A 144,179-nucleotide genomic window follows, 5' to 3' on the forward strand; every position below is an offset into this window, starting at 1 on the left:
CATCCATCTGTGAAAAATGCCAGAAGATTTTTTTAATGAGATTTTCGGTTATAAACTTTGAGACACCATCAGTCCTGAGGTGATAAGATTAGCGCTTGATTGTGTGTAGCTATGAGAATGAAAATGTATATAGAGAACTGACCTACTGTGGAAAAGCAATTAGGGACTACAAGGGGACTAATCAGCAAATAAAACAGCTATGCAACACATCCCATGGAGAAAAAAAAAAATAAATCAGACATACTCTGTTATAATTTAACAGACACTTGTAGATAAAATTGTGGTTATGGGTGACTTGAGGCATAAAGTGATATAAAATAGGAAATTAAAGCTTTAATAAATTAATGTTGCTTGAACCAATATGCTGTTAGGCATAATGTATTGCAAAGGACAGGACAATTAAGGAACGGGAAGGGAATTACTTCTGGGATGTAATGTCCAGATGCTACAATCTGAAAATCCAACCCAAGTATGACATTTGACTTTGGCAAAGAGGCTTAGAAGAATTGACTTGGGAACGGACTAATTGTACATATGAAAAGACTTGCAAGGGTCAAAATTATGGCTGCATTAGCTTGCACCTGTCAGGTCTTCAAATGCCTCATAAAAGGTAGGTTCTGAGGCTGGAGGAGCTTCATTTCCACTGGGACTGGCAGCTTTGCTGCAGAGGGCAGGTTGGCACAGGTGGGCTCTGCTGTCATTACCATGCGGCTCATGGGCCTCACCCAACCTTACACCAGCAGTGCTGCCCCACCCTCTTCTCTGCATCTGCCTTTTACTGTGCAATTGTATTTTATGTCCTGCCAAAAGGAAAGGAAATGGGACTGGCTACGTGGCTGCTGGATCTGGGATGGTACATTTGATTGGTGAAATAATTAAGGGGGTTGCTTTCACTACCTGCCAAAGACCCATCTTATAGACCATGACCTTCATAGCTGTGCACTTCTGGCACTGTTTGTCTGCAGCTGATCCATCTGTTATTTCCACCTGCTCTTCTTTTTCTTCAAGTTAACAAGTTAGGTTCTGAAAAGTAATTCAGAACCCATTGCACCATTTTGTTCTTGCTTTATGCAGTCTATTTAGTGCAGAAAATGAAAGGTTTAGTGCTAAGCACTTGTTAGCTTCTAGGCAAATTAATTTTCCCTGAATGAAAGAAAGAGGATTTTCTTAACTTTAAACACTTGTCTCTCCTGAACTTCACCCTCAACAGATTCACTTTATAGATTTCCCTATTTCACTGATCAATTCCATTGCCATTTATTTTCCCTTGAAGAGCCCCGTGGCTGGTTATCACAGAAACAAACAGAGTGCAATGAAGTACACCTCTAAGGAATTTGGGTATAGCGATTCTATGGACAGCAACTTTCACAACCCTCCTTTGGGAGCAATCCCTACTCTGAGTAGGGATTTTACTCAGGTGCTTGCTGGAGTTCCATCTTATATTTTAAACAGGTACACACAACACAGCTCTCTTGAGGAGACAAGATTAAATACATTCTTTTCAAGTGTTAACAATGATCAAGTATATGGTAATAAGTACAGCATTTTTCCCATGAGTAGTAAAGTAGCTGAAGTGAAATGTTTATATTCCACCTAATGACATACTGACAGTCTGTGCTTTGTTCATGTGTGCAATGTAAAGAAAAGATTTAATGTGCAGAGTGCTGAGTATTAAAAGGAAACAAAATAGCTAAGCATTGCATAAAGCAGGAAATGTTAAATCTAAAGCTTCTGATCTGGATGCAAGCTTCATCAAGGTCTCTCTGCACATGACCATGTGTTCCTCAGGTGAGTTTGGCACCCAACTGATGCCAAACCAGGCCCAATAGGCTATCCTGGCTGCATTTGCTCCAATCATCAGCATGTGCTCTGCCTTGGGAAATTTGTCCATGGCCGAGTAAGTCCTGGTCACTCCCCTGAAAATTTGCAAGAGCAGAGACTTAGTGGAGTAACACATCAAAAATGGGCAGTACTCAGCAGTAAATCTCACCCCAGCCCAAGGGGGTGTAACACCTGCACAAGGTGTTACATTGAGCGGCCCATGGCAAGGGTCAGTGCGGGCAAATTTGTCCTCTTAAATCCCAGCTGTTTGGCTAAAAAACAGGTTGTGGGAGGTTTTCAGCAAGGAAAGATAACAGGTCAGGCAAAGACGAATTCCTCTATCCTAAAAAATGAACAAGCCCACCAAGGTGTCTGATGGAGCTGCCTACTAACAAATATAATTGTGATTGAAAAACTGTGCCTGTTGCAAGATGCCAAATAAAACCATCCATTTAATAATACCAATCCATTTTAGTATAATAAAATACATCAGCTGTGGGATATTTTATGAAAATGTTTAATTCAACTGTTTCTTTGGAATGTAGTAGTCATAGTTTGGAAATTTAAGTTACAGTTCAGTTCTATGTGGTTTTTTTATGCTACTCAGTGTCTGAGAATACAAATGTCATTTAAAGTTAAGGCTTCGCTGTTCATTTTGAAACAACAATTTACAAGTGTCATATTGTCATAGAAAATAAAAATTTCTGTAAAAAAAATTTGCACAAAGTTTTATGATGGTACAAAACATGAAGCAATAATATACCAGTAAAATGAAATCATTTTACTACAGAAGATTTTTATAGTTTTTCAATAAAGAAAAAAATATGTTATTTTACACTTTAAAAATTATGAAACAATCTAAAACAATATAAACTGAACATTTTGTAACACTGCCTTTACAAATTAATAACTTTATAAACATATATTTTTTTAAATATATTTATCAGTGCAAGATACTTTTCAATGTAAAGTTGCAGTATCATTTTTCCTTTATTGAAGGGCAACTTTAATTCTATTACCATCAGAGAAATCAAATCTTCAGTGCCAGATCCTCCTTATCATAGTAATGTCTGAAGACCACAAAGGAGATAAATTCTTTTTTAGGTTCACTATTCTCAGTATGTTAAAAGAAGGAAAAAACCCACTAACTACCAGCTTTTCTGTTCAAATAGATCAAGACCCAGAACTGGTCCTGAATCTATTGAAATCAGTGGGAATATTTCAAAAGGTTTTTGGCTTGGGCTCCCCAATGGGATTTTCTCTTCAAGGCGATACAAGCATGTAACTTTTAGTCAAGTTAGTGGACTAGAAGTTTTTTCAGCCAAGGAGAATAGATCCTTAATTCCTGACTCACACAGTGGTGGTGTGCTGAAAATAGTTTTGAAAAATCCTTTTCTTCTTTGGGTTAATTAACTAGCTGGTGCAATGCCATTATGGTCAAATTACAGTGTTAGAAACCAATGAAAATTCTACCTCTGACAAAGTGAGTCTGTTGCTTTGGATATCTCATGGACTAACTTTGAGGCAAAACTTTCAGGCTTTAGGTGCATTGTCTCACCTTTTGGAGGACCCAAGGTTGAGAGGCTGGGGAGGTAGCTCTTCCATTAATCTAAGGTTTGATGCCCTGAAGTGGGTGTTTGGGTTTTCCTGATAGCCGTCGTCTTTAGGACCCCTCTGAAGTAGCAACTATCCATATTGGTTTTTTCTATCGGGTCTTCCTTTAAAATATTTTCAACTTTGAATCTCATTTTCACCTACTGTCTCCCTCCTTTTTCTTCAATTTCTGGGTTACTAGTGGATTTTCTACATATTTTTCTATTTTACAGTTCATAGTGGTGAAATTACACACTTCAAAACATTTGGTGTATAAATAGGGGTGGATTCTGTTGCTCCAAATAATTCAAGGCTGAATTAGCCCTTCTTTAATCCTAATCCTGGACAGGATATTTCATTGCTCTTCTACAAAAGCAATTTTGGAAAAGACTAACTCAGAAAGTCCCAATCACTTCCCTGACTCTACTCAGGAAATTCAGCAGGGAAAAACATGAGCTCCACACTTGGTAGGATGTTCCTTTCCCCATGTTTGCACTGGTTTTCTCTGCTGGTTGGTGGATACCCAGGGGAAGGTTGAAGCTGCCCCTCAGTTATGGCTGTGCTGTGTGCAGGTCACTGCAGAAACCCAGGGGCTCCCCTTGCACCTGCAGGAGGGGAGTGTCCCCTCTGCTCCCTCGCTGCCTCGTATGGACCCCCCTGGGAAACATGCTCTTTGTTTCTTTGTACCCTGTTGGACCAGCTGCATAGGCTGTTGAATATTATTTGACCAATAGTATATTACCCTAAAATATTTTTAAAAATTGCCATATCATTGTCCAGCACATTTTTCTGACAGCTTAGAGTACTCAGTTCACTGCATTGGTCACTGTCTGCACTTGTGGTCAAACAGAAACCTCCTGGTATGAAATGCCAGTTGGATATAACATGATGGTAAGAACATACCCGACATACATTGTGAGATTTCATTCTGCCCTCAGTACCCACTTGTAAGACCAATTAGCATTGATTAGCATGAAAATACATGGTTACTGACAGAACAGAACTCTGAGTTCAGGTAGGGGCAAGAGGAGGAAAGTTTCTCGTTTTAAAGGCAATCTTTTCTGTAAGGGAAGAATTTTCCCCAGTGTAATTAACAGGCAAGCTCTTCAGGATAAAAGACAAGTTTCATGACATCAGGAAAAAAGATACTGTCACTTTATGCTGTTAAGAAGAAACCCAAAGTTCGACTTTGGAGGATAAAGTTAAGAATTTTCCCTTATTTTTAAACACAAACTCTAATAAAATCCTTTGCCATTACCAGCAAGTTAAAGCTGAAGTTTTCTTTCCTTGGCAATGGCAAATGCTTATGCAACCTACTCAGAGAGACAAAGAGAGAGAGAGAGAGAAAGAGAAGAGAAAGGGAGAGAGATTTTACATTTGAAAATACATTCTATATGAAAGAACAATAAAAGGGGATATTGCAGCTTTATACAAAAGAGTCAAGAGACATGAACTTGAAATACAGAAAGCAGAATAATCAAGCCAGGTTGTCAAATCTGATTAGCCCTTGCCTTGGCTGAGGCTGTTTTCTTACACTAAAATATACTTTTCTTTTAGTCAGTGAGCCATCAGAATATGATTAAAGACAAGGGCGTAACTGCAGAGAAGTTTTTGTTAATGTTAACACAATGAGAAGCAGTACAAACAAAAAGGCACTTGAGAGGACATACACTAGCCAGTGCCAAGGACTTTTTTTGTTTAGTTTTTAGGCAGTACACTTGGTTACCAGTTGTGTCTGATGATGGCACATACTCTTTTATGGAGTTCACAAGCACAAAATTTAGTACAACACTGAAAAACATCAATAAAATTTGACTGTATTGCTTTGTAAACAGAGCTGACACGCTATATCGGTACTGATGCAGCAGTACTTTCAAAAACATCCTAACCCTTCTTTGCCTATGCACAACACGAGCAATTATACACAAATACAGGTGCAGAAGTCCACTAAATTGCTGTTACTCCAATATTTTCTGGGCACTGAGCTACAGACAGCATGTCCATCCAAAGGACCCCACTGAATACATTTTGTGACAGCATCTTGGATTTTGCACAGTAAAAACAAAGTTATCCATTAACGGAAAACAAAAGAGAGGGAGAGAAAGAAAGACAAAATGAACTATAAGTCAATCATACTTGGTCTCAACACCAGCATTCGATTATTTCAAATAAAACCAACAGAAAAAGCAGACTGTACATGATTCAGGTTGTTAACACAGATTGTTTTCCATGTTCATCAGTTACACACTCATTGAAGCTCCTGAGAAAAGCTTGGCTCAGTGTCATCAATGCACTTTTCAGCCTGTACAGTAAAAGATCAACAGTTCCCCAGCACGACCGAGCTATGTCCTTCCATCCCAATTCTCTGACTTCTCCAGTTGCTTTATGCTTTCATGCTTCTGAGTATGAATTCTGTGTGTTTAGTTTATCTTTTTTCAGTTTTACGCCATCGACCAGTTCAAAGTTATAATTCTCCAGTGCAGACAAGTTCCTCTCCGACATCCCATTGTGCCAACAGGCACAGTACAGAACAACTCCACAGATGGCTCCTAAAAGCACCCCGAGTGCGCTCATGGCTATGATGGTAATGAGGATTGGATCTAGGGTCTTCAGGACATTGCCTGGCTTCCTGGAGATGTTGTCATCATAGTCGTCACCTGTACGGTATGGAGGTGTAAACCCTGGAATTGAATAATGAATTGCAAAGTTTTCAGAACTGATCCTAGTTAGAGCTTTGTCTAATGAATTGGAAATTTTGAGAAGATCATCAATTTTTTTTTTAAAGTAAGTTTTTTCTGTAATTTTAAAATATACCTTCTTCAAGGTGGTCATAAATAGCTGAAAACTGTAATGTGGCCCAAATAGCTGTGGATTATTTCAGACTCCCCTCCAATCTTTAAATCTGCTGCCTGTTAGTAGAGCTCTGGTTCTGCCTTGGATTAAGTGGGCACCTTGGGAGTGAATAACGAGGCCTTTTGATTATATTTTGCCATGTTGCAGTATATAGCTCAAAAATGTTAATGAAATCTTACTCAGCTCAGTGTGAGAGGTTAGAGCCTTAAACATTGGTTGGGAATATCCAGGCATTTTATTTCTACTTCAATGACTTCAGGATTGGATCTTGAAGTGCAGATAGTGACAGAACAGACACAGAAGAGCACTCTGCCCTCTCATGTAAAATATTCACTGGATGTCATAATGTTTCCCCTCAACTTTTTTAGTTTATGAAAATGACCCAAAAGCAGCAAACCCTGTAATGGTTGCTGGAAATGCCAAAAGTCTTTTTGGACAAACTCACTCTCATTCACTGAAATCAATTATAGCAATCCTGTTGACTGTTACAGAAAAAAAATTAAGCTCATTGCCTGAAAAATGCAAGTATATTTTATTATTGGAACAATATGACAATTACGATCCATTTAATGATCCATTTACCATTATCATAATTGGAAATGATAATGCTTTGCTAGACTGGTCATAAAATGGCATTTTCAGCCAGGTCTGTAAAACATTTAACCTGGAGAGTTTTGAGCCTAATTACTGAGGCACAGTACAAGTCATAAATTGTAAGATATAATGATAGTGCTTTCTTCAGATGTGGAAAAGCTTTCTAAATAACAAAACACTGAGGGGCTATAATTTGCTTTCTTATATATTAATATAATATAACAAATCAGGTATATGAAATTTGAAATGTTTGATATAGGTACAAATAATAAAAAGTACATATGTCCATATGACATGGAAGAATAGAACTATTACAACCTTCAAATAAATGTAAGTCTTCTTATCATCTCATCCAGAAATATCAAACACCTTAATACAATATGCAGTTAGAGAACAAATCAATAAATAAATAAATAGAATGCAAAAATTCACATTAAAATACACATTAAAATTCATTCCCTTTTAAAAAAATAACATAATTTTTACCTGTTTGATTACTTTCTGGGTCTTCTTCTTCATCTATTTCATTCTCCACATCAGTTGATTCTAATGAAGCAAAAGAATTGACATTGATTATTAGGGTTACAAACACTGATTGACTATCATGCTGGCAATAACGGTGCAGCAGATTTTCCTGTGTCAGAGCATCATTATGGCGGCTTGACAGAGCTGTTCATTAAAATGGGCTCTGAAAATTAATGGAGGAAAAAAAGAAAGGTTAAAAAACTCCTCTCCACCCAGTCTTGGCACAGTTTTAGTTATCAGCAGGGGTTTTCCATACCTGGGAAAAAGAAATCAGTGTGATGAATTAGCATCTCGTTCACTGTATTTACAATTTTGGCGCCCAATTCCATAACACTTCATCAGCATAGGCATAGTTAATCACAGGAATAGTTTCACTGACTGCACTTGTGTTTGGATTTCAGACTGAGCTTTTGGGTTTAGCTCCCTCAGGCAGAATCTTTGCTTAACATTTGGTTTGAACAACCAAAACATGGAGGTAGGAAAGAAGTTATTTCCCTTTCTCATGCTGGAGTCAATTAAATACAGTCACTGTGGTCTCAGCACCTCTCTTGGCACTGGGAACACTGCAGGAGGACTAAGCAGTGCATCCTGCCTCCCCTTCCTGCCAACTGCCACTCTGGTGGCATTTGATGAACCCCAGGGGTTGGACCACATGGTAAAAAAAGTTTCCTCATCCTGCAGTGAAATTACCACATAGCTGAAGACTATCATGTTACCCTCAAAAGGATGTTAGCTACAAAAGGTGAGGAACACCCTCTATTATTGCTCCTAGTTGTATTGTTAACTCGCACAGAATAAATTTATCTTCTTAACGCTAAGAGTTCTCATTTCTATTCCCTCTTCTATATAAAAGTAATTGCTTCATCTCTGCTATGAAGGACAGCGTTCTGTTGCTTGTGTTTATCTGGGGCTGCTGCTGCCAAATTACGTGCCGTATGCAATGTGCATATGATATCAGTGACTGGAATAACTCAAGACTGGCCAGGAATAAAAGGGCTCAAAGAGCATCTCAGGAATAGCCTGGCTCAGATATGGGAAACGCCATGTCCTAACGTTGCTTTGCGTCCCACATGTCTGGGAGCTGATGACTACAGCAAATGAGGCACAGCAAACTCAGAATGACAGGACAGCAGAGGACAGGGCAGGGGCCTTTTCACCCTATTTGCTTATCCTGTAAGGGTTTGATATGGTCCTTTAAAAAAAATCAAGAATGCTTTGTAGAAAGGGATCTGAAAAGGGTGAAGAAATAAAATTGGATTTTGTGCATCAGTTAAAACGGAGACCCGCAATAGGAAAAACAGAGAAATTTAAAGAGGGCAATGATATGAAATACAGGGAGAGATGTGAGAATGTGATTATGCTGTGATCCATGTTGGTAGGATGCCAATTCTGATCTAGACTGCTGCCATACCAAGGTGACACTAATGGCACTTACTATGAATAAAACTATGGGCTGAATCAGGACATTTTCAGTGGAAACATAGCTAATAATTATCTATTCCTTTTTCACAGATAAAACCAGTTACTAAAACAAAATAAGCAAGGTTTCGGATGAGAATTCTTTACGTTCTGGCTTGTCACACTTACTTCGGCAATCCTCTTGCGCTATGTGATTGTCAATTTTAATATCATCCACAGCAATTCCTCCAGTTCCTTTTCCAATTTCTCCCTCAATAACCACCTGGAAAAACAAGATAGTGTTCACATTTTTTTCATGTTCGTATACAACTGCAGCAGTCAGGATTTCTTAATTAGTTGTTAACACACATCTTCACTTTCCATGATGTCACACTTGTGCTTCAATCGTGGCCTGAAAATTTGCATTGCCTGCCTTTATGAACTTACACAGGCAAATGTAAATTATGTACTCTCATGACTTTATGAAAGACTTTTACATCAGCAAAACTGTAGCAAAGAGGCAGTTTTGTGACTGATGATAAATGATTTATAAAGTATTTATTTGGCCTCTGATAAGAAAGTGCTTGTCTCACAGTAATCTGAGATACCATGAAATATTTCACTATTATTAGTCACAGCAAGCATACCTCATCTGTAGGTGTAATATTGTCTACATAAATCCTTCAGTGACATCTTTTACTATGGTGTATAAAACACGACCAGCAAGGTGTTGCTGGCCTTGGCCGTGGCAGTTCAGCGAGGAACAGCCAAGCTCACCTGGTAGTGTTTCACAGACTTGTGAAGAAGAACACGTCCTTCCTTCCAGTAGTTTGCCTGGTGCCCGCTCAGGGTCCACAGCACCTGGTCATATTCATCAGGCTTTTGGTAGCGCAGTTTGATCTTCAGGGTGCCGACGTGTGCGCCGGACATGTGGTACCAGAACGTCATGCAGTGGGCAGAGTTCTGCGAGTAAATCACGGGGCTCAGCAGTCGGGCCACTTTGCCTTTCTGGGTTTCATCAGCTTGTGAGTAAATGAAATTGCCATCTCCTACTGTGACAGAAGGACTGTGTTAGGAATAGCCACCAGCTTTAATTTTCTTTGTTAACATAAGAATTCCTGACCACCCCCTGATCTTTTGCTTTCTTTCCATGCTGATGGGTCAAGCATCACAAACAAGAGAGTCAGAGGGCGTTGTTTTGGGAGCTCTACGGAAGCTGATATGCTTTAAGAAGAGGGACACAAAGCTGATCAGAGGGCTGGAGTACCTCTCCTATGAGGACAGGCTGAGAGTTGGGGTTATTCAGCCTGGAGAAGAGAAGGCTCTGGGGAGCCTTTCAGCCACTAAAGGAGACTTCTAACAAGGATGAGGACAAACTTTTTTAGCAGGGCCCACAGTGACAGCCTAAAGGGTAATTGTTTCAAATTAAAAGAAAGTAGATTCAGACTAGATATAAGGAAGAAATTTGGTGGGTGGTGAATCATTGACACAGGTTATCCAGAGAGGAAGTAGACACCACATCTCCAGAAACATTCATGGTCAGGCTTGAATATGTTCCTGGTCACAGCAGGGAGGTTGGATTAGATGACTTTTAAAGGTCCTGTCCAGCCCAAGCAATTCTCTTATTCTACACTTTCTTCTGGCCATCTCCTCTGCTGTTCACTGGGATGTTTTGTGCCAAGAGTGAACCCTAACAATGTGCTCACCACGTGAAACACACAAGGCATTTGCTTTTGCTAAGGGAAGGAGGCACAAGCATGTTTGGTGAGAGAGCATTATGTCAGTGTGCACCTCCTGAAAACAGCCAGCCCTGGTTCAGCAGGCTAAAGAGAAATCCCTGGGGCCTACTCTATGTTAATTGTGCAAAGAACTATTAAAAAAAAAAAATCTCTGTTTGAAGTAATCTGTGCTCAAGGGGCAAGATTAGAACGCAAAGAATATTGAAGGATGAAATGGCTTTGAACAGCCATGATCAGGTATCAGGAACGGAGATTTAAAGAATGTTCCCAAATAGAGGCTGAGCATTGTCACAGATGGTGTCAGAGTTATGCCCTTGATTTTTGTAACAATATATTACGCTCTATGTATTTGTGAGTCCTTTCCTGAAAGAGTAAGATTATAGCTGGTACTTTCTCAAGGGCATAATGGATTTATACACATTGAAATCTGAACACCTAATACCCTTAAATTGGAAACTTACTTTCTTAATCGCACAAAAGAGAAGCATGTGGGAGTGTGATTAGTTTGGTAACAGAAAATTGCTAAGTAAGATACTGACTATAGAGAAGTGCTTCTGAATTACATCAGCCATGCATCCATTCCAGTTAGCTTTTGAACAGTGTCTTTGCAGAGTACCGGTGGAAAAACACTAAGTTCATCCTGGTGTGTGTAAGAATAGATTGCATGTGCAATGCACTCACACAAAAGGAGGGAGTCAGCATTTATTGATATCATCCTATTGAGAGTAGGAAGGGTAAAAGTAATAATAAGAAATACTATTTCTCAAGTATTGCTGAAATAAATATCTGTTTATACCAACACTTAAAGAGAAGGAAAAGAAGATCGTTTGGAAGGGTGGTGTTTTATCAGCGTTGGTCTTTGCCTATACATAACAGCCTTGAATTTCATGTGAAATAGTGTACAATTGAGACTTGCTGGATTGCAATTGTAAAGTCCTGCACCAATGAAGACAGGAAGATGAGCATTGCTACTCTGGTAAGCAGAAGAAGGTCAGAGTAGTGAGATGGGAACCAGGAATGAAGAGAAGTGGGTTAAACCCACTCCTGGGTCCTAAACTGGACCTAATAAATTAGAAACAAATGTATTTCTTCTAACATGAGCCAAGTGTGTTTTCTTTTGTTTGGATCTTCCTGTGAGCAGTAGAGGTATCCTGCTCAATATGCATGTTGAAGCATTTTATAGGAGAAGATGATGATAAAATAAAAATAAAAAAATAAATAAATAAATAGCCTTCCCCCCCCCCCCCCCCACGTCTTTCTGCAATAACGTCTTGTCCAGCTTCTTAAGCAGGAGTGCTTATGTCTATACATCCTTTCCAACTTTGCTTCTGTGCAGAGCAGCACAACATGCGCAAATCTCATCAAAGAATGGTAACAGAGAAATCCAGAGGAAAGAAAAAAGGAAAATAATCACAGCATTAGGATGGCTGTCTGAATTGGAAGACCTAACGCTGCCCAGATTTCATCACAAGATATATAATTTGAAGTGACATCCAGTGTATCCTGCCATCTTCAAGCAATTGCTGTTGAAGATTACTTCTGTGTATTTTTTTCATCTTTACACATGAGTCTGAGAGAAAGATATGCCTGGGAGTTGCTCATTGTGGTCCTCCCAATTCATAGGGTGACCTTATTGTGCAGCTGAGGGCTTGCTTGGGACATCAGGGCCATTCAGACTGCTCATGGTCTGCGTTCACACCCACCCCACTCACTCTGTGCCTGTCAGCAGGGGAGTCACAAACCAGGCAGGTGAAGGTGCTCTTAGAGTTCAATGAAAATTTTGGAAAACATTGAAAGTGCAGCAGAAGAAAAGGAGGCTGCCTGTAAGATTTACTAAAGCTACAGTTCATGGAATAAATAAGTTTTCTGTACTAGCAGGGCCGAATGGAAACAACAAAATCTCATTTGAAGAATATAATTTCTTCATCTTCTTATTTAAGACAGGTTCTCTCTCTATAATCCTTGATGGAAAAGTGCAGATAGCTCTCATTTTCAGAATATTATTGCAGTGCCAGGTCAGGAACTCTGTCTTCATTGTCTTAATTAGAGCTTTACTTATGCATGCCTTTTAGATTTTGTCAGTCTCTGGCTAACATAGCTTTTAACCTCCTTTCAATGTCAGATCCTACTGAGCCATTTCACTTTACTCTACATCAATTTTTCCACCATTACAGCCTTCACTTCAGCTAACTGCATTTAGTTAATTTGATGCCATTTATTTGTACAATGCCATTTACAGTCAAAGTATTACAAGTTTTTTTTTCCCCTGAAACTACTGTACTTGTCTTAAGATTCAATTGAAAGTGTCTCAGAATTTAAAAAGTCCAATTTTGTCTAATTTCCTTGTCATTCTCATTAAGCAAAGGGTAGCAGAAGTGGGAAGGGGGATTCATCTCAACCCATTTGATTAATCTGCACATATGCAAGCAAGAACACTAAAGTGAGAGGCTGTGCAGGTCACACAGTGCCCTCCCTTCTCCACTAGCCTGCAGCAAATTTATTGCCTAATTATGCTGAGCTATGAGTTAGTTACTACAAAACAAACCAATCAATTCCCCAAGGTGATATTTCTTGAAAAACTGTTTGTGAGCAGAGGATGGCTATAACCTCCTGCTCCTGCTGGAAAGGAGAGGGGCGTGGTAATACACCCATCTGGGAAGTTTCACTTCCATACAATACTTTTCTGTGGTGGGTAGTCCCTGTAACTACAAACAGGAATAATGTGAGGTCATTAGCTGACTGACTGTGTTAGCTGGTCAGTGATATTTGCAAAATATTTGGTTATTCAGGTATTTTTCTACCCAGGTAATGACTACCCAAAAGCAAGTCTGGGGAAGGGAGTATCTTCAGTTCCTGACAAGAAACAATCTTTATTCCCCAACAGAAAGGACAATTACCTTCAGCTGTGATTACCTATAATGGATTAGGTTTACTAGAGAACTATCTTTGTGACTTTATGTATTTTAGGTGTAATTCACTCTCCTGTGATATTGGAAGATGTTTGTATTAAACAGAACAATCTCATCCTGTGTAAAGCAGTACATCATGAACTCATGATTACCTGTGTGGTCTTGAATCGGCCCAGTTTTGCTGGTCAGGATTGCCCACCTTAAATCCACCTGGTTGTCATGCTCCCAGTCGCACAAAGTCTTTTGGGATCCCCAACCAAAGGCACAGTTGTATAGTGGCTGCTCTGCAAGGGAAGATGGAAAAGGGGGAATGAAATGTGATTATTAATTGCATAATTCAGATTTTGTACTTCAAAACAAATGCATACATTTGACATTAACAGAACCATTCCTTCTTGAAACTCTGAGAAGCCATAGCAAGAACAGCCCTCCTGGGAAAGAGATGAAAAATCACTATTTTTTTTGTAAACGATGTGGTTACTTCTTGTGTCTTTATGATCCGTATTATGTGATTTTTTTTCTCTGTGGTTAGATTAATTCTTCTGATTTGCCTACACTATCTGATAACCACATTGCAGCATGTAAGACTCATAAAGCAAGCTCTGGTTTACTTATCAGGAGTATTTTCTGGTTGTCAATATCTCTTTGCACCGTAATAGTGCCATAATTTGAAACTCACAACAAGATTTGGACAAAAATAAGAACAACTAGAGACATTAATGGAATGTTCTTGGCAGGAAAGGATTTCTGGTGATGTCTACAGTTCTTGGCTTCAATAAGGAACTTTTTTCAGCATCTTCCAGACAGTTAGGTAGGCCCACAAGATGGCAGCATTGAAATGGACAAATTGAGAGGGAAAATGGACAAATGTGGCTGATTGCCAAATGAACTCAAAAAAAGCTTCAAAACAAGCTCTGCATAAAATAAGGGAAGTCTGGTATTATGGTCAGGATGAGATCATATCTTGTTTTCAGCTTCTTTTCAATTCTGCCCAAAGGTTTAATACATAGTAGCTTATTTTCTTCAATAGAACTTGGAATTTCAATGGAAAGATTAAAGAAAGATAGCATATAAATCCTTTGCATTTTATTTTCAGAAGCAGTTTGAAATCTTTTGAGCATTTGGTTCCTACCCCATTGGTATGAACTTTTATCTCACCTTGGGCAGTGACAAATCCCAGTAGAGCAATACCCTCCCAACAGCAATGTGACCAAATCTTGGAGTATTTTCTCAGGCATGACTCACACCTTATTAAAGGAATAACTTAGGTTTACTTTAATGAGTTGCTTTGTGCAAGTATGAACTAAGAACAAAGGACTCTATGCCTCCATCAATATCGGCCGTGGGGGAAGAATTGTGTTTCTTGCCCTTTATTAATAAAAAAAGACAGGAAAGATAATGTGACCCTTAGAATGTGTTTGTTTATTGTGGGAAAATAACAAGAAATATGGGAAGAGTGTTGAGACCTGCAGTTGGCCAGACCTTTGAGGTGGAGCTTTTCCAGTCTGAAGAGGCAAAGACCTCCTCCATGTACTAAGCTGCCAGGGAAGACTGGTAAGCCTTTTGAACTCAAACCCCTGATTTTAATGGAAAGTAAACTAGAATAATAATTTCAACAACACAAAACCTCAGGTGAGACGCTTGAGACAGAATGGATACAGAAAGGGTCCATCTATCATTCTCTCCTTGCCTGCTGTGTCCTTGTTTGGCAGGCTCTTGCTTCCAGACACAGATTTTTCTCAACCCACTGGATTCCTGCATTTCGGCCACCGTGCCCTCTCCCCTCTGGCCCCTAGAAAATTTCATTCTGTCAGCAGAGACATCTGAGCCTATGGCAGCTCCTGCCCCTCTGCTCCGCCTGTCAGTGCCTTGGCTGTGCTGTGGTGTCTCTCTGCACTGAGCCCTCATTCTTCACTCCTTTCTTTCATCCTCCCCATCCTGTCTGCCTCCCCCCTCTCTCCTGCTGGCCTCCAGAGGGGTCTACTCCACATTGTCACGAATGCAGCATCCTAGCTGGGAACAAATGAATTTAACAGATAATGTTTGGCACAGGAATTCAATGTGGAGGAAAGATGTTTCCTGGAGCATCCTAGCCCTTTCTAGGAAAAAAGCAGATTGTGGTGAATAATCTCTCTTTGGGCTCAAAATATTGAAGAAGCAGAACTCAGCCTATGCACACATAAGTGCAGAAAGGCAATCCATTATGTCCCTTTCTTCAGTATATGAGGTATTTTTTTCTAGACAATGGGGCCATGATCAAAGACATCTTACCCAAAAGGGGACATCTGAAAATCAAGGGGGTTTTTAAAAGAGACAGAGTGACATTGCAATGAATTAAAGAGTTTTAAGATTGTGAAAAATAGCCTTTCATTGTCAAGGAGGCCTAGGGAGAGCTATATTGCATGGCTTTGACATCAGAGCCATGAGACAGAACTTTAGAAAAGGTTTTAGAAAATGTAGAACAAAATTAATTTTATTAATCCCGAAGGATTATATCATGCAAAGTAGTGATAGCCTGTGTGGTATTCAAACCACAAGAAAGGAGAACAGTGGTAGATAGATCACATCCTTCTGAAGATACTACACAGCATAAATGAGCACGTAGCACAAAGACATTGATGGGACGGGTATTGTTCAACTCTGAATAAAAATAAATAGCAGAATACATGGGAGAAGTATGTAAATGAGTGATGAATCCAGAGACTCAGAACAGAACAATATTCTGGTTTCTCCATTTCACAGTCTAAGTAATGTGAGATATCCATTGAAGCCCAATGTAGATCAAAGGAAAAAAATTCTCATATGATGTGAGTGGTACTTGCTTCCTTGAATGCTGTGAAGATTGAACACAATTCAAAGAGAAATGGACACTGACATGAATAAGGAAAACATCCAGAATTTAATTGTAAATTCTAAAGTGCAGGAAGTGACAAAAGCCTTTTACTTCATGCTCTGGTGACAGTTCTGAACACTGGGATCAGAAGGAGAGTTTCAAAACAGAGCTAAATTTCACAGCTCCATCTAATAAATACTTTCTTACACTTTCATTTGAAATATATAGTCCAGGAAATTGGCAAAGAGCCTAAGTCTGATATGCTTTGGCCATGCCTGTGTTCCTTGGCTTCAGACTCAGAGCGAGCATGGTATAGAATAAAAATGAACTTGTTTTCCACGCAGAAGTAGAATCCACTGAAATAGAGAAGAATTTGACCACTAACCTGCACGCAGTTAGCTGTTTCTTGCTAGGTTCCTATTGTTTTCTCAAAAGTGATTGTGTTACTATATTCCTTAGACAATCATAGCAATGGGATTGAAGGTCAAAGGCAAGGCATTTCAGAGTGCTCTAATTTTATGAGCTTCTTAAACATGCCATCTCTTATTGCCTATTCTTATGTCTCTTCCAGTGCTTCTCCCAGGGACCCATAAAAAAGGAAACATAGGCCTCCTAGCCAATTAATAATGGACACTTGTAGCATCAGGAGAGGTTCATTATGGTTCAGTATGGACAACGGATCTGCCCCAGAAAAGACAGACTAGTTCAGCCCTTCTATTAAAGGTCCCAGGGGGCTGATACAGTAGCTCACAGCAAGCTACAGGCAATGTGTCCTCTTCTTTGTCCGCGAACTATAGCTTGGCAGCTCCGGAGGAAGGAAGGAAACAAGGGATGAGTAGCTATTGTTGGGCTCCCTCTGCAGTGCTGGCCCATTCCCATGCTAGGATAATTCTCCTGCCAATAGGTGATTGATCTCTGGGTTTGTGTGTATTGAGAGGACAAAGAAAACCAGCTATTATGTAATCAAATAGCAGCAGCAGCTCAGATGAGAATCTGAGAGGGAGGTGTGACGAAATCCCATATGCCTTTTTCAAAATGTAGGGTACGTGATACTGAATTAAAACAGATTTATCCTCTCAAAGAATAACCAACAGCTGTACTTTTTGACCACATCTTGCTCACAGCTGGGACCATTACTGCACATGAACAAGAAAGTAATTTGAAAATCTAGTTGAGTGAGTTTCTTGCGAGTCCATTAATCTTTCGTGACCCACAGACTTTGACATATTTTTATAACTCCTCCAACAAGAGGCAAGAAGAAGCATGATGGCATTAAAGATGATATGAAAGTGCTCTCTAAGATGCTCTTGCCAAAGGGTAAATCAACATTAAAATAGGAAATTACAGACAGAATTTGGACCACTTCAAAGTAGTATATTTGGTCTGATTTGTGTTTGCATTTCACCTTTTTATACCGTTTATGCTGGCAGCATAGAATTACCTTAAATTATAGTAAATGATAATTTAACAGCTTTAATATCCCTTTACTGATACAAAGTTGCTCCATCATAAATGAGAATCAGACCTATTCTACCTTTAAATTATTTCTTAGCAGAGATTTTAACTTCGGGATATTTTAGTTATATTTTTCTGAAATAGCTATTACATGTGTGAAAAACAAGGTACTTCTCAGAACAGTCTGCTTTACAAAGGACTCAGATTACACACTGAGAGCACGTAATGTAAATGAACAGCTTGCTCTGTATGTAAATAGCTAAGAGACAAGCATTTCAAATGGTCCTTTAGAACTGAAAAAGATGTGTTCAAAAAGCCTAGATGTTAGAAAGTCTTAGGGCTGAGGACTGAGGTATTTACCTTGACAGACAGATTTATAAAAGGCATAATTTTAAGTTTGAGGAGGAAAGTAGATCCTCTCTTAACAAAAAAGAAAAAAACCCAAACCTTTAAACATTTTTAGCAGTTTGAAATCATGATTGCTTTTTATTTTCTTTCAATTCAGCCCCCTTGAAATGAACTGTAAAAGACTCCTTGATGGAACAGCTTGTTTATACACAGAGGCTTTCCAGCTATTTGCTCCTAACTGTTTCCATAGCGTATGAAAGCTGGTTGGGATAGGATAATCTCAGGCTTTGACACACACAAGCGTGTTAGTCTGGGATAACAAGACGAGGGATATTTGCAGGCTGGAATGCAGGCAGCAGGACGGCAGTACGTGGTGCTGGCACCTGCGCAGGGTACCGGCGCCATGGCAGGTGCTGCTGCTGAGAGGGTTGCTCAGTCTCTGTCCCCAGTCTCTGTGGCACAAGCTGCTGTGGCCACCACTGGCACAGTGGGTGCAGCTCACCCGCTGGAGCCTGCAGAAAAAGCTCATTGCCTTGGAGCTCGTCCTTTACCTCATGGTGCATTAACACCTTAAGGCAAACCAGGCCTTAAAGGGAATGAAGGCCTAAGCGGAAGGCCAAGTCCTTGGTGTGTTAAATTCCTACCTTGTTCAGCTTGAGAAGAGCTGAAAGAGTGCTCTTATCCTGAGGCAGCAGAGGGCCAGGGGCCCCCAAGCAGCCCTGGAACTTCAAGAGCAGTTTAAACCGCGTTACTTGTGGCAGAGGGAGCAGACTCGCTCCCAGCTGCACGGCCCCTGCTCCATGTGCTTCGCTCGGGTCCAGCCACGTCCCTTCAGCAGAAGGAAATGTTTATACCACCTCCATGCCAGGAGGGGTTTCCCCATGCTGAGGGACATTTCTGTCTGCCCCTTTCTGGGAGTTTTGGCTGGTTTTCAGTACGGGATTATGAGGCAGCTGGAAACCTTTACGTCTTAAACTGGAAATTCTGGAAACCTTATTCTTATTTATTAGCGTCTAGCTGATCTCTATCTATGATCTCTGTAATGTGCTGCCATGTGGGAGCCTGGAGTTTGGGATGTGAACTCGTCCTTTATTCCCCGGAAGGAAACGGTTCCAACCAGCACAATGCAGGGAAGTAACACTGGCATGCTCTGAACTGAGCCTCAGAAACTCATTTAATAGAGAAAAAACTTGGCACATCAGCGAGTAAGCAAAGGTGGTGCAGGAGGGAAGTAAGGAGAGAAAATGAGGATATCTTAATCTCTGAAAGTAACAGTCAATCTGTTACTGGGGAGTCCCGCCCAAGCCAAGGGGATTAAACATAACCTGCAAAGCAGCTGGCACTGCTCAGGAAGGAGTGGAGCTGTACCACACAGGGGCATTTTCTAAATCTGCCATTTGTTTAAATGCAAGAAGATAGTTTAAAAGACTGTAACAAATCCTTAATCTCATCAAAATAGAAACCTAACAGATAATTTCAGACATAAAGATTAAAATGCTTTACTCTAAACCCACTGCACAGAATCGTTTCTTCCTCTGCATCCCCAGCCCCTTTGCAGAGGTGTGAGATCAGCAGCAGCCTTCCAGCCCTCCAGCAGCGCTGACTGTGAAGAGCAGGGTGGAGATGTGTCCCGAGAGGGGAGACTGGCTCGCTGCTGTGTTTTTCATTGCACTGGTGCTCCATGATCCGCCTCTGCTCATAAAGCAGGGCAGAGGTAAAAATAGTGTATGCTGACTTAGCCAATTGGGTGACCCTGGAGACAAATTTTGAGGAGAGTATAAGCAATGGCCTCTGCAGTATCTGAATGCAGAGGCCGAGAGTGGGAACAAAGTCTGAGCTAAGTCAGCTCTATCTCTTAATCAGATCAACACCATCAGTGTCCTTTAGGAATTTTTTTGTATTATCAGTCCCTTTCTTTCACTTGAAGCAGGAGTGGATTGTGTCACATGGTTGAGGAAACAGTGATAAACACTTACCCACCCTGTTAATAAATCACTTGCAAGACTGTGCCTGACTGTGCTTTAATGGAGGAAAAGGGAGTAACTGAAAACTGACCTCTCCACTGCTCCACAATTATTGATGCAAAGGATTTTTAACCAGTGCTTATAGTTTTTGTTTGGGTTATAGTTTGAGTTTTCTGCCCAAATCCATCCTCTTCCCCACTCACAGTAAATTGTACAGGATATTAAAAAATGGTATGAAAGCTGAGGAAGCAGCAAACTAAGGAATTTAAAAGCTGCTAGCTATTGTATTAAGTAAGAAGGACCTGCTGCAAGTGACAACTTGGTTTTCCCTTTTCAAGTTCGTGGTAGCAGTTTATGTAACCCCATTTCAAGAAAACTTGCTAGAAAACAATATTGTAAAATTGCCAGCTCCCTGGTGGAAAAAACTGGCAAACTACTTGCCTTAGTTTTGTAAAACCATGGATATAAATAGAGAGTGGGCCTCTGTGGCTGTTTTTGTTTTTCCAGAGTTTGCAAACACACTTTGTGTCACTGACATGCCACATTTAAACAGTGCACTGTGTGATTAAGTTAGTTTAATTTTGTCAGCACTTGGCATTTGCTGATGCAGAAGGAAATCTTGTTCTCTGCTGTATCTACATGTGGATGAAAGGAATAAAATATTTACTGTACAGAGCTAAGAGACCAGATGCTTCTTTACTTCAGAGACTTTAAGGAATGGTAAGTCAGGAAGTGCTGCAATTCATTATTTTGTCTCTGGCATGAAATTTGGGTATGGAATTTATTGTGGTTTTAATAAGATTTTTTTTTTTTTTACCTGGTTGTAATGTATTGTCAATTACTGTTGGCTTTTCTGTGTTCAGCACTGTAGTCCCACCTGGAAAAGAAATTATCTGTATCATGATACATGGTACACAACAAAGGACACAGCAGTCATTAGGAATAACCTATATATAAACCTGAAATATTACTGTCTTTATTAGACATGTAGGTAACTGAGTATGCGATCTTAAGCATGAAAACATGACATTAAAAATCTGTTTTGCTTTATCAAAAAGAACACAAGAACTCTTCTTTAAATAAAGCTGTTTTTCTTTGGAGTCCTTGCAAACACCAACTAGATCATCCTCAATATGTCCCTGTGACCATCCTTGGTTTATAGGTGCTGATTTGCTCCAAATCATATGGGAAGTGAGCAACTGGTCTTTATGGCACCTCCTAAGAGTCACTATTTTGTTCATTTACCCGTGACCTGTTGTTTCATATATCAGGGATGTGAGGTAAAACTGGAGCTTCCCTGTATGTTGTTTCATAGCTGTGTTGTGAGACCGACTCACAGGGGAGGTGCATGGGAATTGTCAGACTTTAGGATCTAGTCTAAGGTAGGTTTCACTTCTGTCTCAAAGTGAAGGAAGAATTAAGGATGTTTGTCCTTTTCTTCATGCAGATAAACAAGAGGTGAGTGGGGTCATGGCACTCTCCTAGGCTTACTAATTGATATTTTTAAAATACTTGACTTTTTAAAGCAAGCCTAATATTCATAAGGAAACAAAAAGGAAATTAGTACAATTATAAATGCACGGTGGGGTGCTGATTACCAGTCAACGGCTCCCCTTTTCTCTTCTCCAGCAAGCAAGTGCTTAAAGCATTATAGAAAGGATGACTATGATGACTTCCAGTGAGAATGAATGCCCAAGCTGTACCAGCTTTATGTTTGTGAGAATGATCTGATGGGAAATGCTAGAAACCACGCAAACAGAGTAGCTCTGTATGGGGTCCAAATAGAGCAGGAAGGAATTTGGCCTACAGCACAATTACAGTTCATTGCAAGGGATGCTTCATTGTGGCACTCACATATGTGCAAGTGCTGTCAGGGAAGTGACCCTACAGTCGCGCACACGAGAGCACGCACGCCGTGCTTGCACCGGGAATGGGTGAGAGAGGGTAAGGCACTCATGAAATCCTCTCTGCACTCCCCTCCTACCCTTAATGGGCCACACATTTGCCTTCTATGCATTTTGGAGGAAGAAAAGGATGTTTACAACTGATTTATTGGTAAAATCAGTTCTGTGCATTTTACTGTTGTAAGTAACACCATCCATAAAATGCAGCATTTCTCCAATGTCCAGAACAACTGGGCATGCACTGCCTAGGGTTTCTAGGTGTTGTAATAATAAATTATACCTAAGTGTCTGCACTTTTGCAGGAGGACAATGCAGTAATTTTCAATATTAACACTGGAAAACACTCAGTTCCCTGGAAGAGATGGTGCTCAGGAAGGCTGGTGGCTTGTCTGAGAGATTATAAATTGCTCCCGAAGCACAATCTGCAGAAACTGCCAGAAGGTTTCTGCTCAATAAACATTCCCTAAGGGACATGTGGGATGAAGTCCCGAACTCCTTGAGGTGTGGAGACTGAACATGGAAGGTACTTGCATAAACCTGCCTGCTTTCCCTGAGAGAGCCTCCTCTATGTGCAATATGTCTCTACTTCTTGGGCTTTGCAAGACAACATAGGGCTCTGCAGGAAGCCCTAGTGTTTCCTGACCTGCCTCTTTCTTTTCTGAATAATAAATAAATCAATTGCATTGTTTAGTAACATTGAAAGCTTTCTGAGCTACCTTAACACAATACAGATTATTTTATCAGACTCCCTTCGTGGCTGTTTGGATAAGGATAAGGCTCATCTGGGATACTGATTTGAAAAGTAGTGACAGTGACTGTGCACTGTCTTTTCCACTCAAGAATTTTTTTCAGTTTATGATTTGCAACATAAAATTACAGGAGACATTGGGAAAGCTCAGAAAGGGTTTGATATTGAAATTTCACTTTCATTGTATCTGCTGCCTGATGTTCTACTTGGCTCATTCCAAAAAGCCAATCTCTTACCTAAGCTCACCCAATGTCCTCTTGGACACCTATTGCCAGATTTTAATGCTATTTTATGTCATGGATATAAGAAGCAATAAACATTTATTAGACAAGCACATCAGGGAGCAGTGATGAAATAACTTGTGCCGCTGCATCTAAAAACAAGCTCAGTTACTGCAGATGTACAGATCTAATCAAACTGACACAGAGATTTGTGGAACAAGTGACCTCTAAGAAGAGATCAAAAAAAAAAAGGTGCAGTGTCAGCTGTCTTAGAAGGACTAATGATTCTGTTCAGAAGTGTGAAGATGTGAAACCTAGCAAGCCTTCTCTGTTCCAGATGCTATGTTACAACTCCCCCTTATTTTTCTGCTGGTGATGGCAGCATGCAGAACATCAGCCCCTCTGTGGCTATAATGCAGTGTAGGCAGGGAAGCTCATGGAAATATTTCTGGCAGTGTGAGTATGTGGCAGTACGCTCTGATGAAACAAATTTGTTTTGTTTCTGTCTGGGAGAGGTTTGGGGATGAGATTTGAGTCCTATACCAAGTTTTAGGTAGGAAGCCTGAATGTAAACCAAGCAATATTTCAAGTTCTTCAATCTCAGACAATAAATCTCAAGAGTATTGTCCAGCTTTTCTTCTTACTAAGAGAAAGTTTGATTAGAAGATTTGATTAGACACAATTGCTGCTCAAAAAATTGCCCTCTCTTCCATCTAGCCACTATTATTTTCTTCAAAAATTACATAGCTGAGAAAACAATCAAAAGCATTGTCATATGTAAAAGGCAGATGCCCATGTTTTGACAGCACTGACGATACAAATTGCATACTAATGTCCATTAATATTGAGTGGTTAAATTAGTGCAAACATTAAGCTGGTGATGGATATGAGCTATAAAGAAGCTGCAATGGAATGAGGATGGTTTCTGCACCTGTCAGTTGGTAGTCATCACCTGTGCCACTGTGACAGTTTGCCTGGTCATCATCACACTCATCCACGGGCTTGCCTTCAGAAACAGTAGGGACAGCAGTCGGAGCTGAAACAAAATCCAGTTGTTCAGTTAAAACACGTGCTGGAGAACCAGTATGCAGTTGGAAGTAAAACCCTGATGAGCACCATATGCCGTATCTGAGGACTGAAGCAACTCTACTTTGCAGGTTGCTTAGTACTTTGGGATGGGGAGTATCTGTTCTGCCTCCAGCAGTGAGGCATATCTGAGCTCAAGGGCTGAGCAGAGCTGGGCAGCAAAGACCCAGACTGTCTTTTCACTGGCTGATGGGTGTTTGTTGCTCCTCTACAGGAACAGTGAAAGCCTGGCAAGTCAGAATGAGAGTCCTGGAGGGTTGTGTGTGGGGTAGAGACCCCATAATTTTATTGCTTTTCAAAGTCCCAGTGAGTGGGCCTGTGCAGAGGAGCATGAAGGGTGCATGATCAAGGTGGTAATTCTCTAGCACCCAATGACTTGCTGGAGAAACCTCTCTGCAGAACATATGTAAGAGAGGAAATGTCTGAGCACAGTTCTGGAAACAGCAGCAGGAAGGCAGTGTGATGTGGAATCACTTTGTGCTCAATGAGGACACATGGAAGGTGTTTTGTTTTTTTTTTTAAGATATAAATAAATAAGTCATCAGTGATATCAGTCATACCTCCCGGCCACCTGCCTGCTTCTCACTGATGATGACTTTCCGGTAGCTGCTGCCTGACCAATAAAAGCCTGAACTTTGTTATTAAAGTTAAAAGCTTGAGATTTGTGTAAGATTCCACAAAGCACATAGCCCAGTATCTGCAAAGCACACCACATCTGGAAAACTAGAACACAGAGACTTGGTGCTACATTTAAGTTTATGTTTCATGCTGCACGTATAGTTCCCTGGCTTAAGATAAGCACTCCTGGAATGTGATCCAGGCTTTTGTCCCTTCTCACTTACTGTTATTTTCATCAGCAATCTTTTTCACTCATTATAGGCTATGCAACAGATTCTAAAATTTGCAGATTGTTCTTTTCCCTTCTATACCCTCAGCATCCACTGGCCACTGAAGATTGCATACACTGATTTCTTGGCTTGAAAATGTCAGGACAGGTGGCAGTTTTGGAAGTAGCTATATTATGGGATAAAACATGCCTCTTTAGGACCCTGACCTATGATTTACAGCTCCAATCTATTCTGAGTTAAAGAAACAGTTCTGTACCTATTATGAATTATGCAGAACATTTGTTACCGACATTGCTATAAAAACCCCTCTGGGGGATCCCTCTAGCTTTCTACATCCAGTTAAGTTTCTTATCTTGATCTTTGTGTCCCTGTATAGCCTCAAGCTTGCCTACATCTCTGCCATCATTTCATATATGCCCCATTGGGACACTTCAAGCACACAAAACTTGTCCTTGCTCATTGCTGTTGGAGAGCTGATTTCTACTCCTTTCTGTGCTACCCTCTGTGCTTCTTTTCTCATCTCAACTCTTTTCTTGCTCAGTAAATCTCATGTGACTTCATTCAACTCCCTCCTTAAGATGCAATTATATAATATTAAGCATTATTGTGCTTCCCCCACAGGCAAATGGGAATTGACCTCACCTGTCCATGGGTGACCTACAGGTGAGCATACATCAAAAGTATTCTATAGCAGAAAGAAAAATGTGAAAAGATGTGTCCCAGTGGAAAAAAAAAAAAAAAAAAAAAAAGTACTTGTGCTGTTTCAGTTTTCCTAAAATTAAAGGCTCCTCCATATCACTGAGCAATATATTCTTGTAAGGTGGTCCACCGACTCACTCCTGGGTGGCTGGGTGGCTACAGGAGCCCTGTGGCTGAAGGGCTTTGCCCACAGGTTGTGAGTTTACATAAGGCAGGTGCTGGGTTTTCTTTTTTTCTGAGCAAGTAGCACAATAGTCTGCAGGAACTAAGTATTCCCACAGGAAATGAGGACTTCCTGCAGGAACTAAGAAGTATTTCCAAACTCCCCACTTTCCGGGCCAAGTAAAATCATACTTATTCAATCACTAAACTAAAAAAAACAACACAGAACTCATCAGTTCTCACAGCAAATGCCTCCACACTTCCCTCTTGGGGGAGAAATGGTGAGAAAGAAATGGAGGTAGAGCAGTTGTTTCCATTCATCTTGGGAGCCTGCTCAGCTGCTTCTATAAGAGGTGTCATATGAAACTCCAAATAATATGGTTTGTTATTCTGTGTGTTTTTAAGATGTGTGGTTTATAAGCCTCACCACTGTACCATCATCCACCAGATAAAATTGTTAAATGCACATAGTGTTATCTGTACTTATCTATGAAGTTAAATAATTATGTTTATATAACAAAAATCAAAGCGGACTTCATGTCACAGTCCAAGGACAAATGTCTAAACTTTGCTTTTCCTGGTCTTTCATCTCCTACATACTCTTGCAAAATTAAAACTTAGTAAAGAACAAAGAGGCCCCCTTTACCCCCCAAAAGTAACACCACAAACACTGTCCAGTCAAGTGATCTTTGCCCACCATAGTTCGTGGTGTGACTTTCAGGTCCTTTGAAGGATAGAGGGACATAATTACTATATTTAGTACAAAGCTCCCTCTGCATTCTCGGAAAACATCTCCTCCAGGGTTGTATCATGGTAACATAAAATTTAAGTTCCTGTCTTTATTCTCTCTTAATAGCTCTATGATTCTCAAAAGTATAATCATAAGGCTGCTTAAGGGAATGGAAAACCATGTGGAGAATATCACTGTGATTCAACAAAGGAACGGGAAAAAGAATAATAATTGTGCCTTGGGCACATTCAAATGTTGCAGAGAGGAACTGAATAGGCCAAGAATCAGGACTAATGGCAGTCACGGAAGCGAGAGTCCAATGTGCTGCCTGTGCAGACACAGCAGTCTTCAGCAGTAGACCAAATAGAGAATGTATTTATGAAAATAATAAAGTGCATTCATTTCTAGCAGAGCAATTACCTTCAAGTTCACAGCCCAGCAGCTCCATTCGCAGCCCCAGTCCCCCGTGTGTGGCTCTCTCAGGGTAGACGCGTATGAATCGTGTCGATACAGGTTCAAAAGTCCGCAGTTCAGGCGTGTCATAGTTGGTGTTGCCTTCAAAAGTCTGCAAAGCATGACAAATGCTACTTGTTAAAAAAAAGAAAAAAAAAAGAAAGGTCTATTTTCTACACTCATCTTTTTTCCTTCATTCTCCAGCCTTTGAATTAGGTGAGCAGTAGGCCACATTCTAACGGCTTAATAAGTGTCAGGCATTCCTATCCTAAATGAGAATGGAAAATACATTGTTAAAGCTTCTCGGAAAAGTAATGCATTTCATTTTTCATAAACTCGGTAGCAACCAATCCATCAGGGTCATAACAAGAGCTGAGTGTTTAATGAGACATGTTTTTAAATGATGGTCTGATCTGAGGTTTAACTGGGTGACATTTCCAACACTTCTCAGGGAAAAAAAAAAGGCTGAGGTGAAGATCCTGTCACCTTTTAAGTGGTTACAATAATAATCCAACTGTTCAAGAGAAAATTTCAATCTGATTTCCCCCAGTGACAGAGCTTCACAAGTTGTAGCTATTTCAAAAGGCATAAATTAAACTTCAGGAGCAGTAGCTGCAAGAGTTCTTCCACTGAGCCTGCTATTGAAGAAGAATTAGAAGAAAGAGAAGAAAGCTTCTTCCTGACAAAACTGCAATATAATCCATCAGGCAAGGCAGGTCAGCAAATGTACATTTCAGACAAAAAATCTCTTCTCTTTGGGTTCTTCAGACATAATACAACTCTCAATGGCATTTGTTTGATACCTTCAGTTTCTCCTTTTCAATAATCTTTTGCATATAGAACACATTATAATTTGTACTTATAGGAACACCTCAAGTGCTTCCATGTAGATGATCAGTCCTTAGAAGGAATCAACTGAACAAAGAAACAGTCCTTGGCATGAAAGCTTTATAGCCCAAGATAGGCAAAAGCAGTAATTTTTACCCTACTTTATAGCAAAAAATGTCTTCAGAATATCATGTACAGAAGTCTCTAAAGTAGAAAATATGAAAATGTATATAACAATGAAATAAAAGTGTTTTTATGTCTTCCATGAATTAGTGAAATTGCAAGACTCAAAAACCTCTTTGAACTGCAGTTCAAATTGAGGATTAGAAGTGCTACCATAAGATACTTCTAAGATATAGCTGTGAAACCAGAAGCATTCTTCAGGAAGAAAGCACCAGATCCTCTTCCTTTTGGATGAGAACAAAACCCAATCTACAAAGAACTCCTTCTATTCATCTGGGGCAGAGAAAACAGAGGCTATGGGAAAAGCTGGCTGAGTTCCTAAGGCAGAAAACCAGTATAGGTAAACCAAATTGCTTCTTGTATTTTCAGTGCAGTTCTAAAAGCCTTCCTTTTTTTTTTTCTGTACACCTCTGCATTATGATCACAATCATTCCGGCCAGTGGTTACAGAGTGCCAATAGCAAAAGCCAATGGTGATGGGAGACTGTGAACAACTAAACTGAAAAAATAATGTCGACATCAACGCTGCTTCTCCTGCTTCCTAGGGAAATTGCACCTCCAAGGTGGCTTCAAGGGGTGCTGGTTGACCCTGTGCACTGCCAGTGCTTGGAAGACAGTTGCCACAAATTCATGTGTAGAGGGCCTGTCAGAGCTAATTGACATGGAATTACTTATTATTATATTTGAATAACAATATAGTGCAAATGATCAGAAAAGCTACCTACTACATGAAAAAGAATGAATGCCATTTTATGTGTAAAAAGTAGACAGACACATGTATCTGAGGAATCCTTGCTCCCTTTTTTAATAGTAGTCTTAATAGCAACATATAATAATGAAAACTGATTTATAAAAGACATCACTATGGAGTACTGACACATAGACATTAGGATTCAATAGGCCTCTAGAATTACATTGAATCATTGTCCTTTGTAAAGCAGAACTGCCTGTGATTCAATTTTGCCTGTTCATTTAAAACACATACTGATACTCTTTGTAGGAGAGGAGAGAGGAGTGTACAGCAAAACTTCACTTTGTGAGTGTCCTTTATACGAGCTGTGTCACAAATTACTTTACTCCACTACAAAGATAAGGTATAATAAATAATAGTTAAATGAAAGAGGAGCTAAGACGGTGAGTGGAAAAAAATTTGCTTGGCATATTTTAAAATCAAAATAAACATTGCTGAAAAATTTTAAAAGGATGTTCCAAATGGCAGGATGTTCTGAAGTTTCTTGTACCAGAAATGATGAGAGGAACTTCAAAAACAACAGCAAAAAACTCCCGCAAAACAACTCATCCCACCCCCATAAAAAGTGGAAGGAGGAAAGAAGTATGAAAGAGAAAGATGACTTTATGGAGTAAGCTTGAGTAAGCAAGCCCGTGGAAAAGAAATACAAATTGGATCTTGAAATGGAGTTCTGCATGGTTATTTGATGATTTGTGATTTTCACTCCTTTGAGTGCTCGAGCTAAATTACAGGGGGAAACATTTTGCACACTCAAAAATAGCTGAAATTGGGTCAGCCAAAGAGGAAGGAGTTATGGTAGTCCTTGTGAAAGCAGGTGCAGGCATGAATGACAAGATCATGTTAAGAAACAAGGTGATGTTTCATCCTTTGGACACATTCTGTTGTTATGTTTAGCCTGTCACTGCTCTTTCTTTTCTGAAATGCAGTTGTTTGTTTATTGAAAGTCCCAACTTTAACCAAGTGAAACGATGTGTTTCATTTCATATTGCAGGGCTGTTTCTAATCCACGTTACTGCTGTGACTCATTATAGCATCCTGTCCCGTCCAGCTCTACTTACAGTTAAAGTATACATTCCAGTATTAACATTTTCAATTCCTCAGGCTCCAAAATCATGGGATTTATCCTATTCTCTTTAAAGACTTGTGCTTTGAAATAAAGTTTATTAAATATATTGAATTCTTAGGAAGGACTATAATTATGCCACAAGAGATTTGAATTCCAGCCCTCTCCATTTCATTAATCTTGAAAGTTAATTTCTGGTGGTGATGAAAGCTGAGGATGGGCTCACTGCATTAGTTAGCACACTAGTTTTCTTGTCAAACTGTTAACTTCTGACAATAATGGCAAGTGCCTGTATTAGAAAACAGAAAGCCATGCAGCAGACGGCACGCTGCTTTGAAAGCATATGGCATTATTTTTTTCCCTCGTTGAGCCACAGTGTAGAAGTACATGTCAAAACAACATCTATTTTTGAAAGAAAACGGTAAGATCCCATTGTTGATTTACACTCCCTTCACACTTTATGATGAAGTCAAAACTCATGGTAACAAGAGAAAGGAGATGACTGCAAAGGCTGAATCCGTTTAGTTTTAATCCCCCAAACAAATGATGAAAAGTGAGAAAATGCAGACATATTCAGTGAGATTAAAACAGGAGAGAATGAAGTCCAATATTTACCAAATGTGCCTGGAAAACCTACATCCATGGGCGCACTCAGCTATTCCTTTGAGGAAACACAGGTTCCTCCAATGGATGAGTCCATACAGCAGAACAGCTTTTACATCTAATTTTCAAACTAACACAGATGAGCTATGGAGCAACTCCCAGGATTCCCATCTGCCAAGCACCACAATGATTTGCCTTTTGATGGCACATTTTGGTATATGATTCCCTGGTCATCTCAGTACTACAGCACCAATTTTTGAGCAGGGCTGCATGCCTACTTATTTCCTCAAGGAAAGAGTAATCCCTTTTAAGGCAAAAATGCACTTTGTGAGCAGTGATAGCAAAATGGGATGGAAGACTTCAATGGGATTTGGTGTAAATAAGCTAAACCCCCAGTGCAATTAAGGTCCTGAAGTGCATACATCCAAAGACCAATCAAAACAGATACATTCCCAGAAACTCTTCTGGGACACAATAATTTTCTTTTCCTTGGAATCTAACCCAGCAATTAATTAGGCCCTCCTCTGGAAATGTCTTCCCAAGCAGCCTCCAAGATGCTTCCCTTGTGACAGTACAATAATATTTCTCACTTGGGATGGGATTGGATGACACTTCATCACTTTCTTTTGGAGGGGCTTGGATCAGGTCATTGCAGAGAGCCTGTGAAGCTCTCAAAGCAATCTACAGGCAGTTGAGAAATACAACAGGTACCCCCCATTGAGCTGAGTAACACCATTCTCATTTCACAGCTCTGATAGAAAAGAAGAAAAATAAAAGGAATTCAAATAAATTTGTATCAAATAAATTTGTTCACTGTTGGTTTTAGAGTCTGGCTTTTTGGAGTAGACTTTTAAATCCCATTGCATGGGATTTTGCAGTAAATTGTGGTCCACACAGGAACCAAGACTGGCAGGAGTCAAGCCTGAACTAGCTGTTGAATAGGCAAAACTTGCTGCTGGAGAGGCAAATGTCCTAAGGCTAGCTCATGCCCTAAGGCATGGGACAGCTCCCACAGCATTCCTTCAGGGCTGCTGCCCTTGGAGTCCTCCTGCCTAGCTTCACTCCAGCTGTGTGCCTTCTCTAAGGTCAGATAGAGATGTGTAGAAACATAATGCAAACTTTTTTTTAACTCAACTTTTCTTTAGTGCAGAGTTTTCACCCTTACCTTTATCTTTTTCTTGCTGGAATCCATGATCATTTTCCAATCTGATCCATTGTTGCTGTAGCCAATTTTGAATTTCTTCATGAACACTTTGTTTTCTCGGTGCTTGCCTCCTTGGACAATTATGCCCCTCACTATTTTTTCCTCACCGAGGTCTATTTGAAGCCATTCATTTGTATATGGATGAGTAGTTGGTGGCAGCGCCCAGCCTGAACGGCTCGTTATGAGGCGAGCATTTTCTGGGATCCAGTTTCGATCCACCTGAGTAGATGCAGTAATCTGAGAGTCAGGAATAAGGCCAGACACCATACCCAGCATCCCAGAACAAGGATAATCTAGAGGGAAAAAAAAAAAATAAAAAAATAAAATTCAAACAGTTATTCAGAACAAGCGCCAAAACAGAAACAGGACATGTCAGTCAATTAAACTATCACAACTAATTACTTATTCATTTCTTATATTCAAAATAATCTATTTGATTTGTATATAATTTTCATTTGTTCAAACTTGCACATCCTAGTTTTAGCAGGAAGTACCAAAATACCACAAGTATTTTTGGTTTGGTGGGAACCAAAAGGATCAGAAAATCCTATTCTATTTTTGTTTTCTATTCTTTTTGTGAAGGTAGAGTGCAGGGCCATCTGAATTTGTGAATATTTCCTCAGAGAAAACTCCCCAAACCAGCCAAAACCTGGTTGCAGATTACCTAATTTTGGTGACATTGGAAATGGAAATCTTCATATAGTAAAATATAATTTATTGTTACACTTGAGATTTTCCTAATGCATTTCTTTAATCTATCAGACTTTTCAGGTGACACAAAAGCCAAGTAGTTGCTTCTTTTATGATCCTAGATAAAAATAAATCAGAAGTACCTGCTAACAAGGAATGAAAAATTCTAATACGGAATGTAACAGTAGTTCTGATTACTTACATCTAATCTGAAAAGATTTCATAGAATGACTTGGAATTCCCTGACAAAATAATCAGTAATCTTATTTTCCTGTTGTATGGAAACCAGTTCTAAGAAACATTTTCAAGACTAAATAAACACCTTAAAAGAAAAAAAACCCTGTAGAACTATTAAAAAATAGCGGCTTTGAACTGTATTAAGTGCTAAAAAATGTGCTAGAAAAATGAGCTTTCTAAAGTCGAACAAATCATTAACATTTTCTTTCAACTGTAAGTTGTATTTTTACTTTATAGACAAAGGCACTTCCACTGTGTAGAAATTATAGAAAACCTAAAACAGTAAAAAAGATATTTCTAAAAAATTTTTGACAGGTAGCTATGTGATATAAAGGAGTTACATTACAATTCTGATCACAACTGGGAACTTGACTACAAACACACTACTACACACTTGCACAGGCTTCAGGTTTAAGTGTTTGTACCTTGCAATCCTTTTAAACCTAGTCATGTATGTTTGTTCCTTGAGAAACCTGCTGAGAACTATCTATGAATAGCAGACAAGAGAGAGGGACTGGAGGGTTAGAAGGGAAAAAAAAGACAGGAATTTGCAAAATATCTGTGTATCTCAGGAACTTTGAATTAAACTGTAAAGTGATTGCAATAAAAGTAATTAAAACTAAAATATAGTATCAGAAAAATATTCAGATAACACTGGATGTTTGGGTTGTGGTGTTTTATAATCTTTTTTCTAACATTTCTACATTCAGATTGTGGAGAAAATCATGATCATGAATTTTACTCATAAAAATAAATCCCACAGCATAGGCACAATAAATTCCCCTGATTTTATAATCTTTCCCAAGACCTACCTGTTATCTTGCAGCCATACACTTCAAATCTCAGTGAAACTCCATTTTCCCAAGACACAGGTCTAATTCGCACAAACCGCGTTAAAACTGGTTTGGCAAAAGCTCTGTAAACAACATCAGTGGGATTGCTATTGCCTTGAAACACCTTTGTGTGGAAAGAAAAAGTATATATTTGTTAGGCTTTCTCTTAAATGGTGTTTATAGCTCTGTGTTTCAAAGATAGTTATGATATGAGGTCTAATCAGGGTTGGTTGTGGGGGCTGAGACAAAAGATTTGTGTGAGAAACTATTTCATTAATCTCCAAACACAATTTTTGCGGACAGGTTTGCTTTCCTTGGGGAGGAAAACTGAAGATGTAAGATGTTCAATGATACTGAAAAAGTTGTTCCTAATGCCTAGATCTATATGCAGGAATGACAAACTCTGGTCTTTGTCACCCAACGACTTCTGTGTCCTGGAAGAATCCCCCAATGCCCCACTAGAGCAGTTTTATTTCTTGTACACTCATAGAATGATGCAGAAAGCAAGAGAATCTCAGGCTCAGATTAAAGATTTGGATTTCAATTAGACCACGTGAAAATCCTATATGGAGTTATGATAGAAACATACATTATTTTGCTGACCTTAGGCTTAAGTTTTTTTAAGGTGTATTGTGCAAACCTTGCTTTGTTTACCTCCTGTTTTCAAATCCTTTTCAAAAAGTTCTCAGAATTTCTTTCTCCTTGCATATTGAGATTGAAGTCTATTTAAAATCTGTATAGCAGGTTCCAAGATTTTCCCTGTATCCCCCAAGGCTGGCAGTCAAATTAGATGAACAATGAGACTTCCACCAGAAGCACATGATTGTGTTGTGCTTTCATGTTGAGGATCCTGCAGACACAGTCCTTCCTAGCCCAGCCAAAACCTTGCAATGTTCCAGTCCAAAGAAGGTGATTCAGCTTCCTGCTTCTTCCTCATGTAGAGGGGTCCAATTTCCTGTTGTTTTCCATGGATGCGGATCCTTCTCCTTTTATGGGACATTCTCCCATTTCTTACACTCACTGTCCTGCCTTCCTGTTTGTTCCTTACAGTAACTGCATTAATTTGGAGCGGAGGCCAACAGCACACAGCTGTCAATGCATAAGGCTCAGTTACATCTCAAGAAATTTAAGATAAAAGTTTCATATGTAGAAAGAGTTTTTTAATGGAACTGCAATTCTTTCCAGCAACTTTTTTTTTTTTTTTTGTGAAGACCTGCTGTAGCTTTCTCAAAGTTTGCAGCTGACAGAGTAGAAGAGTCTTTTCTCAAAAGTGCATAGATTCTTATATGTAGTTAGTGCAACACTGGTGTATGACTGCCTTGAGACATGCAGCTGCAAACTTTTAATTTGAATTAAAATGTCTGGGAGGCAGACTGGTGCCTATGTTTTTCTTGCCTTGATCAACAGCAAAATACTGCCATTTTAGAAAACTGATTTTTTTAATGAACCCTTTGTACAAGTGACAACACAGGTCTAGGAAATGTTCTCACTAATTAAGGACAGCATGTGCAAGAGAAACTGATGTAAAATACACTCTTGGAGAGTTTACAAATTGAACCTGGTAATGAAAATCAGGCATGGTCTGATTTTGAAAGAAGCATTTGTTCAGATTACAGAACCCAGAGCCAGGAAACCCTGTGTCTCGTACCAGCCACTGTGCTGGCCCCTCTTGTGACTTTGGGCAAGTCAATTATTGTGTCTTTATATACATCACTGTATAGTGCCCACGTTGTGTCATTTGACTTTCAGAACTTCCAGTAAAACCTGGATAATACCTGCCAGAGAGAAGCTTTAAATATTCATTTTTTATTGTTTCCCAGAGCGCTTCCAAAAAGCAAGATGTATTTGTTAAACACTGTTACCATGTTGATTAGATAAATGTAGTGGACTTGGCATAGCACTTACAGATGAGTCAGAGACAAACCAGTAACCAAATATTTAGAGCTAGATAGGGTTACACTGTTTGATAGAGTTTGATATTGCACAGCTCTTCTCTGTCTACAGAAGGGTCACAAAAAAAGGCTGTTTAGAAGGGAGGTACCACAAATCTTTCCCAATTGCATCAGCCCCTGGCAGCCTCTGGGGATGCTGCTCTCAGGCACATCCTGAGCAAGGTGGGAAGGGAGGCACAGCCTCACTGGGGCTATTCATGCGAGAGCTGGAGCAGAACTGACTTCTCAGTAATGAGCTTTATGCTCACGGTAGCGGATAATGACAATTTTTCTTATGAGTGTCTAACGCTGTTTCATTGGGAGGTCACAGAGAGCAAATCTGCTGATAAATGGAAAGGTGATAAAAATCTATAAGGATGGAAAGATGTGCCTAATCATCTGTCTGCATGACCCCCATCACTGAGCTACTTGGAAGTCTAACAAGACACTAATCACTTGCTGGCAGTCCTGCATGGCCGTGCACAGGGAGCTGAGGCACTGGCACATTGCATATCTAGAGCTTCACCGCAGAAAATGGACAGACACAATTTTTGAAAAGTTCTGCATAATGCTTTTCGCAAGGTCACATAGAAAATCTCTGAGAAACAAGGAAACAGCAGAACAGTCCAGGAAGAAGACACAAAATGACTCAAAATATGGTGAGTTCAATAGATAGGGCATCACCTTACACCATTTTCAGCTGCTCAGGCTTTGCATAAACAATTTCTATGGCCCATTACAACTGAGACATAAGCTGGCTTTTGGATTTGGGAGTTAGTGCTGATCAACCTGACTAAACCTTATTCCTCTTTTTTAAGCAGATGACAGCAACTAAACAGTTCAACAGACTATTTCCCAGCAGAAGAGAGATAAAAAAAGGAAAAAAAAAATACTTACAACAGGCTTGTTTCCCTCCTTTAGTGTAATCCAGTCCTCTCCATTGGAGCTGACATCTACACGATATGTTTTCAGATAATATTCTTTCTTTGTTTCTTTTGAGATGGCTCCTTGGGTCCCAATTCCAGAAACAAAGCGGAGAAGGCCCAGGTCTACCTGTGGTAGAGAATAATTTGGAATGTGAGGACAACTAGTTCAGCGCATAGCAACATTACTGCAGCGGCACCTTCTCTACCTCACACTGTTTTACAACAATAATAAGGATTTTATGTAAAGCAAACTGCAAAATATTGTTGACAATAACATAGACATAGTCTCTTTTGCAAACATTGCCATCACAGAAGACGGGAAGATTTGCCTAATTAGTCCTGAATATTATTCACACACCAGAGAATTCTCTTTCTTCTGTGAGGGAGGAACCAGAGACACCATCAGTGCAAGTGGGAGCCACCAGACTGCAGAGGAGTTACTAGAGAAATTCTTCAAGGACCAGTCTGCTGAACAACCTTACTTAATACTTTTATTAAGCACTTGCCTAGATGCTAATGAAATTCCCTAAGGACACTGAGCTGCAAGGTGTTGCCAACACAGAGGAGACTCATGAAGTGAGAACTGAGTGACCCTGAGCACTGCAGCAGTAGCAATGGGATGGAATTTACTAGGATAATGTCAAAGTTGTGCACTTAGGGAATGATAACAAGAATTCTGCTAAAACCCAGAAGATCATCACTTGCAAACAGAAGAGAAGAAAAGAATTCCAGCGTATATTAGTTGGTCACAAGATAACTACAAATCACTGTGTGATTTTTTTATGGAAAAAGGCACATTATTTGCTAGTCCTGTATGATGTATTTGAGGAAAACAGAAAGAAGCATTAGCACAAGTGAAGTAATTTTGTTCCAACTGACACATGCCATGAACATCTACCATTAGAAAACAATGTCATTTTGAACTTGTTGGAGAAATGTACACGAATGTGCATTAGAGGTCATCTCTCTTCTTCACTCTTCTCTCTCCTTCTCCTTCTCTCATGGAAGTACATTGTCAATTACAAATGGACAAGTGATTTAGGTTCCCCCATTCCTCTCCCCCACTATTTTTCATCCAGGTCTTTTCCTTATCTAGGTCATCATGTGGCATCAAAAAAGTATCAGCATATTTGGGAGAGCGATGTGGGATGCAGGAATACAGCTACTCATGTTGCTGGCTATTCAGTTCTGCTGGCAAAAGAAACCCTTATCCCAGTGCACAACTCCAGCTGCCAAATAGCTGAAACGTAAAACTTTCTCACAGTCAGGTTGGCGACCACAGTTTTGAAACCTCTGCCATTTCCTTACGGCCTTTTTTTAGCAATAACAACAAACTGATTAAAATCAAATTCTTCACCCTCTTTCTCTGCAGCTAGAACCATCTCTTTGTTTCCTAAAGCAGGTAATTTAATTTCAGTATAAAATGACACTATTCACAAAATATTAGTCAGTGTAATTTATTCCCCTAACTTCAGTTCTCCAGTTTAGTAGGATAATAATAGGTTGAATTAACCCTTCTCAAGTGAATGGCCCCATGAATGTCCCAGGCTTTTTCACTATTTCCAAAGTATGTAGGATGCAGAATATTTTTGTACGATGTCCCACAGGCATCCTTTTTCCTGGCCGTATGTCATATATCCAAAGGCACTGGAGCAGTTAAATCAACATGCTCTGCATTCTCTCTCAAAAAGCTGAAGGAAGTGCTATTGAGGATTGAGTGTCTGCTCTCTCAGTGCCCATGTCATATGCAAGGCATTTTGGAGTCCTGCAACACAAGAATAGCAGCCTTGTGTGTGACAGATAAAACTGGCTTTCAGGGCAAACCCCCTGCCCCAGTTTGTAAGGCTCATAAAGTCTATATGTAACATTTTAGCTCTTGTCCTTAGGGGTGAAATACTGCAACATTTTGGGTTTGTGGGATTAAAAAAAAATTAAAAAGAAAAAAAATCCCAGCACCACCTCACAAAAACAATCAAGTGATTTAAAGTAACTGGAGAGTCTCAGATGTTAGATTGTTGCAATCTGAAAGTTAATGGGGGAATCTGGGCATCATTGCTCTGAGCAATCTCAGCTTAACTTCAAATGCTCTCCAAGCTGTACTCTGCTGATTGTAAAGTGTGCTGCGCTGAGTTATGTCCAATACCATATTCACTTCCAGGCTGAAGTGCACTTGAAAATCTGGAAGTCTGAGGGAGCGCAGAGCTAAGTTATTTAAATGATCTGCTTCTCTTACAATTTGAAACAGCTCTTCAGTTTTGAAATGATTAGGGTCCCAAGCCTGTACCATTCCAACTGATTTGAAATTATTCTAGTAGAGGCTTTTTAATATACAGTAAGTGCTTCATTGTGAATAAAGTCAGGCAATGGCCTACTACGAGAGTGCTAAGTATTTGAAGCCAAGTTAAAATTTAACATTGGTGGCTTAGGGAGATTTGATTATTTGATGCCTGACTTAACAGTTGCTTCCAATCACTGACCAGGCCTCAGGCTCATCCTGTCAGAAAACTTCAGGCCCCCAAATTTTGCTTGGCCCCAAATTCTGGGATTCAATACACTTTCTTAACTCCAGGGCACTGAATATCCTACAGCATCCATCTTGCTGCCCAGGATTAAGGCCCAAACACACAATGGATATAGACGTGTACTTTCATGCCTAAAACCTGGCAGAACTCTCTCACCAGGAGACAGGGAGACTATTAGAGGACTTCTGATTTATTGTCTGTACGTAAGGAAGGGAAGACAACCTCAGTAGCACGCCTGGATCCAGTAACTGAGAAAGACATTACTGCAGGAAGGAGGGCTCTCTTTGTTAGGGAGAACATCTCTTCACATAGATCTGCTCTCTCTTCAGGTCAGCAAATCTTTATGTGCTCTTGAAAACTGGAACTATGTCAAGAGTAGTCTTCTCCTGGAGTCTGACAGCTCCAATGTTCAGCAGAGCTTTGCAAAAGCAAGCTGTGACCCCAGACTTGCTGCATGCCAGGGGCTGTTTATTCACAAGCTGATAGAGGAAAGAAGAATAACATTTCTCCATTGGTGTTTTGTGAGAAAGAAGCAGTGCAAACTAGAAAGGTGAGATTAAACAACAGAGAAGCAGAAGGGTCTCTTGGAATTTTTAGTACTAAGTCTGTGTAAGAGAAAAAGTCCAGGAGAGAGGTAGGGTTTGAGGCATTTACTTCCCTTTGACAGTTCTTTGCAGTGGTGTCCGGAGAGGAACTGTTCCTCTCCAGGTGCATGCAAACAGAACTGCAACACTGTGCACCCCTCTGTGGTGCCTAAGTATGTTTGCAAATTAAGCTCTAAATGTAGCAATCTTCTCTAAGTAAGGCGATAGAAATAAATTATGCAGAAGACTACCTTGGAAACTACATGACACATTTTAATGGGCTTTTAAGCTCCCCCCCATTAATCACTTTGAGATGCATTTTGTTTTTGTTCCAATGTTTTTTGAAACTGCTTTCTATAAAATGCAAAAACTTGTCCATAAAACAGATTCTAAATGTCACTGGGACTGTTCAGAATTGAAGTTCAACCATATCATAAGCTGCTGGTAACAACTGGAACCTGAAGGTACCAGAATGTAGCTGTGATAAGACACAGCTCTTCTCTATTTTTCCCAGAGGAATCAGTGCAGAGGGTAATAGCTCTGGAACAGCTGTGTCACCACATAGGAATTCTTTTGCATCTTGAAGGCTTATGTCTATAGAGTCCAACTCTCTGTATAAGTTCCAGTCAACACAGTATGTCTTCTCCAAAGAAGTCTTCAAGTGTTAACACGACCAGAGGTAACACATTTTTCTCAGATGCAGGCTACTCCAACTCTGATTGTAATATAAGTCTTTAATAAGTAGCTTTTTGTTCTGGCCTTCTTGGTCCTTTTCATTACAAGAACTTGTGTTTCATGTTAGAGTGACTGTGAAGAGATGTGGTGTTGAAATACGGTACTTTTGAAGATGAACATCAAATGCATTTCCCTGCAATTATTTGACATTTAACGTTCTGCACATATGATAAACAAACATCTGGTATTTATTTTAGAAAATGCAAGCGATTTTGTAAGTTATTGCAAGCCTTATGGCTGTGATCTGAGATAGGCAGCTGTCTCCAAACCTGAAATCTTCACATTTTATTTCCATGACCAGTTTCACAGTTTCAGCTTTGACTAAGGGCAGCGTGTTTCAAGTTTGTTTTTTTTTTTTTTTTTTTTTTTCCCCAATTTTTCACTTTCATTCTTATTAAGAAGCATATCTCTCTTGGAAAATGATGCCTAAGGGCCTTATCCAAAAACACAGCCTTTGATAGCTGCCTGTGCTTCAGTGTGAAGATTTTTATTTGAAAGTGCAAGTCTGGGAGCAGATTTGTCTATAGGAATGAGCCCCTAACTTACAAAAAATGAGCAGCATCTTGAGTGTGTACTTTTTTCCAGGAGAGAAATGTTCTTTTTTTTTTGTTTTTCTCGAAAAGCCTCATTTGTTCCTATTTCTAAAATCAATTTATTTCCTACAGAAGCATATTGCAAGGCACTAGCTGTTTCTACATATGAATTACTTCCTCTCTATTTATTCTGCAATATCTCCTAGCATCCAGGAGAAATTCTTATTGCTGTACTACTGTCTCCAAAAAATGCAGGTGGGTGACATATTTTTAAGGCAAAGATATGCAAAGGGTGGCATATGCATTTTATTTGAGGCCACTTAAGGAGAAGCAAAAAATAACATTTTGCTCTGCACAATGCACCACGTAGCAAATCTGAGCAAACTGCCGGATAAAGAACGACACACAACATACACGGCTTGAAATTAATATTGCTGCTTCCTGTTGTCATACATAACTAGGTTGTAGTATGGAAGACCTTATCTTCAGAATGAAAATCTGCCTTGTTAAATAAAATACAGTCATTGAGGGAGCTGTAGCAAGGGAGCAGTTTTGCCAGCTTTTAACACTCCTACTGTAAGTCTGTTCAACAGCCTGAGAAAATAAAGCACTGAGTGCTGGAGTTTGATTAACAACAGGAAGCTTTTTGTTGTGGGCATCTCTTGTGGCTTGAAAAGCTGTACAATCCATCATTTGACACAACATACCAAAGCAAATATTTTTAGAGAACCGTGTCATTTCCCTAGATAGCATACAGTGCTCAGAGTCAGATTAACTGTTGTGATACTTCACTGTTCTGTCAAACATTTAATTAGGCAGGAGTTGATCTATTTTTTTTTAACACTGCTGTTGATCATTTCTCATGAGGTACATACAACTGTGACTTAATTCCTTAATTTCTTAGATTGTAATGCTAAGTAAAAATGGGACAGGCTCCAGTAAAAATTCTGAAAATAGTCTAATTAATTTGGTTGGAAAATTTCTTCCAAAAGTCTTCATTCTTGAAATGAGTAGTCATTACAAAAGCACAAGTCCTTGATTAATGATAGCTTGTAAGTATTCATCCTGGATTTAAGTGAAAATAGTTAAGCCTGTAAACTACCTCAAATATTTGCGTAAAACTCCCAGTGATACTTGTAGCTCCATAAAGTGGGGAGAAAATATTGCTGTTATTAAGATCTCTCCTGAGTCACTGAAGTCTTTCTCATTGACCTTGACAGCAACATCCTGAAAGCCCCAAAAGGGAGAGCAACTAATCACATGCTCAGCTCCTAGTCTGTGCCTAACAACTGTCCCCAGTCAGCATGTTTTACTAAACTGATGCTTATGTGACTTGGCAAAAATGGGGAAGCATGGAAGAAGGGATGAGCAAACATTCAAGCCAAAGACATAGAAATTCTTGGCAGAAAAAGGGAAATGAACCTTTCTTTAGCAGCTGAAATATTGTGCGGAATATTCCTCACAATCTTCACCTTCTGCTCAAATCTCTTTCTGCTGAAGAAAAAAACGTATGCAAAGATTTCCCCAGCTGAAAACAAAGAATGGAGTCAAAAGATGCCATCAAGTTGAGCTACTGATGCTGAGGTCACAGGATTGAGTACAGTAACTTCTCTCAGAATCAGATCAGCCAGTTCTATAGGAGAAGATTTAGGATAATGGTGAAAAAGTATGACTGATAAACATAGGACCTCAGTCTTTATTATGAGGCTGGTTCAAGAAGGAAAAGATGCAGAAAGCATAAGAAAAATGAAATCCAGAAACAATAAGGAAAGAAGAAAAGACAAGAAAAGAATAAAAGAAAAAGCTTCTGTGTCTCTGACAGAGAAAAGATAATGCTTGTGTGGGCTGTGTTGCATCTGGATTCATGGCACATTCTCCCACTCTTATGTTAATTTTTTTTTGCATAAATCAGAAGCAACTAATTAAAAAAGAAATATTTAATTCTGACATGTTCTTTGAACTGGTGTTCCATCTGGTTCTGTTTGAATAGTAAAATCTGCTGTAGTCATAAAAATTGGCAAGCAGCACTCTGGTAAAGAGAAACAAAAGAGACTCAGTACAGCAGGTTAATACACTAGCATTTTAACAGGAGACATTTCCAGAATTCAGCAAACCAAATCGCTCCAGCATGGAGACTATAAAGATCAAATGTGAAAGAGAAATGCTGCGAGGGGGCTGGGAGGGGCAGTGGCACTGGCACAGGAGCCCTGTGTGACCCTCGGGCTGTGAGTCCTTGCAGGAGCTGGCTTGCAGGGCAGGACAGGGCACTGCTCCCCGAGACGTGGCTGCGAGGGTGAAACGCATCCAGGGCACACGCGGGGACAGGGAACGATCCCTCCGCCACTCATTTGCAAGCTCCATCTCACACATTCATGTGGGGCTTTGATGCAATGCCATCGTTATTCAGAAGACTCAGAAAATACCTTTTTCCTAATTTATTTTTCTCTACTTGAGCACTATTTAAAACCTGAACACCAAGATACAATAAACTCTGATAACAAAGGGAGGAAAATGTAATCGTATTGGGTTTTCTATAGACTCTGGGATCTAAGCAATCAGCATCTTATGCCATTCAAATCCTCTCTGTAGCGATGGAGAGAAAGGCTGATTAACTCCCAGTGCTTTAGAAAAAGATTGTTTTACATCTTCCAGGAACATATCTTGCTGTGAAATATTACTTCTTTAAAATGAAAACCTTTGCTTCGGCACTACATTAACTTGCAAATGGATAACCTAAGACATGTACAATGACTTGGTCTAAAAAAAGAAGGAATGTGAATGGCCCCTTTCTCCGGCTAAGATACTTAGGAACCCTTGCTGAGCAATAAATGAGTCAGGAACGTAATACTTTTAATTAACGTTTTCTGAATACTTATTTGTAATTTACATTTAATTTTAAACCTGAGCTTAATCCTCTGATCTGGAATGAAGACAACTATTTAGTGCAGTTTGAATGTGACCTTCTCTGGTTTGTATTAGAAACTATAGAAAAGGGAAACTCTATAGCAATACTTGCAGAACCACTCTTTTGTGAGAGAAGGACATAATTGTAGGACTTTATTTTCCCTAAGTGTACTGAGCAACTAATGCACAAATGGGAAGCAAATAATCCAAAGTTTCTCTCTTAGACTTCTTCACATGCGAATAACCAGACTTTGGGTAGAAAAAACTGAATTTTGCCTATTAAGTTCTTTTGGATTTTTTGGCAGCAGTGCCAGCTGCTGTCCTATCAAAACCAGGGGGTACAAGCAGAAGGGTTTGATTTATAATTGTGGTATTTTGAGTACAAGTACAATACTACACGCTTAAACACACAGTAGTAACTTCTCCTTCCTGTTTCACAGCATACCTATGCTAATGGTAGGAAGCCGCTAAGCAAGGGATGATATATTGTGCAAAATTAAACCTGTCCTGTCTCAGACAGCACACCTTTATGGCATAGATAGGTCTGACAGTGCAATCACTGTGTTCAGTGCCAGTTCCACTGAAATAACTGGAATTTACTACACTCAGGTATTTTTGAAAGTTCAGGCTTCGGGTTTTCTATAAAAAATCACAGCAAAATGAGGAAAAAGTGCCAGTGTCTGTGATATAATACTTTTTAAGCCTAATTTCACTGGAATAGGTGTACAACCTGTGTCACATGGAAACACATGTATTTTCTTTTGATCGGCTTTCTCATCTTGGAAAATCGGCACAGTCTCTTTAAATCAGGCATTCATACACAGGAGTCTGGATTCATTTATTCTCTGTTAAATGGAACTGTCAGTTTTGTTGCACCAAAATTCGATTTTCTATTTCATACTCATTGTATATGATGATTTTAATTTACTGCTGGGTCACCAAGCAAGTCACTGCTTTTTTAAAATATGAGGTTTTGCCACCTTCTAGAAAAATGTCAGGTAGCTACACTTAGTGTGGTGGGGGTGCTGTAAATGTATGGTGAAGAATGAGAGACAGACTGCATATGCAAAGATTATTTCACATTTTCTGGTACGTCCCTCACAGCTTTGAGGAAATGGACTCATGTAGATTAAATACTTCTGAGGCTGTGATTTGGAAGACCTGCTGCTGAGAGTGGTGCTCTTGTCCTGTGCCAGAGGAGGAAGTGGGACAGCAGAGGGAATGGCACAGGTCATTGACTACCAAGACAACTTCCTCTAAGAGCTGAAGAAAACCAGGTACACTGGCTGCCCCCATCTCTGTCCTTCCCTGTCCTTCCTTCAGCAAAACGTGCTCAAAATTCAGGCAGGAGGATTTTATTTCCAGGGTTTCTTTGGCTAGATAATGGTGCCTGGGCTTTGTACCCCCACTCTACTATCTAAAAGTTACTCTATCTGCAAGTATGTATAGAGAAGATTTTTAAGTGCTGTGGCTTTTACAAATAAACACAGGATGTATTTTCTTAGTTGAGCTTGTCATGAAAGGGGGAAATCCTGCTATGGATAGGTAATTTTTAAGGCCTGATAAGAACATTTAAAAATTATTCTGCACTATGTTAACCCTTCAGTCCACAGCCTGAAGTTAATAGTATTTGCATTGGAGAAGAACCTGCTCCTGTGTCTGTCATGGCTGAAAGCCTCTTTAGTCTTTAGTACAATAATCTGTAACCTAAACACAACCAGTTAAAATATACCCTGGTCTGATACGTAACAGGACAGATTGATCCTTTCGTCATCTTCAAGAGGATCAACACCAGAAATGAGTTTAGCTTGAAGTTTTCAGCACAGTCTTCTGCAATGAAGAGAAAAACCAGACTACACAGGTACAGCTGGTTGGTGAAGTTATGTATAAACAGTACTTCCCTGATGAGAAGCCACTTGTGCCTGGAAACAGAGGAACTGAATCTCAGCTTAATGTTTGGTGAACTGTATTTTCTCTGCGAGCAGCTTTTGTTTTACCAGTCAGCTTTGGAGGTTATTCTGGTGCCTTTTTAAAGACTTTTTGAAACCTTAAATGAAAACATTAGAGTCAAAGACAAAATGAAATTAAGTGTTTCCTTTTTGAAAGATACTTTTCTTGTCTTTTTTTCTGTGGAGGGAAGAAGACAAATTGCTTTCTGAAGGGCAGGTATTTACCACTTGGAAGAAATCTCATTTATCCTTCCACTCTACCTATTTTGCTACTGCTGTGAAAATGTCACCTAATGGGCAGAACAGAATTGAACTGGGACAGAAAAGCAGGATGACACAAGGACAGGGTAAATAAATAATAGCTCAGCAACAGAAAATCTGGAGCATGGATGCTGGGATGGGGAAGGGCCCATAGGACTCACGAGCTCTACAGCTTCATACTACTGTGCAGGTGTGGAAAGGGTGAATAAAAATGCATAATCGTCTCTGCAAAGCACTCAGCAGCACACCTCTCATCTCCAGCCCAGGGTCAGCCCCGTGAGAACAGAGACCTTTAGCTCAGTAATAACTCTGCTTATTATACCACACCTCAGCTGTGCGTTCCTACCCAAGGCTCTGTTTCTAGCCACTGCCCTTAGTCACTTAACTTCTAGCCTTGAGCTGTACCTCACCCTCAGGCTGACACCTGCCTGGTCTCATAGATTAATTTATTTCTGCCAGACTCAGAAAAATCTCCCTCTGAGATACCTTCCTTCACATCTGCAGAAGGTCCTGGCTGGGGTGTTGCTTAAGATGTGTTGCTTGGTACTGGGTGGGCAAGGCTGCCTCAGCCCCCACAGGGTCTGCAAACCACCTGGGGGAGAGCTCCCCTACCCAGCAGAACAGCACAAACCACTTATTTCTTGGTGTGATGGCAGCTTAAAACCCAGCAAACTATAACAAATATTTTCAGTCAAGCCAAACAGGTGAACCTGGTGAATGGAAAAACTAAAAGAAAAACAAAAGGGAGAGAAGAACCACTTTGTACAGAATAAGTGGATTTAATTTCTGTGAAATAAAGAAGAACAAGATGTGATTAAAAAAAAGAAAAACCAAAAAAGGAAACAAAAAAACCCCAACCCCCCAAAAAAAACCCAAAACCCAAAACCCAAAACCAAACCAAACACAAACAAGCCTCTGGTGGCTAGTTTAAAACTAGTTTTAGTTTTGATTTAAAGATTTTAATTTCTTTGCCTCCTGGAACCAACTAGTGAAAGTGAGACAAATTTACAGAATTATTTTCGTAGTTGCTGAATCAGTCCTTTTGGTGGACACATTTTTAATTTGCTATCTCAGCTCTAAAGGGCCATCTGTCTTGCAGCCATTGAGGGGATGTAGGGCTGGACTGGGAAGTGGATGCATAGGTAATTACAGAGCTACATACAAACTACTCAGATCTCTGCATAATGGATCCCCTGAAAAAACTGAAACTATTATAATGATTAGGCTGGCAGTGGAGGCTCGGAGGGGCTCTGCTTCTGCTGCTCCTCCATATGTTGCACTCAGGATTGCTTGAAGCCACACAGAACTCCCCTCTGTATTAGGCCTGATGTTGAAACATGTCAGAGGGAGGTAGAGAGGATTTTCTTCTAAACTGCGTTTTGCACCTGCACTTCTGGAGCAATAAGGCTGCCAATGGTTTTGCACAGTTCTCTGAGCATCTCTTCAGCCTCCCCAGAGTGATAAATCTGTGGATGCGAACTTTCTGGTGCTAAAATAGCTCTTAAAGCACTTTGAATAATCAAAAAACCTTCATACTTTGTAGGGCCCTTTTATTTCTCCCTCTCCCTCTAGTCTAATTTCAGTACTTGCCTTTGTGAAATTCTACCATTTATTCCCATGTCACAGTAAATAAAGGTATGAATGTATCCTGCTGGGTCAATTAACCTCGGTTCTGCACTGTGTCACAGTCTGTGCTGGCTGTGATTTCCAGAAAGGAATATTCTTTTGTCATTCTTTGCCCATGTGCAAAGCATGTTAAAGACCGCTAAGATAACTGTAACACTTTTCCACACAAAGCTAACTCTGCTTTTTGTGATTTCTGGAGTGCAGTTATGAACTGTAAAATGACATGAACCAAATTCATGACTTGTAATCTAAAGTAGTAGAGAAGACAAAGGACTGACAGTTTTTGTGCTTTAATGTCAGTGTGCTCCCTAATGATGGGCAAGCCCCACCACAAAGCCTTGAACTCCAGCTCTCAGGCAGTCCTTCAAAGGCCAGGAGACCTGGAAGGCTGAGATCTCCTATTTTTCATGTTATTCTATGCTGCATTATGCTGCACTTCTCTTCTGTACCAAACTCCAAAAGAAACAGAAATAATAATAAAAATAACAGCATTGTTGACTAGCACATCCATGAGTTTTTATATGTAATATTTAGATAAGCTTGCTGGATAAAGTCAGCCTAAACAGCTGCCTGACATAAGAATAAACCTGTTAATGAAACAAATGTGCTGTGCAGCAGTAAATATAAATACTGACTATGTTTTTAAGTGAATACCTGATAAGGAGATCAGATATGACACAGATGAAAGGTCGAGACACCAAATGATGAACTGCAATTATTTTCAGAAGTGATATGGAAATAAATCAGTATTAATCTATATACCAGTTCCCATCAGTGATGTATGCTCCTGGGTTTCACTTACAAAGGAGCGAATAATGAAGAATGTAGGTTAAAAACTAAAGGAATGAAGACAAATGTAGAAGGCAAATTCCATCTCTGAGTTCCCTCTCAATTCTGGTGAAGTAGTACGTACAGAGAAATGCTTTAAATCAATGGGAGTGTATTTTCCTTGCACAGCAGAGTTAGTGTTAAATAAACAACTGATATTTCAATCAGTGAAGGCAAGGGGGATCTCCCAGGCTGTTTTTTGAGAACTATTGTTACCTCTCTGGCCTTTCTCCAGACTCCTGAATGCTGCAAGATGCAGAGGGAGAATTTTGCAACCAGATCAGCTGACATTCCTCGGGCTGACTGGTCTAGAGGTCTTAAATTACCACAAGGGTTGTAGGTACCAAAGGGATGGGTGAGCAGTGAGATAGAGACTGGCAGGCAGAGCCCAGAGGGAGACGAGCCAGACAGTGCTCCCTGTGCCAACCTCTGAGTCTGCAGGTTTACAACTGGTATCAGGTCTGTGTCCTGCTGGAAAACACAGCGGTATAAATTTGGGCTGGATTAGCTGGATTTATGTCCTGTTAGCCAGAAAGCACAATAAGGAGTCCGTCTTAATGTATGGCCCTATGACAGCTGCAGAATGACAGATAATGCTCAATCCAGAGCATAATGTTTACTTATGTTAACCCCCTGTTAACCTTTTTGAACAAATTTGAAATGGCAGAGTGTGTTTGTACCAGACTAGTGCTTTTTGGTTTATGGCTGCAAAGCCTTGATCTGATACTAGAATTCTTAAAGATGTATTTATGGTTTTGTCCTACCCTACACATAATGTGAACTGAACATCTTGTGTTATTAACAAACACATTTTGGTCTCTGGGCAAGCTGGAGGTCTCACTCACTGTTACAGGATGAGAGAAAAATTGTGCCACCCAGAAACTGTCAACCAGCTTGGTGGGAGCACAAAGATTTGTGTTTTATGCATTAGAAGAAACATTTTGATAGAAAACATACAGATCCTGCAGTAAAAGTACCCAGAAGGTGTTGCTCCTTGTGGGTTTGAAACGCCACCCCATGATGAGGATTGATGGCAGCAGAGGCTCCCAGTGACCCTGGTAATAGGCAATCAGTCTCCCCTCAAAGCCACACACACGGGTTTCAAGTGTCTTTAGCTGACCACACCTCTCCCTGTGGGTGCTCCTCTGGAGCTCCCCCTGCTCCTGCACGAGGGCTGCTGGCCTCAACCCATCGGGCCATCCCTGAGCCAGAAGGTCTTGCCATGCACAATGGCCCGTGGCTCTTCCTCAAAGGACTGAGAAATAAGATGCAAAAAGACCCCTAAGTATAAAGATTTTGCATGTTATTTTTTCAGATAAGTGTAAATGTAGCTGCTTTCTCAAATGTGAACATTAAATCCACTCTGTAAAAACACAATTACTGCTGCCATGGCAGGCGTCAGTTGTCCCTTTTGAAGGAATGCCTTGAAAACGCAATCATAAAATCCTTGCGCATTATGGATTTCATTAACGTTGTACTCCCCTAGGATTCCCAATTGCACAATAACAGGAGTTCTTTAAATTTTAAATACCACAGACAGGAACAATTTCACTAAAACCAGATGTGAAACCCTTGCATGGGCCTTCTTACTGGTTCTAAGTACTGAAACTGCCTGGTAATTGATACCTATTAACATGTTTGTTGTTCAGATTACAGAAATGGAAACACTATACTATTTTTCCTGTGAAAGGATACGTTAATGAGGGACAATGACTTACATAGCAATGGCAGTGCCCTGCTCTTGATTAAATTAAAGGGCTGGTTTTATTTTTAATTTTAAATTATGCTGTTTCAAACTGAAGGGCAGTCAAGTGTGTAAAACGTAAGTGCAATAAACAAGTAGGCTGAGCTTAAGGTTGAGATGCTAATAACATCCCATATAACAATAAACTACCTTCACGCACATTTTTGGCAGCCCTTGCTCCCTCATGCATATCTTTATTCCATTCATATTGGAAAATTCACAGACTTATTAATGTGTTTTTAAAGAAGAAATTCAATCTAGAGTGAGTCTGTTTCTGATTAAGGAGTCACTTCCAAAGCTCATGTTAGTTGAGCAATTTTCAAAGTGTGTTTGAGGGTAAAAATAAAATGTAGAATGTACTGTGCAGACTTACAGTGTGACTGTACTATGGTTATTTTGAATCCAAGATTTGACACTGATTTTCAAACGACTAAGAAAAGGAAGGGAAAGGCAACTTTCACTTAACAGAGCCGTGTAAGCAGGTGGCACTCAGATGGACTCAGGAGTTCATACCCGTCAGCCACAAAGGAGCAATCTAGTTTTTTCACAAAAGAATGGGTTTCAGGTCCACAGATGGAACTCATGCAAATCCACTACTAATAGCAAACCAACACTATTTTCCTAATTATTTTTGTCAAAATGGTCCAAAATGCTTCAACAGCTCAAAGGAGACAATAATATCTCATGCCCTCTAGATGTCCTCTATAGATACCAATCTCCTTTGGCTGATACTCAGCAAGGTTTTCTGTTTCTTTTGTCTTAAAATAACATTAACCTTGAAGGGAGAGGCAAAAGGAAGGGAAAGGAGAACTTTAATATTTCCCCTATACAAAAATCCCTCAACACACTGAAGAAATTAATACTTGGAGCTGAATTTTCAAGCTGTTCTGCCCATGTATGACTGTACATAGCTCATATATATGCCCTAGTTGCATATGCGCATTAGCAGCTCAAAGGCAGATAACACTATTTAACCAGCTGCAGTGTTTGTGGAGGAATGGAAACCTGCAATTATGAAAAAATTAATGATTAACTGATATACACAAAACTTCTGTCTCACAGACAAAGGCACATGGGTGGACATTTTCACTTTGGAAGTTCTAAGTTCAGCATTGCTGTATCCTTCAGCTTTATTTTTTTGGTGTTGAATATCTTCTAGAGTTCTGCACTGTGCAGCAAAAATCCATTTATGCTGCACTGCACAAAGGCAAATACTTCACATAAATGACTAGTTTACAATAGCACGCACAACAAAGCAGAACAAAGTGACCTCAGTCTTTCACATACAAGTGCCTTCCTCCTTTTTATAAAATATTACATTTTTTTCCTATGGGTAATTTTGGAGTACTTTATCAGTTACATGTCCTTGGTTGTTTGCCTGTAAGCTCTTATGGAGATGAACATCTGTTCCCAGGGATATTTGTACAGAGAAAGCATAGGACTTCAATATTTTATCCAGACACAAATTCACAACATGCAGTTACTGCCAGTGGCATCAAGACTTTGGAGAAGATGGAGGTTCATATGCACTTTGAGGTGTCTGGTGGTCTGAAGCCCTTAGCACTGATCTCAGGATTATCAGTTAACAGGAAAGCATTTAGAACACAGTTGGAAGTTTGAATTATCAGCATCAGGATAGAATTAAACCACAATAAAATAAGCATAATCAGAGCCAAACAAGAATTATCTGAGCCAAAGGTGAGTTAAGGTGCTGTACCTTGTGAAAGGGGATGATATACTGAATCTGTGAACTAGCTCAGCTGCTTCTGCTACATGGGTTGAGTGATAGAAACTACTTAGCAATTCTTCAGAAGCATGTGTAAAGCATCTCTACTCAATGCAATGAATCTTCAAGCAAGACTTCGTAGGCTCAGTCCTGCCAAGAGGACACAGCTACAGCCATATTGCTCTGTGATGAAATCTGCCTTGGGGATGCTGGTCCCTCCACATGGGCCCTGGGCAGTGAAGGAGGTGTCCAAGGGATTGCTCAGGGAAATGGTTCATGCTGCTTTTTCCAGACCAGGACCTGGGTGAAGTAGATGAGACCTAGGGCATGAGCAGCACAGCATGCAAGTAACCACCAGCTTCTGGGCGGACGCCTCCTCCGGCGGATGCCTCCTCCAGCTGGAGGCAGCAAAATGCTGCTAAAATTTATCTGGGTGGTTGTTTCAGCCCCTGAGAACTTGGTTTATGGAAGGAGGAAAAGGAGGCCGAGAAATTCATGTGCAGGAGGCCTGAGGTACCCTGAGCTGTTTTAAGCATAAAACCTGGAGTAGTTTGAATTCTGTTATGCGTCTGTTATTAAAGAAGTTTATGGTCAAAAGAAGTTCTTTGAAACTTTTTCTCAGAAAGATCTAGTTCTAAGTGAAAGGATTAAGAAATATATATAGAGGTAATATATAGGTATGTAGTTATCATAACTTTGATAACGTTAATAAGCGCACAGAACACATGAATGAGATTTGACTAACTCTCTTGTTTTGATTATTTGGTCATAAATGTGCAAGTGACAGCAGAAAAGAAGGAAACAAAGGAAAAGTGGCGGCCCTCCAACCAGATGCAGCACATGGAATTTGATCCTGATACATTCCACCCTTTTTCCATGTGCATTCCATGGATTGCAAGTGGCAATGATTAATAACAAGTCTTACACTTAGATAAGGTTGAGGAGATTTTAATGTTTATTCCTAAGTAATGAAAAAGGATCAACAGGTTTTTTTTTTTTTTTTTTTTTGCCACTCTGAAGTCTGATTAGGTCCATTGTACATGACTGCCAAGAGCGCAGGATGCATAGGGGCCCCCAAGCAGGACACCTGAGAGTCCCGTTGTGTGCCAGGGATCAGAAATGAAAGACTTCCCCCTCTTTCTTGCCTTTACTAACTACTACTCAACATGTTTTTGAGCTTTCTTGCAGACATCAAACCTCACAGGAAACATCAGTGTGAACATTTGTATGAAAGGCTAATAAGGCATTGTTTTTATATGTCAGTTAGTAATTTCCTATAGAAAATAACAGAAGTAGGAGGAACGTTTCAAATCTACGAACAAGTTTTCAATATTAGTAATATAGATATGATATGCTTAAGCATTTCTCTTAGCTTTTGCCAACAGAAATAGAATCTAGGTTTCAGACGTAGTATAAGTCAGCTTAAAGTTGGGGAAAATCAGTAGGTTTTCATATAGTGATATTAATACTTGCCTGCTATTATAGTTTTTTTTTGTACACAGTAATTGATATGAATAATCCGAACATGTGCAGGAGTTATGCACCATTCAGCTATGGGCCTGATAATATATAGCAAACAACAAGCCCAAAGAGACTGACTGAACTCAAGGAACCTCGTCATAGTAACAAATGTTTGCAGGATTTTTCCTGCGTTAGCAGAGCAAAGCCAAGGCAGCCCATCTTGGATGGAATGTTGTGCTTAAGGATATGGAAGAATAGCCACCAGACAGAGACCATTGAACTCATTCTGTGAGTAACACATTCTAGAAGGGACATAGGTCTTCTGAGGTGAAATTTGAGTGCATGAAAACACCACATTGTATTAATGCTTAACCGTAATCAGCTAGAGACATAGCACATACTCAGTTTACTGGGACATTCCACTTTAAGTGCATGTTAAACTAATATTGACTTTTCCACTAAACCAAAATCTCTGTTATTTGTGCCCAGAAGACTGCAAAAACAATAGATGTGGGAAGTAGAAGAATTAATCTTCCTGACCTTTTCTTTTTCTATGCCTTTGGGAGTAAGTATTTTTTTTTTTTTTTCTGTCTGTCTAATGGGGAATATGAGCTATTCACTTGCAAAGATTCTTAAATTATGTAGAAGTACTTCACTGTGTTATTTTTTCTTTCTTTCTTTTGCATTCTCCACATCCAATAAACTCCACAGAGTATTATTAAAAACATCTTGAAAATGTTATCTTTCTACCTGTATCCATTCTCTGATAGAATCTTCCCCTGGGGTCCATCCATTCTCAGGGTAATTTAGCCGGGACCTTTCTGAAGACCAGATAGCGCTGTACTGGGAGGAGACGGTGATTTGGTCAGAGTGAATTTCCCCTGACTCCATACCTAGCGGTTCCATGCACTGGAAATCTGAAGAAAAATAAATTACCATCATTATTATGGTCAGCTTTTTGATTTAGACTTTGAATAATAAGAACATTTTCCTGCTTTGAATATGAATATCTAAAGAATTTATTTTATGTGACTTTGAATACTTAAGCAACTTTAAGTGAGGCAGTGTTGGGCTTATGGTGTCATTCTTAATACTGCCATTCGAGTTGCCATGGCAATTCCTGCAATAATAATGCTATACAAATATTTTCAGCCCAGTATTGTGGCCATTTCAGTATAGGACAATAGAAGTGTCTGCACTAGGCTAGCACAGACACTCCTGTGGATTCATAATATAGAATAATGTATGTTCACCTCAAAATTATGCATAAAGACAGAAAAGACAAATTAGATGGCTTTATTAAATAATTTTACTTTAAAACTATTTACTTCAGTACAAAAAAATAGAAAATGCTTTAAAATATTATTAAAATTTTAGTCATTCTCTTGGGATTCTGGACACTGGAATTAAATAGATCAACAAAATTTGAATTTGGGCCACAAAATTATTGACCTAAGAAAATTACCACCCCTTCTGTAAGGTAGTATATTGTAAATGAGTTGATCATCTCCATTCAGTCTTTTTTTTGTTGACATAAAAATTACCTAGCTAATTTAGAATCAATTGACTTCTTAATTACTATAGCGAGTTCAAAGGTTGATAGAGCAGAGGGACTCAGATCTTCTCTCAGTCTTTAAAAATAAAGGCTCCAACCCCCACTAAAGCAAGAGAAGCCACTAGCTTCAGACAGATCCTCACACCCAGGTGCTCCTGGGTCTTCATGTCAAAAGTTTACCAAGTACAAGGGCAGGAGAAAAAACCACATGTGCCTATGCTCCTGCTCAAGGACTTCACACTACAGAAATATAATTAATTCCTTTATTAGAATTTAAGCTAAAATAACTGTGTGAAATGGAGTTGGATATATGTTGGATATATTCTCCTTTTTATTGCACCTTCTCTGGGTCTGATGTTTCTTTAATAGGGACGGGTGCTCAGCTGAAATTTTCAACCATGAGTTGGAAAAATAAACTTTAAATAAAGAAAGTTTGGGGTTTTCAATGAAAATTAAAGTATTGTTTAAAAAAAATAAATAGCTTAAATCTTTTATCGGGGATTCAAAAATTTACATTCAGAAATGCTATCAGGGCATTTTATAGTAACTGTGGTTGTGGCTTCCCATAACTGAAGCATACCAACAGCATTTCCCGTGGAATAGGGCCCTCACCCCCAGTTCTGCGCTGCTTCAGTGTATTAGGTACATGGTGAAGTACAGAAGCTGAACTACACTAGGGTAAGACTCAAAGGAAAGGAACTCCTGCTTGAAATCTGAAGGAAAGCCATGAGCCACTGCAAAGAATGCAAAACCTGATAGTTGGGAGTAATATCAAAATACCTAAAAAGTGTCTAGTTTGATCTAGACATGTTCGCTTTCCCTGTAGTTCACTGAGAGGGAAAAGTAACTCCTGGGGACACCTCTCATGTCTGAGATAAATAGATTGGGCTGTCCTCTGGAAGTGACCAGACAACACAAAGAGTAAGGGTGACTGAAATTAAATGAGAGAATCCACTTCTCTGTCTAAGTCTGCAGCATATAAAATGCTTCCTCTTGTCATCCAAAAGGGTTTTCATACACACGAACTTCTGTTCTGTTGTCCTGTGTTTAAGAGCTGAAGGCATCTCAGCATAGCAGATATTATTATTTCTGACTTCAGTCTGATGGCGCATCGACACCCTAGGGAAGGTGACATGCGGAGGAGGTGGACATGCGGACGCAAGTTACTTGTGCTAATTATGAAGAGATAGGAGCAGCACCTACATAAGGAGAAACCAAACTAGCTGAAGGCACAATGCTTCCCATCCACAGAGGCTGTGTGCCCCCCATTCCCTCTTCCTGCCTACGTGTGCGTAAGAAAGCTGTGAAAAAGGCAGGGAGTGGAGATGTGGAGTTAGAGTTAAATTTTCAGTTTCCTCATTTTTCTTTTGTCCCTTTTTTGATTAAACAATTACATCAAATCTGTGTAAATCTGCTCGAAACTCAGTAAGACACAGAAAGCAGAGGGAGTTTGATATAAAGTGTGCGTTTTATCATTGAGCAAAGCAATGAAATCTGTAAGGGCATGGTGTAACACAGCACGTTATTTTCCTGTTTCCCTCACTTCGTTTCATTCCCTGTCCAAAGGGTAAGCATGAAAATGAGTCAACTGAGAAAAAAGTATGAGACAGAGAACAAAGCTAGATCGCTTATGAAATGGTTTAACAAGAGCACATATATTATATGGGTTTTTTTTATTCAAGAAATCGATCATCAAAGCTTATTCCATGTAATAAAAGAAGGGTTTGGATAGTGCATTCATTGTTAATGTTCCATTGTTTCAATGCAAGTGTTCAATTGCTCTGCATTCCTGCATTCCCTTGGTCAGCACAGTTTTTCACAATAATTATCCCAACTTCCTGGCAATACACTGGAATAAAACTGTAAGAAGAATTCTGCTTCTTGCACTTCTTTTCAAAGGGCAGCTGTTCTTTAAAAATAAAAAAAAAAAAAAAGGAAAAAGGAAAACAGAACAAATCCTTCTCCACCATCTTATTTATTTAAGGTTTCTTTAAAGCTTCAGGCAACACCTGGTGTGCAAGAAGACATAACAGAGAGTATTTTCCAAGAATCTCTGCGGGATAGATAAATACTGACCTTCTGAGACACTGCTCTGTGACACGCTGTAGTTTGCTGAGAAGCCCTCCTTCGCTATTGCACTGTCGGTGTAAAATACCATTGAAAGGATCCCTGTTGAAGACCGGACACGTCCTGGGTTGTTTTGCCCACAATAACGCCCGATGTGTGGGCCAACTGCAAAGAAACAGCATACAATAGTAAACTACCAGTGCTGCTATAAAAATAGGTGCCACTACAATATCCTCCCAAAGACAGTCCTCAGCAGGAAACAGTGAACCTCTGTAACAAATCAAAATAACAACGCCATCAAAAATTTAGCCATGAACAATAAATTGTTTATCCTACACTAGCAATCGTTCTTCTGAAATGCTCCAGATAGCACTCCATGAACCTCTGAAAATGTACAGAGCCAGGATTGAAAAAAGTGTCCTTCAAAGTGTGCAGACAGGGCAGGAATGCACAAAATTACACATACAAAGCACCACAAGTATTTTCCAAAGTGGTGATTGAAGCACCAATTTATGACAAGAGCAACTGAATTGTCTGATTTGCCAGCCTGGTACACAAGATGCTGTGAGGAGTTCAAACAGTGCCTTCCAGGTTTTATGCTCTATACTGCAGATGATCTATTAATTTCATCTCAAACTTTGAAAAACATTATTGACTCATATTGAGGCTATGACCAATGACCCTTCATCCCCTTTTATTTAGGCTTTCAGACCCCCATAGTTCTTTTGCCCATATGGTCAATATTAAAGAATATTGTAAAAGAATTTAAGAGTGAAATCTTAAACCTTTCAAAACAGCAAGAATTTCTTAAGTGTATCTCCATGTCACAGAACACACACACATATACAGTGACATGGTCTCTCTTCATGCTAGTACTGTATAAACCTGATTTTGGTATTTTTCGGCATTTCCTGAGCAGTGAGATAATCTTTTTCCTTAATTAGGCCACTCAATTCACAACCAACATATGCGGCCTTCTAGCATTTGAGCATTCCCTACAGATAGGTCCCTAGGCTGTGGAATGGTGGTACATCTGTGCTTACAAACAATAAGAAAAGATAATGCACAAACCCACCCATGGAGTCAATCATGAAAATAATCATGAGGCGTTATTCTAATGCTTACACTACTGGCTTTCCAGGCTTAAATTAACACCTTGTCATTCCTCTAGGAAGTCCATTACACTTTCAGTTTAAAATATAAAATGTTTAGATATCCTAATTATTCACAGTTCAAAGAAAATCTACAGCTAACATAATTTTCCAGTCATTTATTGGCATTTTCTATCAAGTAAAACAGTTCCAGCTTGGAATAACTTTATTATGTAAGCTACACATTTCTGTAAGGCCCTAGAGTTGCCAGAAAGAGGGAGCTCAGATGTTAAGAGCTCTTGCTGCCAGCATGAGCTTTTCTATCCATATTCTGGCCACAGTTAGTCTTCAGTTGCCTTGGCAATCCCATGGCATTTGAAATACCTGCCAATTCAGACTTTTTCCACTAAGGTTGTTCGATGCAGCATGGATAGAATGAAACATTGTATAAAGGATCTGAGTTGAATTCTTCCTCATCCTAGAAATCATTAAAGCTTCATGATTTTAGTTTTTGGGGAGGGAAATTTGTTTTAGACTGTTAGCATTAGCAGCTTTTTAGAAACACACAATAATGCTCCCACATTCCAGTTGCTGCAGGTTTTTGGTTTTGTATTTGTTTTTGTTTACTTTTGCATTTTCTGTGTGAAAACAGCACTGATCCTACTCTTTCTCAGAATGGCTTTCAAATTATAGCTGCTGCTGATGGTCTAAACTGCAAGAAAATAAGGAGGGTAAGGCTACCATGTTATGGTACTCTGAACTGCTCTCCTCCCATTTCCTGTAGGGAAGCCTCTTTGAAACGACAAACAGAAGAGAACTTTGTTTAAAGCAGACAGGCTTTAAGATTCCCCATGACTCACTGGTTTATAATTTTTAAGACATATTTAGTGTTATGCATTTGAGTCTTCAACAGATTGGCCCAGCCATCACAGTACTACTGCCTTTGCTAGCTATGTGGATGCAAGTGCCAAAACCATGCAGAATGTGACACAAAGAGGTATTGAATTTTTTTGTGCAAGATGTAGACCTCAGCCTGCTGAGATAATATGATATTGATCTGAGCACAACTAGATGAAATATTCTCCTTCTTCCATAAATAGCTAACACAAAGTTTCCCCTTTCTATTTTCTTTTTCCATTCAAGTCTTGAAAACTTTTGAATGATAATAAATTATCAAATATTTTGTGTGTCACTACATCAAATAAATGCTGTGCAGGAAACCCATCAGAGGAGTCACTCAGGGGTGAGATTGCTGTCTCTTTAGGTAGACTATGCCACTGTTTTGGGTTTTTTTACCATCTTCCTGACAATTCTTTAGGAAATGAGATGGGATTTCATGATAGACTGTGTAGAGTTCCAGATGGGAATTTCAGGGCAGAAGGTGCTGAAAAGTCATTAGGACAGCCTCTAACTGTGAACCATCATCTTGCTATGACAGCATCCCCCAGGAAGGGCTACTCCGAATGTGAGTCACTTGGATTATGTCCTTACTCAGGGATGCTTCTACACTACCTGCAGAACAAAAGGCATTTCAGTGAGCCAGCTACCTCAACTGACTGCCCAGGCTGTGGCAATATCTGAGACCTTGGCTCCTCTTTCCACTGGCAGAGTATTGTACAGTGGAAAACTGAGTAACTTTCTGGTTAAAAGATGGAGGGACAACTAAAAAACCAATTTTGTGTGCGTTTCCCAAAATGCAGAATTAAATTCTATAGCTTAAATAAATCCTTGATTATTCTTAATAAGTATTTTTAAAGGTTTACGTATTGGAGTGCAAAATATATAGAAAGTGGCTGGTGGTTCAAGACTAAACAGAAATCTTATCCTTACTGATTTTTCTTTTCTTTACTATTGTTTGCCCTTCTGCACAAAAAATATTGATATGAGGAAATTCTGAGACTTACTGAAATACACTTTCATCCATCTAGTTGAAATGTTAGCTTTTTTGTCCCACCTCCCCCCCCAAAAAAGCAAGGAAAAAAGGTATATCAGATTTCTAAAATCTTAAAACAAATGTTATGCTAACTAGAAATGTATTTAATTTTAAAGCTGTTCTTTATGGGTACGTAGGTATGTTGTGGACAGTATTTTCACATCGCTATGATTTTTATTGAAAAAATAAATTCCATCCTCACATTCCAGTTGTCAACTACACTGAGCTTGTGTACGCTCTTACATCCTAATGGCTTCTCACAAGAGTGTAGAAAGCAACCACAACAGGGGAAACACACTTAGATTAATAGCAACCTTCATTTGCACTGATGTTAATGACTGCAGTAAAGCATTCTGCTTGGCTCTGTAATTCAGTGGAAGCTCTTGTGGTATTGACTGCAGCAGCAATGCTTAGGCTGTGGTTCTCAAACCATACATAAACTTCTTTAAATTACGTTTGAGCCCTAGTAGACATCCTATAGAGTTTCAAAGAGAGCTGCATGATGAATATGTGCAATTCATCACTACAGCTAGTCCTCGTTTTGAGTGGGCTATTTTTCTTCAAAGTCATCAATGGAGTGTTCTCAGCAGATGCTGGCTGAGATATATCTGTGCCTTGGGCAAAGATATTTTTGGTATCTAGTTTATTCATGCAAAATCTTATCTTTCTATTCTGAGATCTACTCACTCTCCTGCTCTAAATCCACCTGTTATCTCTTTCAAATCATGGTCTCTTTTCTGTATAATATTTGCAACAAGCACCTGTAGTTCTCAGATATTCTCCAACAGGGTTTTTTTCACAAAACAAAATGCCAGTTTTGAAGCATTCCTGAATGCCTACCATTCCCCTCTTGAAACAGCAAAACACTTACACCACTGTTTAACTTCAGTCCTGTGAGTGTCCTTGGTGAATTCCTTTCAAAGTCAATCTAACTGTTCACATGCTTCAAAGATAAGCACGTATTTTGTAGAATCAAGGAGCAAATACTCAGCACTTGCCAGCTTCAATCTACTGAAAGGACAACCAGGTAGGCTGAGGACTCCATGATTGTGACAGAGCATTTCAGGATTAACGTCTTTTTGAATGACTGTTACAGTTGCTGTCAAAATCTCTAACAGAAAATTGTTTTCCATCAGTGAAATGGAAATTACGTAGAAGTAAAATGTAAATGGAAGCTTACTGACTTTGACATATCCTTTTAAACATCATTGTGAGAATTTGTTTAAAAGAACATTTCTCTTCTTTATTTTTTGCTTTTTTAGGGGAAAGGAAAGAAAAAAATAATCACAACTGTATAAAACAACAAATTTATTTCCTGCTGATCTTGAGTGACTGTAGCTTATCAAATTCTATAGTGAAAACATTTTCCACTTATGTTGCATTTTATCTACTCTAACTTAGGCATCTAAAGTTTACATCTGACTTAGGGATTCATAGCTTCTAGTATAGTCAACGAGACAAGGAACTCCAGACGTCCATTGACTGTGCCCTAAAGTGGACATTTGGATAAGTCAGAGTGGGATGCTGTGCCTTGCTGGGAGGAGAGGGACTCACTGTGCCTGGCTCAAATGCTGATGCCTGTTTCCCAGAGATGCATGTTCAGGGGGCTGTCCATCCAATTCTGCTCTGGTTGAGACCACAATCATTTTCCAAAAAACTGTTCTCTCTCTCCTATTACAATACTGCCATCATCCCAGAAAAACCACAGCTGCATTGCTGTGGAGCAGGGGATGTGAACCGAAGGATGTGAATTTCTTCCACATATTTAAAAAATCCTTCTGTCACACTTAAATCAATGCAATAGCAGCTTTAACACAACTATTGCAGTTTAACACAACTGGGCATGTGAGCAGCAATGCATTTCAAAAAAAATGCACTTCAAAACAAAGCAAAATAAATTCCTTTTCTATGGATATGTCACTAAACAGAGAAGGCCAGGAGACACCCCCTGGACCTGCAGCCAGTAGCCAGGGACTGCTCCTGCCACCAGACCAAGAGTGTGACATAGCTTGCCTCTGTGGGGCTCTTCCCTTTGAAACTGGCTGCCCATGTCCAACTTGCTTGTTGAGAATGATCCCTGGCTTTCATTGTCCTCCATATCATGCTTAGGAATTTCTTGGGAAAGTGCAAATTGATGTGTGCTAAAACTGTGTAAGGGAGTACACCAGCAAATTAAAAATGCACACAACCATGCTCATGTTTCAGTTAAAAGTGTAGAATATTTTTGCACAGACTAAATGGACAAATGGCTCAAAGAGTCACCCTGTGTGAGTCTCCCTCCATCAAAGGGAACCATACTGTCTAATCTACCACCGTGTAGAAATTTACTGTTTCCACATGGATGCAAATTAGATTTTTTTTTCCCCCAGATACTCTCTCTCTATATATTCTCCAGTATCCAGACATTCTCTATCTTCAGTTCATGGCCAGGTTGTACCAGTGGTTTCCTGTGATAGCTTTGCTCTTCAGCTGAAATAGTTCTCCCTCTCAGGGATTCATCCTGCGATGCAACTATAGAAAAGCAATCACATTCCATCATTCTTTGCAGTGTTAAGTTAAACAAGAGAGACTGACTGCTGGCTGTCCTACATTTCCCTACAACTGCTGCAACCTTCAACAATTTGTATCTAAGAGAACATTTTTCCAGCCTACAAATTCTGTTGAATATTTACAAGTAAACATGCTAGTACCCTTAGTGGATGTCAGGATCATTTTGAGTACAGAGAGTTTATGAGACAGTTTGTGGAAGGCTGATAATGCCTGTTGATAATTGGTCTTCAGTATGGCTCAGCCACTTCCTTGAACCAAGAAATTAATGCTTTGAAACCCTCTGCACTGACAATAAAGCATTTCTTTTTGGTTATATTACATGTAAATCAATTTACTGGATCATCTTTTCTAATATCAGTATAAATGCAAGCTCTACAGGACAGATTTGGTCTATATACAAATAAACCTATTATTAAATGCTCCAGACATCATTAATGCACTGTTAAAATATTGTTTTCCTAATTGAGGTATTAAATACTAAATAGTCTTTTAGCTACTGTTACGGGTCTTTCTTCACTCTTTATTGAAATGGATTGAAAAGAGCCATGATAAATCCATTAAGCATAAAATAAAGAAAGTGCAAATATATGTTAAAAGACATATATTTCCTGCAACATCAATGGACGCTTTAAGCAAAATTATATCAGGGATTTATTTAGGAAAACAGGCAAGTTTAATGTGTTATTAAGATATATTCCTTAAGTTATATATTTTCATTTAAATCAAATATTTATGTAGGATCAGCAGTTTGCAGAAACTTCCACTGCTGTTCATAAAACAAACAAAACCCCCTCTATTAATACAGGTCATCACACAAGTGTAAAACTGAAATAGTTGTAATTAGTGCCTAACACAAGCAACATAAATCTTCAGTTACTGAACTTTGCTACAAATTAAAAATTAAGAAGAAAAAGGACAGCTTCAAGATGCCTCTCTTTATTAGCTTATGCCAAACACAGAAACAGTGAAAAAGGCATCACTAATAATCAGCTTTACATAGCTGTTTCCACAGCTCATATAGGCATTTGGGCATCCTAAATGCTGGGCATTCAGCTCGAACAATCCCTTTTAGGCTGGAGCTGCAGCCCTTGGCTCTGGTACATGGCTGCTCTGCCTAGGGAAGATTTGAACCCTGCAGACCCAAGATTGTACATGAAAAGCAGAGAAATCAAGCAGCTATTTTATTTGTCAGACTCAGTGTAAAACAGGGATACGGGGTTGGGCAGAAGGTGAAATGAGGGCTCTCTGGCTCTATAGGGTTAGCTAATATCTAGCTATGCACTTAGTGAATGTGCACAAGGTCAAGTGTGGTCAACAACTAAGTGGAAAATTACTGAGATGGCAGAGATGTTCCAGAAGGGTACACAACACACCCACCCTGACACATGAGGCCATCTAATCAGAGATTATAAATTAACAAATTAAGATAAAACCTTTGGATTTGCTTAAACTGCTGGAAGAGAGAGCACTATAATGGAGGAACCCTGCAGTGCCCAGTCACTGAAGCCACCTGAATGAATAACTCAGTGACTGTTTACTGACCTGGGTAATTGTTTAGTCACTGTGATTTCAACTGCATGGACACCACATTTTCTCTGGCAAAGAAATTCTCTGCTTTGACAGCTGGTCTGTAACAGAGTTCCTCTGCAAGTCAGAGGGTCAGTACCCAAAGTCCAGTTCCTGCAATTGGTTGGAAATGTCTGGGCTATACTTAGGAGTTAGCTGTGAAAATCTGAGGACTCATTATAAGGCTTCACATTTAATTCATTTTAGTGTAGGAGGTTTATCACATGTTACCACTGAACACAGAGGTTTATGCTATGCCAACTGTTAAAATTGAACATATTTCATTAAAAAAAAAAAAATCATTCACACTATGATATGCTCTACTGAATGAATATACAAACAATTTTCTCTATTTTTTTTTAATTCAACTCACTTCACATAAATCATGCAAGGATCTCTCTAGCATGACAGTTTAAAAAATGGGAATATGCCTTCTGCAGGCCACTGTGTAGTAATGATTATGCATATTACAGTCCATTTTCCTCTTACCATCAGGGAATCCATCCCAGATTTCCAATCGGTCATAGCGACAGAATGCTCCCCCTGGAGTATTTGAATCAGGTTCTAGCTCAAAGCTTTCAAATTCCAGTATAATCTCTGACATCTTTGGTGCAAAGATAATATAAGTGCATTCAAGGCTATTGGGATATTTTTCAGGGAATCCAGGGGATTTTATCACTCCACTTGAAGAAGTAAAGTTTCTGGAACATTCAGGTCCTGTAGGAGAAGGAGAAAAATCAACTGGGTTAACACTGTGCTACTAAGCAAAGCAGTTAGCTGGAAAACAAATTAGGTTGCATTGTCTCTCCAGCAGCAAAGGTGGCTTTTCAATGAAACACCTCATTTTAATCGCTGCATTAATCATTCAGCCAGCTTGTTCCCATTATTGATAGTCAGTCATTTAAAGCCCAACTCGCATATACTGTCTGATCTTCAATTTTCAATTTGTATGGAACAATATGAAAACTTGTACCAGCTCTAGAAAAAATTATGACAAATACAAAGTCATGTGGGAACAATGGAAGTATAAGCTGCAGAAATCTCAACAGAGCCCTAGAGAAATAATTATAGCCCCTTCAAGCTCAAATCTTTAAATCTTATGGCTGACAGGCTTTTATTGGTGAAACAGAATTTTTTACAAAAGCGGGTGAGTGAATTCAGTAGAGGGAGTAGTGGTTTCAGATTCCTGGAGCACTGACTCAGTAACTCTGCCAGATGTGACCTATGCCTCCTTGACAAACTAAATGTGAAAGGTAATTCGTACATGTACTGAGGGTGAGTGACTCATTCTGAGTGGTGTTGACACAGGTGCACCAGTAAAATGTTGCTGTTAGTGTGGCAATGATAAACTGTGTGATTACAGGCAGCGTTGCTAGAAGTCACCTAATGTCAATGTTGACACACCAGCTTTCCCTGATGTTCCCACCATGGCATAATGGGATGCACCAAACAGTGCTCTTGGTGGAGCAGGAAAGTGGCAGTAAAGATCTAAGGGTATAAAAGGCCAGGTCACTGAATTTGCCTTTGTGAATGCAGGGGACAAACTGGAATCCCTCTCTTGTTGACAGGTCTCATTTCTCCTTTATTCAGGTCCCTCAGGAATCCTCTCTGTGGATCCCACACCTGCAGGTGTGCTCACAAGTCAGCTGCAGGCACTGCCCACACATCTTCCCACAAGGTCGGCATAGGTACCTCCCTCTGCCCTTTGGCACTCCAAGTTTAACAGGGTGATTTACAGGACTTGGGGCATTGGTGGATATCAGCTGGCCTGAGAAGTTTTTAGGATGACTCAAATGAAGGTCCTCAGACATGGAGGAGAGGAAGGACAAAGAGAGTACAGCTTGGTTGCAACAGGCAGGTCTGTGCTGTGTGAGGCCCCAGTCTGGATGAGGATGCCCAGCATCCTTAGAGACTGCAGTCAGGAGCCTTAGAGGATTTCCAACGCCTAACACAGATCATTGAAGCAAAACAGTCTGGCTTGTTGCATATATGAATACTCTTATTTCACTATAGAAAATGTTTTCATTGTGAATGCGCCAAACATATTACACCGCCCCTCCCCGCCCCCCCCGATCTGGCCACCTCCCAGCTAAATTCAGCATGCAAGAGAGAGGTCTGAATGAATTTACGCAGTTCAGGTATTCTTGCCCTTCAACAGACACTAAGAGGAAATTCTTGAACTATCACATCAATATGCAGAACACTTCATTGCATATTTTGGAAGATGCGGATATTGATGCTCATGTAACCTGACCCATTCCAATTTGGGAAATTACATTTTGCCTGTAATTAAATCACCCCCTTACACATAAGTCAAATATTCCTCTTCTTTCCCTGTCATTCTGTTGTCTCCTTGTCATGTAGGGGAGGGTTATATTCTGGTTGTTGCTCCTCACTCCCACCAGTAGCTGCTGTTCCAGGATAAAATAGCTTTGCTATGCCATTCATAGTATAAAGTGCACTGTACTCCTCTTGGAATCCAATAAAAGATACAATATAAAATGTAAGCCAGGATCATTATTGCTTTATTAAATACAGCCAGATCCTGGCTCCGAGTGTGCGCAATCGTCAGGCTCCTTACGCTCACACATGGTATCTCGATGCCAGCTTGCTTTATTTTAAACATGTTCCAGTCAATCTGGTGCAAGAAACAGAAACTGTTTGCAGGGGAAAACCATCTCACTAAAATGCCCTCCAAAGATTTTGACCCTTTGTAGACACTGTGAAGCAGCCGTAGGAATTATATCAATGCTGAGGCTACAGGAACTCCGTGGGACAACATGCATGGAAAACTGGCAAAAAAGATTCCAGCGGAGATACCAAAAGTAGATACTTCTGAGGTGGAGAAACTACATGTGTACATGTGTATGAAACAAAGGAAGATATATAAACTGAAGGAAAGACAGAGAGGAGGCAACAGAGAGAGAAAAGAAGAAGACATGACATTGGGGATAATTTAATCTGCTATCTGTGGGTGTCACTGAGCCAAATAATCGTTTGCCTTCTTGGTTGACACTTTCTTTTCCTTCAGTTTACACCATAAATTTAGTTGACTAAAGTTAGGAATGTTGAATGTGAACTGTGTGGATCCTTTTCTAGTGAATACGTCACTCATCCACCCTAAAAATAGGATGTCTGCGCAAGTCAAAATTATAAAAATTTCATGTGGGCTAAGTGTTGGGGAAAATGTGTTTTGTGTTTTAGTCCTGACTACAACTTCTTCAGTGTCTCTCTGGCCATGGAGCTGAATGACAAGTAAAGAGTAATGGGCAAAAATATACTGTGTGCTGGAATGAAGCTCAGCCTTCAGCACAGCACCGCAGGACCTTGGGCTTGTGATCATTCTTCCCATACCTGGGAAATGATGAGGAAGTTCTGAATATGCTAAACCGGACATACTTGTTTGGTGTAAGCAGCTGAGCTTCACCTGTGCAAAAGAGAACCACTTTATTTGGCACAGATATTAAAATGCAAAACCGGTATAGTGTATAGTGTATAGTGTATAGTGTATAGTGTATAGTGTATAGTGTATAGTGTATAGTGTATAGTGTATAGTGTATAGTGTATAGTGTATAGTGTATAGTGTATAGTGTATATGCATATTTTCAGAAGTTAAATAGGGCTGTGTTCCCAGAGCAATGATAATTTGTATCCTTTGTGTACACATGGCATTTTCTAACACTGCATGGTGATAACTGTCCTGCCTTAATATACAGTTTATGTGGAATGAACTGGAGTTAAAGTTGCTCTGGGAGCCATAATTTTGAGTTTCCTGACTTCCATGTGTGTAAAATCACATTCAAAATGCTATCTTAACATGGTAAATGTGTATCTTTGAGACATGTAAATGACCACACAAGGAAATAAACGCAATGTTCCTGTCAGAGTTCTGAGTTGTCATTACACTGTTAGGAAATAAATAAAACCTTTTTTCTTGAAAGGGTTCAGTTACTAAAATAGCTTCTTTCACAGACTATTCTTTCACTTCTTGTGTTTCAGCCTTGCTCCTTCTGAAAGATGGTGCTGCATATATAAACACTGAGAAACGTCAGAACACATTTTCAAGAGTTTAGGATCCTAAGGACATCAAAATAAATAGAGATATTTTTCCAGGAAAGCTTGTGTCATTTGGATGCTGAATTCTTTTTAAAAATGTGACCCTGAAGGTCAGCAAAAGAATTTCTGGGAGTCAAGAGTGGATTTACAGACAGGGAAGATGGTGAACAAGAGGTCTGTGGCCCCAATTAGCACTGTGCAGAGCAGCAATAGCAGTAGAAAAGCAACTTCACTACTGCGCTTCTCCTCATTAGCAGTACAGCTACCACCAAGAGTGTGTGCTGAACACAGCTGAAAATCTGGCTCTGGTTTAGGGACTGCATAAAAGGGACTTGGACTGGTTCTGAAAATGGGACACTAACTGGGAGTGGTGTGCATTGGAAATTTGAAGTTTTGAGCTGCTTTTGTGAATATGACCCTAAACATTGATGTTGAAGTAATTTTTTTTCCTTTAAAATGAATGTTATTGTCTTTTTATATATTATGAGCTTTGGTCCTGTATTCTCCAGGAATGGAATATATGAATTATTAATATCCGTCCAGCTATAGGGAAGATGTATGCCAAAAAAAGTGACCTTACAGCCCTTCTAGTTACTGACTCGGGGAAGAGTCTTATAAAAGAGGGAGTGTCTCTACATCTGGTTAATCCTGCACTCTTTGTTTCTCTGAGCTTTCTCTGTGCCCCATAAAGCTAATTGTGCTCACTGGCACTGACTCCTGGCATGAGCATCCAGCAGGTCACGCCTGTGATCAGTGAGAGCTGCTTCTCTCCTTTACCTCCCAAACATGATTTGTGAAAGCAGCATCAACATCATCTGCTGCCCATGTGTACTTGGGTCCTTTCCGAGCCCACAGCCATCTCTTGGGAGCACAGAGCAAAACACTAACCAAAATAAGCCGGGGACTCAGAAGGCTGCAGTGCTCTTGAGGCAGTAACATTGCAAATCATACAGCAATTTTTATATTTTTTTTCTTAAAAAGGAAAGCAATAAAGCTAATGGTTTTAAGATGGTTGAAACAAACAGCTGATGAAAACTACCATATTTCATGCAGAGGAATCAACCCTCAGATGCAGCTGACCCATTGAATTCATGATGATTTACACCCACTGAATATACACCCCACCTTGGAATGACTAGGGTACGGTCTTTCAAACATTTTCATGCATTTTCCCCATTCCAAAGAATTATAGTGAACTTTCTGATGCAAATAAAAATCACAGGTTATGAACTATGTAACAATGAATTGTTTCTCACCTCTTTTGAAAACTTCATAACGGATAGAAAATCCTGCTCCATGTGTCTCATAGTCGGAAACAAATTTAATAAAAAGATATGGTCCTGAAGACACTAAAGGAGGGGGAGCAATTTTTCCACAGTACTTTCCCCATAAGCGTCCTTCAGCATTATCTCCATCAATCACTTCAACATAATCATACCTGGTAGATAAATGGAAGGAAGAAACTTTTAACTTCCAGGAAAGAAGGAGAGCTAATTAATTTAGAAACCATAACACAACATAGATAATCAAGAAAAATGCTGGCTTGCTTGGAAAATGCATTATGCTGAAAGATGTAAGCAAAATGAAATAATTAAAATGGACTACATTATGTCTGTAGACATCATCTGGCAACATGGAACTATTAGGAAGAATGGTGTCCATTATGCTTGCAGACAATGTCAGCTAAAGTAACCAATTAACAAAAAAGAAAAAGAGGAAATCTCATGAGCACAATTCTGTATTATTAAATTGTGTTCCTTTGTCTGTGTAGTGTTGTTATCAATACATAATGCATAGCATTCTTTTCAAACTGTGAAGTTCTGTTATGAATTCAAAAATGTCTTTTTGGCTGTAGCTCTTTATGAACAATACTTTGATTTCCATATGCTGTCCTCCAAACATATGTCCACAGAATAACAAATAAATCCCTAAACATTAGATTTTGTTCAAAACTCCATCATGTTGCAGATCAATGGTAGAAAAATCTGTTATTTTCCTTATTATCTGGTCAAATAGTTTGGAGCACATCACAAAATCCAAAAACCAGTCACAGCACTTGGTTTTTCTCAGACAAAAATTGTTTCAATACAAATCACCTTTGTTTAGGTATTTGAATCAAGAAGTGCACGTTCCAACATTCGTATTTGTACTGCATGTGATTGCTAGACAGACTGGGCTATAACCTTTGTGATTATTTGCATCAAACCAAGACTGTATAAGGAAAAGCATGTAACAACCAGATAATGATCGGTAGTAAAAGTTTGCCTGTGAGCAGCACGTTAAGGCTCCTCAGCCCTGTCACCAGAGATGTCTGGTCTGACAGATTTGATGGTCAAAGGTTGAGCCCAGTAGGCTGGTGGTGCTGAACCAGCCCAGGGAATACAAATGAGAACGAAGGTCACAGGAGGGAGAAGCTGCAGGTGCAAAGACAGGTCTGTTCTTAAGTTTTATTAGACGATGATTTCACTTGACCCCAGACAAGAAGGATCAGACCCAATCTGTAGAATCAGTTTAATCGTCTCCTAGAAGGTGGTGGCATTTGGAGCTTGGGTTGTATCCTGTGACTCTTTCAGACAGTAGCAAAAGGCTTTTCCCTGCGCCTCCGTGTCTCAGCCACGCTGCCCTTTCATTTAACAAGTTGCTGTTAGCCAGACAATCGCATTTACTTTTCATTATCTTACTACAACTGACATTAAAATGTTGCCATTAATTTGTTTAGACCTTTTTATTCTACTGTTATGCTCACTGAAATGTTCCAAGCATATTAATATACAAGGAAGAGCTAAAAATGACAGGACAATAAAGCGTGTCTGGCATTTTCAAAGAGATCAAAGGAAAAAAAATGTCTTCATGATGACCAATGTCATTTTTAACAACTCTGCTCCAAACCATCCAGGGCACATTACTTATGTTTACATGAAGTCCTGTGAGACAGCTGCGAAGATGATATCACTAGTTAAAGTGGACAGCTTAAGGCTCCTTAAATTAAAAATGACATTACCTCATCAGTTAAAACTGTGTGCCAGCTTTGGTGTATATCAAATAGAAAATAAAGCTGACACTGATGGAACTGTAAGCATTAACATATGTGAAATATTGTGTAAACTGCATTTCTTCTTATGTATTTGATTTTTCTAGTAGCAATTGCTCAGCTCACTAGCTTAACTGTCCCAGTGCAGATTGGTGGAAGTACAAAGTGGAAACATGCATTTCTGAGATGATTTTACAGATACTTAAGTAGCCTGTAGTTTTTAAAATTAGACTCCTGTTCTTTCTATAATGTCTTTATCATATGTGCATAACAGGGTTTGAGAAGAGTTGTAAAGAGACCTCAGAATTCTTGGTTTTTTTTCTGGTTTGTTTTTTATTTTCCCATCTCAGAAATATTCTTATGTGCCAGCTCTAGTTCCCTGAAAAACCTATTGAAAGTACTCAGGGATACATGCTACTAGTTTTTAGATTTTAGGAAAAAAATGTATGTTGAGAATTTTTAACAAGACAACTTTTCTCCAAATAATCAACTGCTTGTTAAAAAGCAAGAATAACCACATAAACCCACAGCATCTGAGTGATTGTCTTTGCTCCATTTACCCCACGGTGACATTATTTCTCTCACTAGTTTCCCAGGCAAGCTTTCCTTTGCTCAAGCTTCAACAGTAGACAAATTTTCAAATGGTATGAAAAAAATTAACTAAAAATGCTAAGCAAATTTTACATTCTTTTTTCCTTCATATATAGAGGAGATAAAAAATTTAAAAGATTTGGTGGTTTTATTCTGCTACACCTTAAAAAAACCCCAATGTTATATAGTCTTGCTAAGTCTTCCATATACAGCCAAAAAATAACCTGTAAGTACAAATTTTGCTATTATATGAAGTAAATTAGGCAAAAAAACCCTCATTCAAATTAAATTCTATCACTCTCCTAGTTTTCTTCCTTTATAGCAATAGCCTGCCCACACTTTCCATTGTCCCTTGTAGTGACAGAATCGTAATTTATGGTGTTCTTCCTGGCTGCTGTGCAGCTGTAAATGACACAATTTGGTTACTAAAAGGCTTTCTTCTAATGGATTTTTTGCAAGCTATAGGTCATACAGCCCCATGGAAGATTGGAGGATTTTTCAAATTTTTTTTTTTATTTCATTTTGAAAAATTACTGACAGACAGAGAAGAAGTTTAGCTGTGAGACAATGGGTAAGTTGTACAATTTGAAAAGAGGAAGCTTTAGAGATCAGCCCCACACCATTCATATTCTAACAATCATGTTTTTCAATTGGCAGCTAACAAATGGATTTGGATCCTCCCGCACGGGAGGCAACATATGATATCTGGGCTGCAGTAAATGAGTATCTGTATTAGGTTTTTCTTAGAGAAATAACATTACTCTGGATTTTACTAGTTTACACTTGGAAACCAACATCCTACTGTCATTTTTGCACTTTTCAAAATCCTACCAGAGACCACAGCATATCACAAACAACTGGTCTTGTAAATAGGAGAAAGTACAGTCACAACTTGGAAATGGAGTTGCTGCCAAGGAAGCTCAGGAAGCAGCTTGCATGTCCCTCTGGACTTGGTAGCAGTTCTTTTCCATAAGTTAGTCAGAAGATGCCGTGCCAGGGATACAGTTGGCACACTGGCATCCCTGGGAGAAGACTGAATGTGTCACCTCCACAGCACCCAGACAGACTTGGCACACAGCCCAGAATACTGAGTTTGCAAATTTGGATTTCCCATTTGGCAATTCTTCACTCAGTTACTGCTGACAATGGTGTGGCAAATATTTCTTGTAATTTTATAGTCCTTTAGGGCTTATGGCAGAGAGATGTAAATATAAACATGGCGCTAACCACGGAGTGAAGTTTTGGGTGAAAGACTAGGGCATGAGTTCAAATGTGAAAATAGGAGATGCCGACCCAGAAGAGAGGACAGTCAGTGAATATGTTCATGGTGCTGCTTTGCCATGATGCAAAAAGCATTATCTTTTTGCTTGCCTGGGTCTTTCCAGATATCCCACCTCTGTTTGCACCCTCTCTAGTATGCAAGGCCAGTGCATGGCTGTCGGGTGGGAGACTGATGAACAGCAGTGCAAGAGTTCACACACACTTCCTGCTCCTCCCAGCTGGTACCTGAACGCCCCATTACTAGTCGGTCCTAATTTTATGGTGTAGTAAAGCCACGGATGGGAGAGATTCCCAGTGGAAAGATGAGGGAATCTAGAATTCCTCTAATTCTTCAAGGAATCGCGAAAACTCACTCTTTTTTGGAAAGTGTAAGTTATGATTTTGAGGAAAAGGTCAAGCAATACCTACAAATGCACCCTGGCCAATTAAAAAGAGCTGCAGAATTCAAATTTTGGTGAATTTTCTGGTACCAGTTTCTAATAAGTGATAACAGTGCTTATGTTGGGGTTCAGTTCTGAACATGGCAGAGACCCCTGAAATGCACCATTGCATGTTGTACTGCAGAAGGTGAGGTGTGAGTGCTGGAAAGCCCTGCCTGCTGCTGAAGCCAGCCATTCTGCCAAGCTACACTCTGCTTCTACACATTTGCCTATTAACAGGGCAGTGAGATCTTATGCCATTTTCCTTAAAAAAATTCCTTCTCAAGAAATAGGCAGAACCCCGCTGAAATATAAATATTTGCCATTTAATCTTATGAAACCATCACTGAAGTATATACAACTATAATTTACATCCAAGTATGCCATATTTTTCTGCAGCCTGCTGTGACCTATACGGTTGTTATGAATACTTTGGCTATTCACCTGTTAGGATGAAAACATTTTCCAAGTCTCTCTTTATTTTATCACTCTGATTCCACGACCAACCAAGCTGCTAAATTTCTCCCTGATGTGAATTATCCGCCCTGGTCAAACTATCTTTGGTTCTGAAAATTTTCTTCTTAGTATGTATCTTTCTTTTGCCTTTATTTTATAAAGTGGTGGGATTTATTTTTTTATTTATTTTAAAAAAATTTCTCACAAGCCTCCACTTTAGTCGAACAGAAGGCATTGAAAGAAGAAATCTAAATAAAGAGCTTCAAGTTGTTGTGCACTGTGGCATTGTGCACCATTAGTTACTGAGGGTCAGAGGTGTGGGTTTTACTGCAGTGCTTGTGGTACAAAGCAATCTGTATCCCAGAGCTAAAAGCTTAAAAGCTGCAGGCACTTGAGGGACACTAACCTTAATCCCAGTTTATTAACAACAAGAAAAAGAAGTACATGCTATTAAAAATAAAAAATTAGGCACAGCCCTGAACAGGCTGATTTTCTGACTGTAACCTCAGCATCTGTTGCATTTCTCTTCATCTGAGCCTTCTCTGTGCAGCCTGACCAGTCTCCAGGGCCTCCTGTGAGGTAACCCATGTCATGGGCATCAGGGGACTGACCCAAACTTTGAAGACACACCAGCCTTCCCTGTAGCTGGGACTGTCAGTGCAGGTGTCTACACCAAGGGGATATAATTCCTCACACCTGGGCCTGACAAGACACCTTGGTGTAGGAGAAAGCAGCCCTCAGAGGATCCTGGGTGACTGCTGGGTCCTCAAGAAATCTAAGCAGGGCACAAGCGCTCCCTGATCACTGTGTGGCAAGGGAACTGCAGGGTTTTTCGTTTCTAAGCCCCTTCCCAGCGTGCTTATTGGCATGGGATCCTGCATGTGCGTTCCTATCTGGCTGCTTGCTCCTGTCACACACTACAGTCTTCTCAATGGAGAGGTCCTTCTCCATCTTTACAAGTCACCTGTTGGTGTGGCTGGCCTTCCTTCCTTCCTTCCTTCCTTCCTTCCTTCCTTCCTTCCTTCCTTCCTTCCTTCCTTCCTTCCTTCCTTCCTTCCTTCCTTCCTTCCTTCCTTCCTTCCTTCCTTCCTTCCTTCCTTCCCTCCTTCCTTCCTCCTTCCTTCCTTCCTTCCTTCCTTCCTTCCTTCCTTCCTTCCTTCCTTCCTTCCTTCCTTCCTTCCTTCCTTCCTTCCTTCCTTCCTTCCTTCCTTCCTTCCTTCCTTCCTTCCTTCCTTCCTCCTTCCTTCCTTCCTTCCTTCCTTCCTTCCTTCCTTCCTTCCTTCCTTCCTTCCTTCCTTCCTTCCTTCCTTCCTTCCTTCCTTCCTTCCTTCCTTCCTTCCTTCCTTCCTTCCTTCCTTCCTTCCTTCCTTCCTTCCTTCCTTCCTTCCTTCCTTCCTTCCTTCCTTCCGTCCTTCCTTCCGTCCTTCCTTCCGTCCTTTCCTCCCTCCCTCCCTCCCTCCTTCCTTTCCTCCCTCCCTCCCCCATTCTCCCTTTCTACCTTTTTTCTTCAAGTCAATCAAAATGCCCAATGGATCATTTCTCTGAGGATGGGCATGTATACAGTTGAGTTAGGATGAGCCAGGTAGTGCCAGCTCCATGAGAAGGGAAGGTGGGAGCCAGTGCCCACGGCAGGAGGCTTTTAAACTGGTTTTGTTTGTACTGGATTCATGGTGCAGATGCAGCCCCCCGAGGGAGACAACATATCATCTAAATCCCAGAGTTCTCTAAAGTGCTGGATATTTAAATGCACAATTTGCAATTGATTAATGATTTCTCATTTATTGTCAGTTTGGGGGGGCCTTTGTTTCCATTGGTCTTTTGTGAGCTGGTGTTTTTATGGTGTTCACCCAGGGCCAAAATTCACTGGAGTTATTCATACAAAGGTCCTGTCAGCCTAAGAGATTTCTGGGAATAAGGCCATTGGGATTTGGCCACTGTTCAGTAATTTAGTAATGCCATTAACTGACGGTGGGTCTCCATTAAGAATGAACCACTGATGGTCTATTTTAGTACAAGACAATGCTGTAGTGAAAAAGAAAAAAGATGTAACAAAGACATCAATGAAGATCTACAGTTACCCACTGCAACAGTTTAATTCCGACTAATGTTAGCAGCAGTCTTGTTATTACACTGGTTTCTGGTATAATTGAATGCACTGGGATTTGCACTTTCGTTTAAAATCAAGCTCTTAATTCTCTGCTGAACAAAGGAATCTGAAATGCAACATACCTTAACCAATAACATTTCAAAACGTAGAAGTAACAAAAGCAAACATTACTATTTTAAAATCTGAGTATCGTTCATCTTATCGCATACTCCTTGCATTTTGGCTCATGTTTTTTGAGTACCTGAGACTGGCAGAACTGAAGATCTGAATCAAATAAGCAAGATTGTATCTGCACTTTTATCTATACAGCTCCACTGAGAACAATAGCCAGATCTTTAGCTGCTGCAAATGAGATTAGGCCCTTTATACCAATGGATCTAAGTCGCTTTACACTGACATATGGCTGAAGAGGGTGCAAGTGGTGACAGAATATTTTACCTTGTATTTACTTAGTTCTATTCTATTAATACCAAATAAAATCTGGAAAATTCTTCAACAGAAATGAGAACACCAGGATTCACTTTTGGAATGTATGGAACATTGTCATGCAGAAAATGAAGAAGAACCAGAGGTTATGGACTGGGTTTTGACATTTCAGCATTGCAATGTCCTAAGGGAAGTAAAAGTAAAATTCATCTGCTAAGGTCTTCAGCACATCTATCTGCAAAAAGCATTTCACCAATGAAAAGATCTGATCTTAAAGTTACAGCAAATTCCACTGATCTCATTGCTTGCCACATACTGTTATAAATTCTAATATAATGATCCCAGTATATAAAAATGAAAACCTCTTCTGGGAAGAAACATTCAATTTTAAACCTCTTCAGTGAGAAACTTCAGTTCATAACTTTCTGGCATAGAAAATGCTATCTTTCATGGAAAAGGTTTCTGTCTGTCAAATAAGACAAATTTACAAATGCTTGACTTCCAGTTTAAGTGGGGGAAAAAGAAACACTTAGCAGTTTAAAGACTTCAGAGAGGAAGGAGCTTTCTAGTGTCAAACTGGTGAAGTTTAGTATTTATAGGAATTTCACATGCCTCTAATTACTCTAAACTCAGTTCCAAGTAAAATATGCCATCTGGAAGATATTAGAGTCATTTACAACTTGTTCACTTCCCTATTTCACTGCAAAATCTTACCTCTTGCCAACTTTCCAGTGTTCTTCACAAAATTAAATGCAATCTAATTTTTACTGGTTGTTTAATAGTTACTTTATCTATGTTGAGACACCTAAGGGTTTTAGAAACTGGAAAAAAAGTTACACTTTTAAAAAACAAACTTTCTTATTACTCACTGTACCTCAAGCTTTTCATGTGAATGTTTCAGGTGAAAGGGTTATTATGCCTTGGCTTAGTTTAGTACTGAACCACTAATTTGACATGGTTAGAATTGGAAAGCTATCCTAGGTGATAAGAGAGACAAGGATGACAAAAACAGCCATCATGCATAAGAAGTGGCTCTTGTAAGAAAAAAAAAAAAAAAAAAAAAAATCCAAAAACTCGACTATATGGTTTTGTTTTTGTTTCTATGACCTCCCAAGAGATGCCCATCAATCAAAAAACTTCTTGTTACTAGAGCAACTTCATCCAAGTATGCCAATCTGTTTATAAGTGCAGCTTTGTGACATTCCTCTGAGGTAAAGTTGTCATTCTCATTTTACATATGTGGAGACGGGAGAGAGAGACTGGGTGCCGGCAGTCTAACAGAAATTTTGCAAACAGCAAGGAACAAAGCTGAGATAGCCAGATAGTGTGTTTTAAATATAAGAGCCAAGTCTAGCTTCTCCTGAAATAATGGAAAGATTCCTAGTGGCTTCTGTGGGTTTCAAATAAAGTTTCTTAACAGAGGCTTCAAAATTGGAAGTTTTCCTAAGCTATAGAATGACTGGAAGAAGGGGCTGCAAAGTTTCACATGGAATCACAAATACATTTCTGCAGAACTAGACTAAATAACTTACATAAAAGGACTCATGCATATATACACACACACACTCACTGTACACCTCTATATCCATCAAACATTGTTTTCATGTGCCTAAGAAGTTTAATGATTTGTGGTTGGATTGGTGCTCTGTGCATGTACTGCTGAATTCGCTAAAAAGCCTGCCTAATTGGTAAGTTATAGAAGCCTTGAATTTGCTTCCTAGAATGCCTAAAGAACAGAGAAAGAGCTGTATCAAATGGAGATCAGAATCGGTTGTGATTTCTTTTTCTTTCCATGAAAGGAGAAAAGAAATGCTTTAAAGTTATGGCAACCTTACAGCACTCCATTTGGGAGTTTTGAACCACTGATTAATTTGTAATTATCCTTTGGGGATCTATGTAGTATATTAATCACAACCTTAGGAACTCAGCTTTTAAAAGTATAATGTAGATGTTAGTTTTTCAAAGAAACTGTGAAAGTTCAGAACATAAAATAAGTTCCACACTTTGGAAACTCAGATATTTGTCCCTTGTGGGCTGTCTACAACCTCTCTGAACAATACCTATAATTAATGAAACGAAAAGACGCTAAAGAAGAAAGGAAAGTACAGACATACATATCAGCTTTAGATCAGAAGTTATGGCAATTTTCTTCCATAGCAACCATGTCCTGAAGCTCTGTAAAAACAGTAAAATGGGCATTTTCATTTATTTCCAGATAGGAACTATATAAGGGAATATTAAGGATGCAGCGTTAGGCACTTGGAGCTCAATATTTGTCAGTGTTGTTTCCTTTGTTGTGATTTCTGCATCACATGCCCTGTGGGCAGACCTTGGGCCAAGTGAAAAATCCACTGTGGGATTAGTGTCTTCCCATACTTAGTCTGTAGTGATATAAATGACTGCGTGGGTCTTCCTTGCCTGAAAGTGTGACACATGTAAATTACTGGATTGATTTTTTGCTGAGGCTGTATCTCAAACCTGCATATAGCCACACAATCAGGCATATTGTACAAACAAGTGGAGTTATTGGAAAATGTCCAGCTTTGCTTCTGAAACTTTTGGCTTGTCAGTGTTTCATCATGTGTGTGTATTAGAGCTTTTCCCGTGGATTTTTGCTGGGGAAAGGGGGAGTCAGACTCTCTTGAGCTATCACCAAGGAAAAAGAGTTTGAACTACATAAAGCAGATCCTAACTTTCAAGTATTTTCTGTATTGAAAACAGAGTCCTTAAGAGTGTGAGATATGTAGCATTATTAGGTAAATATTCTCATAATACTGAGAAGACCTTTGGCAGACTATTGTAACATCTAGATGAAAACCATCTCCTTATTTCTTTCTCATAATACAAACTTGGAAGGCAAAGTGCCTGGCCATAACATCTAGGAGTGCTCTCTGGCATAGGAGGCACACAAAGCTGAATAAGAAACATTCGTAGTTCAGAGATCAACCCACTTACAATGTCTGCATGTTTCCTGGCGAGCTGTTATCTCAGCACAAAATCATTTGGTTGTGTACACTGCCACTTTAACAAACAACCCTTAAGCACATGAGTAATACTTAGGGTTGGCAACTTTAAAGGAGCCCTGGCTTTGTGAAATCTGAGTGATATTTCTTAAGAGCAGTGCAAGGAACATTTACTCAAGGATGGTGCTTTCAAATTCCAGACTTCTGATCTGAGTAAGTGTGGTTGAAGAGCTGCCTGAAAACGTCCCATGGCGTGTCTTCTGTTTTGCAACTGGGATGTGTATGCACGTATACGTGTTTCTGTGTGCATATTTTTATATTCTTTATACAAGGAAAGACCTGAATCATTTCAGATGTTTCATCTCGAAGCTCATTCTCAGCCAGAGAAGCAGCCTGGGAAACTCAGCCTGGAAGACATTAATTTCAAAACCACTAAAGCAGATGAGAACAGGGAAGCAGAGTATCTATGTAGATTTAGACTATGCTAATTGCTATCAATGCTTTTCTATTAATTTGTTGTCTAATTTCAGTAGAGACATTATAAATAAAACTCCTACTGGTAACTTATACATGTCTTTATAGGTGTAGTTTGGTGTTGCACACATCAGTGTGTAATTAATCGAACATTAATCCAACACGAGTGCAGACCTCTCCCTGAGATTCTGCTCTTGAAATCTGCATTAGGAAATTCAATACTACCCTCAGAATTGTAATTTTCTCATAAAGTACATGATAATTTAATGTTTATTGCAAACAGATCACTAAACTGTTTCAGAGTTACTCTACTTTGTTTTTGTAACAGAGCTCACAGTTAAACTGTACCAATTTGAAGTTTTACCCATTGAGCAACTTTATTGCCATTTTATTATGTGTATCCTAGAACTGAAAAGTATATATAACTTAAATAAATGTATTTACCTTATGATAAAATATGCCATAGATGCTTAAAGCTGCTAAGCCTGAATTTAGGTAATTTGTATCCCATATCACAGAGAATGTCACAATTTTTATGTGTTTTGTGACCTTATGATTTATATGGGTCTTGAGGAATAACTACGTGTTTAGAAAGGAGGAAAACAGTGGCCAATAAACATTCCCAGTAGCCTAAAAACAGGAACAGCTTGTTAGCTGAGGTCAGCTATATGACCCAGTGCCCAGTGAAACTGCATTGTTATAGGTGGAATGTGGGGCAAACCAGCCATGCAAAAGAAACCCACCCCAGCGATCCACCTCTCATAAAAATGTCTTTCTCAGAAAGAGAGGCATGTGATAATGACTTACAGGAAGGAAAATGTGCACAGCAGATCAGCATCATCTCTGGTACAGATTTACAGAGTTCAGTGGCATTGCATCTGAGGTGCATTGCCCTATGTTAATTTAAAATGGAAAACTAAGTGGAAAACCTACAAGAATTCCCAAGTGTTTGCTAAAAATTTTTGCAGAGTTTTCTTCTGGTACTTAATACTTTGGAAAGCAAGCAGAGTAATGGACATACACACAACACAAAACACATACACAACTCATGAGCTTCAGTAATTGGGACCATACTGAATACATGCGTGCCAGCTCAAATCCCCAGCGGGAGCTGCACAAATGTCAAGGAAGTATTCATTAAATGGGACCAAGTTTGTCTTCTTTCCACTTCCTTTTCCTCCCCCATTGGTGCAACTTCTTGAGATATACTCTCTCTTCAATCTGCTGAGCATTTGGATCAGTGAACACTAAATCTATTTTGGGGCAGCATGGCTGTGAGACAACCCCTGCCTTTGAAATCAGGGCAGTGGAAAACCTGTCAGGAGTAGCACACTCATAAAGAAATTGCTGAGGTCAGAAGTAATGTTCTCCTAGAACCACTCTCTCATTCTTGAACAGACTGGTTCAACAGCTGTAATCAAGAAAAAGACACTTCAGGAAAGAGGTGTTACAGGGTCCTAGAAAGTATGAATAATGATGTTGATATGTTTTCTGCATTTCATGGGCCATGCTCCTGCCTTTGCTTTCTACTTAGAGAAATGGAGAGGGTGACATGGAGCTATAATAATTTATTACCTAACTGACCAAGGGGATCTGCAAATAATTCAATGAATTGCAAACAAAAATGGCGTTGCATCTCCTTCCTTTTGTAATCCATAAGGGAGTGGTGTTCTAAGTCTTCTTTAATTAATTACAATAAATAAGCCTTGAAAGGCAATAAACCATTATACAGCAGATGAAAACACTTACTGTGCAATTAAATGGATAAAATCCTGTTTTGATGGCTTTTGTTTACTTTACACTTTCAGTAGGTATCTATAAATGCTTTTACTTTTGTCTACTTAGTGGTGATAAGCACCACATCCAAGAGCAACCTGCGTAAGACTCCGTGGTATTAAGCATTGATTCTTTCCTCTCCTTCACTCCTGGCAAGCTGCACACTAACTCAGACAGACAAGCCGTGAAATGTGTTTGGGCCAGATCCTCTTGTACGTGCAGAGAATCTGTGTGAGATAACGCCAGGCTTCCCTTTATGGTTTAATAATGCAAAAGACAGGCTTTCACACACTAGGGAGAACAAGGTTTGTTTGCCTTATGCATTCTTAAAGGTATAAATTGCCCAAAACAGTAGTAGGAAGTCTGGGAAGGAAATGAGATAATACACCATCCTTCCTCACTTTGAGCCTCCTGAGCAGGCTCACAGAGATGTCTGACTTGCACAGAGGGACTTGGGGACTCCTTTTGGCAGCACAGCCTCCATCCCTCTGCTGCAAACACTCCCCGTGCTGCATCTGAGGCGGTGCAGACCCCAGCACGCTGTGCTGCAGGGCACACAGTGCCCCTCTGGAGCTGTCCTCCCTGGCCAGCAGTCCTGCCACACACTGCCACCTTGCAGGGTAGCAACGAAAGAGAAACCTCTGGGTTTTCTCTCTCAGTACCTGAATAACCAATGGCTCACCCAGCTTTGAGCCAGGTGGTAAATGCATCCTGTTCAACCCCCACTCAGAATAAAACTGTTGGTAACTGGCAGGGGAGGGGCTATAGCTGGAAAAGTCTCAACCTTTGAGTCAAAACCAGTTGTTTTTATCTCAGACTGAAACATTATTTTCATGATTTTTAAATACAAGCCCTTCCTGTCGGAACAGCTCGTGGGTTTCATGCTGCTGAGCCTAGGTGTCCCTGCTAGTCCCCCTTTAAATTTTTACAGTGTAACATAACCTCATTTTGTTACACTGTAAACATTTCCAAGATACAGAATCCTGTTTTTTATTATGGGGGGAAATGGTAATAACCCCCCCTCTTTCCTGAAACATGCAGAAAACCCCTTCAACAAATTAAACGTATGCATTCCTCGTTAGCTTTAACCTGGATTTGGTCTCGCGGGCACTGTAAAGCCTGTCCCTCTTTCTCTCTGAACAAAGGGATATTAGGAGGCTTACAGACAGACCACTGGAGAGGCACAACCCTGCCTGACTCACAGTACCACCATGTTGTGATGAACAGATTCCTGCAACAGCTCCACCGAATTGAATTTTCACATATTTGGCATATAACATCCTGTTTTTCAGCTTTTCCTCAATTACTGCACGCTTCTCCTCAAAGAGATGCCAGAAAGTGTCCTCTGTCCTTACACGATTGCTGCATGGCTACTATAGGAACCACTCCAGCCTGACAACTTTGAGAAAAATTTTAAACCTTAGTCCCTTCCCCCTGTAAAAATTCCACAGGGGAATTCTCAAAAATCAGAACTAGCAGATAGATAATAGATGAACTGATGAAGGATTACCTCTTTCTTCCCCACAGGGATAAGGATCATGGAAACATATCTCATGCCAGCAACAAAAGGATATGTCAGCTGGAGAGAACCTGAGTAAGGTTTCTACACAGCACTGTGCTTCTGGGAAAATCACAGTATTGCTTGTTAATGGTGCTGCTCAGAGCAGTGATAAACTCTACCAAAAACTGCAATCCTTGCATTTTGAGATGCGATTACAACACATGTCTGAACTGTTTTTATTTAACTGGCTGAGGTACTTATAATGTCATAGACTCTGCTCAGTGCTGAATGTTCCCACCAGGAATAATAGATCCTGTGCCACCACAGCTTTGCCACTAACTGGGTAAGAATCTGGCACCACCACGGATGCTGCAGTCACATCTTTGACTGCAGTGCAGATGCAAATGCCCAACCTGCAGCAGGTGGGAAGCTGGGATTCATTCCGCTTTCATCAGAGCCACTCTCTGGGAAGGCGGGAGCATTGGAAAGGAACTGGGCTGCCCAGGGGTTGCCTGTTCAGTCAGCTGTATGCTTTCTGGCTTGTTACAGCTCTGTTCTGTTCACACAGTAGTTAGCAGCGCCCTAAAGCTGTGAGATTAGAGAAAGAGTTGAGATTTTAATTTGCAAATGTGAGCCTAGACGACCTTCAGCATGATGGGGCTTATTTAGGGAGATAGGAGCTGATGGGAGAAAGTGGGCAGATGCTGGACTGGAAGGCAGAAAGCAAGCTCTTTACATCTGCCATGGCTATTCAGTGGAGCCAAGCATCAGCTAACTTCCCTGTGCCACAGCTTTCTGAATTGGAAAATCAGATATTGATATTTTCTTGAAAGAGTTTGAAGGCACAGGATGAACTGAGATGGCCACAGTACTAGTGACACTGTCATTAATTTTGTGATTCAATACGTCTCTTGTAAATAGATATATTTAGTTGACAGCTCTTCATTCTTGCTTCTAACCCTTTTTAGCTGTGATTTCAAATGTTTACCCTTGCAGATAGACAGGAAGAAGAACAAAGAGACCTAAAATACTATGTATTTTTTGTGAGTCTCCATTCTAAAACATTAATAGTGAAATACAGTGTTTTGCTACTCTTGCCACTATATCAAACCACCTTCTATTAAGCCCATTATAACAAGAAACAATATTTCTTTATAACCCAGAAATAATAATTGATGCAGCCTTGCTTAGACGTGCAGGGATTTAGCCAATTAATACTCAGAAGTATTAATAAGCCCTCTGCATAAATCCCTAGGTACAGAAGAGGCAACCGTGTATCCCTAAGCTCCTTAGGGTAGGCACTTACAAGGAGCCTGAAAAACAAAGGATTTGGGGCACAGTCTGTGCTTAAGCAGAAAATGATTGTTTGACATCTGAGGGACCGGGTGTTACTTTGAGTTACCCTGAGTGACCTGTTGCTTTGGAGAACTGGTTATCTGAGGGACGTGCTCTGGCGCATCATGGCAGGGTGCCCCAGCAGGTTATCCACTCTTGTTTCACTCTTGACTAAACACATTGGGCAAGTGGATTCAAAGGATTTCTGCTTTGGAGAGGAGTATTTCCAGTATCTGAGCTCAGGTGTGAGAGGTTGGCCAGCTTTCCCCAGATATCTAAAGAAGCGATGATGTCGATTATACTGCTGTCAGTAAAACAGAGTAGGAAAAAAGGAGGTGTGCTACCTCCTTCAGGATTTTTTATTTGGATCTCATCTTACTAGTCTTTTTTACTCTTTGAAAATCAGCATACAATCCAATAATTTTGCCCTGAGATGGAGTCTTTTCACATAAAGTTATTGCAAAAAAACCTCTTGTTGCATAAAAGCCTTAGCTAAATTGCATACAGGATAGATTACATACACACCATGAAGTTGTCAAAACACTGTGATTTGATTAATGAGGCTGTTAATTTTCAGATTTGTCTCCCATACAGATCTCGACCCTCGTCAGTCACATCAAGACTCGTGAGGTTAACGATATTCCCTGCCAGCCTTAGCGTGAATCTGTCACGTTATAAAATATTCTCCCTTCATTTGCCATGTAGGAATCGTCTTAGATACTTGGGACAACACGAGAGGATGAGAGCACATTAGCAAACACTTTGCTATGGTGAGGCATTCTGAATGTGAAATGCCTTTCACCCAGTATGACCAGCACCCTTCACACCCAGAAGCTTGCTCCTCTTCAGCATGCATCTTGCCTCCTGATGCTTTTAATCCTTAGGGACTCAAGTCCTGCTCAGTTCGATTTTGCAGTCTCCTGCCCATCTGCATTTAGCCAAGATAATTGTGAGAAGAAAATCAGGGAGTTGCTATAAGTAAGTGAACATGGTTTCATGTGAATTGAATCCTAAAAATAGCCTGTTCTGATTTCCTAAATCCGCAATATCTGTGTTATTCTGTAAAGAATCCCAAAGGCATTAACATAAGTAAGGAACACAAAACAGTGCTGAGATCTTTTTTCCCCTTGTTTCAGTTCATCCTTCATACAGACAAACACACAGACATGCAAATCCCTTTTTAGGAGACATGGTCAAAACTGCTTTTAAGTGTGATTGTTAATCACGTATATATTGATGACCTTCTATTTGTATTTCTTTCATTTTAAGCACATAAGTCTTGACTGGTTGGTGCTTTTTTAAATCAGTACTATCCACTACTCGTACGATTTAGAAACATGAATTACACACTAAGCTGGAGAATTTTAATATTCAGCCAGTCTCATATTCAGGCCATATGCTCTACCATACAAAATCTGAGATAAAACGACAGCAGCAAGAATTTATACGAACATGACTTATTTTAAGAATTAGACTGTGCAACCCTGCTTTTGCTGACGTCAGTGAGACTATTCATGCACAAGGATTTAGCAGCATAGAGGTTACACACAGAGCTTGGGAAAAAGGTTTTAATGTTCCGCAGTATGACATCAGGTTGGAACTGTATCTACCTTTCTGCAATAAAGCCAATCCAAATAACAAGAAAAAAAATCTCTGCTCATATGGTTTTAACAATTTCAATTGTTGAAAACTTTAAAAAGCCTTTCAGCATATGGATATGAATTAGAAATGCACAATTCTTAAAGCTGAATCACTTAACAGAATTACAGATAAACCCTTCTGTGTTCCCCAAGTGCTTATCAGCTTCATCTAAGGCAGGTTTCTGGGTTATTTTTCATCAAATAAGTTTTATTTCAGTCAATACTGGTTAAGAACCTGTTACAAATCCTCCAGTTTCTGCATGACTCAAATACCTTTGAATATTACACTGTTGTACAAAAACACATTTTCAAACGGTGTCCAAAGTGATGCTGGAGAGCAGAAATACAATTCCTACATGCAATTGCACCAGCCTGTCAAAATCAGCATAAAGGGAGAGAAGAAAACAGGCTATGTGATATGTTTTGCTATTGTCAAGCCTAAGAGGGCATCTCACCTAATAATTTAAATGAGATCCTGTTGCCTGACATTTTTAAAGCCTTTTGATCTCTTTCTTCTGGTTCCCTGCATTGTGGCTCTGTAGGGTGCAGTAGACAGAAAGCTATGGATTAAACACCATGTTGCCTATGCCCCCCTTCACTTTGCCAAAACCCCTGTTAGTGGTCAAAATGAATGTTTACTTTCATGAAACACTACTCCACTGGAGATGGTGGACAGCAACCTTTATTAAAGGTTTTTAGATATGGGCCAATCTGTAAAACTGCCAAGTTCAGATTTTCTGTTATTATCAAGGCAATAATTCTTAGACCCTTTGTTAAGAAGATTTGATAATTTTGTTGGCACAAATTAGGGACTGAGATTAATCTGATTTTGAAAATCAACTTAAAACTCACTGGATCCCCAAAATCATGTAGGGGCATTTGTTTTGCAATTTGCTGCACTTGGACATAATGTTAGGAAATGACAAATTTTATCTTTCCAGAACAAAGACAGAAAGAAAGATTTCTTGTTATCACTGGTTCAGTGAGAGCAGATAAGCCTGAACAATTTGAAGATAAAAAAAGTAGCAGAATGTTTAGAACTTGAGCCACGCATCTAACGTATGCATTTTCTCATTGAATCCAATGTCAACACAACCATTAACTTTGATAGAGGAAGACATTGCTTAAAAACGTAGACATATTAAATTATAACAAGAATTTTGTGAAAAAGATATGAAATAGGCATGAGAAATCATAGAGATTGGGAGCAGACCTTTTTCCTGTTGTAACCCAATTAGTGTCTAAAGAATTATATGAAGCATCACTGCGGACCCTTTTATTTCCAGTGGGTCAGATTTAGTGTAGGAGATTGTAAATCGCTTTGTGGCAAACAGCTCAAAGCATTTGCATTCAATTTACATGTAGAATATGTAACACGAGCTGAGAAGAGGTTGTAAAAGTCCTTTTAGAAAGCTCCATTTTATCTGTACATAAGCATTAGCTCCAAGCATGTCTGTGAGATCCGTCGGCTCCTTTGGTTTGGCAGAAGCCTCTGGGGGAGCCGGGTGCCACTCCCCCTTCACAGGGAAATGCTTATTAATTATTCTCCCAACCAGCACTGATAGAAAAGTGTCACTTCCAGCTTTGACTGTCTCCCCTGACAGCCTGCTACTTTGTTTAAGTGATCTCACAGTTACAACATTTTTCATAATATTTAACCTAAATTTTCCTTGCTGCAGATTAATCCTACTCCTTCTCTTATCAAGTACAATAACTTCACGGCTTGCAGACAGCGTTTCTAACATGAAACAGGGATCTGAGCAAGAGCTCTTTCTTGGAGTACGTGATGTCAAACTGACCTTTGACTCTCACACTTTAAATACATCTCTTGGCATCCTGTGCAGAAGAAAACAGACACCACTTGTTTCCTAACGATTTTACAACTGGCTTGGGCTAATTAATCAGTCTCCAGCACACACAGCCCTGTGCTTACCTGGCTGGAGGAAGTGCAGATCACAGGAGCAAAGTGAAGTTTCTCAGATCTGTTGTACTCCAGGTACTTCATTAATTACTGAACAAAGGGAAACCTCCTCATGGCTTCTTCTTCCTTTCTGCTACTGTGCAGCAATCCCATTACCCATTTGACTATTTCATGATATGCAAAACTAGATTTTGGTTCCACGGCCTATTTCGATTCCTGGTGTAGTTTAGCCAAAGCCAGTGAAATTCCAGTAGGAACAATTTGGCCCACTGTCTTTAAGCATTTAACCATCTGCACAAAAACCACAAAAGAGACGCCCAAACCAAAACCACTCATTTACATAATAAGGATGTGAACCTACTACAGCCATGTGAAACTATCATTTTTCACATGTGCTTGTGAATCTTTTCCCAGGCTTTTGCAGAGGGAGGTGCAATCTGAGGGCTGGGATATATGAAGTGAAGAGAAATGTGTGGGTGGGGAAAACCAAGAGTTTTAATTTTTTCCCTTTTATTCTTTAAGAAGTATGCAGCAATTACTTCTGTATTTTAAAGAAATGGTAAAAATACCCAGAGGTTATAGAATGATACTTTTCCTTAATGTTTATACAAATATAAACAGTCATCTAAAATAAATACAGAAGTAAACGGAATACACCCACCTCTACAATTACAAAATCGCTTTCCCATGGGTAAATCTCATTGTATCCCCATCTGTTAGAACTTGGGTTTTGCCATGAACCTTTATGGCTTATATCCCTTAATTATTTTGTATCATATGAAATCTAATTGTGGACATTCCATGTCTTCATTGCAAATCTTTAATTTTCTTTTGTAAAGCTACCTATATACTTGGCCTAGTTCTGTGTTGTGGCAATGAATTCCCAGGGTTAATTAGGTATAACAGAGTAAGCTGCAGCCCTGATCCCACAGTCTCTGTGTAAGTTAAATTCCCACAGAGAGAACAGAACGTTTTCCAGAAGAGAAAGAGAAGAAAACAAAAAGGAAAAACACACCTGACACTCCGCCCTGTGTCTGAGACCAGGAGCCCCAAGGGAGACATACAACAACTCTCCTGGGCAGAGGATCATGACAGACACGTTACCCAACAGGGAACTCAAAAAAACCTGCACTCTGCAACCACACTCTCCTCTCTGGTATCTAGCCAAACTCTTCAGACTTTGGTAGCAGAGGGCATGGCAGCACAAAGGTGCTGCTGGTCAGGAGGGGAAAAGATGTTACTGAGTGGAGAATTTCAGCTTTTAAAGAGCAATTTGAATGTCTGCAATTGGAAAATATGTTCAAGTCTTTCTCACAGAGCTTTTCTGGTCCTGCCTGTAGAATGTGCATCCCGTCCTATCCCACCACTCCAGCTCCACCAAAGTTGAAAACTGACACAGCTCCATTACTTTAAGTGGAGGCAGTTTAACCCGCCGGGGTCTAGCTCAAGGCAAATCCTCCTAATGCACTTATAAACATGTAACAGTAGGCATATTTAACAGCTGCTTTTATACCTTGCAGCTGAATTGTGGATTTCCTTCAGTGAAGAACGTGGAATTCATAAACTGTGGTGGTTTGACAAAACTCACATAAGACCAAAAACCTCCATAAAACCAGAAAACTCCGTAAGACCAGAATCACTGCAAACCTCCCTGTGTATCCTATGAGCAACCAGAGATCTTGCTTCTGAAGCAGGTATGCCAAACTCCTAAGAGCAAAGGGAATCTATACTCCTGAGTTGTATTCCTAAAAGAAATAGTGCTTGTGATATTACCAGGTAGCTGATGAAATAAGAATTTTGTGATTTTGACTTGAAGACATGGATTTTATTTTTCTAAGAACATTCTTTCATGACTTTGAACTAATGCCTGTTTTAAAGCTGTGCCAGTTTTCACATCCTGTACAGCTGCTTTGCCCCCTTGGTCAAAACCAGGCTTATTATGGCAGACATGAAAACATCATGAATGTATTTTCATGATAGTTCAGCAGAAAGCCTTAGATCTTCACATCCAGAAGGCTGATATAAAAAAGAAGATAGACAGCCTCTGCTTGAATTACAGGGCTCTCCTGATAGAAAAGAGGTAATGGATTTCTTACACATAATTTCTTACAGGATATTAGATATCCCCTAATAGACTCACAGTAAACTACAGCAGATGTTTGAAAAGCACATAATTTGCAATTGATTATACACACATATCACAAATCAAACATTATACAAATAATAGTTGCTCTGTAATCATATTGCTTTTATGAATGAGAGATTCAGCTATTCAAATATTGGCTGAATTTTTATAACTGGTCTTCTATGATAATAGAGTTAATGTTCTTCCTAGTGGGTTCTACAGTGCTGTATTTTGAATTTTAGATAAAAAATTGTATTGATAACAACGATCTTTCAGTTGTTGATGAGCAGTGTTTATGCTAAGCCAAAGACTTCAGCTTCTCACATCACTGACAAGGGAGTAGGCTTGGGCTACAAGTCCTGGGGAAGAGACACAGCTGGGACATTATATTAATAACATAACAATAATTATATAATAATAATAATAATAATAATAATTTCCCTTCCATTTCTCTCCTATTGAACTTTCTTTAGCTCAACACATAAATTGTACATTTTTTCCCCATATTCTCTCGCCCATCCCACTGGGTGGGGAGGGGACCAAACAAGCAGCTGTGTGGTGTTTAACTACCTGCCAGGTTAAACCAACACGCATAGGAAATATCACTTTGAGGTACTTAATAACTCCCAGCTACAGTGACTTCCAGGATACACAAAAAAAAAAAAAAAAAAAAGCTGATGTGTGACTTCCCTGTGTGCAAGCATGCTTTTTACCTGCAAAATGAATCAATCAGATGAGAGTAGCTGCGTGTGCATAATTTCACCTACAATTTATTAATTTATTACTGAGTGTGGGATCTATTCAGTTATATGGAAAAGATGCAGTAAGAAAAAGAGAAGGTATTCTGTTCTGCTGTCAGGTAAGGAGGAAAGGCAGGTTTGGGTTTGGCCTCCAGGCATGAATCAGCTGGAGCAGAGGTGGGAACCCAAAACCAAGAGCAGAGTGTCAGGCTGGAAGGGTTGGAGATAAATTTTCCTCCACTAGTTGAAAGCTGGAAATGGAAAGAAGGGTTTATTCTGAAGATTTTGAAAAGAAGAATAGATGCATCATGATCATTTCAGTATTATTCAGCCACTTTGACATAATCTTTGTCTCCTTGGTTTATTCTTGTCTGCTTTCACATGAACTGAGAAGTGCTGAAAGTATACAGACATTTCCACACAAAAGAGCACAAATATGTCATTTGAATGTGAAAGAGGTGCTAAACAGTGCTCTCATTTAAATGATGTGTAAACCAAGAGACACACAGTCTAAGATATATGAGAACAAGACACAAAACCATCCCTGCCATGTTTAAAAGCACATTTGTATAACTACTTCATGCTGAGATTACGTTCAGCATTTTTCCCTAGGCCTGGAGTTGCTGAGACAGACAGAACATAGCTGACCTTTGGAGTGGGATTTTTTGCAAAATAAATAAACTGGATGGATGAGCATAAAAGTTACAAACCTCTCTAAAACACCATGTGTGAAAATCTTGTAAAGAGTCCATAAGTATCACCTGCTGGGTAAGATTTGCAGATGCTGCAACAGAATTCACCAATAATATTTCCTCATCAAAAACAATGAAACATCTCATAATGACAATTTATTCTATAGCTTTTCTGTTTTCATGTGCCTATAGTTATAAAACATGTCATTTGCAGCTTTGGTCTGGAAGCAGCACCATCCCACAGCCTGGGACCAGGAGCACTGACACTTTGACTGAAATGCTGGTAAGGCTGATGCACCCGTGGTGACACCAGCAGAGTGTTTGTCTTCCTCCCTTTGGAGGTAACTTTGGTGATATTATAGGTGACAATTTTAACAAGCACAGTGATTGTAAAATTGAGCTCTTAGTTTTTCTTACAGACTTCAACTTCCTGAGGAGGAAGTTAGCATTGATCTAATCCTCACTGAAACGAACGAGGTTTTTCCATTTGCAAGCCAGAGCTGGACCAAGCTCAAAACTGCAACTTTTTGTGACTATCTCTACTAGGACTGATTTTCAGAAATAACAAAACCACTGACTGCTTTAAGGGCTAATTTCTTATTGAGGTAATTTTTAAAGTAGATTTACTTTTCAGTCACAGATCTATAAAAATATTTGAAGAGCTTATTCTTTTTTACACATAAAACTTAAGAGTAAAAATTATGCCTTTTTATTTTAATAATTTGTGTTTAAATATTCACTCATCGGTTGACTTTTATCCTGGGAGTGAATTTTTATGGCTGATATTTAAATCCTTGAAAATAGGGTCTTATAACAGAATCTCCGATGTGGTTTAAACTACTGTGCAGCAGTCCTGGCTGGCTCTGCTTTAGGTAGCAGTCCTTTTAATCTACTGTTTGAATATACAGCTGAAGAAATACTCTGGATTTTAGTGGGCAGAATAGTTATAGATCCTAAATGACTTGACATGAGAAATGGAATTAAGAACACTACATATGGTTTAATAGCTTTATCATTATGAACAGGCACAAAGGCTGACATTTGAAAGTCATTATCCTCTTGCACAAGCTGGTACAATTTTACTTTTAATCAAGAATTTCTGCTTCTTTTGTAACTTCCTGTCTTTCCAAGTTCCTGTGATATACAGTTCCCATTTTGGCCTCATCCTGTTTTTCCCTGCTTCTTGTATGTTAAGGAGTCTTGCTCTACTGTAGGCTAGCATTTTTCAAATACTGCAGCATACGATAAACAGGAAAGATTCCCTTAGAGACACTGTTGTTTTTAGCTGATCAAAAGGCCATTCTGACATCCGCTTCTTGCTCAATAAAAATATTATTTAAGGAAAAAGAGAAACAACCCCAGATTAACATTGTGTCCCTAGCCAGACTAAAGCCTCAGCAAAAGAAATTGCTGGCGTCATTACTGCTTAACCTACTGGTGTCCAAATCCACCCTATTTTAGTTACATAAGGTAGAGACAACAAATCAGACTGTAAGTGAAAATGCAGTGTCCTCTATTTTTCCTGAATTTTAAACAGAACCACTTACTACAGTTTAGCAAAACATCACAAACTTAAGGACACTGCCCTGACAATATGCCAGGAGCCAGCATCCAGTTTGCATGTTTCAAATCCATGGGAGTTTTGAAGCAACAGGAACTTCAGGACTTGGGCTTCATAAATTGGTCTAAGACAGACATTGCTTTGACCCTGATTAAAAAAGAGTTTTGAACTCAGACCCAAAAGGATGCACATGAACAGTCTTCTGAACAGAAGCATTTTATAATGCTTTGTTGTCCAAGTGGTGTGGTCTGTAGTGATTACAAATCCTAGCGTGCAGTGCTCCATCTTAATGGAAACAGTCTTGTTCATGTGTTAAAGCAGGAATATTTTGAGCCTTAAATCAGGCACATTACTAAGCATGTGCTTAATTGTAAGTTGGCTACATTATATCAAGCAGGATTCAAGCATATGTTAAACAGGACTGAATGTGTGCTGAGAGAAGAATGAGGAAGTCAAAGTGAATTAATGACATTTGTTGAATTAGTCAGCCTGTGTTGTGTGTGCTTATACTCCAGTATTTTTCTTTCCATTCCCTTCCACTTCAGGGATGTTGCTCATATCACTGTGTCCTACCAAGTATCTTTGCTACAGAAGACCTGTAACTGCTGATCACTGTGCTCCTGCTGACCACTGTTCTCCTGCGGAGCCTGTGCTCTGCTGGAGTGACTTTGAACACCACAGACCAGCGAGCGCAGGTCTGTCAGTCTGTCCCACAGGGCACAGGTCTGTCAGTCTGTCCCACAGGGCACAGGTCTGTCAGTCTGTCCCACAGGGCACAGGTTTGTCAGTCTGTCCCACAGGGCACAGGTCTGTCAGTCTGTCCCACACGGCACAGGTTTGTCAGTCTGTCCCACAGGGCACAGGTCTGTCAGTCTGTCCCACCAACACTCCCACAGGCTTTGAGCCAAGCCACGGGTGCTGCAGGTAACGCTGCCTCAGCAAACACAATCTGGCACTAAGAATACGTCAGCGTGTGATACATTGCAACACAACTGTTCCAGTTCTTGAAGAAAAGTTTACTTTTATAAGAGCAGAACATAAGGGTCTCGTGTTCGTTTCTCGTTTTCATTTTCACTTGTAAACCAATTATGCCACTTGTTGTGCCTTAAGCCTGTGACACAATAAAAAAATTCAAAACAGTAAAAAGACCTTTTTACCTCACTGACATGGGCAATACTGTACCAACCTTGGCAATCAGCTCTGTGTCTGCCATGACAGAAATGAGTTCCAGCAGCTATCTAAGTCTGCCAGCTTTCCTGTCCACTTAGGGCAACCATTTCTGAGGATTTTGGGTGGAATTTATTTCACCTGATAATAGTTGTCTAAAATCCAGGGAGATACTCTGAGCCAGTTATCCCTTGGTAGTCTGGGGAGAGAGATAAAGGCACCTGGAAAGAATGATTTATCCTGGCGATCAGTCTTAAGGTAGGATTTATTATTGCTCCATAAGCCACAGAAAAACCCACATGCCCAGATTAGAGAACACACATATTTTTTTTTTCTTTTTGGAAGTTGAATAAGGTAAAATTATGTGTTTTTCAATGCTTTTTCACAATTTTTCTCATGGTTATTTTTAAATGACACTTGCTTATCATTCCTGCTTATGCCATGCGCTTCTATCTATGCAGCAACTCTGCAGCAAAATACCCTGTGTTTATTTCCTACCCATGTGCCAACACTGTTTTCTGCTACATGTTCCCTCTACAATGAAATTAACACTGGGCAGCACTCATTTTGCCAGGAAAAAGCCTCTTTGGCAGATCACTGTTTCTCAGCTGTTTAAAAGTGCCTCATTAAGAGCAGTTTTGAATTGCCAGATGAAGAGAAAAAGTTGCAAAGGAACAACAGGTAGGATAGTTTTAGACATTAGCAGCACTCTTCCGAAATCTAAATTGGAAATGCAGTTATAAGTCTGGATGAAAAAGGTGTAACACTGGGGAAAGACAGGAAATTTAGCTTATGAGTTTGGCTTATGTCTCTAATTTTCATGTGTGCATCATACAGTTACTAGACACCTGTGCTTGGGACTTGAAACTTGGCTGGTGTTGCATCCACGTGGTGTAAAATAGTAGGACTTTGATCTAGTGATATGACCTAATCTTGCAGGAAGGACAACTCTGGTCCTGACACTCCAGGTCCGGGTGAGCTAGCAGTTTTTGTGGATGAATGTGCAGCAAGATCGGTGAGTTCAAAAGTGAGGGTAGCTGCTCTCGTGGACAGAGCCAACAAAGGCAGGCGCTTGGCAAATACAGCCAATTCCTGCCTCTCTTATCTTTGACATGCTGCCACAGCTCTCCAAACACCTTTCAAAGGAAACGTGCTACGGTCAGGCCAAAGTAGCACTGTGTGCTTCCACTGGCTTGGACTCACTAGGGTGCTGAAGTGGTTGTGCACGTAAGCAGGGAGGATGTCAGGCATTCGCAGAGCACGTACTTAGCAGGGCATCAAAGGAAGCTGAAACCCAGGAGATGGCCCACAAACCACATGTTCCTGCTGTTTGTGGCCTGCAAAATGCAGTGAAGTACTCCCGGACAACCGAGGTACAGATGTGGGAACTCTGGTACATGACTCCAGAATCAGTCTAGGAGCTACAGAAATGTTTAAAGTCTGATTTATTGCAAATTGGCTGTTGTTTGGCTGTTGCGTGTGATCAAAATGGGTCATCCCTGCCAAAGAAGGCAAATGCAATTCTGTCAAATAGCATCTAAGTGCTTCCTTTGCTATGTGGAAACAATTGCTTCTCCTCACTTTGCAGATTCCTCCTGGTATTTCCTTAGGTGGCACTGACACAGTTCACGGATCAAGCATGCCAGTGCTGCTAATATTAAAGAAATAATTGGAACAAAATGCAGGAATGTTATTTTTTATTTCCCACAGCAAAATTTCAATTTCTTCTACAAAGAAATATGCAATAATGTTACCATCTGTGTCGCTCTATTCAGGCCCTATCCACATAGCAGCTAGAAGAGCGTTCCCATGCTGAAACACTGCATCATTATTAGCAATTACCAATGTAGCTGCGTTATTAGCAATGGGATGTCTACAGCCAGTTTGCATCCTCTGTGCTGCTCTTATTTATTTTGGGGAAACAACGAACATAAAATGTCTCTGCAGGACGCTGACATGGTGTGTACAAAGGCAGATGTCTCTTGCAATCTCAGGGGTGGACAGGGGGGAGGTGTCTGAGGGAACTGCTCAGACACTGAAAGATACTTTCATCAGTGTTTCCTTTGGAAAAGGCTGCTCAAAAAATGCTAGGGGAAAGGTGGGAGGGAGGCGAAGAGGAGAGGGAAGGAGAGAGTCAAAAAAGCCAAAGATGAAAAGTATGTTTTTTTTACTGTAGTCAGCTCAGAAGCTTTTTTGACAGATAATTGCTAATTATTTGAGACAGATGGGCATTTTTCTGCAGGTAACTGTCTCTCATGCCTTAAAACCCTGTAGAGCTACTCTGGAACAGCCTTTAACACCTACTTTAAAAAATCCTGAAGACCAGCAGACAGCAAATGGTCTATTTAACACCTGGGAAAAGCAGACACACTGCAAGAAAATATTAATCTCTTTTCAAAACCAGATGATTCGAGAACATATTTTTAGAGTGGCTTTTAACTTAGACACCAATTCAGTGTTCTGGTTACTGGGTCAGGGTGCTTAATGGCTGCGTCAGACATGGGACGATGCATGAGTGAAGTTCCCAGCTCAATGGTGAGGGAATGAGATCTGCTCTAACGTCTGAGTGCACAGTTGTGACTGCTTCTCTTCAGAATTTGCCAAGAATGCACATTAAAAGAAGCTGCAGGGTAAAAAACTACAGCTGCCTGACAGACAGGCAGCAGCCTCATTTTGCACAACTCTTGTCTGTACTCTGCTGAAATAAAAACAACAGGCTGATTCATAACTTCTAAATTATCCATGCGAGAAAAGCAGATTTTCCCCTCGTATAATGAGAATATAGGAGCCTCCTTCCTCAGCACCATGCTGGGGCAATGGTCCCCAATCTACCCCTCACAGCAGCTGGTCCAGACCATACACACTACAACAGGCTTTAACAACTGATTTGCTAAAAGCTTTTCCACTGACTGTGCTTGATACAGTCCTTAAGAGAAAGCCTATTTTTGATCCTTTTCTCCAGATCTCAGTCTTGGTTCCAGATACTTTGGGAGGGTTTGCCACGCTGGCTGCAGCCATGACCACATGCTCTTGCATGGGTAGAGGTACAGTGGTGATTCCTCAGTACAGGGTGGAAATTGTCAGACATCTGCAGCCCTGATGATCTTTGGGAAAAACTTGCCTCCACCTGGACTGAAGCTGGCTATTTTGATCCTAAGTCCTGCCTGCCCTGAGCCTTAACACTGAGGTGTCCCATCTTCATGCTTTTTCTTTAAAAAAGTCTTTTCTGGGCTTAGCTGAGGGGACAGCCCATGACACGGCAGGGCCCTGCGACTGCTGTGTAGGGATGCGCTTGTGGCCCTACCCCGCAGCCCTCCTCCTAGGGAAGGCCAATCCTGCATGACACTTCCATGTATTTTATAAAAGAAAAACAGGAGGGAACCTTCTTTTCAATAAAAACATATGATCTGAAACGTTAAAATTAATAAGCAGAGCTAGTGACAAACTAGTATTGACTTAAGCAGAAAGTCTGGGATAGTCAGTGAAATAAAGGTTCTGAAACACCATAACTAGATCTTCTTTGTTTTTATGGAAACAAACATTTGGTTTCCATGGATTGCTTCATTTTATGTTTTGCATTCAATAAAATGCAATTTTTTTGATTAGTAAGTTGGATGAGGTGACCTCCTAGTCCCTTCCAATCCAAATGTTCCTAGGATAGGGTGAAACAAAACTAATACAACTCAGTAGAATTTTATTTTCATCTAAGAACTAAAAAAAAAAAAAAACAAACCAAAAAGATGTTTCATAATTTTATGATCAAAATTCAAATTAAATTAATGACAAAATTTGAATTGAACTGAATGCTTCCCCTTTGCTTTGTGGGGGAAGAGAACTGGACAGTTGGAATTTAAGACATTCCAGAGTCAGACAATGGACTTTGCCAGGTTTATACAGTACAAGCTTACAATAAAACTTTCTAATGTGATTTAAACTAGTTTTTCGCATCATAAAGATATTTTCTATAAAAGTCTTCAACTGTTGGCAATTGTTGCAACTGTGTTGCATTTTTAAATCACTGCCCCCCCCAGTCAAAACCAGCCAGAGTCATCTAAAATAACACTTTCTCTGATGTTGAGATAGAACTCATCTGGAAAATTCTTATAGTACTTTCCTGCCAAAAGTTATCTAAGATTATACCTTACTAAAAAAGCATTTTCCCTCTGGGTTCCTTAGTGGCAATACAGCAAAAATGGTGTTCCTTGGAATACAATAAATAAGCACGTGCATGCGTAGATGCACGTAGATGAGAGATTTCCCCAGAAGAGAAACATACAATTGAGGTTACAGAAACGACAGCTCCATTATAAATCCATTTTCACACATTTAGAGCTTTCTGAGCAGTATTATTTTGTCACCAAGGTTTACATTTGGCCCCTAGCTTATAGGTGATTTTTTTTTTTTTTTGAGGTTTCAAAAAGTCTAATAATCCATTTCTGAGTTACCAGAGGGTAAAGAAATGCTTTTCCCACCTCTGAGATTCTTGTAGTCCTGTTATGGCATTGATTTTTGCACAGAAGTCTCTGCAGAGTTTAATAGCAATCAGCAGCCTGATGTGCCTTAATGACTTCCTCTGTGCGTTCAAAAAATGGCTAAACTTGACAAGTTGAAACCTTCCAAGGGGCCAGTGCTCACTGAGTAATAGCTCCCAGGCCAGTTTGGCATTATTATTGTAAAGTAATAACAGAATAAAGACATTAAGATTTCCTTGAGTTTATAAAAATGTTTCAAAAATTAGTTTTGTCTTCAGAACAGCCCCTGAGTTTAGAACTATGCATCCACTTCTCAGCTTGTGCACATCAGATTAGACCCACTGCAGTTATTGTAACTGCAGCAGGGAAGGACCCAAACCATTAAGGAAATGCAAAGTGGTTGTCCCCAACTTCATTTACTTCGCTAGAAACATGCTGACAAAAAAATGGTATAGTTAAGTGCAGGATGGGCCCCTTAATGTCAGTGATAGCTACTTTGCACCGTATTTTTGTGTAATATCTGAATGAGAACAACCCCCTGCAAACATAAGCCTGAACAACACATAAAAGAACGTGGCATAAGCAAGTTTCTTCTGTGTCAGTCCACCTCATTTATCTAAAGCAGGACTGGCAGTGGACAGCTGGGGCACAGGGAAAGGATCCTGAAGCAGCCAGTGTGATCTTTGTACCCGCCATGCCAGTAATTCACAGATCAGGTTCTTCCTGAGCCAAAAGTTATGTCCTGGTATTTAATGGCTTTCAATCAACTTTTTTTCTCATTGGTGTAATCTGGCTTCGAAGCCCAGCAAAGAGGTAGTCACCATAATGACTCGACTCCTAACGCTATTTCACGTGTTCTCAGAGAAAAAGATAGTAAACTCAGAGGGTTTTTTATTTTTCTGGGATGAATTTGATTTCATTTTGGTCATAGAGTGAGGTGAAAAGAAACATAGTCAAGCAGTGAAATCAATATAAATTAACACTTTCATTTCCTTTTGATGCTATTTTTCTGCTATAAATCTTCTCTTCAGTGGGAGTTTAAGGGCTATGGCTGAGAACAGAAACAGCATCAGGAAACTGCGACTTTAGGAAGAATCTAACATTACCAGCTCTCATTATTTTTAGCACGAGTAGCATGAAATTTGGTTGCGTATTTTAAAGCATCAGCTGATGATGATATCATGGTATTGCCAAACTTCTCATTTATGGCAGAGGAAAACACCCCAAATGTACTTGGTAAGAAATGAAACAGGATCCAGCAGTAATTTTTGAGATACAAAAATTTTTATAAAGTTTCACAATTTTTTGAGGTCTGATTTATGATGCCCAAAATTTCGAGTGGACAAAATTGATAAAGAAAATTGCTGTGTTTTACTGAGGAGAATCTGAATTTTCACATCAGCTGCAGAGAGGAGATAGGGAAGGACGAGGCATCGGGTAGAACAAGCAAACCATAAACCAGCCTAAAATGTTCTGAAAGGAGGCTAAGAAACAAGGCAGATGACCCAGCACTGTACCTCGTGCATTACATGTACTCTAACAACAGAAAATGGTTCTGGGGTGTTTTCTGGCTTTGTTTGAGGTCGGCTGTTTTTTGATTTTATTTCATTATTGTCCTAGCAGTACGAATGCCTTTGAATAGTATGCATTGAAGGGAAAAAAATGTCCAAACTGAGAAAAATCCTACAAGAGACACTGGCACCACTAAAGTCCTCTTCAAAAAAGGATTTTCTAGGGCCTAAAATAATTTTTTTTAGTCCAAGCAAAACTGGGGAGAAATCTTGTCATTGACTTGGAGGAAGTCAGAATTTCACCCTATGTGCAAGAACGAGGAATGCTCCCCCCACAGCAGACAGAACAGGTCCAAAATCTTTTGTGTCATCTGCTTCTACCCAATAACAGCTTTATAGAAGTAACTTAAGAATGAATAACTTAACAGCTGCCCAAGGCGGCTCTAAAGTGCTGCTTTCCCCCGCTGCACATGAGAAGACAGCCATTAGTGCTGCTGCTGCGAGGTTCACTGCTCCTTGGGGGACTCTGCATTTGCAGAATGGCCTGGTTTTGTACTGGCAATATGCACACATCTGAAATTGCTTGCATTTGGATGCTGTTTGCTACACAGTTTTGACTTAGTGCCACGTCTGTTACAGATTCTCCTCATCATGGATAATGCGTCTCTTGTGAGCATGAGCCCTATTCTTTATTTTTGTTTGGATAACACTTCTCTCAGAACATCAGAAGATTGCCACATGCATTTTTACATAGCAGTATATTGTTAAAAAAAATTAACAGCTAGAAGATGAAAAACACAAAACAATGCAAAATTACTACTATACTGCTCTACATTTCCACCAGCAGTCTCTAAGGGTTTTGCAAACACTAATAAGCACATCCTCAGATATTTGAAAACCAGAGATATATTATGCTCTCTGAGAAAACAGAGGCACAAAGATGATGATTGACTGTCCCAAGATCAAGCAGTAGGAGAGAGTTAGCACTATAAAGAGTCACAGTACCACAGCACCCAATCCTGCACATTTCTTTAAAGATGTTAGTGGAAGGAGAGTTTTGTACACATACAGAATTACTTTGGTCTTTATTTCATCTACTTTTAAGAAGCTCCTACCCATTCTGCCTAAGTATTAAAGCGCAATTCTGATGAATGGCAAAACTTTAACTGGCTTCACTCTGAGTTAACATTTGTTCAGCTACAATACTGACCTTCTGAGAATTTCTAGGGAGCTGTGGAAGTATAGAGTCAGCTCCTCAGTCAGCTGATATAAATCACTGGGGTTCTACTAAGTTCAGTAGAATGATCTTTAATGAAATTAGGAATATAGTCCATGAAAAACAGCTTTCTTTCTTTACATATTTAAATCAAAATTATCTGGTATCGCTCAGATGAGAAAGAGCTGAAGCTAGGATGTTGAAAGGATGGATTTACTTTCTTTTCTATGCTGAGCATATGGGGACATGCAAAAGTTACCTGGTGATCAGATATTTATTTTTAGAGTACTCAGTTTGATTTCAGAGCCTCAGATGAGCTGTGGTTACACCAATGAGCATGTTTTTACTTTTTAATTTCAGGTATGGGGGAGGAATAACTAAGAAACTTGCATGTCATACAGAAGATCACAGGGTGAGTGTGCATGTGGATAATTTCCATGGAGTAAGTGAGGTGCTTGAAGGTCACACCACAGTAATTTATGTAGCTGCCTAGTAACACAGGTTCAAAAAAAACCTTCCTGGAAAGCATAAGTTACAGCAGGCAGAGGAACTGCTTATCTTAGACACTTTAGCTAAGCTTTTGTTTGAAGACTAAAAGCTGTGAGAAAATGGATGTGTCAGGAAAGCCCTCAACATGCACATCTATGTCTATATAGCAATTTGCAACTCGCAATAAGTAAGGCAATCCAATTACCTTTTGCTAACAAATTTAGCTAATACAGGAACCCAAATCCTCTGCTAGCGTTGGTGACAAGTTATGTCACACAGAAGTAGGTCTGTACATTGTTTTTACAGGCACTATAGCTTCACCAGTTTAGAAACTTTTATAGATAAAACAGTACAGTCTTTGCTGCTGACATTATCAAGGTTTATTCTGCAAAAGTACTGACATTATACATCTTTATAGTAGAATATATGTATCCCCCAGTGCATGCAGATTTTAACTATATGCAAACAAAACCTTAATTGAAATCATTAAATTGGTGCAAAAATCAGTGCATGAAGACTAGGCTTAGAAGACAAAGAGTAAAATTCCAAGGACTGCACAGGTAAAGTTAGTAAAAAAAGTGTAAAAATATGCTAAGTATAAATGTAATAGCCAGTAGGAGTCTAATTTGCAAATGTGAGACTGGTGCTTGGAGGTAAGTTTTAAGTTTAGTTTGGGGGAGAGCTATTTGTGTGGGAAAGGATGAACAGCACTGGTTTCTTGAATAATGATCTACTATAATGAGAAGAACGAGAAGCAATTTGGGCACTATTAGCTACTCTGTTCAAGAGTAATAAGGAGCTTGAAAATTATGTCAGAGAAATGAGATAAAGATGACTATTATACTGTTGGAAGGCCATCATCTAGTGTAGCCGTGGAGAATAAATGAAAATGGAAACCAGTAAGGAACATAGTAAGATATATTTATGGTATTTTGTGTTTGAGCCATTAGCAGGTCCAGCTCTACTGGCATCAGTGGAGGTGTCTTCGCTCGCTTCACAGCTCGATGTAGTCCTTTATCTATTTTATATACATACATTTTATAGTCTTTGTGCTATAAGAAAACATTGGAAAACTTTTGAAATGCATTAGACTACGTGGAATGTTAAAATGTGTACCTGATTAACTGCTTGCCATCTGGAACACAAGGAGATGAACCTAAACTGTCTGCTGTAATGCATGTAAAGAAGTTTTGGATTTAGGCCCAGATATGAATATACAAACAGATAAAGTTTACAGAACTGTGACACAAAGTCCCAGGGGTTTTCTGGGAATGTCAAAAAACACTCAGTAATCAGAACATATGCCGTGTTAATATATCTTATGCCTCTGTCTCCAAAACAGATTATGGAGATGACTTTGAAACATGAAAAAAAAAAAAAAAAGTTTTTATTTAAGAGCTACCTTTGCATATTTTTCTAGACTTAGCTAAAGCTACTCAAATGAAGCGACAGCCTAGGATTTCCTCTAAGAAGGGCTTTTAGCATGAGGGACGTAAGCCTCTCATTTTGCATCTGGCAAAGTGGTGTGATCACTATGGAAATAGACAGTGTAGCCTGCATTTCTACATGGTGATCAAGCTAAACCTTTTCTAAATTGCTGATACGCTTTCCTTGTTACAGATGAATACATCAGAAGAAAGTCAGCAGAAGTTGTCTTGCTTAATGACAGATTGGCACAAGAAAGCAAACTTTGATTCTTACTCATGCACTTAGGAACCTGTCTCAAATATTCACTAGTAAGAGCTAAGAGCTGGAGAAGAACTAATAACCTATTTATGGTGATCTATGAAGTATGAGGCTGAATCTTCTGCTGTACTGTAAGTTACTCTGCAAACATCTGAAAAGCACTGTTATAAAAAGCAATTATCAATTTGTGTAGTGCCAGAAATGTATGTCCTACTCATTAGCCCTGCTCAAGTAAGTCTGTTGTTTTAATTGACTTCAGTGTGACTGTTTATGTGAATGAGCAAAACTTCGGCTTTGAGGGAGCATTTCTCAAAGCTCGAGGCAGAATAATCAGTCTGGTGTGAACAGACCTCTAGTTTTCTCTAGGTTATCAACTTTCAATTTAATAAGGAGTGTTGTAAAAAAAAAAAAAAAAAAAAAAAAAGACAGACTACTGGTATATTTTTTTCAAAGAATGGCATAGCCCCAGCACAGGGCTAGGATGTCCTGAGCTCAGTGCTGCCCCACCTGCAGTGGGGTGCTCCAATCCCACTCTGATGGGCTGTGTCTTCATGTGGGGGCACAGAGCAGCCCAGAGCACAAATGTGCAACGGGGCCCCAGTGTTGGGAGAGCAGGGAAGGGATTAACCCAGGCTCTCACTCAGCGAGAGGCTCAGCCCATCTGTATTTAGGGGAAGCATGTGGCCACTGCAACTCCATGTCAGTGTGGAAGGCAACAGACAACTGCCCAGTTTCTCCTGAACAACAGCTGGTTATTGTGCTTCTGGGATGTGCATAGTTTCTTCTGGAAGAAATCATCACATTAAATGGGTGTCTCTTCCACAAACGGAGATATTTTCTCAATGGCCCTTTTGAGCCATCTAAATTCTTCATTTTATAGCATTACATAAAATACTTGTAACGATATTAACCTGCAAGATGAGTCTAAATATGCACAATCCGATCATGCTTAAATAAATAAAGTTCACACAGTTCATAACCAGCTCTGTGGATCACAGTTTCACAGTACCTTATGCATGAGAAACAATCCGAAATTTGATTTCTGAGGTTGCACTTTTAAAAAAACCTTTGATATTGCCCATGAAAATCAATTTCCTCTATGGAAGTTTAGGACTTGGGAAGGGGGTTATTCTCACATTTTTGTGAATTCCTACAGAAAAGCAAGTGACCTATGCTCTCAAAAAGTTGGCAGGTGACTTATTAAACTTCTCTCAAATCTCCTTCAGGAAGTTCATTAAAAGTCTATTTGGAAATGGCCAGGTGCTTGCTTCCCACAGTGCAAGAGGGAAATCTGTCACCCTGTTTAAAAAATTGTTTGGTTACTCGGGATAAAGAAATAATCATTATACCAAGCTGTGTGGTTTTATGATGGAAAACTGTGGCTTGGTGAGAAAAGTACCAAGGTCAATGCAATGAAAAACCCACAGTGAACTCAGACATGATTTCTGAAGTCAGTGGTGGAGAGAGGCCAGGAGAACAGTCTTTCCTGTGGTTCACTTTAAAACAATTTTTAATATTACAGATAAAAATAACTCTCTAGCTTGAGAGCGTCATTAGCTTGAAAAAAATATCATTAGATTTTTTAAATGTTTTATAGGGATTCCTAAGGCTGACAAAATCACCTTGTTTGACACTAGATTCTGTCCTAAAATACGACGGCCAAGTCAACTAACAGGAAAATAGTAGGGCTAAGCCTTTTTCATTCTTTATTCTGCCAAACCACTGCCTCTTGCAATCAGGATTGATTACAAACACCCAATTAAGAGGCATTTGCAACATGATCTGAACACTAATCCTGTCCCTTTTTCTCTTTATACCTAATTATCAGCCTTAAGATGGGTATTAGCACTTTAATTAGTAGATTTACTTTAGGAACTTCTACATAAACTAAGAGATCTATAACACAGACATAAATACGTGTGTATATGCACAGCCCTAAAGAGGTGCATGCACACAACATATACCTATATCCATGTAGTTCGGGTTGATATAAAAGCCTAGACATATACATGTGAGTGCATGTGTATCTAGTTCTCAGACATAATATCATTCTTTGGAAATACTACAAAAGAAAATAATTTAATTTGGTTTTGCATTAGCTGTAAAAAGATCTCTATATCATAATTATCAAATTATGATCCAATGTTATAGCTTGCAATAAACTATAATTAAGAAACTAAGAAACTAACAGAAACACATAGGTTTCTGTTTCAATTAGATTAGCACAGGAGAGGAGGGTGGAGAGAAGAGCAGAGTGGGGTTGACTGAAAACATATTGAGAGTTTCATGGAGCTAATTCCAACAACTCTGGGTTTCAATTTAGAAAGGACTTAGACCTTTGTTCTGAATTTGTTTATCTCTGTCCGCAGAAAGGATGAAGGATTAGGCTTAAGGGAATCCATATTTGACCCTCAAATTTTTCCTGTCTGAAGGGCATCTGGTTGTAGCACATCTAGACAGAATTCTCCTCACAGTTAAGTGTTCAGAGTAATAGAAACATCCATATATACTGGTTTTATAGTTTTAATGCGCTACTGTACAGAGAACCAAGACAAGACTTTCCTGTGACAGGGGATGCACCCATACACAGAGTGCAACACTACTCTGCATCTCACTCCTCAGGCCTGAACACAGGCCAGCACAGACTCTAGCTATGACCAGGCAGTTTGGTCATGGATTTCTTACCACGTTTTCCCAAGAAAACTCAAACCACTGCTCTAAAAAACCACATTGTTAAACAGTCTGGCAATAGAGACTTTCACAAGAGTTCACTGCTTGGATAAAAAACAAAGGAATTGTTTCATTACACTGTATAACCAGAAAAATAATATCATTTCCAACTTCTTTTAACACTCATTTAGTCCCTACAATAAAATAAAGCATCTTCAGATACTTGCATCTGTGTGCAAATACATGCGGAATCTTGTGGCAAAGAGAACATTATATATACTTCCATAATGCAAAATCTTTAAGTTAAGGAAAAATTTTTGGAGTACAAGAATTTTCTGCTTCCATGGTCCTGCACACATGATCCTGGGCTGCCTCCTTTCCTTGACAGGACCTTTCCTGCAGCCTTATGGAGGGTACCAAACAGCAGTGATCTCCAGAAGGGCTGTCTGGGTCTAGCTGAGTGCTCCCTGAGAAAGCCTTTCATGTGCTTTATATAAAGCAGAAAAATGCCCTCAAAGTGCACGCAGAAATGTGAAATACTCCATGGCCCCCAAATCTACTGCAAAAACTCATCTCACACTAAGCCAAAACCACTCATTTCTCATTTTAGGAATAGAATGAAGGATGGCTCTCTTCATCTCTATAGTACTTCCAGTCAATCTCTTGGAAACCTCAAACAGCTCTTGAGGGACAGATTTTTGAGGGAGACAAACAAGATGCTGCCTCTTCAGCCCAGGAAAATATGGGCTTCCCAGTGTGTCGGTGCCCACATCCCACTCTGGGTTTCACAGAAACATCTAGGTCACTACCCACCTCTGCCTGCCCCATGCAGCCCACAGCGGAGTGACTCCACATGTGTGGGCTGCGTGGATCAGTCAATCCAGTTCGGAGCAAACAGGGGAGTGTGGACATCCTTCCTGCCCATCCATCCTGCCCTCAGTAGTGAGGAAGGGGCATTCCCATGTCTCCTGGATACCTTTCCTGCTGAAATCCACTCAAAGGCCAGTGCTGATGCTTAGCTGATGGGGCCAAGCCAGTCAAGCCGTATTTCTGTTGGAAAGCTCAGAAGCCTTGGCTCCTTCAGACCTCTCTGCTCAGCAGTGGGCAAGCACAACCCCTGCCTTTCACAGACCTGAACAACTTTGTTCCTGTGCTGCTCTGCTGCCCTCCCTGCCTGGTCAGCTGCAGGCAGTCTCTGCCTGCCAAGCCCCGTGGTGGCTGGGCAGAGGGAATTAGGAAGCTCTAACAGACATTTGCTATCCACAACTGATACAGTCATTAACCATCCTACAGGGCCTGTGCTGAACTCCACATTCATCAGGAATGATGGAAGACAGCTCTGCGGGAGCGGAGGGCAAAGCTCCCATTGCTTCCATGCACAGTGGAACCGCGCAGGGCCCGGAACGCCCCTGCCCGAGATGTCCTTGGGGCAGTTTGTGGGAGCAGCTCAGGGCTGTCCAGGCTCCAGGTGCACCTGGGGCAGTCAGGAAGCAGCTGCTGTGTGCAGCTGATGGCAGAACCCTTCTGACAGGCTCAAAGGGCAGCCCAGAAGGATCATTCACGGCTGGTTCTGCAGGTGGGCAGCAAGGACATGGGCACTCTTAATCCCATTGGCTCAACCCAAAGGGCTGGAACCTCCCCTGCACAGAAGGAACAAACACGAGGCACAAAGCCTGCGCAAAGCAGACCTCACTGCTGGAGGAAGATTGGAAGAATAGGAACCAGGATTTAGACAAAAGCAAATGAAAGCTTAAACTATGCAGAAACTAAAGAAAAGCTGAACCATGACTTCGCTTGCTCCTGTTTATTTTACCAGACTGAGTTTGTTATACCTACAGATTTGTAGCATAAATCCATTGACGTTATTTAGAAATAAAATGGATGGATGAATTTCTAACGTCATTAAGGTCTATGGGAATTATGTGGAGCTATACATTCACTCCGTAGGTCTGAATACCTATGCTTTCTTCCCAAGGATCTGGAGGAGCCATTTTCTTTTATATAAACAAACACAGATATTTTTTGCTCTGTATTCTATAACTGACTGTAATTTCTATACAGCTCTACTCTCATCCATGTTACTAATTCGCAGTAAATGCAATATGAAAAGTAATTATTTATGACATCTCTCGTATAACTTCAATGTTTCCAAAATGGGCAATTTTTCCATTCTGAAAGATTTGACAGCACTGTTGTATATAATCCACAAGTGTTAAGCCAGAATGATATTTATTTTCTACATCTATAAATGATGGTCATTAAAATAATAGTGCTGTGTGGCATATCTATGAAAACCCTGTAAAACAATACAGTCAAGTCTGGCAACAAAGTTAATAATTTGTCAGTAAGGAAACCACTGTTGGGCTTTCTCTACCCAACCCTCCACCTTTCTTAAGCCCTTTTCTTCTGAAGCTTCACATTCATTTTCTTAATGTTTTTAACCTAGTGTCTGTGAAATTTTTATTGCTCCCTAGATAATGACATCTGATCTGAATGTAACCACACACCTCTTTGCTCAGCAACATTTGTCACAAACCATTATAAATTATCATGCTGATAGTGTGCATTGCTGGGAAACCGGAAAAGTTCCATAAATTCAAAGTACTGTATCAGTGACATTCTTGTTTATTATCTAGGTATAAAGTTTTACTAGATTCAAGATGGCTACATTTACACAGTAGGATACTTCAGCAACACGAGACTTGTACAGCTTGCACTAAGTGCTGAAAAGCATTTACCACAGGCAACAAACAGTGGAGAATTTTAACTAATATGTGGCCATATGTTTTGTCTCTTCTATTCATTTTAACTGTGTTCCTGGCTCTGAGAATTCTTGCTTATTATTGGGACTTGCTTGAGAAAAGGCAAAATGGCAAACAAAAATTACTTTTCTCTTAAAGTGCAACCATAATTTCTATTTCTTGGCTTCCTGAAGAGGAGGCATAACACTCATTAAAGTTAAAAGTTAAAAAGAGGCTGTGAATTTTTTCATTATATATGTCCTTGATAACAATCTGTGGTCGACATGTTTGTGTACTTCCTGTCGAAACCCAGCAGTTCATAATGCTGGTACAGTAGTCCTGTCTAGAAGATTCTTTATTAGATGAACCTAGCTTGTGTGAACATATTTTTAATTATTTGCGTATCTTTATTCTTCAAAACTGTGAAAGTTGAGTCCTTTGGAATGCCTCCAGAGAAAAAGGAATTTTCACCATGTTTACTTGAAATTTAAAACAACTCAAATGGTTCTGATTGTCAGAAAAGCATACATATATGAATTTTATTAGCAGTCATTTGAAAAATACTTATTCATTAAAGCATAGAATAGTAAGTAGGTAAATCAAGGGCATATTCCTAAATTAATTCCAAACCCTAACATACAAAGAGACTAACTGGAAACAGCTTCAGTAACAGCTAATGCTTAAATGCGCTGCTTTTGATTCTCCTCAGAGACTCAACCTTTCACCAGTTTTACATTTCAATACACCTAGCCCTCTATACCGAGCAATATTTTTTAAAGTTAGGTAAAGCCTCTTGGTTTTCTTGTTGGCACCATGGAACAAGAAGGTAACCTTTCCAAAGTCAAAGTGCTTCCTTTCCTGGGCTCAGGGGGTCCCTGTTATTAAAGTTGTTTTCAATGCTAACTAAGGTCCAAGTTGCAATGAACAGCATTACAAAGAGGATTTTGGGAGCTAGGCCAGCAAGCTAATCTTCTCTAGTCTACTCTAATTGTATGGGACATTTTTTGTTCCCAGACATGAATTCCCTTATCTCTCATTTTCTATCTGCATTTCATATTTAAGTGGTTATTAATTTCCAGTGCTAAACCTTTCAATAAACTAGAGTGTAACCTAAATTACACATTTCTAGATTGCAGACTGAGTTTCTAATAAGCTAAGCATATTAGAAAAACAAAATGTACTCAGCTGGAAAACAAAAAAAAATCTTGTGATACATTTATTTCATTAATCGCCTGTTGTATTCAATATTCAGTACAAGGAGTGTGAATTTTGTAAGTAGATGCTGAAATTTCAGACCATGGAAATGGTTGACAAATTCCTGTTGCTGAAGTAATTGTTCTGGTCCTAAGGCTTTGGGGTTTTTTTGCACAAATACAATTCCTCTCAAGTTAAAAAGAGCAATTTTCAATATAAATGAAGTAGCAGCTGAGTAATTTAGCATAGCCTAGAAAATTAGCTTTTCAGCACAGACAGAATAATGGTAAAGTCATCACCATCATACACTGCAAAGACAATGCAAACAACCCTGTTGAGAGACTTCCTTCCACCCACTACCATCTCATTACTGCTTTGGGCTCCATTTCAGGGGCAGAAATAATGCAGCGGGGAGAGTGGACAATGAACACTGAGAAGGAAGCAACAGAGGGAGGGAGTCAATCCTTTCCCTGGACCCAGTTCAGCTCAGTCTAGCACTGTTTAGCACAACACTGTGCCACAAAGATTACTTGTTCTTCAAATAATTGTATGCTGTACACCATTTTACTGCTGCCAAGGACCATGTTGGTTTTACAGAGTTGGAAAAACATGAGTTCTAGCAAGGGTAAAAAAGGATTGGACACTGAAATACGCTTGATTTAATTTCCCAATTTCTCTCTAAGAGCCAAAGAGTGAAAAATATTTTAAAGCATTAGCAGTGTTCCACAGAATGAAAGCAAAACCTGTATCAAGAAGACACAGAGAAGTGAACCATTGCCTCACTACAAGACATTAAAAATTAAAGAATGGGAAGTCAGCGTGTGAACATATGGCGTGAATACAAGCTGCAGCTCCAACAGCACAGTAAAAACTCATTTTTGCAAAGTTTAGTTCTATGAGCACAGGGTTTTCCTGCATTATCACTCAACTATGGAACTGAAATGCTGATCTATAAGTGATTATAAAATACCACAAAAAAAGCAACTAAGCACACAATACATCATTAAAAACTTCATTTTAAGAGAAAACAATAATGGTGATCTAAGGCATCAATTTATTAAATAATAGGACAAACACATGCATGGTAAAAATTTAAGCATTTGAATACAGTTGCTCTCTTTCCATAAGTCCAACACTCTCATCTCGTGGTCTATCACAATCACTCCTGTTAAACTGAGCATCTTTTTATGGGACCAAATCCTGTATACTCCCATAAAATACCAAACACCACTGGCTACTGAGTTTAATCTTTCTGACATGCAGAGAAAATACTGACTGGTAGCATTAATGAACAGCAACTCTCTTGCAGTTTTCAGAAGGGGATTAAAAATCATGATACCCAAGAAATATTTAGGTAACTATGATACTCCAGAAATATTTAAATAATGAATCACTAAAATATTTTCTTCATGCAACAAGCAGGCTGAATTCAGAGGGTATGTTGAAGAGGGAAATGATCTGACCATATGTTGTCTTGTGCAAGCTGTGAGATTTACAGATTTGGGGAAAAGCGGAGAACAACTTCTGGGAGGTTCTGATTCTCCTTCTCACTTTTGGAACGGGTGGTCAAAGGGAATGCGAGGACAGGGGACAAAGGGACCTCAGATCTCTCCTTCCTCCTCTCACGGCGCTACAGGAGAGCAGGAGTAGGGGAAATAGAAGCTACCGGCTATAAATCACCAGCAAAGGGAGAAAGAAGGAAATAAGACTATCAGTTCTCCAGCCTACTGCCCCTTGAAGGGTGAGATAAATGCCAGACTAACTGCGTTAAGAAGATTTGGCAATTTATAAATGGCCCGTCTCTTCCATGGGCTGTTTGTAGTCGCGGGGGTAGAAAAGGAAAAGGAACTCCTTTTTCAAACTCAAACGGTTCCTCACAACAACCGCATCCGCACTCCGCGCGTCACCACCGCCACCCGCTCGCAGCGAACCGGGCGGGCGCAGCTCAGACTTTGCAGCTTTCAAACCTCAGCGGGCTGCGAGGACATTTTCAGTAGGGGCACACCCCGGCCCTCCCTGACCTGGTCCGGCCCGGCCCGGCCGGACCCTCCCTGGCCCGGCCCGGCCCGGCCCTCCTTGGCCCTCCCTGGCCCGGCCCGGCCCGGCCGGACCCTCCCTGGCCGGACCCTCCCTGGCCGGACCCTCCCTGGCCCGGCCCTCCTTGGCCCTCTCTGGCCCGGCCCGGCCCGGCCCTCCTTGGCCCTCCCTGGCCCGGCCCGGCCCGGCGCTCCCCGGCCCGGCGCGGCGCTGCCCGCGGCGGCCGGCAGGTGTCGCCGTGGCGCTCCGCTCCGCTCCGCTCCGCAGGGCGGGCGCGCCGCTCGCTCACTCACTTGCAGTCGCGGTCCTCCAGGTCGAAGTGCGGGTTGAAGTTGATCATGATGCGCTGGTAGGGCTCCGGCGCCTGGATCAGCCACTCGCACTTCTGGCTGGGGTGGTAGGACTGCGGGTAGCCGGGAGACGTCAGGTACCCGGGGCTTAAAATTTTGATCGTGTCGCCACATTTGTCTGCGGGAGAAGCAAACACATGGGCTGGTCTCAGTGTCCCCGGCAAGCATCCGAGCAGCAGCGGACCCGACAGACCGCCGTGGGAATGCTGCGTGGCCGCAGCCTTCTTTAGGCTAACTCAGCATCCTTCTGCTTTTCAAGGCATCTGTGCTACTCTCTACCGGAGGGAAGAGGACTCCCTCTCCATCCCCCATTCCTTAAATCTGATGGGTGAACAGGCAGCAGAAGACACTCCATTTCTAAACAGTATCCTTTTAAAAAGCCACTCCACCAGTGCCCCTTACAGCGTTAAGACCTTGTACCCTCATAACAGCGCTAATGTTGGCTAAGAAGGGTTCCTGGGACACAATTAACTCCAAAAACTATACTCTTCTTAAGTAGGAAGTTTTGAGAAAAGCTGGGAGGAGATGTTAAGGGATGTAATTTCACCTCTCACCCAGCTATGGGATAAGTCTGGTCTGTGTCACCGACCGCTGGAATTGTATTGGTGGATCCAAGCTCATTCACAGGAGACCATGTCTTTGTTTTATCAGTCCATAAATCTACGCAGGTTGAAACTATCTGTGCTCTTCAAACCCGGGGTAGAAGAGAACAAAGTAGCTCTAGTGAAGCAGAAATCATCCGCTATTGACTCTTTCAAGGAAGTTTGCTCATACTTGGAGTCTGCATCAAAGTAATGGAGCAGAACAACCTCCCTTCCTCTTCCCTTCATTCCTTCCTCCCCTGAACAACAACAAAGCTTTATTTCTAATAGCAAAATAGTTGCAAAAGTTTCTAGAATCACAAAGGGTGACTGTGAAATGTATACTGCATCTTGCTCCTTTGGTCAGCATTGTCAGGGAAGCATTTTAAGGCTTATAGGAAAAATAAAAAGGGACAAAAAAATCCAACAGTCACTCACTGCACTGTCTAGTGCAGGTTTGTGTTATCACTTTTTACTACTATGGATTTCTTTCTGTGGACCTTCAGGTAGGAAAAACTTTCTCCAAGCATTGGTTGCTTAATTTTGAACAATAAAACATGACAGTAAACTACGGACAGGAAGAATATCCCCACTAAAGCAAGACTATATATCACTACATCTCAATAATGGTATATAGAGGCTGCAGTGCTCTATCTAATACATTCCCTGTGAAAGTAAAATGGCAATCCTTGCTCTCAGCATGAATTTATAAATATACAGGATTTTATTGTAGGAAAAACAGGTCAAATGGAAACGAATGAGGAAGTGCACATCAAAAATGCATAAAGCAACACTCTTTATAGAAATTATTTGCCATAAATTAGGAGGGAAGGGGTTGATAGGGATTCAGATGTATGGTCAAACCCCAGATACTAAGCACATTGCTGGGAAAGGCTATCTTACTATATTTCCGCTGTGCCTTTGCAAAACAGGCTATTTTCCTCTGACCAGAACAAAAGGCGTTGCTGCTCAAAGCTCAAAAGCTGTCAGTGGTGATCTTGCTAATCCGCTGTCTGGGACTCTCAGGGAATCTTGCCTTTTCCCTTTTCCTCCTGGTGTAAGCATACTCGGAAGGTGATCTTGTCTCATTAAGCCCACTCCAGCCCTGCAAACAACATGGCAGAGTCTGGCATCTGTTAAATGCCTGAAATAAAGCAGTGCTGCTTCTAGTCACTTGACAGAGTCACTTCAGAGGATGCTGAGGTGGACTCACTACCACCAGTGCTCCTTAATCTGCGACTTCTGGGAAAGTGACAGTGTATTAAGATAATGCGGTCTGCTAGACTCCTTGGCTCTGTGCAATCTCTCTCACACTTGATTAGGAAGAGCAGTTTCTAATGACTTTGGACCATTAGTTCCAAATAAGGTTAATGAATTAATTTAGTGGACGCTAATACTGCATGTAGGTGAAGGTAGCATTAGTAGGTCTGGTAGGTTATAAAGGAGGTTAATGGCCTTGGTGACTCCAGCAGGACCACCACGTTAATCACTCATGGTAGAGGCTTCTGCCCAGCAACTCGCTCTCCTCCCCTTCTTTTCACAGGGAGAAATGATCAACAAGAACATGTCCCTCGGAGGTACAGGGTGGTAGTATGGGTCTATGTGGGAGGCTGCTGCCCGCACCCCGAGTTGGGCTGGGGAGATGAGCAAAGTGCACCTATCGGAGCATCCCCACACCAGGCTTGGCGCACCCCTCTAGCACCTTTGCTCCTGTGCCACAGCACTGGAGGAGGAAGCTCATCTGATTAAACTAAGCAGCCTCCTCAAAACATATTGGGAAAGAGATTAACTTCCATCATAAAACATGTGATTTTAATACTCTTGCTTGACACTCCACTTGTGGTCCCTTATTAAAACAATATACCAGTGTAAGTGGAGGGTGCTCTCTTCTTTTAATTACTTTGATGGAAAACCCAGTCAGGCAAAAGTAAATATTTGATAATTAGTTAATAATAATTGCTCTGGATTTGCCAGGAATGGAACTCACATGAGCTGTTTCATGTGCAAGAAATAAACGTTAAGCAGTCCCACAATTAGACCATCTTTAAAAACACATCATGCAGTGAAATATTCGTAGTGCCCTGGCATTGTTCAGGGAAGGAGGAGCACGCTGCTTTTAATTAGTTGTGTTTAGAAGGGCTGCCTGACAGTAAACTAGCCACACCACTCATTTGTTATGGGATTTCTCCTCTTGGAAGGGAGTCTGGAGCCTTCACAGAGAAGCTCAGCTCCCCTCTTGGCACAGTGTAAGTTGCACGTTAACTGCAGACTTGGGAAAGGGGTACTCTCTAGACTTCTCTCTGTGAAGATTATTTGCAGGTACACACAAAGCTAGTAGGAGGCATGATCTAAAATTTTACGCTTTGAAAAACAGAAAGGGCGGGTGGGGAAGACAGCCTTCCCTTTAAAGTGTTCATTATCTTTCAGATACCGAAGGAAAGAGGTTTAATTGCCTATGGGACGGGACATTATTAAGATAATTGGCTGTCCTGATCTAGGGAGAATGAGCAGCCTGCTTTATACAATAACCCGAAAGAGCAGAATATAAAGTCGGAAGGCAATGTCAGGGCGGGCGATCCTCAGGCGAGGACTGCGCCGCATCCCTCCTCCGGCAGAAAGTTCCCCCCAGCCGGGTTTATGTCGCTGCCGATCCCACCGCCCTCCCCCCCGGAGCCCGGCCCCGCAGCTGCCCACGCTGAGACACGACGTCCCCAGTGACACTCACCGCTCCGCAGAGCCCTGGCGAGGGTGAAGGTGAGGGCTGCACAGTGCAGGAGAAGTCCCCAATCCATTTTTCCTTCCGACAGCAGGGAAAGGAGGAAAAAAATAAAAATGCCCTCCACGCACAACTCTTCCTTAAATTCTCCAGCCGGAACGAGGAGCAGAAAGCACGGTCCGCAGGGGCAGTCTCGGGGGCAGAAGGAGGCTGGCTTCTCTCTGTGCCTCAAGCCGCCCGCATCCTGTCATTTAGCTCCGGCTCCCTCTCCCTTTCCCCACACTTGTTCCTTCTCCAGGCGCCGCTGCCCCTGCCATTCCCAGCGAGACTAGAAAGCCAAATGAAAACGAGGGGGAAAAAAATAACAAAAACAAAACCCAACAAACACACAAACAAGACAGACAAAAAATACTGGCGGCTGCCGGCACTTCGGGAGCGCTCTGCTGGGCGAGGGTGCTCTGCGGAGTGGAGACAAGGAAGGGAAAGCGGCCGTGAGCGGGGACCAGCCGGGCGCCGGAGTTCGGCAAACTGCGTCCCCCCTGCCTGCCCCGCTCTCCAGCGGCCGCGGCTCCCGCGGGGCCGGAGCCCCGGAGCCCCGGGGCGGCGGTGCCCGGCGGTGCCCGGCGGTGCCCCGCACTCACCTGCCCCGGCGGGAGGCGAGCGAGCGAGCGCACTGCCGCCGCAGGGACTCCCGGCCGGCCGGGGAAGTGAGAAGCGCCCGGGCGGCTCCTGCTCGCAGCCTGAGGAAGAGGAGCGCAACTCAGCGGCAATAAGAGAGGCCGAGGAGCCGCCGTCTCCCAAGCCCCAGTCCCCTCCCCCTCCCCGCCCTCCTCCTTCTCCCTCCTCCTCCTCAGCCCCCCAAGACATCGGCAGCGCGGAAGAACGAACAAACAAACACGGCAAGCCTCGGTTCTGGCGCTCAGCCGAGGCGGGGACTGGCGAGGGGGAACGCGAGGGGCAGAGGGGGGCGAGAGGCGGCGGCCCCCGCCAAGGCAGGTAGAGCCGATGCGGGCGGCGGCACCACCTGCGCCCGCCGCCCCGCGGGCTCCTGCCCGGCCCTGCCCTGCCGTGTCCTGCCGTGTCCTGCCCGCCCGCCCCCTCGCCCCGGCCGCACACGCAGACAGGCACACGCATCCGTGCCCACCTCCCAGCTCGCCCGCCTCGGGTACGCCGTGGGAACCCTGCGCCATCCCTTCCCGGGCCATCCCCTCTGCCACCTTTCCCTCCTCCGCCACCTCCTACCCCTCCCGACACTCTCTTTTTGTTTCGTCCGAGCGTGCGTGTCCCTCGGAGTCCCTGCCGTTTCCTCAGTGGGACACCACCGTCCCTTCTTGTCCTAGGGGAGGCTGGCTGTGCTGTTGTGGGGTGAGCTGCCAGGAGCCCCCGGCAGAGTACTCCCAGGTGTCAGGCTCATCTGGCCACTGCGTATCTGCATCTCGGGGGGAGGCCGCCCTGTATCCCATCCCTTCCGACCCTCTTCCCACCTCCCTCCTCACCCACTCTTGCTATTATTACCGTCTCTCTCAGCTTCTGTTGCAGCTTTGACCCTTCTGTCTGTCTCTCATGGAGCCTCTTGAGGGTCTGAGGAGCTGCTGGGGTCCCCCAGGGCCAGCTCTGCTCCCGAAGGAGGCTGTGCAGCATGTAATCCCCACTGGGGAATGTGTGTCTCCTCCTGAGCATTCTCCCCACCACCACCACTGGCGCCGGAGCACTGGGACAAAGCGGGGACATACCAGGCTCTGAGTCCTGCTGCTTTGGCTGCACGGTCTGGTGCTCACCAGCTATGGGCCCCCTCTCTTCCTTGCCCTATTGCCCTGCCTTGCAGGCTGTCCCTGCACCTGGGGAGTGATCACCTTGCTGAATACGACTGCTGCTTTTATGTGGAGTTCTTTGCACACCCTCTATGTGAAGGCAATCCAGTCGCTGGGTTAGGGGTTACAGGAAGAGCTCCAAGGCTGAAAGCTGAAACACAGTGTTAAATGGTCCCCGAAGATGGGTCTGTGCTAGGAAAATGACCTGCAGCCAGTGGTGGATGTCAGCCACTCTCATTTCCCAGGGCACTTTGAGAACAATTTGTTACCGGTGCACAGTCAAGGCAAACTTTGTTAACGCTTCATCAGGAAAAAGGCCTGATAGAAGAGCCACTCCGTAAGGAGTTTTTCTGAAGGATGCAGTGGGGAAAGAGCTGGGCTTTACTGAGGACAGGGTCATCCTCCAAGTGTAGCCATGGCAGTAAGCCCCTGTTCCACTCTGAAGATATAGCCATGTTTGAAATAGTTTTCAAACACACTTGTCAGTCTGCAAGCACACAGCTTAACTACAAATGTGTTACATCTGTGTACAGAAACCATACACAAATCCAGCCTCCTCCATCCCTTTGTCTCTAGCCCTGAATCTGAGATTTCTACTCTCACTCTCCCTTGCTGCCCTTTTGAAGCCCTGAATTTAAGGTCAGCTGAAGTCTGGAGATTAAGTCTGTAGGAAAACTCTCTGCTAGTTTTATAGTGCACACTCTCTCACCACTACTTTCTGAGTTTTTCCAAGACATTCCCCTTCTCTCCCATGATTACAATTATTAAATATTGTGTACTAAAATGCAGATTTAGTTATACTCTCTTTTTTATACTCTTCCTTTGTCAGCTTCTGCTTCTGCCCCTGCCAGTGCCCCTGCTCCTGCCCATGCCTGTGTCTGCAGGCAGGCTAGAAACCAGGCAGGCTGGAACTAGTCAGATTGAGTTATTGGGTTCAGTCTCATTTCCCCATCTTTAGGCAGTCTCTGGAACATAATTTGCAATACTTATGCATTTTCTTGATTGATTGAGATGTATATTTTATGGGTAGCACATTAAGCCCCCTTTATTGTTTTCTTTTCTTTAGAGACATTCCCAGAACACGGGGGAAGGGGAAAGTTAACAGTGCTTTCTGATTATTAAAACTCGTTCTGCTGGACAGTCCTTGAGATAAATGGCTTCTGACCTGATCATGGTTTGACTGAGCAACAATACAGCTTTTAAAATAAAGTAAATCTATTTATGAAAGCAGAAATTACCTGCTGATCGTTGCTTACTAAGGGTTTGCAGAAATGTATACATACATGTTTGTTATAAAGCTGTTTCAGAAACCAAGATTAGTTCTCTAAGTGACACATACCCAGAAAGCATGTACATCAAAAAATACACTTAGTGCATGACAGTGATGGCCCTCTTGCTTTGGGATTAGCATTGCCTGTCAGGTGATTTCTAGGAATCTGCAGAAAGGAAATAATCATTGCCAGCTGTACGCTGTAAAGATGCTCCAGACCGACTAATCAACCAACCAACCAACCAACCAACCAACCAACCAACCAACCAACCAACCAGCCATTGTGTTTCATCCATTTTTTTCCTATCTGATTAATAAGTTGCTTTTTGCAGATGGAGTCATAATCTTTTAGTAGCTAGTGTATTTGAAAAAAATTCCTTTCTCTGGAAGAAAACACTTAAATGCAGACAGAATATGTACAATAGGGAAGATGGTACAATGCGATCAATTGTAAGATAATGATGAAAGTTGTTTTTATCACTTGAGCCTAGCCTGTAATCACTGATCTATACACCAAGGTTTACTTGAACACGCTTACGTCTCAAGTATCAGGGCTTCCTCTTCCTGCAGAGAGAGAGATGTGCAGCAAAGATGGCTGAACAGGAATGGCCTCTGTTGAGGCTAACATGGCCCATGGAAGAGGATTTCTGCCCTTCCTTGGCACTGTGTGGGTATTTCGGATTCCACAATGGGACTTTATTTATATAGATATTTTTTTTCCTGTTGAAGTCTCAAGGCCTTTCCTATCATGACGTGAATGACGCTAGTCTAATTTTTCCACCCATCTTTTTCTCTCTAGTTCATGGAAAAAAGCACAGTTTCTTCTATGTATGAATTGCCTTGGAATGATGAGTGAAGACATTCTATCCTTGGTTTACATGTATTTACCTGAAAATGTTTAATCTTTAATAATCTTGAATACAAACTAGCATTAAATGAAACATTCAGAAGTCTCTGTTTATAATCCACTTCTCACATTTTAGTCATGGAATTTTAGGTCCTGATCCTGCAACTGCTTACACATTTGTTCAGCTCTCCATTTTCACATCAGTAATGGGATTTTATGGCAAGGATGAGTTAGTGTTACAAAGACTGAATCTGAATCCAGTGTATGTAAAAGTTAATGGAGTGGCTAGCTTTGGGGTTTGGGTTCAGGCCCATCTTTGCTTCATAATTTGACTTGATGTTTATAATGCTTTTTTGAAGATTGTCTGCACTTCTGTTATAAACCTGTTTCTCAAGAAGTTTATAATTCAGCCATAAAAAAATATTTGCCTTGGGCTAAACCATGTAATATAAAACTTAAAATTCCAAAGGAAAAAAACCCAACATTTTTCCCATTTTAACAATAGCAGAACAGAGCAACTTTGATGTTTATTCCTTTATGTACTCACACAGCACATTTAATTAAAAAATAAGTTTGGCAAATGATTAATCAATGGCTGAAGACACCTTTATTTGGTATTATTTTGAAAAAGAAACACAACAAATTAAACTCATCCATAATATTAAAAGCCTGAAAATGGAGACTTCCTATGAGTATTAAGTGCAGATTATAAATATATTTGCTTTATGACTAGTGTCTACTAACATCTTCATATATAGTCTGGTGCTCATTTATATCCTTTTCTCTAATGTTTTCCTTTTTTTTTTTTTTTTTCCCACTTATCTTCCCAAATAATCTCTCCAAAACTAGGCTTCTGTGTCATCTCCTCTTCTGTTGTTTTGGCCATATGAATCACTACTTGGCTTCCTGTTGCTTACTGTACTGAACTGAAGCTATTTACCCTTATCTTTAAGATCAGACATACATTTTACCTTGTCTATATCTCTCCTCTCGCAACCCTTTTATCTCCTACATCTTTTATCCTCCTACTCAGTCTCTCACACCCAATGCTTTTTTAGCCTGTCCTCTCACGTTACACCTCTTTTCCACACACAGCCACATACATCTAAATGATCCTTCTTCTTTTACTGCACATCTTACCCTTCTCCAAAGAGCCACTACAAATACATTTCTTTTCATATACTGTGCCATATGATTTATACATTGTTTAAATTTACATATGGCCATGTGCTGCAATATGCATTCATATCCTAGACTCCATGGGTTAGAGATCAGATTCATTTGCTTTTGTATCATCTCCACACTGACTACATTGTTAGGATCGGATTCATTTTAGAAATATCTTACCAAACTCTTTGGAATCACAACTGTGCCATGACATAAATGCCTTATCAATGTCCATCATCCTGTCTAAACACATTCCACTCTAAAAAATTAGCACAGCCTCAGGCTTTATTAGCTGATTATCTGATCATCAGAAGTCCAATGTTTTCATTTGTGTCAAAGGCAAATTATCTCACATATCATTATACTCCCATTTTCAGTTTGACAACAAGCTCATCAGGTCTCTCCACAGCCTAATTCCTCTATTGCTTGCATTGCTATAGCTGCCAAAAACTAAACATGGTCACCATGTTCCTCCAAATTGTTCCCCTCTTCTTTTTGTCTTTTTTTTTCTTTTTTCTTTTCTTTCTTCAGTAATATTTGTATATTCTCAGACTAATCTGCTTTTATCTGAAATAGGAAGCTGACAACATATACAACATATGATTTACAGTAGTGTTTTTAATAATAATGCCTGTTCAACTCAAGGGGTTCTGAAGTAGCTGTTTCTGTGATTAAGGAAGTAATACATAGCAAATTCACCATATGGACTAAATATCTGACTGTATTTCCATTGGTGGCAATGACAAAATCCCACTGACTTCAAAGAAGCAAAGCAGGCCCTGTATGATGATAATGGACCCTCGGATTATAAACTTGTTTTTATCAGCTTCAGTTGTTTCCATTTGCTTGCATAATGGCTATATCAGTGTCTGTGTTTATACTAAGACAACTGCTGCAAAAAAACAAAAATAGCAGTTCTTTCAAAGTAAGATTTTGCCAGACTGAAGGTCTATAATCATTAAGTAGGCAAAAAACAGTGTTAGAGGTACCTTTGTATTTCTTGTCTTGCTCTATTTTTGGCTGGAAAATTAGTGTTCTGCTCGTATAATCTATCCATCTGTAAAGGTCCGTGTGATTATATCATATTATTGAGAGTTATGCGCACTACTTTATTTGTGCTACATCTGATAGACTAATACTAGGAAGGGTGCAATGTTATTAGGGAAATGGAAGCTGTCACAGCAACACTGCATGGTTGTCATGCACCCCCTTTAGCTACAGTGCAGCAATCACGGTAAACAAGCAGTAGAACTGCATTCATTACAGATCAGATTCCCCTTCTCTGCCCTCTCTCATCTTCTTCAAGAGATGTTCTCTATCATAATTTTCTTTGTCACTTATTACAGCTGATGTTAAATGGCTTTTCATCTAAATGCTTGTTTGTGTTATTTATTAACTAGGGAACATTTACATTGGCATACTTTGATGTTAAACATGCAACAGAGAACCCATTTGAAGGCTATAGTGGATTAACTAGAAATTCAGGGAATCGTATACAGAGGGATTAACTCCTAGGCAGTGGATTACCTCCAGTCAGTTAACTCCATTGGAGGAGATGGAAGCAACCCCTAGCGCACAGATCTTTATTCAGGTGATTACATATAATGGTAAGGGCATTATTCAAACAAATAGAATATAATTAGTTTATATGTCTGCTGCTCTCGTTCTTGCAGCACAAGGATTTGGAGTGAGACCTAGAAGGAGTTCTTAGGCTTTACCTATCAGTGCTTCAAAGTGTAAAGCAAGAAATACACTGGTCTGATCTACTGAGTTCATTTCCAGAATGTTGGTTTCTTTCAGTATTTTCTCCTTGTTGCTATGTTTGTAGGAATACTGCCCTTAAATGTCATGTTTCATGAAATTTCTTTGAAAAAAACCCCAAAACGCACCACAGCATGGAATTTTGTTTTGTTTCTTTATCAGGAAGACACAAACAAAATAGAAAGATAATTTTGGTATGGAATACATGTGGAAAATTTTTTATAACTGACTTTACAGGGGGCAGTAAAGAGATGTTAGAGAAACCAAATGGGAGTGTTAGAAAATTGGATTGGCGAACTCCCTGGAATGGAATTAGAAACTAAAATTAAAAGGGTCTGAACAAGAAATGGGAAATTGTATTTTAAAAGGCCTCACATTTATTGGAAATTTGTTGTGTTTATATTTTTTTTCAAGCCTCACTTTTCTTAAAAATTTGTTTTGTTCATATTTTTTCTCTATCACGCCTTTTCTTCTTTATTTTTAAGCTGTCTTGAGATCACTTTGTTGCCAATAAAGTCAACTGAAGAACTCCTGTTTTGACTTTTACCTAGTTTGCTGGGGAAAAGAAGTTTGTAAAAGAAGCATCAAAGCAGTAACCAAAGAAAGCAGTTTTCAACATCCTCTACAATCTTCTCAATCTTATTTCATGAAAAGGGTAACATGATCATTGTATTAGTTTTTTTGTCAGCTCCCAGATATAGTTTAATGTTTCTCACAGACCTTCCTGAAATCTATTTTTCATTCTAGGTTCATGACTTTATGTAATTCAGACAGTTTGTCATGAGGAGAAACACAGTTGTTCAGGTTGTCATAGCAGTTAAAACTTTCTTTTCTGTGAAATTGTCACCAGGCCTTTGGCTTCTTGTAACCAAATCACCAGAAACATTATTAGTTTAATGAAGATGCTCTCCAACAGGCTGTTTCCAAATCTGTAAGTTATCCATCCAACAAGTATGTCACTGCTGTGTGCAGTATTTTATTCACAAAGGCCATCTGGACAGCCTTGACAAAGGATTCATATCATTTGCCAGAGAACATCTTGTTTGCTGTGAAAAAAAATTAAATTCAATGTTATTCTAAATCTATCCAGAGACATCGCTTTTTTTGTTCTCAACTCCTCTGTTGGCTTTACCATGTTGAAACTTCTTTGTCATCATTGCAGAATTTATAATCATTACATAGTCTCTTTTTTCATCCCTGTAGTTAAAGTCTTACACACACCTTTGTTGTTTTAGATTATTTCAGACTCTGATTAGTAACAGTCCTTGACTTGTTCTAGTGAGATTTGTGTTTGGATGCAAACTCCCTGACATTTATATGTTATGTTGTTTTTGAGATTTCCTTCATGGCTTGTTCATCATGCCACAGCATATCATAAAACCTTCAATTATTTTCTTCTCCTTTGGGGCAAATTCTTCCATCACAAAGATCTTAATGAGTAATAAACAGACAAAAACCAGGTACCACATATAGACTAGAAAAAGGTCAAAGCCCACTTTAACAGCTTGGCAATTGCATGTTGTGAATCCAAAAGGTGCTTGGGTTTTATTGACTGGAATGAAGATGATTTCAGCTAGGCAGAAAATGACATTGCTGTGACCAATGGCCAAGAACCCCACTTCAAATTTATCCTGTAAGATACTGAACAATCTTATAAAAGAGTGAGTAACCTGAGCTACCATACAACACCAAACAGGAACTGATGTTTTTTCAGCTCCTTAGTAAAACACTGAGCACGTTGCTGGAAAGCTCTGCATCTTTCATGCAGAAAGTTCACATATTAATATAAATTCAAATGTTCTTTCACCCAATTACCCATAATTAGAAAAGGGCTTCCAGACCTTTGTGATACAGTATCTGGATGAAACATGAGAAAATTAATGAAATTGATTTTTTGACATGTGCAGCATCACTCCCTGAATCTAATTGAAATAACATTTTTGAGAACGACCAGAATTTACTGGATTTATTGAAAGGGCTTCTTTTCTATTTGCTGCCTTGATTTTTGTCTTGCAAGATAATTTTGTGGCATACATATACGATCCTGTTGCAATCAGTAAATAAATAACACATTTTGTATTAATTTGTATATTCAGAATCTCTCCAAGTCTCCACTGAAGCACGAACACACTGTTTTGAAGAGTTTAAAGTGAATTAAAATTTAGAACCGAAGTGTGTAAATGGTTCTTAATTATGTGAAAATTTTACGTTTCTGATGAGACAGTGGTAATAAACAATTTCTGCTTTTAAATGCAACTTTTTTTATAGCAAAAGAAGACCAGAGACATGCTGGAGCTCATTTTTCCAAAGGCCCACACTTTCACTGATGAAATGAGAAGACTTTCTGCATTGACTGATGAAAAAAAAAAAAAAAAAGTAGCTTAAAAGTTTAGTATCCCAAACACAGTGAAACTACTGCATGTAGGTGCTAAAACCGAGCAGAAAGACAGCAACAGGTATTTAGAGAGGCTGGGGATATTTGAGTGTAGTATCTCCCTTGGTGAAGGGGAGCATTGGGCAGTGAAGCTCACTGTTATGATCTGTGGCTGCATCCTGGCCCACACTGCAGCTCTGCCAAGACACACTCAGGGCCTTTAGCCAAGGCATTGACCTATTGACCCACTGCCTCAGGATGAGAATGCTGCCTGCCAGCCATATCTGTTCTCATTGAAGAGTGAGGTATTTCAAACATTGAAAATATACAATTCCTTGGCAATTAATCAGAAGATTTACCTGAGAAACACTCACTGAACTGAGGCAACGTTTCTGAGACTGCTGATTGCCTATGCTCCGTGGGAAATTGTCTTCATCGAACTCAAATTCATATATATTAAAACAGATTGGGTTAATTTTGTTCGGTTGCTAACCTATTTTCCAGACCAAAGAAAAGTTTTTTTGTCTAAAGGATAAATCAAGGATAGAGCGTTGCTCTGTAACTTGCAGTCATTCCAATCCCTACTAATATCAACTTGAAATAGCTTCATATTTCAGTGAATTAAGACAGCCATAGTTACACTGATACACTGATGGACCTGAGCACAACTGATAATTGTCATGATTTCAGTGTGGTTTTACTCACTGTGAGCTAGTACATGCAGGCAGCACCTAGGGGCACTGGTAGGTCATAACCATTCCCCAGAGGAAGTCTGCATGAAGCTGTCCTCCGTCAATAAGACTGAGTGAGTTGCCATCAGGCCAGGGCACAATCTCTAATCCATTTGGTCAACAAATATAGACATAGCTTTAGTAGCTGCACAGACAGTTACTACATCTTTGCAAAAACTGATGCTGTCCAGCAAATAGAAAACTATCGATGTGAGAGTCAACCAAAATGAAGGGCTACTTTTGATGTACGTATTTTTTGGTATGGAGAGGAAGCAATCAAAGTGAAGGGTGATCCTACATACTACCACTTGTTGCTCAGCTGCCAACTGTGGAGAGGAGTCTCTCTGCTGATACTTCAGGATTAGGCCCTGCAGCTCCTCCAGGCAGGATTTCTGGGAGGGTGTTGAGCATGAGGACATGCAAAGGATTCATCATGCCTCCACTTCCCAAGTTCGTATTATCCACCTACTAGGTCGTACGTCAGATTTCTGTGTAAAAACCAGGGTGCACAGGGCTTTCAGCTGCTCTGACTGACAGGTCCAGGAAGTGTTCAGTATTCCATAGTGTGAGATCTTGCTCTTTGGGAAGGGGACAAAGGGGCTCTGTGTCTGCTACTTCAAATGCCCTGGAAAGAAGGTGTCTTCGAGAGGGACAGAGAGGCACCACCCCATATTACTGTGCTGATCTGCTCCCACCACATCCAGGAGCAGATTTCACATTTTCTACAAGAGGAGCCTACATAGGTTTCCACCACCCTGTAGAAGGCCATGTATGTGATGGTGAGTTCTGAGAAAACACTGAAGTCAGTGTAAATGACCCTTCTCATGCCATATCTCCTATCTCCTGGCTTCCTCTTCCAGGTCTCAAGCCTTTCCAGCACAGTGCCCATCTTGTGCCCGTTTGCTGGATGACTCTGACATTCCCCATGCTTGGTGTAAGGCCAACCTACGTCCTTCTGAGCTCACCTGGGCCAACTATGAACGAGTTAAACACTGACGTGTGAATAGGTATCAGGAAAATGTGTAAGGGGAAGGCAAGGAATGACTTTTGGATATTGCTGTTGGGATACTCTTGGGCTAGCTGCTGTCTTTTGTACTTGTGTGGTGCTACTGGTATGGCCTGTGGATGGTGCAATACCCCGATGATTCTTTCAGGGCATCTGGCTGGCTCTCACCTCCTGGGCTTTCCTTTTGCATGCTGAAAGGAGGGTTGCTGTCTCTGTGAGGCCGGGCTGGCTCTACAGTGCTCCTCAGACATCTGTTGACATGGTGTTAACAGCACTTGTCATCAGGCCTGGTCCACAGGCCAGGCTGCTAATGAGGAAGCCGCCTTACAGCCTCAAGAGCGGGATTTTAATAAGTGTGATGTGGAGAGTATACATATGCCCTGGAGTGTTGTGTGAATATTTTGGGTTGCATGTGAGAGTATGAGGTCTTCTGGGTTAATGTTGGAGGATGGTGACAGATGGAGATGGCTAAACACAGTATGGCCTCCTCCATGCTGCTCCTTGGTGGAAGCTAACCTCAGGATGAACCCAAGCTTCATGTTGAAGAGACGTAAAGGGAATAGTCCAAACCACTATGAAAGAGAATGCAGAGCAGACATCAAGGGCTGAACGCTCAAGCTTGCACCCTCAGCCTCTTTGATTTCACAGATATGGATATGCACTGTCTGTCCTCCCTGGAACTTTTGCCTTGCCTTGGTAGGAAACATAATTCTATTGATTTAATAAATTACAGTATTATTTTTATCAGGCTAGAAACACAACCTTAAAACAATGTAATTTAAAAAGACTTACTATGCTGCCTACGATCCACCTCTGTGTACTGACACAAGAGGGTGTCTGAATTTCAAAGCTGGTGTTGTTTGACTCACATCCTGGTGAACCACATTCGCTATCACTGCTGTATACTGTGTTCTGATTGCTGTTTTGCAAAGACATTAATGAGTTTCCCAGATCAAAGCGGGCTCTTTCTCAGCATAGTTTAACATATATAAACAAAATCTGTTGCAGTAACTGTGAAATCATTTGCATTCATAATTATAGTGGTTTTTCCTCATAAATTGCAATCATGTCCAAGAAAACATGTAAAAATAGAAATACATTACTTATGCTTTATTGTTCAAAATGGGCTTCTGTTTTATCAAGCTGCAATGATGAAAAAAAAAACTTTACTCAAAACAAGAAACCTGGAATATCATACTGTGGCAAGGTGGTGACAGATCAAAATCAAGAATAGTGCAGTTATCTCTTAAAAAGGAGCTAGGACCTTTGAAATCACTATCACTGTAGCATTAAAAGCCCCCAAATAAAAACAACACCATGCCATGTAGACATGAGATGACATTATTCTAACTGAGGGCCTCAACTGAACCAAAACATTTGAATTTTTTATAAGGTTTTACATTTTTGATGAAAATATCTTAGTAAAGAACTGTTAGTAGATTCAAAAATATGTCTGTCAGATATTCAGGTCTGTAGTGTTGTGAAAGCTCTTGGAAATGATGGTGAATGTGCAGTTGATCAAAAGTCTCAGCTGATTTAAAATGCTCAGTAAAATCCAATTAAGCAAAGCAGAGACTAAGGAATCGAAATGTCTACTTTTCCATCCAAGCACCTGCATATCTTTAGGAATTTAAATTATTACTGGCATATGTAGTCTATATAAGAAGTAATGAAATATTTTCCCTTCCAATTATTATAAATGACATCTAAATCCCATTTACTCAGAGTATTTGAGACAGAGCCGTTGTATTCAGATAACAATGTCTGAACTGGTCAGCTGAAGTAATGGAGGAAGGAATTCGATTCTTGGGTCTATTATCATAAAAAACAGATTCTGCCACTGTTACTCTCATAAAGTCATAGCTCAGTCCTGAGCATCTTGCACCATTTTGGCAGTTTCACTGCTGATGGAGAATAGCAGTATCTGACATGGATATAGATAACAATATTTGTCTAATAGAAAAGGTTTCAGTATTCTGCGTTAGACACGTTGTAGTAAAACTTCTGACAGGGGTATTCTGCTTAAGCTGTCCCCTGTAATGGATGATTTGGCTGCAATAAGAAGTGACAGGCTTTTCCTATCTTAAGACTAAACAAAAAGGCCTTCTGGAATTTGAGAGAAGTTTTTTAATGTCCTAGGAATTTCTTTCTGTAGGTCCTGGTTTTAGCAAGAATTAGAAAAAATAAGTGTTGAAATGCAATAAATAAGGGTACTCTCTAGAGCTTTCCAAACCACTTTGCTGACCCAAGAGGCAGGTCAGAAAAATATTGAATCCTGAGAGTACTTATCTGAACCACACATTTTGAGGGGCAATGGGTCACGGATGGAATCTCTAAAATAAGAATCTAAAGTTCAAGCTCTTGGTGTCAGTTTAGTATAATTTCATGAGGAGCCCATAACTCCGGTGCAGTATTAATGATGTTGTTAAAAAGCTCATGAATACAGGGACAATTACTATGGGATTCTGAAACCAGTCCATTGTGATGTGTGGTGATAATCGAAAGCTAGGGAAAAGTGAAGGGTCATTTACTGTGCCAAGCTTAACACATTTGGGCTCTGTTGGAGTAGTCGGGGAAGCCAATTTTGAAGCTGAGAGCTGTTTGTTTTAAAAGCCTTGCTACTGCCTCCTATTTGTTTAAATCTAGAGCTCTAACATTATACTGTCAGAAATTGCTTTGAGACTTCACTTGGCAGGAGATGTTTTTTCAAGAAGATAGGACCCAGGTCATTTAACACTAATTCAGTGTAGGAGCCAGTTTCAATAGGGAGGGAACCATTCCTTTGTTGGGGAGGAAAACAGAACTTTTGCCAGAGGAGCTATCTAGTATGTGCTCAGTGGTTCCTGTTGCCAGCCAGGCAAGCAGCTGGTTTCAGCACGCACTATTGTTTCCAGTTGGTCCTCATCTGTAGCCCCATATAGAGCACATCACAATAATTAAGTCTAGAATTTAAAAAGGCATAGATTAAAGGTGGCACTGTCCAAAGCCAAGAAGAAATGTGATAGATGGCTAACTGAAGTAGATATGAAAATCTGTCTTGGGCCCTCAAAGCCACCTGCGATTTCAAATAACAATAGGAATCCAAACACACTCCAGGTCAAAATCTCTCTCTCAATTGGGAAGTGGAAAAGAAGTAAGATCACGCCTACCTTCTCTTACAAAATAGCCCCTCCTCCATCTTGTCCAAATGAAGCTTCTGTCGGCTTGCCCTTATCTATGTATTAATCTCTGCCAGGCGCAGGCAAAGCAAAGATGCTGCACCATCTGGGTTTGATGAAAATGAGGCATAAAGCAGCGTGTCACCTGCATCTTGAAAGCACAACAGCCCAAACTGTGTTATTATCTCTCTCAGCATCACATAGAGGAGGTGCACTAAAATATAGCCTGGCAGAACCTGTGTGAAAGTGTTCTTTGGGCAGATGAGCAATTGATCAAAATCACTTTCTTTCATCTCCTGGGGCCCAAACCTGTTTTAGTTGAAGCCTAAAGCGGTTTTGCAGTTGAATTCAGTGGGAACTGGAGTTGACGTCTGGAGAGGAAAGAACAAAATCACTCAAGTGAGTGATAGCATAAAAGCTTTGCTGTTTATCAGAACCAAGGACTATGGATATCAAACACCACTGACTGATCTAAGAAATTACAGTAGACATCTGAGATTTCGTCCACTGCTAAGGAGAAACCAACCAACAGTGAGACTAGAACAGTCTCTGTACTATTCTCCTAACCCAAATGGACCTGATAAAAGGTTGAAGGACACATTAAGGTTCCAAACTGGTTTATTTATCTTCATCTTCCTTCTTGAAGACCATTGGAAAGGAGATTGTGGAGCAATGTAATAGCAGCAGAATTACAAGAACTGATACATGCATTGTTTAAGACAATGGTTATACAGTTTTGCAAAAATGCTGTCTTTAGTTCTTATGACAAATCAGGAATGTCTGGTCTAATGTATTTGTGCTCAACTCAGTTCCAAAATCCAGGCTGCAAAATTAAATTGTTTCTCAAACTTTCAAGCTGCTACCTAAACTGGCTGACATATTGCCAGAGAAGAAGTCACATTTATCTCTTGCAATCCCAGTGTGACCACAGGTGGATACACTGCCTGTCTTGGAGAGCGCTGAGGGTGAAGAGTTCATTTGTCCATCTCCTTTCCCCCAGGTAATCAATTACAGCAAAGTAGATTGGCTTGGCTTCCTCTGTAGGGTCACCTTTATTCTTCTGAATGGAAACTCAGCTTTCACTACCCGTCAGTGTCTGCCCAACTTAAAAGCCTTATGTATTTAACCTAGAGTGACACCCAAAATGTGTATAAAAAATGAGTGATAGATACATACAGGATGAAGACAAAGGGAAGAAATAGCTGCTTGTAACCAGATTTTCTCAGTTCTTAATTTTTGTTAGCTCCAGCCTGCAAGGTGTGCAAACATCCTTCTGGAGTGAACACATATGTACTACAGATCATGCTTCACACGTATAAAAGGGATAAAAGGTTCGCTTCTCAGCAACCTGGCTTACAGGCTCACATGGCTTGAAAGGAAATCTTTGTGGTATTTTAATCCTAGCAATTTTCTGGAAATTTATGAGGGGGGAAAAAAGACTCAGATTAAAAACTTAAGCTCTTATACTAGTTAAGAAAACCCAGCATTGTAACATGATTAACATTAATAAGTAGCGATTTTAAAAGCGGCAGAAGTGGCTAAGCCACAGTGGAACTGCATTTTAGGAATTTTAAGATAATAATTTGAGTATTAAACTGTGAAAAATTGTTCTGTACCAATAAGGAAGCAGCAGGTTTGATAACTAATTCAGAACATGAAGCGAAGAAGACAAAATCCTCTTCAGAAGTGGTGATTTAATGTAATAATGATGTGGGGACATATATGAAAAGTATGTACTGAAATACCTATGTCAGAAATGGCTATTTTAGAAAACAACTAGTTTTCTTCTGATCCCTGAGAGATAAAGTATTAAAAGAATGAAAGAGGAAAAGGGCACTTAAACTCCTGCTAATATCACTTTTTAATTTAAACACAATTTTATGATAAGCACTACTTCCTTGGAGCTGTTATGGTATTTAAAGGAGAGTATACACATTAGCTTTTATGGTGTCATCATGACCTGTAAGTATTCAAATGAAGAAAATGTACTAGTTTTCTAATTATAGAAAGAAAAATCATTTAATAGCTTATGGAAAGTAAAAATCATTATGGTTTGTATGTAACAGAAGGTTCTGGGTATTATCTCCCTTCCATTGTCATTCTTGTATTTTATGTAAATATTTTCAAAACTTTTTAAAAATTTACTTTTAGATTCAGTAAATATCTGGAGTTCTAAGAAGCAACACCAAGAAATGAAATTTGTTTTTCACAAAATCATCCACTTTTGTGCTGGTGCAATTTTTATAATGTGATATGTTTCTTACAATTTTAGGCTTAGCTGTGCAGTCTGTATTCAATACACTTACATTAAGATTTTGATGACACAAAAGTTCAGAGTTCATTTTGCCTAAAGCATTCTTTCTCTATTGCGATTTCAGTGAAAAACAGTGAAATGTGACCAGAATAACCAAGTAATGACCAACCCCCTAAGTTATCAGAGAGATAAAAAGGATTAAAGTGGCACTTTGAACTATAGTTCTGAGTGTGGAACATACTGAAGAAAACACTTTTGAAGAGAGAACAGAGTTTATAAACTAGATATAGATTAGCAAAGTGCTGTTAAAAGAGGTGGTTTGAAAGGTGAGTACAGTCCTGTCAAGAAAGGAAATAAACAGAGAAAAACAAGTCTTCCATAATTTGAAGAACTCTGTATGATCCATGCATACTTACAGTTTGTATAAATTAGGCATGTAGTTCTAGAACTACATTGATGGAGAAATGCATCATACAAATTAGAAGCATTTTCTAGCCAAAAAACATTTTAAGGAAGAAAACAGATCTCCTCTCCTTTTCCTCTCACTGGAGTAAAATAAAATATGTCTGGCTGGAATGTCTGGTTGGAATCTACAAATAGTGAACAAAAACATTTTATCCAGGGATGAAATAAATTCCTCCAAATTTTCATGCTTACATAGATGCTTTTTAATATTTCCTTCTTGTAGGAAGTGTACAAAATACCTTTTCTTGGAATGTTTAGTAGCGTGAAGGGTATGTGGTTGTTTCCAAGGGATTTAGATGTCTTACTGATGGGACTAGGCTCCAGGTGCCCTTCATGTACTGGGATCTAAAGATGACAATTTAGAGTGAGGCAGGTGTAGAGGGAATTAAAAGGAATATTTGGAATCATTGTTGCAATTACATGGTCAGCATGCATATAAACGTAATTACTTCTACGTGTGCATAATTTTCTCTTTTGAAATTGCCTAGAGCAGAAAAATACGAGAAATGGTTTGGGCTGAACAAATCCGGAATTTTTGCCCATTCTTCCCTAAAAAACCCTATTTTGTAGGTGGGTTGAAAGCACACCTAGCACACTGCCAATACTGACATTCACACCACATGATGTTCACAACAAATGTGGTTGGCAGGTCACTAGAAGCAGTTCCTATAAAAACCTGCTGAATAGCAGTCTACTCAGAAATTAAAGACCTGAACTTTGGGCATGGGGAAAACACCATCTTTCAATATTTAAACTAGTTCCAGAGCTAGAAGTGAGGATTTTGGTGGAAAACCATGGCTTTATGTTGATGTCCTGCTCAGGAAAGAGAGGTAAGAGCTGTGAATTTGAGATGGTCTTATCTCCAACAGCACAGGATAGTAGCCATCTCTGGTGGCATTCTGCAGGTGTTAGTGCTGGCATCTCCTGGTGATGAACAGCATCAGGAGGAGATCAACAAAGTGATTTTTCTAATGTACTCAAGGCATAGTGAACAGCAAGTTCTTTCTTCCAGCCCCAGAACACTGGAAATCCCTGTATTTTTCAAACAGAAATAACAAATTGATTATGACAGGTTTTCCATAAGGTGTCTCTGACAGCAGTTACTGAGATCAGTTCTACTTTGTCTCTGATTATTCATGAATTTTTAGAAATAAGATCTCTACAAGTGCGTTTACTCACTGACCATGCTTACCTTATACATACACAAAGTACATCTTGGGAGAAACATTCACAAAACTGTGTGAATAAGGTCTCAACTTCTGTGAATTCTACTTAATTCTGGTAGTGCCTGTTTTCTCTTCCATAGTAATTCTAGTTCAAGCAGTTTTAAGTTAATTTTGAAGATTTTATGATGACAAAAATAAAAAAGTAAAATCAGGCACACTCATAAAAAAGGTCATTGTGGTAGCCACGTTATCAAATGAAAAAAAAAAAAAGGTAACCTGCATGTGAATTAATTTTTCCACTAGAATTTTGAATTGTGATGATCAAATATATGCAATGAATGATTCACAGATGAGCTTGATAACAAAAATTATTTGACAAATAATTCAAAACAGTGGTTACACTGAAGGAAGTTGTTACCTCTTCGTAGACAATGCATAGACATAAAAGAAAAGGCAAAATTAGTCAAATAAATTATGCATTGCAAATCAACATCTCAGCTCTTATGATATCCCACCCCTTTACTGTAGCTCCGTCTTTCACCATATGGAGAAATAAAATGCATTTCTAATTTGTTTTCTAATAAGTACTAATTAGTTCAGGCCTTTGAGATCCTTAAGGAAATAAAGTGTGTCCTTGTAGCCTTCCAAATAAAGCTCTAAAGCTGCAGCTGGTACAGTCCCCCATTGCTCTTCCTTCCATCTTCCAAGTAAAAACTGAAATCATCCCTTATTTAGATTTTAATGTGAGATTAATTTAAAATCAAATTGACTAGAAGTAGCAGCAGTCAGTGGACAATGTATGGAAGCTACTCCTTTGTGCTGACTAAAAGATGAAGATCTGAAGGAACACACAGAGAAAATGTTAAAGTAGAAAGAGGCAAATGATTTTAAACTACTTTTGTCAGATTATATTATTAGCAGAAATATTTTAATGGGGAAAGGCCGTTTGGCTGTGCAAGTGTCTGCTCCCTCTGCAGAGCCACTCTGAAGCAATGATGTGTGGGGCATAGGGAGCACCTCCCAGGAGTCATGCCTGGAATGACCTATGCATTCCTGGAGTCCATCTCCCTTGACCTACTGGAGAATTTCATCATGTATCCTTTAGCAATTGTCTAAATTTTATTATAAACCTGACTCTTTCTTGAAACCGTGGACACTTTTGTAAAGAATAATAATGTACTTGGATACTTCAACTTTTCCTCTTCTTCCAGTGCCGGGCTTCTTTCTGGGGTATGTAGTATGGTGTATTTTTAGGGGTTTATTATGTCAGCTGAAAATCTCTGCAAATATACTCATAGTGTGTGAGAAGAAAAAAAGGAAGTACTTCATCACATCCACTACTTCCTCTGCCCCCTTCAGCCATCTTTTTGGGGTCTTCACCTTGTGAGGTGAAAAGCTGGAAAAAGGTAAAACGCTTGAAAAAACCTTTGTGATTTTTGCTGACTCCACTCTATATTGTTTTCTAGTGTCTGTTCTGATTCACGTGATCTCCACAGCTATTCCTTCCAAAGTTTCATTTGTCTCTCACTTCAAATGTTTCCTAAAAATCCCTTTTTGATCCAGGGAGAAATAACTGCTCCTAAAGTCCATTGTACAGAAACTGTATAGAGAAAGGCTATTTTGCCTTTTAGAAGAGTTTAAGATTTTAGCCGTTTTTTTCCCAGCATTCATTTGGAAAACAAAACAAAACATGATGTCAAAACCAATCCACTTCTGCCAGAACTTTCATTTTTTTTACAAGTCAGCAAGTTCTTAGGCAAAAATACTTCTCTGACACTTCTGTGACCTTAGGAAGGGTGCTGCCTGTGCAGGGTGCTGGGTGAGCCCTCCCCATCGCTTGAAGCTGTGCTCAATAAATTGCCGGTGTGGAGGTACGAGTGTGCCGGTCCGTGGGCCATGAGCTGCTCAATTCTCCCATCCCTGCTGGAAAACTGGACTCTGCAGCCACAGCGGGCCCTGCTCCACTCAGCTGAGCATTAAGCACGTGCTAAACAGAAGCACGTGAGTCATCCTGCTGACATGAACTTGATCTGATGAGCAGCAAGTAGGGGAAAAGAAATAACAAATACTTCTCTTCATGCATGAAGCCCTTTGGTTGTGCAGGGATGCTGTTATCTGTGTGAGTAATACCATATCCAGCAATGTTTGTCTGAATGCCTGAGGAGAAATGGGAAAAGGGCAGGGTACTGATACCACAGAATTGTAGGTCTTGGAAATTTTACAGTTGAGGTCATTGACAAATATTTTTGTTACTTGGTCATCTCTCGTAAGGACCATCAATAACATTTTCTGGCATGCCTAATTTCTGTGACTTTGCATTCCAAACTGCACTAAGCCCAATTTCTACTCCCACCTTCTTAGTATGATAACTGTACCCAGAGTTGGTGTTCTTTGGTGGCACTAAACTTTTCTAAGCACAGGCCCAAGCGCATTGAGGGGACTCTGATATGGACATCCAGTGTTTGTCAGTCTGGACATACCCATCAAGAAATAAACCCTAGGTCATCAATTAATAACCTGAAATATTACCACCTTTTTTATTTCTTAGAAGATTATTTGCCACCATTTCTGAAAAGAAGAGGGTCTTTGTTTGCTGAGAGCCTCATTCCATGCCCCAAAGGAATCTTAGATGGCTAAATATCTACTTCTATAGATAGAGATATTATTGATAGGGTTTTGCAGAAAGTAACATTTGAATATGTAGAAACAAATGTCTGTAGGCAGAGAGGGAACTTTGTGAGAAAATAAATCTGTAAGAAATTCTGGCTGCTTTTGAGTTAGGAAGTGACCAGGGAAGAAGAATTTAGAATAGCATTTAGTGTTAAGGCCACTCGAGCCCCATTGAGTACACCTACATCCTTTGCTGTATCTAGCCTGTGGGCATGTGCTAAATTTCATTTTACAGTCACTTTTGTTTTCCTCTTCTCTTTCTGAGGATGATAATTTTTAAAAAGAACACTGGATGTCATATCCATTTTTGGTACATGGGATCTTAAAGGAGATAGAATGTGATGTGAATTCCTAAAAACTGGTTGTGATCCAAGTTCGTGTTCTTTGCTTGTTTTTCATTTTTGCTGGTACCTATTTGGCTTCTAGCTGGTGTGTTACTTTTTCTGCTCATTTCCATAAATAAAATGTTCCTTCTCTGCCATGTTGCTGTTCCCCCTGATTATTTCCTGCTGTGACCTTGGTGTAATAGTGTTTCTTCTTTTACTTAAAACAGCATGCAATTGCATTTTGAGTTAAGTTAATGGGGGATGGAAAGGATGTAGCCAAATCTCTGCAGGACTCCCTAAGTCTCACCACAGCATCTCTAAAAAACCTTTCTCTGGGCCTGGCTCAGTTTTTCTGCTGGTTTCTGTTGGCTTTGTTTATTACCAACCAGTGTAGAACGTTTTGTATGTCACTTGCTATTTAATGAAATACCCTGCAGTAGGTTGGATTTCTAGTATTAGCTTCCAGGGAACCAGTAAGAGTCCAGTTATTGTTACTGCTATTAGGGGTGTATTGGTTCTTTGCCATCATTAAAAGAATGAAGTATTACATCTGCTAGGCTTGCATTACAAAGCAGCTACATAAAGCTCAATGTGAGCTTTATTATCTGTTGGACTTCCCATAATGTCTAGCATACAATACAGTGCACCTATTTAGCAAAAAGGTTCCCTCTGCAATTGAACCTTCTCTTAGAAATAGAAAAGGGTTTTCAGGCTGTGAATCTGCAGGTAGTAATTTTAATAGCCGCTAATGTGAATTAATAATTCTAATAGCCTCATTTCTGATGCATTATCAGAATACTGGAGAGTGGGTTGCCATGGCTGCTATATTTTATCACTCACAGCTGTGTAAACTCTTTTAGGCCAGCCTTTTTTTTTTTTTTTTTTTTTTTTTTTTTTTTTTTTTTTTTTTTTTTTTTTTTTTTTTTTTTTTTCTTTTTTTCTTTTTGTCCAAGGAGGCATTCATGTGAATTTTTACTTTTAGAGCCCTCATTCAACATGGACTAACATGGTTCCTAGGAAAGTATTTTTCCCCCCTCTGGGAGACTGAACCATATTATTATCAGCAAAGAAAAAAATCACTATCCAGGGAAATGTTCCAGGTAAAACCAGTTGTCATCATGCTGGCATATTTATCATTAGGAATGTATGGTCTTCCCAATACTCCTCAAGAAACTCAGTTGTGCAGTGAAATAACCAGTGAGACAGAAGAATATATTCTCTATTTCCCAGGATGCAGCAAGCCCTAAAAAATGCAACACATTCCTTGATTTGAAAAACTGTTATATGTGGATAAATTTGCATGGATATAAACTTTGTATTCTTTGTCTAATAGCAGGACAAATATTTAAGTAAATGAGTATCCTCATTGCTGCTTGGCAAAGCACTTGAGCATATGGAACTTAAGTCCTTGCTTAAAGTAAGCCCTTAATTGCTGTTTGCATCATTTCCTCATCTAAGGTAAAAAGTGAAAGCTCAGGAGGCACAGCACTCAGTTCACAGGCCTTTTTATCTCTGACATTTTATTTATCAAAATAAAATTATTTCTGTGCCGTTTGTGGGCAACTCAGTGGTAGTGTTGATTTAGGGAGCATCTTAATCATGTTGGCTGGCATCACTAGTCCATTCATATTTATAAATCTCTTGAAAGCAGCGCTGCAAACTCTCATGTCAAGGACACCCGACCAGATTTGTACAATAGTTATACATCAATGTACTTCAACAGTCTAACCTGTTAATGGATGGAGCTTAGAGTGGAGATTTGCATCTGGTAATGAGACAAACTTTCAATTCCTTATCTGAAGAACATCCAGATCTCTTCAGTCAGCAAAATATCTCCAAATCTTACAGCAACAGACTTTATAGAGATAGCGATGGTATTTCCCAGAAGAGCAAGAGTGGTCTTTCTCAAAGATTTTTGGCACTGCTATTTCTGGTTCTGGATTTAAGAACAGAAAGGGAGGGGAATTTTAAAAAATGTAATTCACTCCTAAAAAATCCCCTTTGTTTCTGTTTTGGTTCTACAAATAGGCACAGGGAGAGGAAGGGACTCACTCTCCTGGGCGTTCTATATGTCCAAACCTACTTTACCTCAAGGTTTCTAGTGAAGAGTTTTCAGGCAAATCTCTTCTGCTGTGCTGCAATTCCTGCTTATCTGAGGGTGATATGCATTCTTAGAAACCTCTCTGTAGCACTGCTATTTTGGGGCAATGGAAGAGGACCTTTCTCTACAGCTCAGGGCTCCGTGACGCAGACTGCACTGCCATTAGTTGATACTCTAGTTTACTTCCCAGCCTCTCTGTTCTCATTTACACCATATTCACCTTCACAAGGATGACTCATTTGCTTTCACAGTTGTTAAGAGTCACCTTAGGTTTTGTATGCACTGTTACTGTACATTTTGTACCCTTAAAACCCTCAAAACCCTCAAAACCCTCAAAACCCTCAAAGGATGACCATGGCAAAGCAGGGATTAAAAATGTTTGATGGATGACACCCTTCCTCTTCACAGAAAGCATTTTGTCTATTTTATGTTAAGAGAGTTAGACAAAATTACATCTCTAAATGTCCCAGACCATGCCCTTTGTTACCATGAATCACAGCAGCTACATAAGGCAGGCAGCACAGCACGAAAACAGATCCTCACATGACACATCTAAGCAACTGTTCCTCCACTTACTTACACTCCAAGAGACTATTTAATGTAGTATAGATATAATGTATAATGTATAAAATACACATATACATATATACACTTAGTTTGAAATAAAAATTAAAAGGCATACTCTATTTTTTAACTATGGAAAAATTCTTCAGGTTTTTATTTTCTTGACTCATTCTGCTTCTTTGAAAAAGGGTTGATAACTGAATCCTTTTAGAATACAAAAAAGGATATTTTATAGCAAATATAGATGCCCACACACTGTCCCTCAAGAAATAAGTATATAATCGGATTAGAAGGTATTTCAGATTTGGACAACTCTAATTGAATTACTTCTAACTTTTACTGGCCACTGTGGATCAATCTCTTCTTGACCTTCACAGTCCATCAATATAAGCAAAAGCAAACCAAAAGAAGTCTTCTATCTGAAAAAAAAAGTGAAAAAAGTGTACCTTTTTCTTATTAAAAAACCCGCTGTAGTTGGCTGGATTTGTTTGGCACTTGACCTCATCATGCATTAACATTAGCTTAAAAACCCCACACCTATATTTTTTACATTGACTTTATTCCATGGTACAATCCCTGTGTAAAGAAATTTCTTGTGCAGTCTGGTTTTCTTTTGCATACATCAGTTACCATCTTTCAAGGTAAGGAATTTAAATGTATGCTGATGCCTTTACCATCTTGACAGTTTAAGGATAAAAGTTCTGTCCAATGTGATGAACAAAAGAATTTTTTCCCTTAAATGTATAAAGTAGAAGACATTTTCTTTAAATCTCTAAGAAGATTAAATGTCACATAATATTTTGCATAACATTTAGGAAAACTTTTACTTGAGAAGCCCATAGTATATGTCTTTGAGGTCCTATTCTGATGCTTTGCATCTTCATAGTGTAATGATAATCTGATCGTGCATCTCCTCACTTGCCACAGTAATGAATGAGGACATACTCTGCTGGAATCCTGTCCTTTTGATGCAAATGATGTGCCTCAACGGTTGCCAATTTAAGGGGTCTGGAGGTAGGACTGCATATTTAGTTCCTTGGCTACTGCTCTGACTATGTGTGCTTAAATTTTTCAATTTCAGCTTTTATACAGAAACAAAAGTAAATTAAAAGTTTTTTAAAATTAGCTTTCTTTTATGAATTTAATTTAATTACAGTGATGCCAGTATGCATTAAAGTGAATGCTGCTGCTGTGAAACCACACAGCCAGAAACAAAACAGTTCTTAGTCAACAATGTACAACCACTATATCAAATTTAATCTTGAAGTAAGCACAAGCCATCTCAGTTAGAGATGTGACATTCTGCCTGTCTCAAGGCTAATTTTTTCCCCACTAATTTTTGTGCAATGTTATGAGTGTATCTGGAAGAAAAATGCAGTCTCATGCCTTTATTCCATGTATAGAAATGATTAATCATAGACTTCACACTGAGGATAGTTCATCGACCTTGGATGACCCTGGCTCAGAAGAATGACCCATTTTCAAAAGCTGAGAAGTGTTCATTGTGTCATATTTAGGAATGTACAAAGTATTCCTTTGGACTGACAAAAAATATTAAATGTTCAGTGAAGTTTTGAAACTTCAGTGAAAACAAAAGCTACTTTTTTGGTAAAAAAAAAAAAAAAACAAACACCACATTTGTAATTTTTTTTTTTTTAACTGCTCTGAAAGATGAAGCTTGATTGTAAAAATGAGATTTTTCTATGAAGTTCAAAGTCAGAACATACATTATTTATTTTTTTTTTCCACATTTATAACTTGGAGAAAAAAAATCTTTAGCTGCTAGGAGAAATGTTACTGTCTTTCCTTCAAAAAATGAAAAATGGCAAATCAGGCAAACTTGAGGTTTGTCTTTTGCAAGAGAGACTTCACAAAGACATATAACTTGGAAAAATAAAAGATAAATAAATCATTCCTTCAGTTCTGTTGCTTACACTTCTCTACTTCCCTATATGCTGGTCTACACTTAGCTGTAGACTAGCTGTCTTCTTTCTCCAGATATTTTTTCTGCTTTTCTGCTTTTCTAGTCTCTTCTTTCTCACTGGGCTACTGAAAACACCTTTACTTGTTGCCCTGAGGGAATGCAACGATTTAACATAAAATTACCCAGGGTTTCTCCAGATGGAATGCAAAGGGCATTTCCTAAAATACCAAGTGAAGACTTTCTCTGCTGGTGAGCTGAGAAAAGAGTCAGTTCCTGATCAGTTCCAAAACTCATCCAGCTACATTATGATGGATATTGGGTTCATGAAGTCTCAAATGTCTTCCAAACCACTTGCTCCTTAAACTTCTCTCTTCCTTTTTCTCTTAAATGATCAGTATTACTGTAAAATCTAACTACACACATACACCATCCTTCTGCTGTCTGCACCATGACTAATGAGGAACAATTCCTCATGAAGCTTCTGTTCTTCCTAGTTTTAATCTAAGCAGGGCTAACACAAAGGGAGTTTTTCAGCAGTGACCATAATGACTGTTGAATTAACCCCCATGGGCCAATTAGTTGCAGCACAACTTTGCAGCCCATGTGAGCTAGGGTTCTCCTGCAAGCTGTCTCTCAGGCAGCCCTGCTAACAAGCCACATAGCAGTCTGGGAATGTCACCAAAATATCTTTTCCTTTGTTTCAAAGACCCAATTGGTAAAGTATTCTCCATAAAATAATCGTAAACAGTGATGTGGGAGTAGTGGGAAAATCCGCTATAAAACTTCCATTAGTTAATGAAAGTGGCTGTCACAATCATGTGAAAAGTTCAAGGAGACAATCTTGTTAAACAGCCATTTTGCATAGAGAAATTTATATTGCTATAGACCTTTTCAAATAACTTTGAGATTTTCCAGAACAATTTATCAATGCTGAGCTTTGAAAGAAGAAAGATCAATCCACCACAAAATAAAGTTGGCTAGCAATGGACATTTGGTCTCAGCTCAGACACTATGTGTTCATTTATAACATACTTTTTTACAGACCAGTAGGGAGTTTTCTATGCTGAAGAGCTCCACGAGCTTGAATTTCATTTTGTATTGGAAGATGTTTTAAAACATCTCTGCAATCACATTAAATGCTCAAGCATCAACACAGAGTTCCTAACACTGATGACAAATTACTCTTAAATGAATAGTACCAAAGCTGATTGCCTCACCAGCACTGTGTTTTCATTTGTATCACCCTCTGAACCTGTCAAATCTGTCCTTGTCTTGAGGCGACCAGTCTTCTGAGGTTAACATTCTTACTTAGGACTCTGAAATTCTTGACCTACCCAGTCAAAAACTGCAGACTTCAAAGACAAAGGACAAAAAAGGAAAGTTTTAATCTATTTTGCCAACCAGTCACCTCCCATGCATCTAAATTTGACAGTTACTCCTCAAAAGCATCCAGCCAAACCAGCCCAGTTCAATTAAAAAAAACCCAAACACCCAAACACAGGTCCCTTTACAGGTTTGACTCAGACAGTATTTACCGTGTAGGCAGGCATATGTGGTTCTGAAATATGGGATAAGGGCAATCGTTTCTCTCATGGCAGTCTTATAACAAACACACCTTCAAACCAGCCCACACGTGGTACATGTTATAGGTACAGCTTCATTACACTTTTACACATCTGTATCAGTGGGTAGCTGTAAGATCTCTTCTCTGGTCCCCTCCTCTTCCTGCATTCAAGGGTCTCTGGTACCTGGTTTTCTGAGGGGTCTTCGCTGCTGCACTCTTAGGATTGATTTCTCCTATATTGGTCCCGTTCACGTTTCAAACACCTCTGCATTACAGAGGTATATTCAGGTAACTGGTCTTTTGATTCCGTTGCCTAAATCACGCACTCTCTAAGCTGCATTGGCTGGTTATTGCTGTGTGTCTGCTGCTTGGACAGCTTTGTGAATGCTTTGGTCTTGCCTCACCAGATACTTTTGATACTTATTTGCAAATAACATTGTTGTAATATGCAAAAGTTTTTGATAAACATTTTAATATTATAATGATACCTAGAAGATTCCCAATCTGTATTATTAACAATGCAGTAAGTGGATGAAATAAGACATGCAGTAGTTTAGATGCTGTGGAACTGCAAAATATAAAACCCTATAAAAACATTGCTGTTGTTTCAAATTGTAATGCCTATGTTTTAAAATTTGTCTGAATTTATTGAAGCTTCCCTTAATTCTGCTGGAATTCTATTATTGAATAATTTATTATAGATGTAGGCATAAGGTTTTTTCCATAATTTCCTCCACCCATTGGCTCAGCTGGAATAGTTTTAAATAAGTTTAAAGCCAGTGTGTTATTTTCAGTTACAACAATGGCAAATGTGAAAGTTTTATTATGCACTTGAAGCCATCTAACTGAGAGCACAGAGCACCAAACATCATTGGATAAAGTTTGCTTTTCAATTACAAAGTGTGATCTAACTGCCAAGATACCACATGACAAAGTACATAAAGTGAATGTTTTTTCCAGACTGAAAAAGATAACTTCTGCATTGAGTGATTCTTCATGGTGATGGATATTTGCTGTTATTCTTCCGAAGCAAGAAAACAATTGTTGGACATTTCTAAAGCTACTTGATTAGTTCCGTGGAAACGAAAGAATCTTTCTACTAAATTAGTACATGCTTGCACATACAGATTTGTAGAATTTTCATTATCAGTATATCTCCACAGCTAAAGAACTTATGGCCTCTACCATTCCTTGGTATTTCTTAAAACTACTGTAAGGCCTTTAACTTACACATATTACATATTTATTTTAAAATAGTCCCAATACAACACTACCAAAACTGTCTTTGATCACAAATATAATGTTGTAAAGCTTCATGTAATGGTGTGC

The 144,179-nt window shown here is 39.9% G+C and overlaps 1 protein-coding gene across 5 annotated transcripts; it reads right to left on the minus strand.

Moving 5' to 3' along the window:
* Positions 1–2,322: 2,322 nt before the first annotated feature.
* Positions 2,323–116,471, minus strand: NRP1 (neuropilin 1). 5 transcript variants are annotated; one of them, XM_040068709.1, is made up of 18 exons: positions 116,333–116,471; positions 115,701–116,149; positions 112,338–112,512; positions 69,079–69,260; positions 64,256–64,483; positions 56,636–56,791; positions 53,755–53,921; positions 36,103–36,258; positions 33,254–33,398; positions 31,476–31,807; positions 26,851–26,995; positions 23,858–23,941; positions 20,850–20,909; positions 13,585–13,716; positions 9,562–9,833; positions 8,974–9,067; positions 7,348–7,407; positions 2,323–6,095 (listed from the first exon to the last, which is right to left on the minus strand). In XM_040068709.1, the coding sequence occupies exons 2-18, from the start codon at positions 115,765–115,767 to the stop codon at positions 5,806–5,808; spliced, it is 2,745 nt and encodes a 914-aa protein (XP_039924643.1). In that variant the 5' UTR covers positions 115,768–116,149; positions 116,333–116,471; the 3' UTR covers positions 2,323–5,805. The 5 variants fall into 5 exon arrangements, with proteins under 5 accessions (XP_039924643.1, XP_039924557.1, XP_039924471.1 ...); XM_040068623.1 differs by having other exon boundaries at positions 9,562–9,836; XM_040068537.1 differs by having other exon boundaries at positions 23,837–23,941.
* Between the last annotated feature and the right edge of the window lie 27,708 nt (positions 116,472–144,179).

Source organism: Hirundo rustica, chromosome 1 (genome assembly GCF_015227805.2).
Source record: "Hirundo rustica isolate bHirRus1 chromosome 1, bHirRus1.pri.v3, whole genome shotgun sequence".
Taxonomy (NCBI): domain Eukaryota; kingdom Metazoa; phylum Chordata; class Aves; order Passeriformes; family Hirundinidae; genus Hirundo; species Hirundo rustica.

Bases quoted from the DNA above. Each gene is read 5' to 3' on its own strand.
- NRP1 (XM_040068460.1), bottom strand. From the start codon at position 115,767: ATGGATTGGGGACTTCTCCTGCACTGTGCAGCCCTCACCTTCACCCTC. The intron at 69,261-112,337 runs GTGAGTGAGCGA...TTTATCTACCAG, and splicing joins CTGGAGGACCGCGACTGCAA to GTATGATTATGTTGAAGTGA. The intron at 56,792-64,255 runs GTAAGAGGAAAA...GTTTCTTTGCAG, and splicing joins CTGGGATGGATTCCCTGATG to TTGGCCCACACATCGGGCGT.